This window comes from Xyrauchen texanus, chromosome 13 (genome assembly GCF_025860055.1).
Source record: "Xyrauchen texanus isolate HMW12.3.18 chromosome 13, RBS_HiC_50CHRs, whole genome shotgun sequence".
NCBI classification, from domain to species: Eukaryota; Metazoa; Chordata; class Actinopteri; order Cypriniformes; family Catostomidae; genus Xyrauchen; species Xyrauchen texanus.
The window spans coordinates 29221464-29365642 of NC_068288.1; the positions used below are offsets into that span (position 1 = coordinate 29221464).

Here is a 144179-nt window from a genome sequence, read left to right on the forward strand (position 1 = left end):
CTATTTACACTAACTCCTCCCCTCCACTGCTCAGACCAAACTCAAGACAGCCATGACAGATTTATTTGGGTTCAGCTGTTGATAAAATGAAGGCAGGCATATAAATTTCTCACGATGGGGCAGAGACATTAAACTGGTTAACAGGTTTGATAACTAAGTGACTATTTGTGCACCAATAGTCTAGACCAGTGGTTCTCAACCGGTGGGGGACACTCTCCCGGGGGGGCGCGAGTAGGCTACGATGGAAGGGAAAAAAAACTTGAAAAAAAAATTTTTGGCCACATTTTTTTATCACTAAACTACTGTCATAAAAAGTTATAGTTTTGTATATACATAACTCCTGAATAAAAATAAAAATGTGTTTGGACTGATTTAAAAAAAAAAGTTTTGAACAAATTTGATTGGTTTGTCGATAGTGAGCGCAAATGCAGGTGATAAGCATAAGCCGTTTCATTAAGCGAGTCATTGAGTCGTTCATTCAAACGATTCGTTCAAACGGCCGATTCATCAAGAATGAGACAGATGTTTGTGAATGGGTCATTGATTCTTTGACTCAACCGATTCGTTCACAACACTGAATCATTCAAAACACGATTGAGTATTGCTGTGAGATGCGCTATGCTAAATAAATAACAATACATTGTTGTAACAGCAATATCTCCAAGTTTTGTTTTTCACTGTAAAAATGTCATGATTTGCCAATGTAAAGAGAGTGCCGCCACCTTTTCCCCCCACTTCAAGCACTGATTATAACACAAACAAATCATCCTCCTGGCGGCTTTTTTTTTTTTGTCAAAAGCGACAAATCCAGTGACTATTACTGGTGTTTTTGGAGACTTTTGTGGTGTTTGGAGACTCGAAAGCACGAATCACTCTGCAGTTAGGCCTATTGTGCTCAACGAACAGCGGGTGCTGCCGTGAGCCCCTCTCCCGTCCAAAAGCACTCACAGGCGGTCAGTCTCTCAGTAGCCTCGCGCAGCAGTCAGAGCAGAGAGGAGACACACACCCCTCCGCGTCCAGGCTGCAAATGAATCAGCGCATGCGCATGGCCGCCGCCGTTCCCGCCCTGGCTTACAGTGCGGGGTATAAATGTAAATGTTCACTCACTCTCACACAAAAATAAATCACTGCATTTAAATTGACTCACGACATAGCTTTCCATTCACTCTAGTCTAGTCTCTTGCCAAGTTCGCTTGTACCAGCTCTCGCTAGTCTTATCAATCTCGATTTACATAGGCCTTTACTACAAAACCCCAACATTCTTTTTAAAGACTAAACCCACAAACATTCTTTTTAAAATTAGATCAAATCTCAGCCCTAGCCAGTATTTTTTTTTTAACTGCTAGGAAGTAGCACACACACACACACACACACACACACACACACACACACTGACGAGGACTACAATCGTTACGTATTAAAATAAAATCTGAATTGTCTGCAAAATAATTATTTTGTTCGTTTAATTAAAGATTGTGCCTAAGTCCTGACTGATTAGCCCCTGATACGTCTCTCAACATACACCACACACACAGTTACATATTGCCTAAACTTTATTGAAAACACATCAAAATGGAGAAATTTCTTGTGAGGACCAACAAGCCAACCGACGCACCACCAGCTGCAAAAAAGCTTCGAAGGTACGATGAAGCATACCTGCAATTTGGGTTTACAGTCACGGCTGATCTGAGACCTCAGTGTGTCGTGTGTGCCGAGGTGCTGGCAAACGACAGTATGAAGCCCTGCAAATTAAAAAGGCACCTCGAAACAAAGCATGCTGGCATGTTTTAAAAAAACAAACCAGTATTAAAAATAAACCAGCTGAATGTTTTAAAAGAAAGCTTGATGGCCTCCAACAACAGGCAACCATTTCAGTGCACAGCACTGTGTCTAAACAGTGTTTGGAGGCATCGTATGTAGTGGCCAAAAGGATTGGTAAACTGGGTAAACCACATACAATCGCCGAGACTCTCATTTTGCCGGCAGCACAAGACATGTGCAGAATAATGATAGGCGATAGTGCAGCAGCCAAACTCGGTGCAGTACCACTGTCCAGTGACACAGTCGCTAGGAGAATTGTAGACATGTTCAATGATATCAGAGAGCAACTGATAGAGTTCGTAAAAAAGAGTCCTTACTACGCGCTGCAGCTGGACGAATCCACTGATATTGCTGGGCAGGCACAGCTCCTCACCTATGTCAGGTATCTGCGGGACAAGGTGATTGAGGAGGATGTCCTGTTTTGCCGGCCTCTTCAGTCGCACACTACGGGAGAAGCCATTTTCAATGTCCTTGATGTTTTTATCTGTGAAAATGGTTTGGCTTGGGACCGATGCGTTGGCCTATGCACGGATGGTGCGCAGGCAATGACGGGTGTGAGCGTGGCCTAGCTGCTCGCGTTCAGCAAGTAGCTCCACTTGTGAAATGGACACATTGCATGGTCCATCGCGAAGCACTGGCTGCTAAAAATTTGCCGGTTCTCTTTGACTCCGTGCTGAACCAATCCGTGAAAATAATAAATCTCATCAAATCACGGCCACAAAACTCTCGCTTGTTTGGGGTCCTCTGCCAGGAGATGGGGTCAGGGCACGAACAGCTGCTTCTGCACACTGAAGTTCGCTGGCTCTCCAGGGGGCGGGTGTTACAGCGGTTGAATGAGCTGCGAGAGGAGGTGAAGTGGTTTTTGACAGAAATCAAATCAGATCTGGCGAAGCATCTGGATGACACTATGTGGCTTGCGTCTCTGTCCTATTTGGTCGATATATTTGAATAGCCTCAACCTGTCTTTGCAAGGCCGCGAAACTCATATTTTGCTCCTTGCAGACAAAGTGCACGCCTTCACACAAAAACAAGACCTCTGGCATGGCCGCATCAGTCGAGGGAACTGCGACATGTTCCCCAGCCTTGCAGACTTTATCACTGATGCAGGCACGTCACACGATTTCTCCTCCCTATTTCAATCAGCGTCTGAGCACCTGTCAGCAATGAGAAAACAATTTGCAACGTACTTTTACATTATTGCTCTTTTGCGTGGGTTCGAGATCCGTTTGTGTGCACAGCAAACAAGCTATCAATTGATATGCAGGAACAGCTTATTGAGCTGAAGAGTGACAGTAGACTGAAGGAACTCTTTAGCTCCTGCCCTCTTTCGTCATTCTGGGCAGCATTGATGCAGGAATACCCTGAACTCTGTGACGTCGCCTTGAAGATTCTCCTTCCTTTCGCGTCGACATATTTGTGTGAGGCAGGATTCTCAAAAACGACTGCACTCAAAACGAAATACCGCAATCGTGCACAAATAGAGGATGATTTGAGGCTATGTTTATCAAACATTGAGCCAAGAATTGAGGATCTTTGCAAGGCAAAGCAGGCTCAGGTCTCACATTAACATCACCTACCAGCAAGCTTCTGTAAAAAATGCAGATGATGCCTACTATTAGGCCTAGTAATAATAACAATAATAAAGCATAAATTAATATCAGAGGTCTGGTGCCAATTCCCAATTATAGCAATAGCCTAGTAATGATAATAGGCCTACTGATGATGATAATAATAATAATAATAATAACAACAATAAAGCATGTAACCTCATAGAATTATATAGCAATAGCCTAGTAATGATGATAGGCCTACTACTACTCATAATAATAATAATAATGCCTGCAAGCTCACATTAGAAGTCTGGTGCTACTGCCAATTATAATAATAATAATAATAATAATAATAACAACAATAAAGCATGGGGCGGGGCGGGGCGAGGGTCACTGGGGCCCCAACTGCAATGAACCAGCTTTGGGGGGGCCCAGCTTGCAAAAGGTTGAGAACCCCTGGTCTAGACAAACTACTCCCCCATGTGCAGCTGTAGTAGCTCTTTGTGTAATGATGTAATGTGCATGTGTTGTCATGCTGGAGATCCGGGTTACCATGCCTACTCTTAATATTTCCTATAATACTACTTATATTAATAAATAAAATAGATTCCTTGCAGTGATATGGTCATAGTGAAGGTCGGGCAGTTGAGAGAAGGATTTGATCTGGATAAAATTAACTATGGTTTTACTGTAGTAATACTGTATTAAACAGTTTTGGGGTAACGTGTTATAAGTAACGTGTGTTACATAATCAGATTACTTTTTGAGTAACAAGTAATAATTGTTTTAATAATTGTTTTATTTTAGACCATAATATCTGAGTTACTTTTTGAATAAGTAAAGCGTTGCTTTTGTACACCTCTCCTTTCCCCATATTGCGAGAAATCAGGAGTAAAAGTGTCCAAATTTCAGGGAGGAGACGTAGTGCATAATGGACATTGTAGTGTGTGCATGATGGGTATAGTAGTTCTGTAGAGTATGAGCCATGCTCAGCAATGGGCAGAGTCTTCTTTTATCCCACCCTGAGATTTATGTTTTAAAACTGCAAAATATTGCTGATAAAGGAATGTAAATCAGAATGCTTCAGTGGAATCCAGTTGTACTCATCATTTGCAGTGGTTGATTGTTTTGTGCACTGGAGCATACATGAGCAGCCATCATAAACATTGTCATTGTCATGACAATCACAGCAAGAGTTAAAAAATGTGTCCTCATAAGGCAACATTTTGTCAAAAATGTTACATTCGGGTAAGGCATAATTATACAGTTACATACAACATGGAAAGATCGCTGACTGTTTGTGCATTCAAAATGTTTTAAAGCTGCCTGTAACTACTTCTCTAGGATCAGTTTGCATCTGAACTGCTCTGTGTTTTCCTTGAACATGTTAGGTTGGCATTCCCCAATAAATTTTATCCTGACTTCTGAAAAACATCTTAAGTTGACTCTGATATTGTCGATGGGCACAGCACATGATTGAGGTGTTGAACTTTACTGCTTTAGAGAAGACAGTGGTTATTCTTCATTATTCATGTTGGTTGCCATGTTGATGGAAAAACAAATCATGCCTATTCAAGTTATATAGTATTATAAATATGACGTGAACACCTACTGATTGCAGACTTTCTAAATATCTGATTGATTACTATGTTGTTTTTTAACACAAGTGTTGTACAGTAGCTAGCATGCCCTGTAATGTCTCTTGTATGCAATGCATGGCTTATTTGTATGGAATGCATAGCATAGCAGAAGAGAGATTGGATGTGAGAAAAAAGTACCAAAAAATAAATAAAACTGCAAAAGTAAAGTAATGCTTTATATATAAAGTACATTTTTAATTAAATATAATACTTTGTAAAGAGTAACACATTATTCTAACAAGTTACTTTTAAAAGTAACGTTACCCAACACTAGTAGTAACCATTCGTTTTGGTGGAAACTATAGTTCTGTTGTTGATGTAACATATTGTTAATAGTAGTTAATAGTAACCATGTTTAATTTTGTGGTTACTATGATTTTACTAGAAAAATACCATGGTGATACTAGGGTTGCTGTAGTAAAACCATGGTTAATTTTTGTAAGGTAAGGTGTCTGTGGGACTCCACATACAGTGATCCACATACAGTGAGCCACATACAGTGATGCCCCTACACTATATGTTATATAAACTGGGGAGTAAGGGTATCTGCAACTATTTACACTACAGTGAAAATAGCATCTGTCACTATTTGCATATAGTGTAAATAGCATCTATTGCTATTTGCACTTACTGTAAATAGTATCTATCTCTATTTGCACTTAGTGCAAATAGCCTCTGCCTTTTTTCCCCTAGCAACAGAATGAAGTTAGACTCAATAGTGATAAAATATACTGTAACTTATTCTTGCAATGCAATGTTGGTCCTAATAATAGTGCTAGGAGACTAAAATTGATCAATGCAATTCAAATAAGTCCTCATAACCAACTCAAGTGTTTGCGTTGCAAACTCATTACACCTGCACTGGAAATCTAAGCTAGAAGGCAAGAAATTGTCATAGGAATTCCACATAAAACAGTTTTACCACTCAGCTATAGAGCAATGAATATATTATTCTACAGCATAAGAAGGTGCCACAAATACACTCAATCAATTGATAAAGAGTAGGGGTGACACTGTTTTAAATGCACATTCCTCTGAAAAAGAAAGTCTGGTCCCCACTGGCAGAAACAGTCCCTGGGGTTGGGTCTCCATGGTTCGGGTGTTTCTTATTATGCCATATTATTACAGAGAGCATCACAGTGTTAAAATGTCATATATCTGCCATAATGAACTATTCCCTAACTTCCCTTGCAGCTACATAGGCATTAATCCACCCGCTCTGTCATGGCAGCACCAGTCCCTCCTCTCATTAGTGCTGGCAGGTATCACAATGCAAATAATGAGGAACTGCCCGCCAGTCAAATTACATACAGTATATATGAGAGGAAAAGAAGGGGATTGGGAGTGCAGGAAGTGCCAAGAGTGAAAAGCAATCATAAATGAGAAAATACCCAGGAGAACACTCCTACATTCACTAACTGCAGGGGAGCAAGGTGACAAGCCACATGCCTTCACTTTAAGTGAAAATAGCAGTTGCTTTGCTCCCTGCACAATGTGCTAATCACCATATAATGTCCCCCTTGCCAATGATGAGAATTAGACAGGGACAAAAGACTGGTGAAGAGTTTGTCAATAACATTCCCCATTCATGTCCACGTTTTAGCAGAAATCTCTTTAATTTTGTTTACTGGTGAGATAATGACATTCAATACAAATAAGTATTTTTACGCTCTGTTGATTTTGTTTGCCACATTCTCTTGGGAGGGAAACAGGCAATTTTCAGTGTATTTTCAAGGATTTCTCTATATTGCATTGGTAACTCTCTGTTTAATACTTGTGTGTAAAATCACTGCAATTTTCACAGAGAACACAAGCAGCTTAACCATTGTAAAAACTATACTGAACGTGCAGTATGCATTTTGTAACACATAAGGTTTGACTTACCCATTGCAATGCTGCTTTCATGGAAGCTCCACAGCTGGGATGGAGAATGTCAGACCTCTGGGCTGTATAAGGCCCGTGAGACCATTTTAGCCAGCATGAGGCCATTCGAGAAACAATTTGAAAAGCAAAAAAATACAAAGTTCCTGGATTCCATTAAATGAATAAAAATTGTAATAATGATTACAAATAATGAGGCAAAATATTGTATAACAGAAATAACTTTTTTCTTTTTTTTGTGTGTGTTCAACCCACAGTCAATTTTATGGCCAGCAAATAATTTTGTGAATATTTGAATTGCCCTTAATAGGAAAAAGGTTCCCCACCTCTGCTATAGCTAAAGCAAATTATAAAGTACATCTAACACGTTTTTCTCATAACATGAACACAAATTAAATATTTCCATTATCATAAAACGTGTATTTGAAAATGATGGCAAAGTGCAGGACATCCAGGGTCCACAACCTCGTGAATATGGCTGGGGTAAAAAGTGCAGGTCTCTCCCTTCAAGAGTGTCTTGAAATAAATAATATTGCATTTCTTTGTATATGTTCATATTATTACCTTCAGCATATATTCAGAATACAAAATAAAATATCAAATCATTGTTAAAACTTTATAAATAAACCCGAAACTGCAAAAGTGAAATAATGTACCTCTCAGGGAACCAACTAATTAAAAATGAGGACAGGTTTTAAGGTCTGTGCATAACTGCTTGTGCTCTTATAAAGTTAATGGGGATTGTCCTGTTGAATTGCTTTCTTTGCAGGCTGGTGCATATTGTACAGAATTGGACCGTTCAAACAGGAAAGGGAGAGCCAGACTAATTACTTCTGTAGCACTCTTAGACACATGGTCTTAGAGGAAGGCAAAAATTAACACTTTAGTTTTAGAAATTAAGGCTGTCTATCATGAGATTTATTTTGGAAGATTCCTTAAATGTGCATATGGGAGAGCAAAACCAGCTAAAAAAAAAAAACGTGTCAAGTGGATAGACATTATGTGAAGATAACTTATTGTTTTGGTTGCTTTTGCCTGCTTCTGTATATAACCTTGTTATGTATTTTACTCTGCCACGTCTCTCAAGATCAGTAGCAACAAACCACACTGCAAGTTAGTTCTGGATCACAAATCTGATTTGACAAGCGACATTTCACATTTTAGTTAGCGGAGCAAAAATATAACAAACAACTTGCTATATCATGCTTTTATACTTAATATCAGCACAACTGTGATGTGCCGTATGCAGATAACAGTGCTCTTGCTTATGTGTTATTTCTTAAGTGTCCAGTGGTGCACTGACAAGACTCTATAGATAAAGCACATTAAACAGAATACATTGGGCAGATTTATTTACATTAATCAGATATAGTATGTAATCTAATTGTAGGAAAGTGTTTATTGATATATGACAGGGCTGCAGATCAATGTGAATTCTTCTGATTCCATCATGCCTGAGCGATTTATTTCCAGAGCCTAAATCACCACATCTGAACGTCCTAGTTCCAGTTCATTAAAGATGCTGAAACGATTTAAGCGCTGGGCCAGATCCATGTCTTTCTCGATCCAAATGGAACTGAAGAGCTTTGATTGAAGCTTTGATAATTCCTGCAAGACATGCATTTATTTTTGGCATGTAAAATCATAACTTTTTATGAGGCCCTTTCCACAATTATGCACTCTAGATGTTAATATAACTTTCAGGCAAAATTACTCATTTATGTGCTCAGATGCTTGTAGTCCATTAATTTAGTTTTATTGCCACTAAATTAGTTTCACTTACCCCCTCAGGCAGCAAAATGGAATGTGCATAAATTTAATTTATGCCCTAAACATTTGCACTACAAATATTCATCTCACACAAATGTCAGTTACCTGCCATGTGCACCCCACTCATATAAAATGGATGCATTTTGCCCATTTCTAGTTTAGGGAGAGCTATTCTCATTTTAATCAGTCCCACGCTGCCAGGGCACCTTGTACTAGATAATATAGAGTTACATAGAAAACCATTTTCTTTGAGATTTTTTTATAGTCACCTTCAACTTAAAAAAAGTCTTCACTTTCACGCATTAATATTATTGTTTAGCAAAACCATTATGTTCAAATGAGGCCACATGTTCCTTTTGGACAGGCTGGGGTGCAGTAAGGAGTTGGTGTCACTTTGGGAGTGTATCTTGATTGTGCTTGTGAATAGACATTGACCTGTCTCAGTGGTCAAATTTAAGGCACAAAATGATTAATGAAACAACAAAAATGAAAAGGGAAATGTACAAAAATAACAGAACATTCTTTTGGTTAACAAATATTGTGATTGATTGATTAATTGTATAAATATATGACATTTAAAACACATGTGACAACATGCCCCAATCGGACTTTCATGAAAAATACAGTTTTCAAAAAGAAACATCCTGGTTACTTTTGTAACCTTCATTCCCTGATGGAGGGAAAGAGACGTTGTGTCGATGTAGTGACAATAGGGGTCATCCTTGGGAGCCCCAAACACCTCTGATCTTTGTGAAAAGTGGGAATTGGCGATATACCATATGGGTATAAAACGAGCTGGCTCACAACCACTCATTCAGGTTTTGTGCTGAGGAGCCGCGACAGGGTCCTACGAGTGTTGGATGTTCCCCTGCACCTCGGGGACAAGTCGACTGCAAAAAATGGGCACAGGACACCACAGCCGTGGCATCTTCTCTTCCTTTTTTCTCCCCTAAAAAGAATGGAAATCGCTGGGGGGCCATACGTGTCCATTTCCAAGGGCAAGAAACCGTGGAGACCACAGCCTGCCTGAAGGGGAGGCAATTGTATGGAAATATGTCACATGTTCTTACCGAGTCATATTGGCATTGTCACATGTGGAGAAGTCCCTGTGATAGGTCCTACCCAGAGGGGACTTCTCGGGGAGAAACTCGATGCTGGCCCAGTACATGTGCTTTAGCCCTGTACTGGGCCTGCATCGAGTTTCTCCTCGAACTCGCCTGCCACAGGGCTAAGAAGGAAGGATATCCAGGATCCACAACCTCGTGAATATGGCTGGGGGTAAAAAGTGCATGTCTCCCCCTTCAGGAGGGGAAAGGCGCTGTATGCAAGCGGTACACTCGGACAGTTGTCCCACAAACGTACCTGTACGTATCTGACAACACATGTGATGATACCAGCTCAACCCGAAGATTGTAGAACCTCGCAAAGGTATTGGGTGTTGCCCAGCCTGCTGCTCTGCAGATGTCTGCTAAAGAGGGACCATTTGTCAGGGCCCAGGAGGCCGCCACACTCATGGTAGTGTGCTCATAGCACCAAGGGGGGGGGGGGGGGCGGCATGCCCTGGGCATGATATGCCAAAGCGATGGCGTCAATGACACAGCGGGCGATCCTCTGTTTGGAGACAGCATTCCCTTTCCGTTGTCCTCTGAAGCAGACAAAGAGCTGCTCAGAGCATCTAAAGATCTTTGTGCGATCCAAATAGATGCACAAAGCACGCACCAGACACTGCAATGACAAGGCTGAGTCTGCCTCCTCCAGGGGCAGCGCTTGAAGGTTCACCACCTGATCTTGAAATGGGATCGTGGGAACCTTGGGCACATAGCCCGGTCGGGGTCTAAGGACCACGTGAGAGTATTCCGGACCAAACTCCAGGCACATTTCACTGACAGAGAATGCCTGCTGTTCCCCTAACCTATTGATGGATGAGAGTGCAGTCAGAAGGGCAGTCTTCAAAGAGACCACCTTTAGCTCAACTGACTCCAGGGGCTCATACGGGGCTTCCCACAGGTCCCGCAAGACCACAGAGAGATCCCATCAGGGAATGAGGCATGGTTTAGGAGGATTCAACCTCCTCACGCCTCTAAGGAACCTAATGATCAGGTAATGCTTCCGAGAGACTTACCATCAACTGCATCGTGGGGTGCCTATATAGCAGCCACGTACACCTTCAAGTTGGAGGGGGACAGCTGCGCCTCCAGCCTCTCCTGTAGCAAGGAAAGCACAACCCAACTGCACATCTCCGGGGGTCTTTGCGTCTGGAAGAACACCACTTAGCATACAGACGCCACTTCAAGGCATACAGGCGCCTCGTAGAGGACGTCCTAACCTGAGTGATGGTGTCTACCACAGCTGGCAGTGGGAGGATTCCTGAGAAGCAAACAGGTCTGCCTGCGGCTGCACGCCCATTGCACATGGTGCCCCAGCCATGCTTGGAGCTGTCTGTCATAACCACGACCTGCCTGGACACTTGCAGAAATGCAAGGTCCATCCAAGGGCTAAACAAGAGGTGACAGATTGGCGTGATGACCACGCGATGTGTACCATGCTCATCTCGGGACTCAAGTCTGAAACCAGTGCTGAAGCGGCCTCATACGCATTAACCTGAGTGTTGTGATTACCATAGAGGACGCCATATGTCCCAGGAGCCTGCCATTCTCAGCACCGACTGTGCATGCTCGCTTGTGAGGCACTCCATCATAAAGACTGAGTCTAACTCCAACCCGAGAAAAGAAATGCTCTTTACTGGGGAGCGCGTGCTCTTTTCCCAGCTGTCCCAAAGCCCCAACTGGCTGAGATGCCTGAGCACCAGGTCCAGGTGCACACACAACAAGTCTCGAGAGTGAGATAGGATCAGCCAGTCATCGATATAGTTGAGGATGCGGATGCCCACCTCCCTTAGCGGGGCAAGGGCTGCCTCTGCAACTTTCGTGAAGACAGGGACAGACCGAAAGGGAGGACCTTGTACTGGTAAGCCCGGCCCTCGTGTGGTGTGTGCGGTGTCCGGCAATCGTGACAACGATGGCCTTAAACACCGTGTGTGTGACCCAGGGTTTGAGGAAAATGTTCTTTTTCTGAGAATTTGGGTACTGCAGCCCTGTGGTGGAGTGGCTCCCATTGGGGTCCCCAAATCGCCCCCAGTGTTAACCGATGTGACCTCATTCACGTAGGTAGAAGGACAGAGGCGGGGAGCTGCTGGGGTGTTCTTTCCCTATGAGGAAGGAAAGCTGTGACCACAACGTTGCCACGGTCATGTTCTGGCAGTGAAGAAGAAAAAATCTGAATGAGTGGTTGTGAGCCAGCTCATTTTATACCCATATGTCTGGAGGAGTGGCATGCAAATTCCACTTGCCAATTCCCATTGGCCTTTTCTCAAAGATCAGAGGTGTTTCGGGCTCCCATGGGTGACCCCAAGAGTCACTACATCGACAAAATGTCGAGCGAGTGACAGATAGGGAAAATATTTGAAACCCTCCTGAAAAAAATCTGCTTGTATAAAATAGTTGATCCTTACTGTACTGTATATGCCAGTGTGGTTTGATTTTGTTCACTTCTTTACCAACAGCTAGAGTATAACAAAAATGTGATGAAAGTGAAAATATACTTTAGAGCAGGGGTGACCAACCTTGCTCCTGCAGAGCTAACTTCCTGCAGAGTTTAGATCCAACCCTAATCAAACACACCTGAACCAACTTATCAAGGTCTTTAGAATTACTTGAAAATGACAGGCAGGTGTGTTGGAGCTAAACTCTGCAGGAAGGTAACTCTCCAGGAGCAGGGTTGGTCACCCTTGCTTCAGAGGATAGAATTCACAAACAATATTCTTGTTTAAGGGAGTTTTGTGCAATTGGACTTATGACTCAAAATCTTCCCATTACTTAGATATAGCCTTTGGCATCTTTCCTGATGTATGACAACAATGTTTTTATATATTGTGTATATTAGACCACAACATTGAAATTACAGTTTTAATATTTAAGATGTGTCATTATGGGAAAAGAAAGACTATTTAATTTACATTTATTCATCTGGATTTACATTAAGACTATGTAAATCCAGAGACTATTTAGCAGAGACAGGACACTTCTATTAAAATGAATGTGAGAAAGTGGAACGCCTAACCAAAGAGCTCTAAGCGCCATCAGTCTATAGAAAGGAAGAAAGGAAGTCCTGCTTTGAAGGAAAAATAGCCAATTATCTTTTAGATACAGACATCACCTGTCAATCATCTCAACTGCGTTTTTAGCGTAATACGAGGTAAGAAGCAAAATGTATGATTCCAGAATTGACAAATGTTATTGCTGATTAGATGTTATTTGATAGTAATCTTGACCAACCATTTTTTATATTTGGGTCTTTCCCCATTCAAGTAGGAGCTGCACTGTCATGAATGGAAATAGCTTACCGAAGACGGCAATGCAACAGTGTGTGTGTGTGTGTGTGTGTTTGTCTTTTTGGTTGAGTTTTATATGAAACTATTATTTATTTTGTCAAGCCGGTTCTCGCCTCCTCCTTTCTGAGTTTTTGGCAGCAGTGTAAAGGGATTAATGGAAAGGAGAATGCGAGAACCGGCTTGACAATATAAATACCAAAAAGACAAACACACAGGTGTCGGACAGCAATCCATAAATCTCTCTCTCTGCCGCTGTTATGAAGGCAGATGGGGGTGAGGATCTAAATGCTGTTTATTGACAAAATGACTAGACAAACAACACAACAACGATCGACAAGGAATGGAGGAACAGCAGGGTTTAAATACACAGGGGTAATGAGGACTAAACGACAAACAGGTGAGAACAATGACTGAGTGCTGGCAGTGATGAGGGCTGGGAATTATGGGAATTGTAGTTTAAGACAGTTGAAAAGTGAAACACGGGAAGACAACAGGGGATCGTGACAGCCGCACTGCCATCTTCGGTCAGCCTTTATCCCTCTTGAGGGCTAATTAGCCTTATTAGGGGCCGGGTGTGCGGAATTACGACCCGACCCCGCCCTCCGCCCTGTCACAATAGTGTCCTGAAAAAGGGGTGTTTCTTTTTTGCTTGTTTATATATATAAAATATGTGGTTTACGCTTGATGTTAAAATTTGTGTATTTTTAAATTGATGTGTATTTCTCAATGGGTTAAAAAATAAACCCATAAAAATAAAGTTAAATCTTATCTTACACAATTTTGCATGCATTTTTTTCCCCAAACAGTGTAGAAATTACAATTAAAGTTGTTTAAAGTGCATGTTGTGGATCTGATGCTTGAAATTAATTTAAAGTAAGTCTACAGAACTGGTATGATGTCAGCCATAAATAACACTAACCACACACCCCTTTCCTGTTTAATATGTGATGTCAGGACTGAATAATTGTGATACAATATCCATTAATTTCAAGGAAGTCAGTAATACATAACAGTCAAACTGATTGCTGTCTTGATGGTAATAATGGTTTAGATGGTAAGTTAATGGGCTTTGATGTCTGTTTTTCTCTCAGCTGACATTCATCAGTTCAAATGTGTAAGGCATTTGACTGGGCGAACATTACTATTCTGTCACTGTGAACTAGAGTTGTAGAACTGGTAATATAGAAAACAATGTCACTCCATATGCAGAACCTTATATGCAGTGTGTCCCAGTCGTTGATCACCACAATTCAGTTATCATTTCTGTAAACTGCACTAGTTGCGATGGCTTCCCATAATGCTTGGCCCTTCTGTAAATGTTTTTGCAGGACCCTTCCTTGAAACACACCACAGCTGACCAAACAATACTTCATTTAAATTTTTGCTATCTACTACGGTGGAAAAAAAAACACATTTCTTGTGGCAATTTTAGAAATGTGTTCCCTAATGAAATGGCTCACCTCTTCTCAAGGTGATACAAGAAGAAAAGTTGAGGAGCATTAATGACAAAAAGAAGTCAAATAGATTCCTGCGTGGACCTTTATCTTAATGTATTTTCGTTCTAACATGATGTGAGTTGTCAAAGCTTTTCACGTAGATGAATTGCGAAGGCTCTCTTAAGAAATCGTTTTTTAGAGAGACTTGTCTTCGACTCTTTGAGCTCTTTAAAAAGCACAATAATATGTATGTCTAATGAGATGAACTGGCATTCACTAAGACAATGAACACTATTTTCTAGGTCAAAATGAACTCGAACAACTCTTATAACTGTATACAAATATTTTCCAGCAAAATACAAAAAAATGTGTACACTGGATCATAAGTATAACATGGAAAACATACATTATGCTAAATGATATAGTCTGAGAATTAAGAAAATAGTATATTCTCTGTATAATTTAAGACAATCACATACTGTAAGAGAGCATCTGAATAAAACAATCAGTTGAGAGACAAAAAAAAATCTACCAAGATGTGGAATTCAAGTAATAAGAGGTATTTACAGACGGCACATAAAAATTACTTTTATTTAGAGTGTTAACAAATTCGTGTTCTATACATTTTATGGACATTTTCTTCAGTAGCTTGTCACAAATAATTTATTTTTATAAAAATACATTTACATGAAACAGAATATATAATACGTAACTTGTGTATTTTGTGTGATTTCCTCCTACATTCATATTGCAATAAACACCTTGAAAAAAACATCTATTTTTGATTACTACGCTGATATTTTTGAGTTAAATTGTTGACAGGCATACAAAAGAAAACAATGACAATAAACATGTCAGAATTTTGCCCAGACACAGTGGGGGAGCCTGATTACACTAACAAGGTTTGGCTCACCACATGTTTACTTCCTCTGTTTAGCTCACAAAGAATGAAGAGATGAAAAATAAAATTCACGCATGTTCATGTGTTCTATGCATTGTTTATCAGGACTGGCGGTGATTCTAATTTCAGAAGTGCAACATGAAAATGAAAAAATAAAAAAAGGCTCCCCACGCTATTGAGTCATAACACAACACATTGCACTGGAGTTGGCCCTTCTTCTGAATTGGTCCATTACATCAGTGCTTCAAACTAACAGAAAAATAAAATAAAATAATAAAATTTATAAAAAAATATCTGGACCATCAACACTATCCAAGTAGCAGTCTGTTGTTCCTTCCGAAGGAATACTAGGCCATTTACTACAGTTAATGAAACAACTATAAATATACTGTTACATTGAAGTGCCTTACTAGCTACATAGTTTGGTAGTTTCATACTCCATTGAATTGGGCTGCTTGGCACTGAAGGCCTGAAGAGCAGCCTGGATACGGACCACTTCAGTGGTGGAGAGTTTGAGACGGTGGCGCAATAAGCAGGAGAACAGGTCCAGAGGCTGCTGGCCCGGTGGAGACAGTCTGTTCACCCGGTCTCTTATTTCCAGCAGCTGTAGCAAGGCAGAGTCCTGTGATCCTTGTGTGTATGGATAGTCTAGCTGCAGGATCAAGTCCTGGATGGCATCTGGATCAAACTGCATACTGTAACCAAACACCTGCAGACTGTTTATTTTCATGTAGCCAAGGTTATGTGAGGAGTCCATGTATTCCAATGGCTCAAACGGGGCAGTGCCATTCCCCTGAGCTGATTTAACCCGGCTCCTCAGGTAAATATGTACAGTCTCAAAAAAGGTCTTCCACTTGTTACCCAGAGTCAGGGACCAATTATAACAGTCAAGCGGGATGTCTAACTTGGTCCTTTCCCAGTCAGGGTAGCTATTCTGGTCAATGGGCATGATCCAGCTCTCTGAATGACTACCTCCAAATGGGTTGATGTAGACAGACAGCACAGGATCCAGGGTGCTGTTCTTAGTAAGGCATATCTGCAGGGAGATCCCTAGGAGCATGTGAACATGAGTGGACTTGAACTTGTTGCTCTTGAGTGTCAACAGTATTCTCTTTCTCCAGCTGGGGTCAAACCAGTTGTTGAGTCTGACATCATTGCTTATGAACATGGCGTGAATACTAATTCGCCCGTCTTTCTTTTGCAGGAGATAGCGCAGCTCCAGGTCTTGGAGGTCTGTTTCGAAACCAATGTAGTTGTCAGTAGAATCCGGGATTGTATTCCTACAGGTCCCTTGGCTCAGCATGAAGCCTGGATTACAGCTCGCACAGCGGGAACGATTCTCATAGGAACAGGAGGCGCAGTGAGGTCCGTCGCCGACAGAGCACGGGATAATGCCCTGACAGGATGGGTGCTCATAATGACAGGAGCAGGTCTTGATTTCCTCCTTGTAGGAGCCTATCTGATTGTTCTCACTGCAGTACATGATGGAGAGGACATACCTCAGCCAATAGCTGAGAGGCCTATGGTGAAGGAATGAAAGTTGTAAATGACACATTATTTCATCATAGATTGAGTATGAAGATAAATAAAGTAGTTATATCAAAGATGCCATATGAAATAATCAAGGTAATGTAAGGGCATGGGGACATCCACATTAGATTACATTACATTAGCTTTTAGTCTCAGGCTGTTAGGATAGAGCTTGAAACGAAGAGGTGTTATGAACAAATATTCTTAGAAAAGTACACAAGGTTTTCATCAAAATTCTAGATGATGCCAACTTGAAAATGTGGAAAAATCAATACTTAAAAAACAGTGAGATACTGAATTATTTCCAAATAATTACATCCATTTTATGGCATTAAAAAGCCCATCTTGCAGAAATTAACATAACATGCATATTTAGATACTGTAATGATTCTCATTGAAGCCACTGGCAAATGAACCCACTGGAGTGGATCAGCACGATCTGTCACATAAAGTCAAATTTTAAACATCAGCTAAAATGTAATAATTTTCCATTTCACTTTGTTCCGAGCACAATAACAGGGTAAAAATTAAATTTGTACAGCTGTGAGGTAAAACCTACTTTTAAAGTAAATTAAGTCTCTACCCATGTCCAAATGCAAAAAGTATATTAAATATTTGAGCCATGTTTAATGTATTTATTGCCCAGTTTAAATGCCATGGATAAACAATTCTCACTCATTATAATACAAATTATAATCAACCTAAACCGAATCATATTTGTGCATATATTTTTTCTAGTTTAACCATCATTACAGTCAGGTAAATTCTTAAGGTAACACGTTATAGAAAGTTGTTTACATTAAAGGGATAGTTCATCCAAACATGACTTTCTCACTTCCATAGAACATAAAAGAAAATTTTGGGCAAAATGTTAGCCTCAGTCACCATTAACTTTTATATATATATATATATATATATATATATATATATATATATATATATATATATATAATAAAAACAAAAGTAACAAAAATAATGACAGAATTTTCATTTTGGGGCATACTAACTCTATATTGTTAGTTAATTAATTATGCATCATAAACTAACAATGAATAATTGTTTACGGCATTTATTAATCTTCATTCATATTTATTTAGAAACATACTACAGTTGATTGATAGTTAATGTTAGTTCATAATGCCTTATGAATGCACAAATGTATACAACTTTTAATGTTAATATATTAGTTTGTGTGTAATTAACATTAACTAATAATGCACAATATCTGAACAGCATTTATTAATGTTGGTTAATGTATACAACCTCACTGTAAAGTAAGTCTTGCTATTCTTAATTCCCATCTGAACTGCCTTATAGCTACATAATTAATTAGAGCTTTTGCAAGGCTTTTGCTGCGCATAGTAACACTTTCCTTTTATAGTGAAAAAATCTATTTCAGCAATTGCCCCGTGCCTTTTGTTATGCTATCCTAAGAGATAGCTTAAGACTTTCTCTGCTATTAAAATGTACACTTTCACAGAGAAAAAACTGTTTACTCTGGGTTAAAACATAAGTGATGGCAACAGAATGTATAAATATTCATAGCGCCAGGCTGCCTGAGAGACAGTCAGTATGCAGGTGGTTGGCAATGGAGGAAATCTCAGCAGCCTGTCAGCATATTTCACTGACAGTGAAACGGAAATTCACACCAGAGATAAAACATGCTCATGCCCATTTATTCCAAAAAAAAACAATTTATTGAGAATTTCCATATTCTTAGACTTTAAAAAAATCTGATGATTGAACAATAAATGCTGAAATAAGCATTTTTTTCTTTCTAAAATTTATTTGGAGTACAGCTTCTATTGTATAGTGAAAGACAGAGATGAGTGCAAAAATACAAGCCCACACAAAATAAACCTTAATGAATTTCATGAATGAATTCACCAAGCTATAGTTTTTACACCTGATAGATAAATGAAAGGAATGAAAAAAAGAATATTCCTAAAGGTGTGAAATGCAAATCATTCAATAGTGAATGATGAAAAGACAGCGAAAACAAAACAGTAAATCGGGAACTCAGAAGCAGTCTAATAAAATATGTCTTTTCTATTTGCCTGCTTTTCTTTTCTTGGTAAAACTTCAATCACATTCTCAAAGAGAAAAGATGCTCTTGAAGACAGATCAAAAAGAATTGCAGAACCTTCTCTAAACCTGCTTTTATTGTTCTCATGGCCTAGATCTTTGTCATTTCTAAACCAAGTCTAAAATTTCAAGAAATAAAGTATAAAATAGAACATTTTAAGAAGTAGTTGCCGATGCATCTTGCTACCATCTCAATTACATGACATTCCAGAGCACCTCACTAGCTTAAGTGATAATATGGTAAATATCTGAATAATGTGTCTTTGAGAAGTCAATATGAATATTAATGAACCAAAAACCTTCAACTGTGAAGCTGATCATCGCTTTCGGCTTCGCATTCACTTCATCTGACTCAAGCAGTTTCCACTTGACTGGGTTGCCTGTATGGTTTGCATAATTATATTTTTTTGCATGGCCTTGACCCTCTACATTCTTTAAACACTTGTTTTTAGCCCTTAGTTCAGAACTTTCTCCTTCCACAACCCTAATCAAAGGCACTGCATTATCATGCAAGATCAGAGACCATAAATTACCTGTTTCTCATGCCTTCCATTAAAACACATCCTGCACTTTAGCCTATAGATGGTAAGATAAAACCTGTTCATCCACTAACTCCTAAAATGATTAGATGTGACAGTCTCTATAATTTTAGAGTGGCTGGGACTTCAGCCAAGACACTAGATTTAACATTATTATGCTTGCCACAATTGCCCTCAGATATGGACTGAGTTGTGTGTTAAAGGCATTTCTAAATTAATTAGTTCAGGGGACATGCATTTCAAATCTCATATTAGTCAATTCAATTGGAAACCCATAAAAAATTAAGATCCAGTGAAGCATGATGTCATCATGGCAATAGAAGCATTTTGATTTAATAAAAATCTGCATTTTTATATTTTCCCTGCTGAAAAAAAACAGCATAGCTGGTCAGTATTTTGGGCATTCATGAGCGCTAAATAACTATGACCAAGCTTATTTCAAAGACTCATGAACACGAAACGGATGGATTTTCGCTGTAAAATGACTTAAAATTCTCATTGTTTCTCACCATTTTATGCCGTCAGAGACTTGGAATATGACCAATGAGTCGGATAGACAATTTTATTTTAGACTTCCCGGTTCTTTTTTTTAAGTTTTAGAATTAACCCCTAAGAATATGGACCAAAATATTCATTAAAATTCCTCATTTTGTGTTTTGCAGAAGAAAACAAAAACAAAATATATGGGTTTGGAATGACATGAGAGTAAATGATGACAGAATGGTCCCTTTTGGGTTTCTTTTAACTATGACCAGCAGATCAACCTGGTCAGAAGTCCAAGCTGGTCGATCGTCTTCATCAAAGGTTTTCTGGTGAACTTCTTGGCTATGCTGGTCCATTAGCTAGGCCAGCACAAAACCACCAGAGTCCAGTCTGGACCAGCAAGGAAATTCATGCTTGTCTAAGTTGGTCTTTATTCCAGGGTTGTGAAAAAAAATAGACAAACCTCAGTTCTTTTGGCATGCCATAATTAATTAATGACCTTTCATGATCTCAAAAACAATTATAAATAAGAGCACATTTCTATACACAATGCACTAGGAAAATGGTGTGTTTCTTACCTCTGCCTGGGCACAGATATTTTGGGTTGAGTTCGACACCTTTTGCTGAGTTTGAAGAGTTTGATGACAATCCGGTGTGCTTTGCTGAGCATCTGCTGTGTGCTACTCTCCAAGAGCTGAAAACGTTGCTGAACGACAGGATCCATCTTCCAGAAGTATAGCACAGCAGATGTGTTCAGAGAGTAGAAAGTTGGTAATCTCCTCACATAATTTTGGAACTCCTCTAGAAAGCAGACAAGTGTTGATAATAAATTATTTGAATGATTTTGCCTCATGTTGGGAAAAATAAATCAGTCCTGTCTGATAAAATGAGTGAACAGTGAAAGTGTGGGTGGTGGTCGGGGATCAGGTGGAATGTTTTTTTTTTTTCTTCATTCCTTTGATGAAAATTTGAAATTGTCCTGTGTGATTGAACACCGCTAGACAAGGACAGTGGGGTATTTTCAATGAATTGCCTAACACTAAGCCGTCTCTATGAAGGACAGGCAGAATTTGAAGGAGCACAGAGCGTTCAGCTTCAACAATGAAAAAATTAAGTTCTGCAGGATGGCAAGTTGTTAGAGAAAAGCAGGATCATCTTGGTCACACAAATGTCTTTCAGCATATGGAAGTTCATTTTCATTCAATCAATAGCCGAGTTATAGCACTGAAAACTCCAATCAATGCTACCTAATATCTAACAAGAAATGATCTCAGTTTCTATAATAATCTATAATTCTATAATTATGATCCTCATCATAACCTGACAATACGAGTCTGCACAGAATTTGATTTTTCGTGCCATGAGACATAGGTAATTGAAAATATAAAAATTTCCATTTCAGACATTCATTGAGCTCTACAAGCCATCAAATTTTGTTTTCATTACTAATTTGATTACCCAAACAAAAAAAGCATGATGCCCCAACTGAATAGAGGAAGTGACTAGTAGATCATCTTTGTCCAGCAGATGATTGTTGTTTATTTATTTGGTTTACAGTTATTAGGCAGAAGTTTTCACTCCCTGCTGATACTGCAGGAGGCAGAGCTCCAACATGTCTATGATGCACACAAAAACCTGCTCAGTGCTGGCTCCATGCCTAGCTCGGGGACAAGTAAGCCTGCCAAGTCTAAAACGCTGCTTTACCACACTGACAATGACACTAGATCCCAGGAAGCACTTCCCACTATTTACTTGTTGGGCATCAAATTTAACAAGGTGACAACAATCCCTGTTTAATGTAATTTTGTCACGGTATTTAAATCCTATGTCTCTTCCTTGTCTCGTGCCTTGTTCATATTGTGCGTGTGTGTGCGTGAATGTGTGGGCGTGTTGCTTGTTACCGTGATTAGCGCTCTGCTGCAATCACTCCTCTTACCAGCTGTTACTCATTCCCATTCCCTTTAAATTCTCACCACTCTCTCATCTCCTTGTCAGATCGTTGTTTGTGATGTCCAGTGTTGTTCTCCACTCTGAAGTTCCAGTCCAGTTCTCTCGTTGTTCCTGTTTCATGTTCTGTTGCTGTTTCCCGGATTCGTGCGTGTCCGTTCTACACTTCTCATCACTCTTCTCACCACGATCACCTGACCATTGGAGACTCTGCGCCACTAGACCATTACCCGGACTTTTCCCAATCTTCACATTTTGCTGTTAATAAACCAACTGTCACTTGCAACTTGCTTCCTAGTTTCATTCCGTTACAGAACGATCTGACCACAAGATGGAAGCAGCGAGTAACAGTTCAGACAGCCTAGAAGAATTACGTGATGAACAGCAGATTTCAGTATGGAGAACCAAGAGAAGAATCTCAATGACACGGCTCAGGCTGTCCAGGCTCTAGTGGCGCAGGTGTCCGGACTCACCCAGCAAATTCAACTTCTGCGAGCTCCCACTGCGCCACCCGCACCGCTGATTCCTCAACCACCACCAGCGGCCCCCTCCCAGTCGGAGCCCCGCCTACCGGTTCCAGAGTTATATTCAGGTGAACCTAATTTTTGCCGAGCTTTTCTAACACGATGCTCAATGCATTTTTCTCTACAACCCAGGACATTCTGTGATGAAAGAACCAAGGTCGCCTTTGTTCTGATGCTACTTTCTGGGAGAGCGGCTCTATGGGGAACGGCGGTGTGGGAGAATCAAGACGAATTGAGTTCTGGACGCTAGCGGCGGAGAGCCAATGGAACGAGGAGGCGCAGTGGGACATGTTCCTGCATGGGCTGGCTGACCACGTCCAGAAGGAGATATACGCCATGGATCTTCCCACCAAGCTAAACGACTTGATCGCCCTGGCGCTTAGAGTGGACGCAAGGTTGTCCAGAGTGGAACGGCGAGTACGAACCAACCACCCATCGGGATGAGTTGGCGGCCAATGCTCTGGAGGCGGGGACGCGTTCAGCCCCGTCTGTGATCCCGAGCCCATGCAGGTGGGTCGAGCCCGGCTTTCCGGAGGAGAGGGAAAGGCGGAGATCCCAGGGACTTTGCTTGTACTGTGGAGGAGCTGGACATTTTGCCTACAACTGTCCTTTAAAAGGATACGCCCGATAGTAAGTATGAAGCTACTATCGGGTGGGATCTCCACGAGAAGACCTCATCCACATCTACCCTCCTTCCGGTAAGTCTTCAATGGTCCAATCACCGTCCACGACTGCCGAGCACTGCTGGATTCTGGGGTCGAAGGAAATTTCATGGACTACACCTTTGCACTTAACCACCAAGTTCCCTCAAGTCTCTCACTCATCGGATCGCTGTACACGCCCTCAATGGCCAGAAACTTCCCACCATTTCCCTAGCCACTGAAGACATCACTCTCGTCACATCTGGCAATCACACCGAGACCATCTCCTTCTACATACTGGACACTCCTCTTGCCCCCATCGTCCTTGGTCATCCCTGGCTCACCCATCACAATCCAAGAGTGGACTGGCAGTCTAAGTCTGTGTCAGCGTGGAGCAATCAATGTCATAAGTCTTGTCTTGTTTCTGCCTGTCCGTCTGTTTTTGTCCCTGTTTTTCAGGAAGAGGCGGTGGATTTAGCTAACGTGCCCGCGAAGTACCTGGACCTGAAGGAGGTGTTCAGTAAGTCTCGGCGGCTTCTCTCCTCCACATCGTCCCTATGACTGTGCCATAGAGTTATTGCCAGGTACATCTCCGCCTAAAGGTAAGTTATATTCACTCTCGGTTCCAGAGAGGGAGGCTATGGAGAAATATATTTCGGATTCTCTAGCTAATGGATTCATCCGCCCTTCCTCTTCTCAGCGGGGCGGATTCTTTTTGTGGGGAAGAAGGATGGATCTCTGCGACCTTGTATTGATTACCGGGAGCTGAACAACATCACGGTAAAGAATACTTATCCTCTGCTGTTGATGTCTTCAGCTTTTGAGAGGTTGCAGGGAGCATCTATCTTCACGAAATTGGATTTACGTAATGCTTATCATTTGGTCCGCATCAGGGAGGGGGATGAATGGAAAACCGCTTTTAACACCCCCAGGGGGCACTTTGAATACTTGGTCATGCCGTTCGGCCTGTCCAACTCCCCAGCGGTCTTCCAGGCACTCGTCAATGACGTGCTGCGAGACATGGTTGATCAGTTCATATATGTTTACCTGGATGACATATTGATTTTTTCTTCGTCTCTCCAGGAACATGTGCAGCACGTCCGGCTAGTGCTTCAGAGATTGCTAGAGAATGGGCTTTTTGTCAAGGCGGAGAAATGTGTTTTTCATGCACAGTCGGTTCCTTTCTTAGGGTACATCGTGTCGGTTGAGGGAATGCGCATGGATCCTGAGAAGATCAAGGCTGTGGTAGATTGGCCAAGTCCAGAGTCTCGTAAGGCCCTACTGAGGTTCCTGGGGTTCGGCAATTTCTACCGGCGTTTCATTCGCAAATTCGCGGTGATTGTCATTGACCACGTCTTTCGGCTACATGGCCTCCCGACAGATGTGGTCTCTGACAGAGGACCCCAATTTGTGTCAAAATTTTGGCGAGAATTTTGTAAATTACTGGGAGCGACTGTTAGTCTGTCCTCAGGGTTTCATCCCCAGAGCAATGGTCAATCTGAGCGAGCCAACCAGGATCTGGAGAGAACGTTACGATGTTTGGTATCCAAGAATCCTTCCTCATGGAGTCAACAACTGTCGTTTGTTGAGTACGCCCACAACACGCTACCAGTATCATCCACGGGCCTATCTCTGTTTGAGTGTAGTGTAGGTTACCAGCCACCTATTTTTCCTAGTCTGGAATCCGAGTCGCGGTCCCTCCGCTCACGGCTCGGTCCAGAGGTGTCACCGCGACTTGGACTAGGGCCCGTGAGACTCTACTCCAAGTGGGGTCACGCACCAAGGCCAAAGCTGATCGCCACCGGTCTAGGCCTCCCGTATACGTCGTTGGTCAAAAGTGTGGCTTTCTACTAAGAACATTCCTCTACGTTCCGTATTTAATAAACTTGCACCTAAATTCATTGGCCCGTTCGCTGTCACCAAGATTATTAGTCCGGTGGCAGTCCGCCTCAACCTTCCTCCAGCGTACAGGAGAATTCACCCGTATTTCATGTATCCAAAATAAAACCCGTCTTTTATTCCGCATTAACCCGCCGGTTCGGTTCCGTTCCCGCCGCGACTCGTAGATGGGGAACCTACTTATTCGGTCAACCGTATTCTGGACTCAAGATGGAGGGGACGCGATTTCAGTACCTGGTGGACTGGGAAGGTTGCGGTCCGGAGGAGAGAAGTTGGGTGCCGGCCAGAGACATTCTGGATCACTCCCTTATCGATGACTACAATCGGCAGGTAAGGGAGCCTGGGAACGCCAGGAGGCGTTCCTAGGGGAGAGGTACTGTCACGGTATTTAAATCCTATGTCTCTTCCTTGTCTCGTGCCTTGTTCATATTGTGTGTGTGTGTGCGTGAATGTGTGGGCGTGTTGCTTGTTACCGTGATTAGCGCTCTGCCGCAATCACTCCTCTTACCAGCTGTTACTCATTCCCATTCCCTTTAAATTCTCACCACTCTCTCATCTCCTTGTCAGATCGTTGTTTGTGATGTCCAGTGTTGTTCTCCACTCTGAAGTTCCAGTCCAGTTCTCTCGTTGTTCCTGGTTCATGTTCTGTTGCTGTTTCCCGGATTCGTCGTGTCCGTTCTACACTTCTCATCACTCTTCTCACCACGATCACCTGACCATTGGAGACTCTGCGCCACTAGACCATTACCCCGGACTTTTCCCAATCTTCACATTTTGCTGTTAATAAACCAACTGTCACTTGCAACTTGCTTCCTAGTTTCATTCCGTTACAAATTTACTTATCCTTGCTTAGTTAGCCTCAGGGTTTCCAACTCTTTGGTCACTTAAAGACCAATGAATTTCCATGACTTTCCCATATAGATTTTCAAAATTAAAAGTTGATCTATTTACATTAGTTAATGCAATATGAACAAACAATGAACAATTCAACTAACAATTAGTTGTGTTTTTATTAATTAGCATTAACCATACACTGCTTTAAAAGATTGTTCATTGTTAATTCTTGACATCTAATGAATTAACTCATGCTAACAAACGGAACCTTATTGTAAAGTGTTACTGAATTAATAGATAAATAATTATACAGTATTTATTATTATTATAGTGTCTCTAATAAGATCCTCAATGGACACATAATGCTATCTTGCTGATACTATCAGTCTATTTTTTTACAAAATAAATAGATAAATAAATAATAAAATGCACCAACAATAAATAAATGCACTAAAAACAAAAGATATCAACAAAACAAAAACAATGTACATAAACATCTGACTTCACAAAATCAATAGCATTTTTAAACGGCTATCTACTGTCTCCAGTACGACTCTCAATGGACACACTGATATGCAATTTTTACTCAGTCACAAAAATAAATATCTAGCCTGTGTAATACTTTAGAGAGATGTAATATTTTATATTTACCTTCTTTCCCACTAAATTTCCCTGCCTTTTTTTTTTTTTAATTTTCATTGATTTTGAACACAAATATCAAAACACACAAACTTTTCACGAACACTTACGACAAAACAAAAACGATCAAAAAGAAAAAAAAATATATCACAAAATAAATGAATACAAATGCTATTAACAAAACAAAAAAATGCACATAAATATTTATCTCAAAATGTCCATCAAAAATTCAGTTGTATTTGACAAACTTTATATAACGTTTGCCGAAGCAGAGGCGGACTGGCCATCGGGAAAACCAGAACTTTACCCAGTGGGCCGGCCACGAAATGGGGTCGCGATATGCCAATGTGGGCCTGCGTTATGATGAAGGGAGCCACGATAAGCTGAAGGGGGCTGCGAAATGGTGCTGCGATATGTCGAAGGGGGCCGCGATATGCAGAAGGGGACAACCCCACTCGGCAAGCTGATATCGCACTGCCCCAACCACATTCCCCATTGTCCAGGCATGGAAATAGCAATTTTTAAATTCCTTGATATTTTTCCTGACAGTGAGAACCCTGTTGATTATTTTCAAAAAATTCTGACCAACAATTAAAGTTCATGCAAGACTAAACCACTGTTAGCAACTGCTTTTAAAGTTTACCTGTTCCCCTTCTGTCACTCTCGATGTTGTGTCGAAGGAAGTGACACAAGGGGTCTTCTCGGACGCCGAATCATTCCTCTGAACCTGAGAAAAGGCCAATATCAAGTTGGCAGACAGAATTTGCATGCCCCGCCTCGGACATACGGGTATAAAGGGAAGCAGGGCAGCGAATGCCAGTCAGAATTTTTCTTCGGAGCCGAATGGTTGGGCAGCAAGCAGCTGAATCTCACTACTGTTCCACTCACCTCTATCATCGAGAAGCATTGCTGGTTGATCCGCACGGTGTGCAGTTTATGCCCCTGGGCACTTCGACAGTGCTTTTTTCTGGTTAAAAGAGTGTTCTCTTCTATTTTCTCTAAAAGAGTTTGAGTTCCCACTCATGAAAGAACAATACACAGCAGGCGTTGAAAGTCCTTTTCAGGACACGTCTTTTTAAAGATGTATTTCCGTCTCTTTGTAGTTCCTGGGTGCGGTTGATTTCTCTCCACTTCTGATGGTCATAAAAGCTGCCTTGCGTGCCTGGGCTGCGATCATGCGCAAGCAGTGTTTTATGAATGATCATGTTCTCAGTGTGAGAACATAACCATGGCAACCTTGCGGTCGTGTTTTTTTTCTCTCAGGAGGGAAAGCCACTTCAGCCACCACCTGCGTCGTTCCTTCTTCCTACGGGATTGAGGACAACCCGGCTGGCGATGAAGGCGATTTGGGGCTGACGACGGGCACAGTTTCGCCGGGTAAATCCCCACGAACAACCCCCCCCCGGCACGCTTGCTTGCTTCCGTCTTGCCTCGCGGCCAGCCGGCATTCTCCCTTGAGCCCCCAGAATTGGATGACGACATCGCCACTGCCTCGGAGAGCGGCACAGCGGCGTCTGATGCTGATGACTCGCCTGGGCTGCCAACTTCGGGTCTGCTCGCCCAGTCTGAGGCTGACACACAGATGCCCGCTCTGCTTTCCCGGGCTGCCGCGAGCATGAGGCTGGACTGGATATCTCCGCCCCCCCCTCACGGCTACTCGATCGGTTCCTCGGGTCGCGGCGCTGCTCATAACCATGCCCCCCTGGTTCTGTTCTTCCCGGAAGTGCATGATGAGCCGACGGGGTCAGAACCCGCAGTGCCTTTGATTAGGGTTGTGGAAGGAGAAAGTTCTGAACTAAGGGCTAAAAACAAGTGTTTAAAGAATGTAGAGGGTCAAGGCCATGCAAAAAAATATAATTATGCAAACCATACAGGCAACCCAGTAAAGTGGAAACTGCTTAAGTCAGAAGAAGTGAATGCGATGGCCCTCCGCTCGTTCGCTCTCACTACCCTGGATAGCGGGGCGGCCCACGGGTACACGGAGGTCCCCCAGTGGACAGAGCGGTTGCGATCCACTTATGTCCCAAGAACGCCGCCACCTGGCGGGACTGCCCGGTACTCCTCTCCAGAGCCGTAGTATGACGTCATTACTGACCTTAAAAGTCTACAGCGCCACCGGCTTGGCTTTCCTGCAAATTTACCAAGCCAAGGCACTCAAAGATCTGCACCTGGGTAGTTCAGACACCGATGTGCTGCAGGAACTGCGCTCTGCCACCGACCTCGCTCTCAGAGCCATGAAGGTCACAGCGCAGGAACTCGGGCGGGCCACCCTCGTGGTCCAGGAGCGCCACCTCTGGCTGAACATGGTTGAGATGCGTGACGTTGACAAGGCTAAATTTCTCAACGCCCCCGTCTCCCAGCTTGGCCTCTTCGGCTACACCGTCGACGACTACGCCCAGCAGTTTTCGGCGGTGAAGAAGCAGAAGGAGGTGGTATCCCCATCATGCCGCGGCAGACAGCTCCGCAACCTGGGCCCAGCTCTCAGCCCCAGCATCGAGCACCTCGCAGGTGGCATACGCCCCCCATCTCCAGGACCCCTTCCCGGACCAGAAAAGCTCTGAAATGCTCTGAGACGGGCAACCCAGGCAGTCGGATGTTCGCTCCGGAGATGGTACCAAGACCACTCATCCCCAGGTGGAGGGCCGGGAGGAGAATCCTTGTTTTCCTTATTTTCATTTGCCGCACCCTCTCTGGGTTGCGGTGCCCACATGTTCAATAAAAGCGAGATTTCCCCACTCCCTGGGTCATCCAGCCGGTGTGCGCCGTACTCACGGCACCCCGGCCCTAAAACTCTACAGTCCCTGTTCCCCGGACACAGCTCCCTCGCCTCCAGCCCCGCAACTGCTCAGCCCTGGCAGGCCAGCGCTGACGAGTTCCGAAGACGCCTCCTTAGGACCTCTTCTTCAGCCTATAACCCGCCCCTGCCGGGTGCACGGAGCGAGGTAAGTGCTTTGAGTCTTTTCTCAGCCCCCAAGCCTCGGGACACTCTTCTGCCTCCCGACACGTTATTACCTGCTCCCCCCACCGCGAAGCCCCGCCCGGTACGTCAAACGTGATCGTCCCGTTAGTGCCCCTCGCACGGAGTTTGGATGCGTTGCTCTCACTTGCCAATTCAGGACCATCCAACTCTACGGCTACGCGATTCAGTTCGCCCGGCTCCCACCTCGTTTCAGCGGTATTCGCTCCACTCTAGTGCGCGGCCATCAAGCCAGTGCCTTACGAGCAGAGATTTCCACCCTGCTCCTCAAAGAAACGATAGAGCCCATCCCTATAGCAGAGATGAAGAAGGGTTTATACAGCCCTTACTTCATTGTACCCAAGCAGCAGGTTGCAAACAATCTTGGACTTGCGAGTTCTCAACCGGGCCCTACACAAACTCCCGTTCAAAATGCTCACACATAAAAAGATTCTCACCTGCGTTCGACAGCTAGTTCACAGCTGGTTCGCGGCGGTAGACCTGAAGGATGTGAACTTCCACGTCTCCATTTTGCCACGACACCGAACATTCTTACGGTTTGCGTTCGACGGCCAGGCGTATCAGTACAAGGTCTTCCCCTTCGGCCTGTCCCTATCCCCTCGCGTCTTCACGAAGGTCGCAGAGGCCGCTCTTGCCCCCCTAAGGGAAGCGGGCATCCGCATACTCAATTACCTCGATGACTGGCTCATCCTGGTCCACTCCCGAGAATTATTACACGCTCACAGGGACCAGGTGCTCAGGCACCTAAGCCGTTTAGGGCTTCAGGTCAACTGGGAAAAGAGCAAGCTTGCCCCGGTTCAGAGCATCTCTTTTCTCGTCATGGAGTCAGACTCAGTCTCAATGACTCCAACGAGCGCACCCAGTCAGTGCTCAGGTGCCTTGCTCTCTTTGAGCCCGGCACAGCGGCTCCTCTAAAACAATTTCAGAGGCTCCTGGGGCATATAGCATCCTCAGCCGCGGTCGCGCCGCTTACATTAACAGTGCTAGGTCACGGCACTAGACCTAGCACTGTTAATGGCTGTGCTTCATCTTTTCGGCTCCTCAGTGCAAAATCCTGACTGGCATTCATTGCCCCGCTTCCCTTTATACCCGTATGTCCGGGGCGGGGCATGCAAATTCTGTCTGCCAACTTGACATTGGCCTTTTCTCAGGTTCAGAGGTATGATTCGGCATCCGAGAAGACCCCTTGTGTCACTTCCTTCGACACAATGTCTCGTTCCCTCCCTCGGGGAACGGAGGTTACAATAGTAACAAAGACGTTCACCATATTCCCTAAATAATGACTTGACAAGAAAGTTTTACTTTTTTTTTATCCCAGGGAGGGAAATAGTAAATTCTTACCAGATTCTTCAAACTCTTGGTTGGATTGTACCCAGGATTCTCTGATGAGTTCCAGACTGTCCTGCATAGCTGTCAGGTCTTCACTGGGACAGTTGCACTGGGGATAATCAACAGTGCATTTGCACCAGCAGTCGTTATCTCTGCACACAAACTCGCCCTCTGAGTGGCAACCAATATAGCTGAGAGCTGCCACCACAAAGCGGCTCCTTAGGTACTCTGGTAGAATGGTCTGAAGCCCTAAAGGAATGGAAAAAAAAATGCTTTCATACAAATATAATCTACATATTTAGGGAAAAATACATAATTTTAAATGAGTCATCTGCTTTACTTAAGCTACTAAATTGTAATACTTTTCATAAATTCATTTCTTGGAAATCAATTTCCAAGACACCTTTACAGACTGAGTGGTATATTTTTCAGGCGTGCTTTAAAAACACAAAAGATAACTGTGGATTTTTAAAATTATTTATTAACTTTTCTTCCTGTTTCAATATCAACATAAAAGAAAACAATTAAACAAGTGACGATTTCATTTGAAAGCCTGGGATATGGTTCAATTATGAATGCGCTACCTTGTAGATGAATTTTGTTCTCAGGACTCTGAACCAAAACGGAACTGACAGAATCAAGGTTGTCATAGTTACTGCATCCAAGAGGGCCTGTCCTTGTTTCGGTCACCTAAAGGGAAGACAAGAGAAGGCATATGACAATACTCTATGCAAAAAAGAGGCAGAAATTACATTCAAGTTATTCAATATGCAGAACAGAAAGATGACTGTCCTGTGAAATCAGACTAAGAAAATATTTATGCACTGCTTCTACAACCTCACAAACAGGTATATTGCTTTAGACATGCATTTAAAAATAAATCTACACAGGACAGCAGGTAGAATATAAGTTGTGTAAGTACATACAGTAATGGTCTTAAAAGGGCTCAAACTTGTCTGTACAGAGCAATTCAATGGTTCCACTGTTATGCCAAGGGCATTGGTATTACTGAGAATGCTATCTTTTCAACCAATTCACTTGTGACTGTTCAATTGTTCTAATGTGGTGAAGGACAATATTTCACAGTAATGTACTTTCACTGAAAGTAGATGTAATTGTAGCCTTGGTGAAGGTTAATGGACCATATTTAGGCAAGTGAATGGCTAAATATGACATGAATTTCACAATCAATGTGGCACATAAAGTACCAAAATCAATGTGATACATTAAAGAGAATGAATATTCCGTCATAATTTACTCAACCTCATGTTCTTCCAAATCTGTATGACATTCTCTCTTCTGTGTAACACAAAGGTATATGTTTGGCAGAATGATAGCCTCAGTTACTATTCACTTTCATTATATAAGGGAAAAATGGCATGGACTTACCTTGCTTTTCTTTGTTTAATTCCTCCCCCCCCATATAATTAAAGTAAATTATGACATAGGCTATCATTCTGCCAAACATCTGTGTTCCACAGAGGTCAGAAAGTCATATGGGTTTGGAACAATGCAAGGGTGAATAAATTATTTCAGATTTTTCATTTTTGGGTGAGCTATCCCTTTAATGCAGAAACTTCAAAACAACAAACCAAAGAGCAAAAGAGGTAACATAACTATATAAAGTATTTTGGAAGGTGTATACTGTATTGATGATGTAAGAAGATTGTACATGCTGGAAAAATCTTGCTGGGCTGAGATGACAGAAAGAAAAGCAAAGAAAATAATCAATGTGAAAAGACTGTGCCTTTTAATAAGACAAAATAATCAACCTCCAGGAATTAAACTAAATAATTTTATAACAGTGCAATACAAGTAAACATCCCAGCAATATCACTCACTCACTGAATTCTTGCTGAGAAAATCATATCAACACTGGATCTTTGTTCTTATCCAAGGGTTTGACGTACAATCGCAGCTCAATCACTTCTGACAAAAGCTTGATTTGTAGTCACTGTACATCAAAGCTTCACTGACACATGGGAAGAATACTCACTGCCTGTGGGCAAATATATCTCCCAACCTGTCACTTAAAAATTGTTCTCTGTTCTACAATGTCTTCTTTCATATTTCCCCAGTGAGGGAATAAACGTATTCACATTGTATTTGTAGATTAATGGTGACCCAAGATTTTTGTCAGGCAAAACACTGCTAACTTCTTCTGTGTAAGATAGTTGCCTTTGTTCAACATATACTCAAGGGTCACCAGACACACAGTAAGTGAATAAAATTAGATGAAGTAAACACTAAAGTGAACTCTACGAGCAGATTGCATTTGTCATGCGAGTGAACCACTGGAAATGACTGAGGACCTGGAAAAGCCAAGGAAGCATTTCTAATGTGTTACACAAGCAGCAAATACCTATTATCGAGAGCTGTTTTATTTAATTTCCATTCAATGTGTTGAAATAACTTTCAAGCAAATGCGAGTCAGTTGGAAAAGCAAGTTCAGCAATCCTATTGCTGGCATTTCCATTCCTCTTATTGACACTTCCACACAATTAATTAAAATCCAAGGAGCCTCTATGGGGATCAGCAGATTAATTTCTAACAGAAAGATGTCCTGAGACAGATGTCCGACTTAAAGGGAAAATTGACTAAATGCAAATATAAAGATGTTTTTTTTTCTATGCATAACAATGAGCCTGTAACAAGGGCCCGATGGAGCGGAGCATGTGCAGAACTAGGGCTTTTTCTATTATTAAATAGAGAAAAATGGAGAACTGTTGCTGATGTCACTGTATATGAAAAATCTGAATTTACCTGAGTATGCACTATGTGGTAGTTATTGCAGATGCTGAGTACAAGGCAAGCTAAAATTATGTGAATCGCAAAATGTGTATATATTTAAAAATTTTTATCTGCAGCATTTTATTTGTGCTGACAACATCAGAGCTTCCAGCAGCAGATTTAATGAGATCTGTAAACAATAAAAGGGTCAATTCCATTGTCTTAGTATATGGGATGCATTAAAGGTAATAGGTCAGATGTGTCATTATTTCTTAATTACTCGCCAGTTCATAAGACTGTCTTCTATATCTTTATTAAAGATAAATCCCATGATCACTGTCGTTAAGCTTGTGCCGTTCATATATCTTATTGTTCAGTTCTAAAATCTTCTAGAAACATTGCACTGAAACTATGATTGGAAATATTAATAACATAAAAGGCCTGTTTATTCAAGGCTTAATAAATAAACCAATATGTGTCATCCATGCATCCATTGCACAGAAAATGAGGAAAAATAGGAAATTGTGTTATTTCCACTTGTGATTTACCCAACAAAACTGAGGAAAATATTACTGTGCGAGCTGTAGTCACATATTTGAATAATAATGGATTTTAAGATGCCTATCCAAACTGTTTAATACATCAGAAATGTCATTAAAGTTTCATAAGGATTGGCACTTATAATCAAATGGCACTTATTGCTTTTACTGGATAAAACGGGGCCTGAGTATTAGTCATTAGGCATCCGGTATTCCTGTTTGAATAAGGCATGTTTTTTTTAAATACGCTGCAACAATCTTCGCAATTTCATGCAGCTGTTTTTTTTGTGTTTTTTTTAAGTCACTTTCCAGTGGGTTAGCTTACCCCCTCATGTTAGTGTGCACTAAGGGATAGCTTATCATTGTAGGAGAGTGTGCATTAGAATGGAATTATACTCTATTGTAAATGGGACCTTATTGAAAGCAGCAGGAATCCTTAGTGCAGCTAGTCGTGGTTAATGCTCTCAGCTTCAGCTAGTGAAATCTTAGAATGAAACACAAAGGCTTGCTCTTTACAAGAGAGCTCCATCTGTGAGCATTAACTGGAAATTCTTTTTGATTTTCAAGCCCTCATTCCTCCCAGCCAGATTCGGAAGTTAAGAGACAGACTGGGGGAGATGTAGAGGTGCTGACAGAGTTTTCATGCCTCCCAGCTTATGTTTGAGATGCTTGACTGTGATGACCCAAGCAAACGTCAAAGCACCACCAATGGCAAAAATCCAAACTCTTTCTCTCTATTGTAATCTTTTAGAAAATTTTCCACAGATCATACATTTCTGCCATAACAGTCAGCTACAGTCAGCTATCATAGCAATCAAAATGTTTAATTTTTTTCTCAGATATCAAAAAAGAAGGTAGAATGGGACATTGGGTTGCATTTCCTAATTGTATGTGCACACATATTTGTGTGTAAAACCTTTGCATGAATGTTTTCACACAGATATCAGGATTCTTCATCTGTTGACGCCATGCGATGTGACGCACCGCAGTGGTTTAAGGCTGTTTACACTGTTACATTTGTTATTGGCATGAGTAGCACCAGCGCATAATGTGCAAAATGAAACAGGACACCTTTTTACTGGACGCATCAGTGATTATAATGGATATTCCTTTTGACACAACGTGATGCGCCGCTCATGTTTGGTTTAGACAAAAGACAAAATACCTAAGATTGTTTATTGAACCAAAACAGCTTAAAATAAAACATTAAATGCAAGCACTACAGACCCCTTGGAATACAACAGAGTGCAATGTGCCAATAAAACATTTTAGAGCCAAGGATAACTACAAAATGTAAAAAAAATTATATATTTTAATTCCCTGATATTTCAAGGTTTGCCAAGAATAGGGCAACCCTGAATCAGTAAAAAAAAATTGAAATATTACACCATTAAAGTAACATTCATTTTTCTAAAAAAAAAAAAAAAAAAAAAGCAACATCAACAAGATGACCAACTAAACCAAGCACCCAACTAAACAATGAAACCAGTAAAATGGCACTATTTATCTTATAGAAAATAACTGCTAAGTTTCCTGGCAAAGAAAGCTTTTTGTTTCAGTAGTGGCCAAAGAACCAGTAGTCGGCACTGTTTTGAGTGCGTTTTGAGCGTGAGCTGCCAGGATGTGATAATCCGTGTCCATCCTGAGGAGAGATCAGACACGAGGTGCACAAAAGCTGTTAAAAACATTTTCAATGAGAGTTACGGATGGAAGTGAGCATGATCCTGTGTTGTGCGACGGAAGAGTGAGCTTTGAGGGCACTAAAAATAAATTCCACTGGTCTCCATTAAATTGCACATGAAACTAAATTATATTATTTATTTATTAAAAAATATTGAACACTGTTTTGTTAATTAATTAGATTTTTTAGCATTTTAAATGGATTATTGACCAACACTGGATTTTGATTTTTGATTCAAAAATCATATTTCAATATCAAATGCATATAAATCAGCAGGATTAGTAATTGATACATCGAGAAACCCAGTGAATCGTTACACCCCTAAAATGTACAATAAAATTAAGCACACATAAACAAATATTAGTCTTCTGTGTGGTTGCCAATTTAAATTTTAAAATTACAGGACAACAGGAATCCTGTCTGGAATGTCTTAATTTCTGCCAAAAAACAGGCAGTTGGCAACCCTAGTCTCTCGAAGCCCTAAATGCATGGAACATGCTGTCTGATCTCATGAAATATAAGTGAACATGACAAAATTTTTGCAATTAAATATGTACGTGCTGGATAACACGTTTGGCTGCAGGTTTCCAGTGAAATGTCCAGCTGGGGGCGCCAAAAGCAAGTGAAATTGTGTCATATTCAAATGGGGACAGTTTTACTGTGGAGAGTTCTTTCATCAACGTGCACGCTGCCCTTGCGGCTTTCACTTTGCGTGCTGTCTCCGTGTTTATATCCGCTTCTCCTGCTGAATGTGCTTTTGATGCGAAATATAATACGGAACAGCCGTATTTTTTTATTTTTTTTATAAAATTAATGTTTTAATGACTCCATGTCCATTGCCTGATGTTCATTATAAATTGTGGGCATTTACTATGATGGCTTGCAAATATATCACCTTGAGAACTCATGCCTGATTGTAGAAGGCATGCTAGGCTACATTTCATTATATCATGCAGTCAGGCATTAAACCGCACTCCCCTGACTGTCCCGAGGAATTTAAATATGCCCTGAATGTTACAAACCTCAGCTCTTACTCCTTCCATCTGAAAATCTAAAGTAAACACCATGATTGATGTCAACTGGCAATCTCTGCATTTCTTGTCCATCGTCATGCCTTACTGTGGAGGTTAAAGATCGATTTATTCCCGGCAATGCAGAAAATCCTCCTCATAAGTCTCTTATTCATTAGAGCCTGACACCTCACTTATATTCAAAATGGCTTACAAATGGGCTGGGGTCTCAAAGAAATTATTGAAATGGAACATATAATTTGTCACACTAATGCATAATTCTACCAGCACCTTTATATTTATTTATTTGATATATTCCCTTTATACTCCTCCCCCTAAGAAGATATCTCTTCGATTTGAGCAGACCCCTCTCTCTGAATCAATGTTGAATGTTTAATACAGAGAGAATCAGCAATTCGGCATAGAGAGCCTTTGCATTCACATCCATCTTCATCCATGAGAGGTAAAAATCAATTGGTTAAAGACTGCTAATGTTAAGAATATTTTACATCAATCGCCTAAAATGGCAGACAAATAAAGGCATCTAAAAGGGCCTTCATCTACTCATTTCCATCAAATGGCTAGCAAGCTCTTTGGCTAAGACACTTACTGTCAGGAAGTGAGTATCAAGCTGTAGTATTCAAGCCTGAAGCTAGAAATCAACTACAATTAAGTCACCAGACCAAGAATTTTATTGCTCATAGGTTGCCCTTTCAAAGCTCAGTAGACTTACTGTATGTGAGATCTCAGTTATATTAGATTCCCCACCCCACACACACACGCTTTTGGGACTAGTGAATAGATTAGGATCGCTATAGAGCAGGAACTCTTAAAATAGGGGATGGAGATGGAAAGGTGGAGGGATGCCAAAAGGACTATTCGCCAGGAAGAGGTAAGCAGTGGCATACATATTTTACAGCTAATTAGTTGATTAGATGGGCAGAACTTTCATTTATTAACTTCATTTCACAAGTTTGCTTGTCCATATAATCTTTGAGTGATGTAAGTAAAATGTATGTGGCTTGCTGTCTGCAATGGAGGGGCTCGAGGATGAGGCTTGACTCAAGCATTAATTTACCCCCCAAAAAGTGCTTAAGGTAAAATGAGGACAGCAAGTGCTTCAGGGTATATTCTTAGACGTGTATGCTGTATGATGAATTTATTAACCACAATGTTTAGGCCCCCCTAAAAATGTGAGAACAGCAGGGACGTCAAGGCTTATGAGAGATGTGCATATACAAGGGTGAGGGCAGTAAAAAGTTACCGCTCCAGTGGGAGAGGTAATTAGAGATTTGGCTTTGTCCAAAACAGTGTCCAAAAAGCTGAGCCAGCTGAGGGAATAAGCCTGTGGTATGATGGGCTGCAAATGAACGACAATTGGACAGGAGGGCCCACACTGCGATTCAAACAGGGGGAGACCATGATGAAGATAACATGGAGCTCCCACTGCATCCAAATGGGAGAGCCCACACTGCGATCCAAAAGGAAGAGCCTGCATTGCATTAGAATGGGAGAGCTCACACTGTGATTTGGACAGGAGAGCCCGCGCCATGCAGAAAGATCTCACTGCATCCGAATGGGGGAGCACACACTGCTATTCGAACATGAGAACCTGTGCTGCGTTTAGACAGGAGAGCTCAAACTGAGATTCGGATTAGAGAGCCTGCAACCATACATAGAGACTTGCACTGTATCGAACAGGAGAGCCCTCACTGTATCCGAATGGAGCTCACACTGCAATTTGAATGGGGGATCCCATGATGAAGATAACATGGAACTCCGACTGCATTCGAATGGGAAAGCCCACACTGTGGTCCGAAAGGGAAAGCCCACGCTGCATCCGAATGGAGGTTCACACTACAATTGGATGGGATTTTTCTTAATCTTTTCTTCCACTGCCAATTACATTTTGGGCCAAAATAACCTAGTTCTGACGAGGTCAAGGGTTCTCTCCATGCCCGTTCTCTCCATTCTCTCCATGTCCGATGCCATGTCATCATGTAGGCTCCTTAACACTATTTCTTTCAAAGCAGCAGGTAACACCATTTGACATAGGATGCTTTCTTGATCTTGCCTCTTCCTATAGAGCACTCTATCTCTTAATTCTAACCAATTCCAAATCTTATCCACAAGGCGATAGCAAGGGCCTTTCAGAGTAAAAGGTTTTCCATCCAGCTCTAAACATTCAATGATGATTTTAAGGTCTGGATCCGTTCTTTGCTGCTCCATGATCTCTTACTTGGAAAAATAGGGTATAACGGGAAGGCCATGCTCATCTTCCAGTTGAATCTCATCACGCTGGCCATCTACATACAGGGTCAAGTATACGACGAGAGCGATGGAAGTCCGTGGCAATCCACAATCATCAGGGAACTCTCTAACTTGATGCATTTCACAGGTGGCTCTTATGGCATCTAACAGGATAACAGGGGTTTCAACTGTTGCTTCATCTAGATGATGAACAGTAAACTGCTTGATTCTCTCTGCTTTTGTGTGCTGTATGATGTTTTAAATCAGGAGTTGAAGAAGTGTGCTGCCTTCTCACTGCATGTAGTGTTTGCGTATTCTTATACGTTCATCATTTTATCCTTTGCCATTTTACCAGATGCATCAGGTTTTCCTGCTTTTCTACGGTTTTATGTGTGTATTATACCGTGCGCACCCATTTCTCTCTTTGGGTATTTTTCCCGTTTTTTCCCACTTGTCTACATCTTGTGTCTCGACTGTGTGCATTTGTTTTCTCCACTGTGTTTTACACAAATTATTGCATCAGTCTCAAACATCTGCTGATTAGGAACCACATCGATCTCAAATCCTCACTGCTCAAGAACAACCATAACAACAGCAACAACAAATTGTGGTAAGTCAAGGCACCTGCTCCTGTTACTTCTTCCTGCATTACATGCCACATGTTTACAATAGCTTCTTCCATCAACAGTGAGGGATTCACATGTGACAAATGTCACATTAGTCAGGCTAACAGAGAAGGTTATTGAGCTAGAGACACACATCAAAAACTAGTGGAGGTTAGCAAGAAAGAGAAGCCAGTAGATACTGTTTCAGATGTGGGCAGAACAGCAACTAACACACACATTTTGTTGCAGGCTGTAGAGCACCGCAGCAGGGCGATTGGGTGACGTCTCGGTGGCATACTCATTCAGCAAATGACACCACACTCACGTTCCTGTTTCCAATCGATTCTCCCCACTCAATGATGCACCCACTGAGAATCATGTTAAAAGAGCCTAATAATTGGTGATTCTAGTGTAAGGAACATGGAAATAGAGACTCCAGCCACTATTTTTAAATGCATTTCATGTGCCAGAGAGTTTGACATCAGATCAAATTTACAAGTGCTGGATTTTCTAAAATTGTTATTCATATGATGTATGGCTTTGCCAATCGGAGATCACTAGAGATAATGTTAAAGAGGTGTGTGAACTTGCCAAAACAATGCCAAACACTGCAACCCCTTCGTTGCAGTGTCCGGTACGTGCTTTGCGTACCTACTTCGACCACACGCAGAGCTTTAGACGCTTTGAGCAGCTCTTTGTCTACTTCAGTAGACAGCGGAAAGGGAATGCTCTCTCCAAACAGAGGCTCTCCCATTGGTTGGTGGATGCCTTTTAATTGGCCTATCGCACCCAGGCCATGCCCCCCCCCCCCTTTGCGGGTCCGAGCACACTCAACAAGGAGTGTTCCGTCCTCATGGGCACTGGCCAGAGGCATCTCCCTGGCAGACATATGCAGAGCAGCGGGTTGGGCAACACCTAATACATTTGCGAGATTCTACAATCTCAGGGTAGAGTCAGTCTCGTCCTGTGTTTTCTCAGGTCCGAGCCGGTAGAACTCGGTAACACGCTGACGGATTGACCGGGTGAATCGCTTACACCTAGCGCCCTTTCCCTCGGCTGAGGTAATACCGTGCGCTTTTTCTCCCAGTTTTCTCCCTAGCCCTGTGGGTCCGAAATTCAGTGGAGGAATTCGCCGACCCAATCCACTGCGGGTACTCAAATCTACCCTATACTGGAATAGTTGCTCCACAGGTTAGGGCTCCTACTGGGATGTTCCACCTGTGTGTATTTTCCACGGTACGGTCTCCTTACGAGTGGACGCACATCTCCCTTGGGCAGTTCCCGCTGCCCCCCAATTGGCGTGTCTGTAGCAACTCCTCCCTCTGAAGAGGCGGGATTTACCACTGCGCCACTTCCCATATGTGACTTAAAGCCCATGTGGTGTATTTCGCCACGTTTACCTCCCCCTCTCTGGGTGGGTGTGGTCTCCGCAGGGTCTTTTCCCCCTGAAAGAATAGGAAACTGGGTAAGACCCCATTCCCACGATACATATAAGGGCCCCAGCCGTTTTGCTCTATGCGAGAAACATAGAGAGAAAAGAGGCCCGGCTAGGCTCGGCCCATTCCCAGGTTGGCAAGCGTCACCTTGTTCCCCTGTGTAGGGTAACTATAAGGGTTCCGACGACTTTATGGGGCATTGGGGAAGGGTACGTGCAGTCTGATACAGCTGGTCGTTTTGGCACGTCAAGTACCTGCCCGCTTCTGTGTCAGCAGTACACGTACACGGCTCAGAGCATGTCGTGATTTAAATTGGACCCCTAGTGTTGCTTCTTCGACACAACGTCGAAGTGAGCGACAGACGGAGAACGTCTAGGTTACGGATGTAACCTCTGTTCCCTGATGGAGAGAACGAGACGTTGTGTCCTCCCGGCCACGTCGCTGAGCCGAGCCACTGTGGTGGCCGGACCATTTCCAGCTCCTCAGAAAAATCCTGAATTAAATAGACGTATATATATACCTGTAAAGTGTATTACTTTATAACTAAATACAATATATATAAATTGAAAATATAGACAGTAGGCCGATAGTCTATATATTTAAAATAACGCAATTATCTATGTCAACTAACATATTGTGTATATATTCATATATTTTTGTGTACAATATATATATATATAGCTACATATGTCGACTTTTTCACTTTACAGGCAAAGCAGTCAAACATAAATGCATTTGTCTTTTCTGTGCATTTGTTTACACGTACATGTGCGTGTAATCTGTCATTACCTTGACTGTAATTAATAATCAATTAATAATAAACCATTAATTAAAAAAATGGAAACATTATTATTTTAATACTAAAATAAAATGAACAGATTTCATGTTTATTAAAAAAAAAGTTGGCCTATAAATGCTTATAGTGCATTTATATACTGTGTGTATATATATACTGTATATGTACAGATACAAATATTTGCTGAGAAAGCCCCTCATATAAATATAATTCAATATATAAGGATGAAATAATGATACATAGTTATCTTTAAATATAAAAAATATATATATATATATATATATATATATATATATATATATATATATATTATCTGTACAGATAATTAAAATGCATTACATTCTTGTGGCAGAAGAGTTAATCATTAATAAGACAATATTAAATCAGCTTTAGAATAAAATGTATTGTTTATTATTGAACATAAACCAGTCATTGGCATACAGTTCACAGCAATACATTTCACAAGTGAATTTGTCAATCAGTTGGAGATTTATTATGAGGACTTGTTTAGTCAATGAACATCTGCATCAGACATGCTCGTGTAGCGTCTTGGATGCTTTGTGTCATAAACATAACATTTTTAGGTCACTGTGTCAAGTTAAATATAGTTTAATACTTAGAACACATATTGAGATCACTTCGTTCAGATTTGCGCTCCATCAAGTGTTTGGAACACAAGAACGTAATGCATGTCTGTGTTGTTCTGCTGCTCAAGGGTGTTTTTCTTCACTCTATAAACTGTGCATTGCCATGCAGCTTAAGTTTCACTTACTGCCCTCTGGAGTATACAGGTGGTACTACAAGCTTGCATTTCTCACGAATCTTCCATATTACGGTCCGGGGGCATTGCGATTAATGGCGTAAAAAAAATGTATGCGTTATTTTTTTGTAAAATGAATTGCACTGAATTAACGCGTTAATTATAATTATATATATATTAGGGCTGTCAATCGATTAACATTTTTAATCAAATTAATTACATGATGTCCCGATTAATTAATCACGATTAATCTCATTTAATTGCATATACAAATGTTTGCTGAGAAAGCCCCTCATTTCAGCTGTGTGAGCAACGCGCAGTTTATTACAGTGAACAATAATACAATACAAAACAACATAAATGTGCGAACCAAGGGATCTCAAGATGTGTGTAAAGATTGAGTATTAAACTATATTTAACTTGACACAGTGACCTAAAAATTTTACTTTTATGACACAACACAAGCATGTCTGACGCAGGTCGTATGGTCTTTACCTCACAAATATTGAATTACCAACAAGGTTAAGGAGGTGTCCTTTAAACTGTTACACCATTTTTACCCAGTCAATCTTTATTTAAGAAACATGCTCCCTGAAATAGATCCACTTTGCTCCTTCAGTAATGCTGTAGATTAATCTGCCCCCCTCACATTTTTTGGGAATGTGCCCACGCTGTAGTATTTTGGAGAAAATTTTAACTAGTTTTTCTTTGCTTTATAAAGACATTTTTATTTGGTTTTTCACAGTTTTTATAAATTAAGTTAATATTTTCTGATTAATCTGTTAATTTTTCTTGCCAAGTTTTTTATACATAAGTGTAAATTTATGTCTATAAAGCCCCTTTTTGCACTTTTTTGTAAAGAATTAAAAATGATTTAAATACTCTTTGTACCTCCAACAACTCCAAAGCATTGAAAACCATTGCACTATGTAATGAAAATAATGGCTTGGCATTATTGTAAAATATATCTGTAGTATTGTGTACTATGTATACCCCTGGCTTGTTTCTAAAAAAAAACAAAAACAATGTCTGACGCAGGTGTACATTGACGGGTCCTTAAACAAGCCCTCATAATAAATCTCAAACTGATTGACAAATTCACTTGTAAAATGGATTGTGGTGAACTGTATGCTTTGAATTATGATTGACAGCCATAAAAAAATACATGCTGAACGCAAAAAGTTGCCATTGATGTAATGGACCAGATGGCACGACTGTATTCCATAAAGGGTGGATCCCGTCACTGGCCTGTAGCTGTTTTTTAAAATGTCTTGGCCCTGGCTGCAATTAATGCACATATTCTGTACAAACAGTGCATGAACATAACCATCAGCAGAAAGCAATTTATGTTTGAGCTGGTAAAGGAGCTTTGTGCGCATCAAAAAATGGCAAAGACAGTGGGTATAGTAGCACAGAAGCGACTTTTTACTCTAACCCGTTCTCTGCCTGCCAAAAGAAGACAATGCCAAGTTGGCAGATGTTCAGAAAACAATACTTTTGAGATCTGCCAACATGTAAGCGACTTGTCTGTGGCACATGCTCCAAGAAGCCACCAAAGGTGTGTTTGGAATGTTGACAAAGTTGGTCCGTTTGGAAAATGACGCATGACACGTCATTGAGGGGGAGTGCACCTTAGATTTCGGCTGTCGGTTGAGTATACCGGCTCATAGAATACATAAATAGCACTAATATAGTATTTTATCTGTTTTTGTTTTTATTCGGGTAGAATATATTTGTATTTTAACTCATGTATTATAGCAGAATGTATACTATAATGGAAAATTCATATATTTTTGTAGCCTATATCCCTATTTACTAAATATTTACCATTTACCAAAAAGCCAGTAACGCACGAACAATTTAAAGTTTCGGCTCATTTTTTACAGTTGTTTTTCAAGGTCAATAAATGGTAAAAATGCAGCCTCTCTCATGTCTTTATTGAAAACTACACACACAAAACAACGACACTTATACACCATGTGCCGTTTTCACAATGGAGTCAATGTGTGTCTCCCACTTCAGGTCCTGTGTGATGATGGTGCCCAGGAACCTGAATGCCCAAATTAGCATTCCATTGTGTGTCGGAGAGTGGGTTGGGATGTTGGAAATGTATGAGCATCTCAACATTCACAGTACAAATTACTGATTCAATAGCTTAGTTAGCAGTAAAATATCCTGAATGCTGTTTGGCTTAAACTCTGCATATCAGATCACCTCAATGGTTTCAAATTGCAAACATATGGATTAGTGAAAAGTCTAATGTTTATGTAATCTTAACCTCTGAAATGTACTGGTTATTTCTGGGTAAATTGCTTTTCTCACAATTTTTATAACACAAGCAGTCAAACATAAATTCATCCGCCTATAGCTTCTTTCACACCTTCACCATATTCAAACTAATGAACCACAATTCGAAATATGAGGTCAATTTGCAAATATTAAGCTGATAATTATGGATACACATTTTCAATTTTAAAAATCACTATTTTATCCAATAAAACAAACGTGGGTACGTGCGTCCATGCGCTGTCAAAATAATATGTTGAGAGCATATCACAAACGTAACTGTATCATGGTAGGTTGGATCACAATGCACAAAAATGTCTCCCATCCGCTCGTCAATATTTAGACCTCTTGGCATGGAAACACGGAGGTGGACTCTTCTTGCTACAGGCCTTCAATCACAACGTAACTTATGCTAAACGAGAACGAAATTATACAAACTAAATATACAAGCATATCCTAAAATAAAGCATTTATAGGCCAACTTTATTTTTAAATAAACACAAAATCTGTTCCAGAACAAACTGGAGGGTGGTGGAGGTGTTGCTACAATTTACATTGAAGTTTTTGGTGTTACTCAGAGGACAGGATATATGTTTTAAGTCATTTGAACTTATAATGCTTAATATGACACCTTCAGATATAAATAAAAAATCTCTGTCATCTTTTTCCCTTGCAACAGTATATAGATCAACCAGGCTTGATCTAGTAGTTAATGTAGATAGAGATTTAATTGTTGGTGACTTCAGCATTCACATAGATAATAAAAATGACACATTGGGATTAGCATTTATTGATATTCTGAGTCAGACAAAATGTGTCACCCCCCTCGATTAAAGAAAATGTAAAAAAAAAAAAATACTCGCACCGTGGTACAATGATCACACTCATGCTCTCAAGACAGCAACTTGGAACATGGAGGACATGTGGAAGAATACAAAATTAGAGGTATTTTGAGGTGCATGGAAGGATAGTGTCTGTAGATACAGACAGGACAGGCACCAAAAGCTGCCAGGTCAGCATATTTTAGCAAACTCATAGAAAATAACCACAACACACCTAGGTGTTTATTCAGTACTGTGGCTAAATTGGTTAGGAATAAAGCATTGACTGAACCAGATATTCTGTCGCAGCACAATAGTAATGACTTCATGAAATTTACTGATACAATAGAAATATAATTGGAACTTTGTAATCAACTGTCAAAGCACCTCAGAAAACAGTGTCTCAATAATTCTGCTCAAGCATCTTCAATCCTTTGCTGTCATAGGTCAACATAGGTCATAGGTCAACAAAATGTATATTAGATCCAATGCCAACTAAGCTCTTAAAAGAGGTATTCCCAGTAATCTCAGGAGCTCTTCTTAATATTTTAAATCCTCGCTATCCTTAGGACATGTCCCAATAAACTTTAAAATGGCAGTTATAAAACCGCTTATTAAGAAGCCACAGTTTGATCTTATAGATTTGGCTGATTACAAATCGATTTCAAATCTATCATTTATGTTGAAAATAATAGAAAAGGTAGTGTCCTCCCGACTATGTTAATTTCTACAGAGAAATTGAATATATGAATAATTTCAGTCAGGATTTAGGCCCCATCACAATACAGAGTCTGCACTTATCAGTTACAAATGACTTGCTCTTATCATCTGATCGCTGCTGCATTTCTCTTCTAGTATTTTAGATCTTAATGCTGCCTTCAACACGATAGATCATGACATTCTCTTGAATAGGCTGGAGAATTATGTTGGCATTAGTGGACTTGCATTATCATGATTTAGGTCCTACTTAACAGACCACTACCACTTTGTATGTGTAAACAAGGAATTGTCAATTCAAACAAAAGTTAAGTATGGAGTGCCACAGGGATCAGTTTTAGGACCTCTGCTTTTCTCCTAATACATGCTTCCCCTGGGAGATATTATCAGGAATCATGGAATAAGTTTTCACTGTAATGCCAAAGATACAGATGCCGAGACACTAAAATATAATTTGTTTCTGCAAAGAACTTAGGTGTTATATTTGATACCAATCTGTCCTTTGAAAATCTCATTTCCAATGTTTGTGGAACAGCATTCTTCCACCTGAAAAATATTGCTAAATTATGACTTATATTCTCTGTTTCTGATGCCAAAAAATTTATTAATGTGTTCATGACCTCAAGACTAGATTATTATAATTAGAGGTCGACCGATTAATCGACATAATCGGCATCGGCCAATATCCAAGTATATCAAGCCGATTATTAGGCAGGCGCATCTGTGGGCAGCCTAGTGTTGTTGTGGAACACGTGTTCGACGCACGCTGCCCCTAGAGTCATTTTCCAGCAGAGTGAACATACCTCATCCAGTGCCTATGGAAGGAGCTAAGTTCCTTGGAGAAAACAGTAAGGGTTAAATTTGTATAACTTCTTTATATTTAATTAAAAACTTTTGATATGTTACTGCCAACTTCAAGAAAAAACGTGACAAACGCGATAGTTGACATGACGTTCGGCTACTTTGGATATTGATAGCGTATTTGAAGTTGCATTATCACAGCAGAAGGGTTGCTATCATGTCACAATAAGCAAGCAAGAATTTTGCAATTACAGACAGTGAATCTGAGACTTTTATTTGTTCTGTTTGTGTGTCTTATATTTGAGAGAGTTGTCACTCAATGCAGAGAAATAAGTAATAAAAATATACCAACGCACTATAGGCTAGTGAAGGACTGGCTTTGGTAAGCTCGGACGTTATCGGTTCTGCTGTCGGTACTGGAGAAATTAAGAAAATACATTTATTATTGCTATAAAGAGAAAGTTATTTTATCTCGCCAGCCATTTCTATGTATAATAATATGAAACCATTTGTCTGTGATGCAATTTAGCTATTCGCAGTCAGAGAGAGAGAGAGATCTCGCTCACGCGGTGCCACAGCGAGCACAAAACGAGCCCTGCTTAATGAGTGACAGAACTAAACATTCAAACATAGCCTGGTTTAGATCTGTGATTTTAGTCTGATTTTATTTTAGATTTCGCCTTCCAAAGATTATAAAAAGAATATATACATTAGCCGCATTCTGTCTAGCACAACTTCCTTCCCTTCACAGCGGTGCACTGACATTTCTCCCTAAAACTTAAACTTAACGTCAGAATCAGCACGATCGGTGATTGTTGTAAAATGCTACTGTTGCTAAATTGCGGGACGCGTTTAATAATAAAAAGAGGGCAAGAGATACCGTTCCCAAGGCGACGCGCGCTCCGAAACACACCGCAAAGAGACAAGCAAAGTATAGGCTAATTTGGGTTTCATGTGCGCGTCTAAACGATCAAATATACACAAAAATATGTCAAAACGACCGGCTTGGAGATTCACTTAAACACAGTTTATGTATTAAATGGACGTAGTTATGGAAATAGTTGGGGAGAAAATATGCTGCATCAGGAGCCTATTAGATCTGCACTCGGTCTTAAAGGGGAAGCTGTCTAATGAACATGTTGACGATTGAGCCATTACTGTGAATCAAACAACAAAAGGCAAAGAGAAAATCACTTACAGCTCTTGAATGAATAACTTCTGCATTAATGAGCATTAATCTATCTATGATAAACTATGCAGTGTTATTTTACAATTGATTACTTTATTAGATTTCTTTTTAGACCACACCTGAACAGTAATGTTAGTAGATCTTCCTGAAAATAAATCACTGTGCCTATATAACGTTTATATTTGTGTAAAAAAAAAAAATATATATATATATATATATATATATATATATATATATATATATATATATATATATATATATATATATATATATATATATATATAACAAAAGAACCGTTAAGAATACCGTTAAAGTACCGAATCGATAAGCAGTATCGGTAAGAGTAGTAATACCATTAAAACCTTAGCGATACCCATCCCTAGTTATGCCTGTGCTTCTCTTGGCTGCTCTGAATATTGGATTACGTGTCTGGATTGCCCCTTAATTAAAGCTGCATTTGGATCTCAACCTTCATGTCTCGGAGCAGTTCGTTTATTTAATATATTTGTGATACATTATTTATACAATATGTTTTTACATTATACATTTTTAATTTAAGTGTACAAGTGCAGATTGGTCAAGTGTTCAATAAATGTATTTGTTGAGAAATATTGTCTATCTTAAGTAATTATTTGTGTTACATTTTATCTTTCAAATAAAAGGTTCAAATAAGAGGTTAAAAACAAGCACATATCGGCCAAATATCGACCAAAATAAATCGGCAGCATTAATCGGCCATCGGCCGACCCGGATTTCAAAAGATCGGCATCGGCCTGAAAAAAAACAATATCGGTCGACCTCTAATTATAATGCATTACTGGGAAGATGTCCAGCAATTTTAATACATAAACTATAATTGGTTCAAAATACAGCTGCCAGAGTGCTAACTACAACCAAGAAATATAATCATATTAGCCCAATTTTATTGTCGTTACATTGGCTACCTGTTAAATTTCATATTTATTTAAAAATTCTGATAACTACATACAAAGCTTTGAAAGGTCTAGCTCCACCGTACTTAAGTTACCTTCTGACACGCTATATTCCACGAATATCAAAATCCACAAAAGGAGGTAGATCCTTTTCATATTCGGCTCCTAAACTATGGAATAGTCTCCCTAACACTTTTCGGAATGCAGACACATTCCCTCAGTTTAAGTCTAGTCTAAAGACTCATCTATTTAGCCAGGCATACACCTATCCATCAACTCACAATTAGGCTTCTTCAGTTAGGTCTGCCGGAACCAGATACATCCATCATGATCTATTACTCTGCATAAAATTGAATTGCATCTAGGCTAATACAATTTTATTTGTTTCCTTGTCTCAACCTCGGGATTCATTACAAAAGCCTGCCAGATCCAGCTCCATTCCTCCTTGGTGTCAGACTCCACTGCTACGTGTCGCTGTGAGATGACGACAAACTACATCCGGTGCTAGCCAGACATCAATTCAGTTTTTTTACTTCAGAGAATACTTCATATGCCACTGCCTGAACCTTGGACTTAGGATGGACCTCACTGAACCTCACCGAAATGACCTGCAGGTTTAACTACAATGCACCTCATCATTTATCTCTGACTGCTTCACCTTGTCTATTAATGGACTACACTCTTGAAATGGAATACACAGACTATCAATTAATTGCCAACTAAAGCCTTCATCAGCCAACTAAAAATGCATGTATGTGAACTTCTGCTGTTATTCCAGGATGGATTTCAAAGACATTAGTAATTAATCTTATTTCATAAAAAATCTATTTTCTATTTATTTTTAAAACACTGGACCTTAACACTTAATTAATTTACAAATTTAAAACTATGACTGCACACAAATAACTAATATTGGCATTATATTCATTTTGTTTAGCCAGAGGGGAACTGGCCCCCACAGTGAGCCTGGTTCTCCCAAGGTTATTTTTCTCCATTAACCAACATCTTATGGTGCTTTGTGTTCCTTGCCACAGCCGCATTCAGCTTGCACACAGAGGTTCTAAATATAATTATTATTTAATTTCTATATACATTTTATAATCCTATTTAAATCAAACTACACAGTGATCACTGCAAGACATTATAGATATTACAGTTTAATATTATTATTTATTATTAAAAAAATTTTTTTGTTTTTGTTAATGCATGATTTCCTGTAAAGCGCTATACAAATAAAAATGATGACTTGACTCTCCCTCTCTTTCTGAGACAACAAGTCATCCAAAGGCTCGCCATGTGAGCGCCGAGAAAGTTCATCAGCATCCCGATTCTGGCTTCCTGCTCGATACTGTAGCAAACAAGTACACTGCTGTGTGCTTGTTTGCGGGCATGTTGATACACGTTGACTTTAAGACCATTAAGATGAAGACCTGGCTGTGGTGGGGTTACAAATGATGAAGTCCCTTCTGCGCACTGCTCTGGTATGTTACAGCTGTATTATTGTTCTTAGTCCTCTCTACCTTGCTTCTTCGGCTCTTGGATATATTTGGCTACATATGTCTTCTACACATAACTGGATCTGCATAATCTGAACTCTTCATATCGTCTTCCCATGGACATATATAATCACCGTGCTGCCTTGGAAATTCTACGCCGTCCTCAATATGTCCACTGAGGATCTGGGCGCAGTTTCTGCAAAGGTGACCAGTTCACTTCCTTGGTTAGCGATTACATTCCAGTAATTTCATTCCGTCGTTCCTATTCAAAGTTGGGCGCAGAGTTAAGGTCTGTGAATCCGTTAAATCTCTGTTCAATTAAGTTTTCATCTCCAAGTGCTGAAAAAGCTGAGACACTGAAGGTGAGGATGGCCTTGATAAATCATTCATTTTAAATGACTTTTTCATCTCGAATTTGCTTGACTTTTTATTTGTGACTGAAACAGGATGAATTATCTCTTGTTGAACTTTCTCCACCGGATTGTGCCTTTTTTTTTTAGCTCTCCAAGACTTTCTGGTCATGGTGGGGATGTTGTGATGAAGAACTTTATTCATACATTTTCTGTTTCTCTCTAATATTGTGTCTCGCAGTGATAAACTTTTGATTCTAGGAGATTTTAATATTCACCTTTGCTGTCCATCTAAAGCTTTGGTGAAATAGTTTTTATGCCTCATTGAATCTTTAAATCGGTTACAATTAGTTTTTAGCCCTACTCGTACTTTACGGCACACATTGGACCCGGTGTTATCACATGGTTTTCCCATAACTAATCTGAGAGTGATTGATGCTGCTATTTCAGACCATTTGTCAATTGTGTTTGAATCTGTCAGTGATTTTCCCACATCCACTTGCTCTCAGTCTGTAAGTTATTCTCGTTTCATTCAACCTTCCACTACCACTTTATTTTCAGAGTAGTATCAAGCTAACTTTGTGGATGCTGTCTTTGACAAATTAAACACTGAAGAGATGGTGGAGGTTTTTACGAAATCCTGCTTCATTTCTATTGACTTTGTTGCTCCCCTTAAGCCCAGGAAAGCTAAGAGTAAGGACACTTCCCAGCCTGGTTAAATGATAACACCCACTCTCTTAGACAACAGTGTCATAAGGCAGAGCGAATGTGGAAAAGAGACAAACTCCAAGTCTGAATGAATCCAACTATGAATGTTTAACTGCATGTTCCAAAAGTCAGTTAAAGAGGCTAATTCTTCATTTTTCTCCAAACTTATTGCTGAAAATGCTAACCAACTGAGAATGCTGTTTAACAAAATTGACTCAGTGCTAAATCCTAAGCTCCTTCTCTTGTTCCATCTCAGGAAACCTGTGAGAACTTTTAAAATGTTTTGTTGATAATAATGTCTTGGAGATCAAGGCTTCCATTAAGCCATAATCATATGATCCCCCTTTGATTTGTTCCCCCAAAGATTCACAAAAAATTTTCATACAGTTCCCTCTTCTCAGCTAGCAGATATTTTTTCCAAGGCTAAATGCTTCAGCTGTGATTCACAACTCAACTCATCTTTTCAGGGAAGTGCTTGTAACCTTGAGCCTGGCTATAACAGCCATTATTAACAGTTCTCTAGCAAATGGAATTGTACTTGCTAGTTTTAAACATGCTGTGGATAACCCTGTGCTTAAGAAACCCCATCTCGTCCCATCTATCCTTAGCAATTTCAGACCTAGCAATTTTCAAATTACCTTTTATTTTAAAGCTCTAAGAGAGAGTTGTGTATCATCAGTTGAATTCCTATATCAGTACATCCTAAATTTTAGATGCTTTTCAGTCAGGTTTCAGATCAATGCACAGTACGGAAACTGCACTGTTAAAGGTCAGCAATGACCTGTTGCAAGTTCTCGATACTGGATCCTATTCTGTGCTTTTCTTGTTAGATTTAAGCACTGCATTCGATACAATTGATCACAGTAATAGGTTACATCAGTTGAAAAAGTTGTGGGTATTCAGGGAGTTGCCCTGCAGTGGCTGGCCTCTTACCTTAAAGATAGAACCTTCTCAGTGAGCATTGGAAAGTTTTCTTCTTCGTCAGTTCCCCTATTATGCGGTGTGCCCTAAGGGTCCATTTTGGGACCTCTTCTCTTTTCACTTTATATGCTCCCCTTGGGTGCCATTTTTGAGAAATATAAGATCTCCTACCAGTGCTATGCTGACGATACACAATTTTATCTACCAGCTAAAACTAACAGTAGTTATCCTTTGAACGTGCTTTATGACTGTTTTGAGGAGATACAATTTTGGATGGCTAATAATTGTTTGCAATTAAATGAAAGCAAAAGTGAAATTCTGATTTTAGGGCCCTCCAGGTCTCCATCTGTTTTTAATTTAGGTTCACTTTCTGACAGTGTTCAACCTCACCTGAAAGATTTGGAGACTGTAATCCACGCTCTCATAACATCACGCCTGGACTACTGTAATTCTCTATACTGTGGCCTGCCTCAAACTGCAATCTCACACCTGCAAATTGTCCAAAATGCTGCAGTGAGACTTCTTACCTTAACTAAAAAGAGGGATCACATTTCTCCAATTTTAGAGACTTTACATTGGCTTCCTGTAAAGTTTAGAATTTATTTTAAAATTGCTGTTTTATGTACAAGGCTTTATCTGTTGTCACACCAAAATACATTAGTGACCTTCTGATTCCTTACTCTCCTCAAAGAGCACTTAGTTCTAGTAATCAGCTTCTCTTGATCTTAACTGTCCCATGTTGTCACTGTAAAACTAAAGGTGGTCGGGCCTTCTCTGCTGCAGCACCTAAACTTTGGAACCTTCTGCCCTTAAATGTGAGGTTTACTCCTTCACTAGCCAGTTTTAAATCAGCTCTTAAATCTTATTTGTTCTCTATGGCTTTTGATTAAGATTAGTTTAAGTGTTTTATGTTGAAGTTTCCGATTTTATTTCATTTACTGTGTATATACTGTACGCTGCATGTTTTCCTTTAATGCTTTCTTTTTATATGCACAACGTTTAATTGTACAGCACTTTGGTGCAACTCCATTGCTTTTAAATGTGCTTTAGAAAAACATTTTGACTTGACTTGAAGATGTAGGTTGACAGACTTGACAATGAGTGGTAACTTGTGCCATCAAACTTTGCTGTGGTCAGAAGGGAGGTCAGGGGATTACTGTCTGTTATGACTATGAACTTTGTTCCATACAGGTAATCACTTTTCGTCAGTCCTCGGCTTGCAAAAGCAATCACTCGCATCTGCCATTCAACAAGTCTGCTACGAGCCCGATAGTACTGGCATCATTGTGTGTGTGTTGGGAAGTTTTGGGTTCGCAAATGTGACAGTGGCAGAAATGAGCTTTCCAATGATCATGTCAAGGGCTTGCTGGCATGACTGATTACACCTGTCCCCAAACTGCCTTACGGAGTGGTGGATACCCTGTTGTGAGGTTGTTAAGGGGCTTGATTATCTTAAGTAATCCTGAACAAACCTCCTGTAGTATCCAGAAAACCCTAAGAAAGATCTTAATTCCTTGAGGTTTTTAGGTTTTGGCCAGGATTTGAGGGCGTCAGTTTTCACCGGATCAATCTTCACTCCATTTTCAGATATGATATGACCCAGGTATCGAATGGAGGTCTAGAAAAATGTGAATTTCTCAGGTGAAAGATTTAATTTGTACACTTTGTATCGTTTCAGGACTTGTAGTAGTCAGAATTCATGCTCCTCAAGACTTTCGGAGATGACAAAAAGGTCGTTGATGAAGACAAGCACTTTTTTCTGTTCAAGACTCCCATGCAATGCTCCATTAACCTTTGAAATGTGCTCAGGGTGTTGGCAATTCCCTAATTCTCATTACACTCTGGACTGCATGCATCTCAGCGAGTATGACTTTAGGCTTGATGGTGATGTCAGACTGGGCTCCATTCTTGAGCCCGATGGTAGTTGGTAATGCTGCTAAGAAGGTAAGGTGTGCAAACAGCTGGCCACCAGAAAACCACCAAGTAAAGAGGGCTGTGTTGACAGCTCTAGGTCTACCTATCTTTCTCTATGTGAAAACTATTTGCATGGACCGCATCCAGGACCACCGTACACCCAGCAGGTACGACTTCAGGAACGTTCTCCTTGAATTTGACCCAGTCTACAGTATCACTGAGGATCTGCGTCTTGCTTCCAGAACTTTTAGCACAGCTTGGTAGCCATGGAAGCTGGACTGAATATAGGCTGCAGGTTTCTGAACATAATCACAGTAAAGAGCATCTAGTAAGTTTTTGGGCATAAACTTCAGGTCTGGAACCAAGGCTAGATTAGGTATCTCTGCTTCTGTTCCTAGAAACTCTGGGGAAATTTAGGGTTAGTGTTCTCAGCCGTTTCAAGATAATTCTTGTTCACTTCTTGAGTACCGGCGGCTTTCATGGTTGTGTCTTAGGTGGCTTATCTTAGCGCACTCACTTCATCCATTGTAGCGTGGTTCAGGCATTGTTCTTCTGGCTAGGAGGCTTTTGCATGGCAAAAACTTGAGCATGGAGTTTGATGACTTGCTTCTTCAAGAGATTAGCTTCCATGTTGTCGAAGTCAGGTGAATTGCATGAGTGTGTAGCTAGCTGGTGAGTTGATGTTCATAACCTTAGGGAAGCAGAACAGTGCTTGTTTAGCCCCAAGTGCTTTCTCGCCGGGTAAATCCCTGTGAGCCACCCACCTCCCAGCATGCCTGCTGGCTTCCGTCCGAGCTCGGGATGAGCGAACCCTTTCTCTCCAATGGGTTATGTTCTCAGTGCGAGAACATAGCTGAGGCAGCATTGCGGTCGCAGCTTCTTTGTCATGAGAGAAAGCCTCTTCAGCCGCCCCCCGCGACTCGCCTCTTTCCTACGGGATTGAAGCAGGTAAATCCCCACGAACCACCCGCCTCCCCGGCACGCTTGCTTGCTCCCATCTGAGCTCGGGATGAGTGCGGCCCGGTTCACTCCTCGCGACAGCCCCTCCCTGGCGAATTCCCCTGAGGAAGGACCTTCTTTTTTAGGGGCAGGGCCCGCTCTGGCATCCGCATCCAGACCTCAGGAAACTCCACGTCTGGTCCCGAGATGGGACGCGGAAGATCTAGCTGGCCTACCACCTTCTGTCTTAGACACGATCAACCAAGCCAGAGCCCCTTCCACCAGGCAGCTCTATGCCCTGAAGTGGAGCTTGTTCGCAGCTTGGTGTTCTTCCCGGGCTGAAGACCCATAGAGGTGCGCAGTTAGGTCAGTGCTCCTATTCCTGCAGGAGAGGTTGGAGGGGAGGCTGTCCCCATCCACCTCGAAGGTGTATGTTGTTGCTATCGCGGCCCACCATGACGCAGTAGAAGGCAAGTCCCTTGGTAAGCACTACTTAATCATCAGGTTCCTAAGAGGCGCCCGGAGGTTAAATTCCTCCTGGCCAAGATTGTTCCCCTCCTGGGACCTCTCGGTAGTCCTCGCGGGCCTCCAGAGACCTCCTTTCGAGCTGCTAGAATCAGTACGTGCTTTGCGTACCTATCTGTACCGCACGCAGAGCTTTAGACACTCTGAGCAGCTCTTTGTATGCTTTGGGGGACAGCGGAAAGGAAACGCTGTCTCCAAACAGAGGCTTTCCCACTGGGTAGTAGATGCCATTTCATTGGCTTATCACACTCAGGCCGTACCCCCTTGTGGGGCCGAGCTCACTCGACAAGGAGTGTTGCGTCCTCATGGGCACTGGCCAGGGGTACCTCCCTGGCAGATATTTGTAGAGCAGCGGCTTGGGCAACACCAAACACCTTTACGAGATATTACAATCTCAGGATTGAGTCAGTTTCATCCCGTGTTTTCTCAGGTCCGAGTCAGTAGAACTCGGTAACACGCTGATGGGCTGGCCGGGCTAATCGCTTGCATATAGAGCCCTTTCCCTTGATTGAGGTAAAACTGTGCATCTTTTTTCCCAGGAGATTCCACTCGAATCCCTGGTCGATTCCTCCCTAGCCCTCATGGGTCCGCAGTTCGGCAGAGGAACTTGCCGACCCAATCCACTGCGGGTACTCAAATCTACCCTGTACTGGAATAGGTGCTCCACAGGGTGAGGACTCCTACGCGGACTCCCCCTGTGTGTATTCTCTGTGATACGGTCCCCTTATGAGCGGACCCGCGTTTTCCTTAGGCAGTTCCAGCTGTCCTCCGGTCGCCATGTTGTAGCAACTCCCCCTCGCTGAGGCTGGATCTACCACCGCGCCACTCCCACGTTTCGCCTAAAAACACATGTGATGTATTCACCACCTTAACCTCCCCAGCTGGGTAGGGGTGGTCTCCGCAGGGTCTTTTCCCCCTTAAAGTATAGGAAATTGGGTAAGACCCCCTTCCCTCAGTGCATGTAAGGGCCCCGGCTGTCTATTGCTCTATGCGAGAAACATAGAGAGAAAAGAGGCCCAGCCAGGCTTGGACCGTTCCCAGGTTGGCAAGCGTCGCCTTGTTCCCCTGTCAGGGTAACCAAAAGGATTCCGACGACTTTGGTGGGACATTGGGGAAGGGTACGTGCAGTCTGATACAGCCGCTCATCTGGCACGTAAAACACCTGCGCGCTCCTGTGTCAGACCACGTACACAGCTCAGTGCATGGCATGATTTAAATTGGACCCCTAGTGTCGCTTCTCCAACACAACGTGGAGAGAGCGACAGAAGGGAATGGAGGTTACATTCGTAACCTAGACGTTTTTACTTGCCAGACCACTGTAAGGCAACTGAAAACTAAAAGACATATTAAGAAAACCAAGAAGGGGGCATAATATATAATATACTATACAATATTGTGTACATATCGTTACATATTGTATGCAATACAGTGGCGGCTCCTGTAAACCTTCTCAGGGAGGGCCATTTTTCTGATAATGATTAAGGTGACCCATTCAATGGGTACAGATTTCCCCTCTAGCTACATAAGTTACAGGTGGAAAGCTATGTAAGAAATTAGCATCCAGGAGCCTTCAAAAGCAAAAATGACATGGCTCCACAATGAATTATTCCACTTATTCATTACTTACATTAATCCAATGTTGTGTGGTGTAAAATAGCTAAACAGGACACATTTTTAAAAAGATATGTACAGCAACAACATAAAGACTGGGGCAGCATATAAGTCAATACCAGAAGCATTTATTGACTGATCTCAAAAGTATTGGCTTACAAAAGCAAAATAAGTTAGAACACCCTTGATTATTTGTACTGTGATTTCACATTCCTCAACACTGCATAAACAATCTGCATTTTCATAAACAAATAAAATATCAGCTTAAAATACAAGTAGACAAATTGTTGAGAGAAGTGGATCTTTAGAACTACATTTTCTGGAATGTAGGATATCACCAAATTACTACTTAATAAAAGCAAAGTAACGTCTACCCTCTTGTATAGATTTGTGAAAATTAACATGAACAGATTTTCTTTTTTAACTTTTTTTGGAATGAATGAAAAATAACTATTTAAAACAACATCAACTGTGAACTGATTTGGTGTGTGTGTGTGTGTGTGTTAAAGAGACAGACAGGGAGAGAGAGAGAAAGAGGCTACATTACTTGTACTGAAACTGTGCTCTTCTCTCTTTCAATGCAACAAAGCGGTCAATGACTTTCTCATTGAAATCAGGCATGTTGAGGATGAGTTCCCTCTCCATGGAAAGCATGGCCAGTGCATTCAGACGTTTCTGGCCCATTGAATTTCGCAGGAATGTCTCAACTAGTGTCAATGTTGAGAAACATCTCTCAGCTTCAGCTGTTGTCATGGGAGTAGTTATGAGGATGTTAAACAGTCACAGTCTCAGAGAATGTCTCCTGGAGGTTGTAGCTCATGAGAACCTGGTACAGTGCCAGTGCACCACAGCAGTCCTTGAATTCAGGATTTTCATAGATCAGAGTGAGTTCTGTCTTGAGTTTTGCCTTGTTCAGCATGGGGTATGCGTTCACAGTGGCATTCAAAGCCTCATCAGGAAATTAATGGCAGTACCTTTCAAACATATCTGCTTGCAGTAAGGTAGCACTCACAAGGTGGCCAGTGAAAGAGAACCTTGCTTTGGTGTGATCCAGGATGGTGTCGCAGACCTCTTCAGACAGCCTCTGCTGCTCCTCTTCTCTCAAAGCCGTTCTTGGTCTTTTGGCTCCTGTAGCTACTTGAAGCTGCTGTTGAGAGGAGTCCCTGAAGGCAAACAGACCAATGTGTTTGTTAGGCTATGTACAGTACTGTAGTCTATGTGATGCACAGGTATATGCAATTTATCCACGTCTAGTACAAATATTTCATTTCCACTTAAATGGGCAGGGATGCATAAAGTCTTTAGTGTTTAAGTTAGCCTTTGTGTCTCACCTAGACTGGATGTTCAGCACAGTATACAGTATATAAAGTAAGCTAGATTACACTGGCCATATATGTGTGGAGTGGTGGTGGTGTAGTGGTCTAAAGCACATAACTGGTAATCTGGTAATCAGATGGATGCTGGTTCGATCCCCACAGCCACCACCATTGTGTCCTTGAGCAAGGCACTTAACTCCAGGTTGCTCCAGGGCTCTGCATGTTGCTTTGGATAAAAGCGTCTGCCAAATGCATAAATGTAAATATATAATGAGAATAATGTAATATCTAACACAAATGCAGTCTCCTTTCATGCATACATTTTCAAATGACAAAGCTCTGCTTTGAGAACGATAGAATGATATTGTTTATCTTACCTTATGGCCTGCACACTTTTGTGAAGCTGTCGAGGGCACGTTTGATGAAGACAGCATCGATGTCCTTCTTCTGGAGCTTCTGATACAGAGTATCGACGTGAGGCATGATTTTGTGAAAAAGCCACAGGAAAAAAATTAAATCTTCATCATGTAGCATTCTCACGTAGCCAGATGCCTCTATCACGGTGGGCTGGTCAAATTAACCCAATGAACCCGTCCTGATGGCTTCAAAACATTGTATGAGGTCGTCTCGATTCTCGTAGACAGTGTTCACGACTCTGCTGTTAAAGTTCCACTGTGTGGATGAAGTTCTGGGCAGTCTTAGTGCAACAGTCTGGTCAAGAATGCTGGTCCGTTTGGGTGACCGGGAAAAAAAAGTTGCAATCCCGCTCAGATCGGAAAAGAAAATATTAACTTTTGCGAGATGTAGCTTGCTGCATGATCAAATTCAGCTGATGTGCATAGCAATGCACATAATGGGCATTCTTAAAATGCTCACGCACCTTTTGCTGCACACCAGCCTTCTCTCCCCTCATCACACTGGCTCCATCGTAAGCTTGCGCAATGAGTTTGACTTTCTCGTCGTCGGCAAAAAGACCGTTCAGTCTCTCCAAAAGCACACTGGCAATTCAGATTGAGGTTGATTCCGAGATGGGAAGAAACTCAAAAAAGCGTTCCTGCACTTTATGGTTGCTATCGATGTACCTCAGCACAAGCACCAGCTGTGTCTGTGTAGAAACGTCCGTGGTCTCGTCAGCTTGGATGGCTACGAAGTTCGCCGACTTTACCTCCTCCACAATATGTTCCCTCACGACCGATAGCATACACTCCAGTAGCTCGTTTTGAATGGTCTTTGATGTGCCTTTGAAAACATTTTTAAGATGCTCATCAAACACCTCATCTAACTGTGCCACAAAGTTCACCAGTCCAAGAAAAATACCAGGGTTGGTGGAGCCCTCAGTTTCATCTTTGCCTCGCAAAGCTAACTCAAACTGACTTCCGTGTCGTCTTCAGGGTGAAAGAGTAGGCAGGGGTAGCAGAAGACTGCATTGGCTACGTCACAGCCTGCTAGCCATGTTTTTCGTTCATACCAATTTTTGGAAAATCCTCGGGTTTTTCAAAAAAATAATCAGTTTGTGAAAGACTTTAAACATGCTGATCATAATCAGGGGTGGAAAGAGTATTGAGAAATAATACTCAAGTAAAAGTACTCCAGAAAATTTTTCCAGAAAGAATAAAAAATATATGCATTTTATAGGTGTTTATGACTGACAATTTTAAAATACATCACTTATCTATGATACTGTAAACAAACACTACATGAATCTGATTTGAAAAAAATAAAAGGGTGATATGATTACAGAAATTAACAGATAAAAAGTTATATTCAATATCACAATGTATGATACAATTACATTAAAATCAGTTTACGTACAGGCTCTAAATTTCTCTTAATGCCAACTGAGAGAGTTATTGTTGTGCATAAAACATGTTCAAAACAATGGAAGGAATGCAAAGAAAACTAAAAAACACTAAAAACCAGGGTCACTTGGCACAATAGAGGCGGTTGAGCAGTTGTTTGGTACATTGGCCACATCAGGATTTAAAGGGTTAGTTTACACAAAAAAATGTAATTCTCTCATTATTTAGTCACCCTTATGCCATCCTGGATGTGTATGACTTTCTTTCATCAGCAGAACACAAATTAAGGTTTTTAGAAGAATATTTCAGCTCTTTTGGTCCATATAATGCAAGTGAATGGGTGCCAACATTTTGAAGCTACAAAAATCATATAAATCAGCATAAAAGTAGCCTAATCCATGTTACTCAAGTGGTTAAAGCCATGATCTTAAAAGAGCTTAAAACATTGTTGTAGCAAATCCAAGTGATATGATAGGATGGTTGAGAAACAGATCAATATTTAACCCTCTAGGGTCTGAGGGTGTTTTGGGCCCTGGAGAGGTTTTGACATGCCTTGACATTTGTGCTTTTTCAGTTGCTTAAAAACATATTGTATTCATATTGTATTGTATTCATATGTATTCAGGACAAACTGGGCTACAATAATATGTGAGCAACATGTTTGTACATACGTGTACATGTTTGTATTTTTGAGAAAATAATGTTTCTGCATTAGATATTCAAGTCATTGAAATAAGGCCATATAACACAAACTAAACATTTGTCCACAAGCCTTTTTAGAACTGGAACTTGTAGCCTAGAGTGTTTGCTACAAAATGATGTGAAAACCATCCTGATCACTCATTCATACAAAACAATATAGTAATTAAACTTTTGTAAGACACTTTTAGAGTTAAAAAGGTCATATGCGAGGAGGCGTGAACTATCATGAATATTGATTGTAATTAACATCTGAGGAGACAAAGACCCCTCCCCTGGGCCTATCACTGAGGAATGTGACAGAAAGAGAAATAATGTGAGGAGACTTAATGATCAAAATCAAGTTTCAAGTTAAAAGTAATCTGACTATACATTTTCTTTACATAAAGACTTTACTTAATTTTAGACCTATATTACTGTTTAAAAGAAGGTCTGCTCACCAAGACTGCATTAATTTGATCCAAAATACAGAAAAAAACAGTGATATTGTGAACTCTTTTTACAAGTTAAAAGAACAGTTTTCTATTTGAATATATTGTAAAATGCAATTTGAGATCAAAGCTGAATTTTCAGCATCATTACAGCAGTCTTCAGTGTCAAATGATCCTTCAGAAATCATTATAATATGCTGATTTTCTAACATGGGCATATTTAAAGTGCATTTTACTCATTTAATCTGAACACATATTTGCAAGCACAAGCTTTGTTGATGATGAGGCAGCATAAAGACTAGTTAAAATATAATCTAAACGTTCATATTATTTTTATACCATATTACATATCATAACTATATCATACAGCATACAATTTAAATGCCTGCTTTAGCTGAAATAGCATTTAAATGTAACTAAAACTTGCCTAACATATTTCAAATTTCAAAACTCTGAATCCTGGCTGGCAAGTCTGGAAACAGTCCCACTAATAAAATATGTACATGTTAATATAAAATAGCATGTCAACTAATATGTAAGTAAAACTAGACGTACTCATCCGAAATTGTATCCTTGGCTGGATCAAGTCTCTCTTCAAAATGCAAGTCCCGCTCTTCTTCTGAGGAAAATGTTAACTCTTCATCACTATCTAGGAGCTTTCTCGCCTGTGTATCATGCGGTCTTCCAAATGCGCACAAAAGTGAACGAACTAGATGTTTTTAAGGCACAGTCGGGGGCGATTACCATTTGCATTGATTGCCTCAGCACATTACCGTATGAATAGCGCCCTCTGCCTGTGAGTGTGATCACATTAGGGATAATTAGCTAAGCCGGGAGAATCTGTACATCGCTTTGTTTCATACAGATTACATTCCAGGAGAATATTTGTTTTAAGTTTGTGTGATAAGTATTTGCAGAGTTTCAGTTCATTTTTGTGACGTGTTTCAGATATATGCTTGTGATAACATACTGCTGAAAGCTCACCCTTTTTATTTTCTTTATGTTACAAAAGCACAAGGTTTTGTTGTTATTTTGAGTGTACACAAATAAAAGAATACCCTTTATAGTCTCTAATGATGTCTTACACTTTCGTATGCCCCAAAATGACAGAGAATTTTATGTTGTTTCCGCTGTAATGACGCAAAAATGCAGCAGGACGTGCCGGCGAGTCCGTCGACCCCAGAGGGTTAAGTCTGCTCAGTCAATCGCCAATTTTACTTTCACTTTCTTCTTCTTTTGTTTTTGGTGATTCACATTCTTCATGCATATCGCCATCTACTGGGCAAGGAGAAGGATTTCTAGCAAAAATGTACTTAAATATTGATCTTTTTCTCACCCACACCCATCTTATTACTTCTGAAGTCATGGATTAAACCACTGAAATTACATGGATTAGGCTACTTTTATGCTGCCTTTATGTGCTTTTTGTAGCATCCAAATTTTGGCATCCATTCACTTATTGTATGGACCTACGGAAAGAAATATTCTTCTGACAATCTTAATTTGTGTTCTGAAGAAAGAAAGTCATAGACATCTGGGATGGCATGATGGTGAGCAAATTATAAAATAATTTTCATTTTTTATTGAATTATTTCTTTAAGTAGCCCATGGGGGTAACATAGTCCTCCTTTTGTGATACAATGTTCCACATTGATTCAGTTCTTGTATCTTTTAAGCCAAGAAATAGTTGTGTTCACATTCTAATGCATGATGCACAATTTTCTGAAGTTTGTGACTGGTGGAATGTACTGCTGAAGTATTGCTCTGCAAATGTTGATACTTTTCAATCTTTATAAAGGCTAAGCATAATAATAAATAATTTTATAATCTCTACTTACCTGGTAATTTATTATACAATCTCTATATCAGTGGTCGGTTTTATAAAACAAAAACGTACAATATTTAAAAATATATTATCATAAAAAAAAATAAGAGAGTGGTTTTCTCGTTTCCTTGTCATTGTTGTTTAATTAATAGCCTTTATATGATATAGCCTAATTCGGTTTCATGTACACTTCAAGTCCAACATTTGATATGTCCAGCAACATACGTTCACTTTCGACCAAACCTACAGCATTTACATTAATGCTTCATCAAGCCGGGCATTGGCGGAATTATAAAGTGTATTTAACCATTTAGGTGTGTAACCGCAATAGCACATTAGCCGCCTGTCAATTAAACAGCACGTAGCTACGGACGTCAGGAAATAAAAAGTCAATCTTTCAATCAACCAACCAGTGGTTGTCTTGTTATCGCAATCATTGTAATGAACACCCCTGTTCTAGATGTAGATCATAGGCTAAATATAGAAAATGACTCAAAAGTTTATCATCAATATCACGGACATCTCTTTTTTTCAGATAAACATCAAAATTGTTTTACTGCCCAGCCCTATTGATAACATTGCCTTAATCTCTCACATCACATAAAAAGTATTGGGAAAAAGTAGTTAATTACAGTAATGTGAGTATTTGTAATTCGTTATTAGACACCCCTGATCATAATAAAGGCAATTTTAGATTGAAAAAACGTAATTGTTTAAAGGCGCTCTCGATGTACGTTGTCCTGTCACAAACCTGGTTTAGCTGAACGAATTCATTTCAGACACATCAATTTCACTTTACTTGATTCTTCTTTTCTGCAGTGTGTTTAAGCGAAAGATACCAGTATCTATATTACGCTATTTTTCTGCTACTGCCTACTATCACTAAAATAACCATGTCGGCAAATCTGCGCACGGCGCCATGTCTAGCAATGTGCATGGAGCGTGATAGGGTATGAAATATATTCGAGGATACAGTGCTGAAAGATCAGTGGTATCTACACCCAAGCGCTTGCGCTTAACATAGCTCCGTTGTTTTTATCACTTGAAGTGCACTTGAAGTGCATCACATGTTATGATGTCTCACGATTCAAATGGAACCCAGCCAAGATCTGGACCCTGACCGCATTCCGCTAATTGGTGACCGCTGATATAAACCATAATCCTTTTTTTATTATTATTATTTGACATCCATGGCTATTTATCAAATCAGACATTTTCAAATATTTGTATTATGCGACTGTTGAGCACAGAATCAATGCTTTTTGCTTGTGCTTTATGCAACACAGTAATCGTGCAGTAATATTATGAGTTACACAGTGTAATGAGTGAAAAAATCATAGACTCTCTGCTTGAAATCTGAACTCAATTGGTAAAAAGTAAAATAGTACCTTATGTTTAGATGGATGGAAAGAATAGTTCATCCAAAAATTAAAATTCTCTCATAATTTACTCACCCGCTCCATTGGTGTGATCTGCAACTGCTGTGCAAGCAATGATAAACACATCAGTCTGGTTCACAAATGTATTAATTTTCAGTTAATTTAATAAGTTGTTCAGAAAGACTCATAAATAGTTGTCATTTTGAGTAATTCTAGCAAAGTCTTCACTGAATCCACAGAGGGGTTAAACATGATCTGACTCTGACTTAAATAAAAATGTCAAGTTAACATTTATTTAATAAGATGTCCAACTTGAAATGAACAGAGATAAGTATGTGCACTTGAGGTACGTGAGACTTTAAGTTAAGTTTAAGTTATGAAACATAGTTAAGTGCTTCAAAAAATGTAGTTGCTATTACAAGTGACGATCACCTGTCACTTGTAACTGCTCTTATTAAGTGCTGAATTAATGCTGTTTTCTCATTTCTTCTCAAGAGAACCACCTTTATCCAATGTCCCTGCATACAGGGAAGCAGTAATCACACCAATACTGAGATGAGCCATCACACACGCACCCTGGATTTGAAAGCATACATTGTGGATGATGGCCAATATATATATAAATAATATGATAAATGTTTCTCAGAGGGCTGATGGCATATTCACTGATCTCTTAAAAAGTTATTCATGTTTAATTGTTGGTCAATTTAATATGTATATGACCTCAGCTTAAATCAGTGTTAAATCATTAAGCATGTTAAAAATGAGCTGAATTAAGATACATGGAATGTTAAACTATAATGTAGTCCCTGCAACAATTTAATGACAGTCAGACGGCTGTACAGATCTGCACACACTTGATGCAGATTTGAAGCACTGAACAGCACCAGATACAGTAACATATACACAAATGTGATATGCTCCATCATTTGAGTGAGAAGATGATTTTTGATACAGTTACAGCCCTCTAATCCAGTAGACCATTTCGGCACCATAAATTGAATTCAAGAATCAGCAAGAATTCCGCAAGAATGTAGCATCATAATCATAGCTATATGGAAAGCAATTTACATATTGATATAATTATTGCATACAGCTCCCTTCTAGGTGTTATCTCACAATATTGAAAATGTTGTAAAGTATTTAAAAACAAAAAAGGTAACATACATCAGATTAAGGAGAATTTAATGAAATGTTGATTGTTGCAGAATGCAACATCATTATGTTGGCCTGCAAAAATTATTTTAAATGTATAATAACATTTGTGCAAATAATAGGACAGTAAGAGAACAGTGCAACAATAGTACCAAAGAGTCATAATACTGCAGTCAACGTGCTAGAAAGAGTACAGTAAACTATGATTACCCTACCACTAAAAGGTCAGTGCAGCAATTCAAATTAAAGTATACTTTATTGTCCCCGAAGATGAATTTGTTGTGGACTTCACATTGCTGCATAGACAAAATAAGAAAAAATGCATCACAAAAGCATCAAACATTATCACAAAGCTACACAACTAGTACATATAACAATAAAGCAAGTGACTGCCGCTGCTTATGGGCTGGTAAGGTTAAATGATAATTTGCTCTTTTTATGAACACTTATATGCTTGTACATAGGCACATATGTGTTCTTTGTTATTCCTATCACAACACTAAACAAGTGTCTTTATAGAAATGTAATATTTTAAATATTTCATTAATACAAACATAAAATATTGTCTCTTCATATTAATTGGACAACAATTATTTTATTAATTCTTGAAAAATATGTTTTCATTATTTTTAGCATATATTAAAATGAAGGGTACTTGATAATTTGATTATCTAGAAGCATTTTGGAGATGGTAAATTTCTTTGCAAACAAATTATATAAAATTCAGAAGACATTTTCAGTGTACCATAGCTCTTCAAATACATTTCTATACACTTAAGTAATAAAACAAAATTATTTAGCCATCTAAAAGGATTTCTTATCCTGTAGTATTACAGCCATCATCTGTCAGTTGAAATCATTTAAAATTTGCTGTTAGCCTCCACTTTCATCAGAAATGCATAATATTTAAAAATGTTAACTATAACTAGAGGTTGTTGGTTCATGAGATATCTGCTTCTGTGAGAGTGCAGATGTCGGTTTCTCTTATCTTCACCACGGGTGATGGAAAAGCGGCACACATAGTGGGATTATTATTTGAAAAAGATCTATCAAGCATCTCATTTGCACTGGTCCATCTCTTTGCTCTGCTAGTACAAGTATCAACTGCTAGAAATTAGAGCCCGACCGATATGGGATTTTTGAGACCGATACCGATTTTAGAGGGGAAAATTCACTGATTACCGATATAGTGGCCACTATAGCTAATTTTTGAGCTGGAATGAAAACAGACCTTTTCTAAGTGGATTGTGCAGCCGATTTTGCACCAATATGACTATGAAAAGGTACTCAGAAGGCTGCTTTCTTAAAAAAATATTTTTATCAAAGAATATTTGACATAATTATTATACATTTTCAACAAATTCTATAAATGAACACTGAGAAAATAAAGAAAATATAAAAATACAATAAATAGCTCAATAAATATCAGTACTGTATGTTCAGTATCAGTCAGTTGTTGACCATTTAAATAAAGAATAAATTAAAATGATAGCTAAATAAAAATCAGTAACGTATGTTTAGTATCAGTCAATGGCTGACCATTTAAATAAAAATACATTTAAATTATAGCTAAATAAACATTAGTACTGTTTAGTATCAGTCAGTTGCTGACCATTTAAATAAAGAATAAATTAAAATAAAATAAATAGCTAAATAAACATCAGTAGTACTGTTTAGTATCAGTCAAATGCTGACTATTTTAATACTGCCAGTCAATTAGGGGCAGGTTGTAAAACAAGAAGCATTTACACCTGCCGTGTAAAGAGAGATAAACAGCAGCACTGGTGTTACACCGTATTCTGCTATACAAGTTCAGGGCAAACTTGGCTATGTGGCTAACAAACTAGTTAGCAACTTACTGTGAAGACACCGCTTAAGTCCGCACCGCTTAACACTGCACCGCTTAACTTTGCATGGTCTGCAGAACCACCGTCAGCTCAGCTCTGTAAACAGTGGAGATGGAGCGCACTCTGCTGGACAAACTACGTTATGACACCAATTCTAAAGCATTGTTTTCTGCATTATATGTTCTGAAAAAAGTTTTCATCTCTGCGCATATCAGTAAATATATACGCTGATACTGATATATCTGTGAAAGGCTAATATTGGACGACCGATAAATAGGTCAGGCACTACTTGAAATTTGTCTGACAAGATGTCAGGTGTGCACACTCATGCTGACAAGTGAGAGATCAGCAACAAACAACGGCCAATGAAATAGAGTGCAAAAGGACTGAAATTGAATTGACAGCAGTAGTTCTTGAGGCAAAGTTGTTCAGGGTGAGGAGACCTATATAACTATATTAATTATTTAAGTATTTGTTAAACACAGCAAGATATATGGCCAATTTTGTGCTCGTAAAATGCGATAGCACCTCCCGGAGGCCGATTTTTTTTTTTCAAATTTCATACAGATGTCTGTGACCCAGAGTTGAATAAGCCCACAAAGTTTTGATCGGCAATTGCTAATCTTGTCTAAAACCACATGATTATTAATTGGTTATTGGCAGCCATATTTTTTTAGATATGCAAATATTGTGTATGTTTTGATGGGGTGCTGGACAAAGAGGTTGCACAAAACATTTCAAGTCAATCAGGCAACGGTGAAACAGAAAGAGCCATTTTCATGTTTGTTCAATTATAGCGCCACCTAGTGGCCAATCACTGGCAATTTTTGTGTGTGTCCTCAGAATTATCCCCTACATTAGTATGCCAAATTTGGTGAATGATCAAATTTTACAGAAAATATCCTGTGAATGTTGTGGACAGCTATTTTGGTATGACATTTCACCTGCTTTGAGCACAGTAGCAAAAATAAGAGTTTCTTAAGTCACAGCACCCCTAGCATCAAAAATTAATAAAACTTGTCATGTTACCTCAAAGTGTTCACTGGTACATTTAAAAATGTTTTTAAGTTTGAAAATTGCGCTCACAAGATGCTAGCTAATTAGTCATTATAGGTAGATTATGTATAACAAATTGCATGCTGATCGGACTAACGACCTAGGAGAAGTTCGAAAAAGTTTATTTTTTATTTTTATTAAAAACAATTATAGACAGAAATGAAATCAGAGATTGACATTTTGTAGGGCTTGACTCAAGGAGTCAGAGGAAAAAAATATTTAGATTCTAGCCCTTATGGTTGCAGAGATGAGTCAAAATGTTAAAGTGTTTAATATAGCACCACCTAGGGTCAGATTGGTGTGTGTTTGTGCACCTGAGTAGTGTGTGGGGGGAGGGGGGGTGATTTGGGATCATCCTGCCAAGTTTAGTGTCTCCACGACTTACGGTCTCTGACACCCAGACACATTTAGGGCAGAAAAAAAGAATAATAAGAAAAAGAAGAAAATCAGTAAAATTACAATAGGGTTCCAGCAGCTTTGCTGTTTGGCCCCCTAATAATAATAAGAAGAAGAAGAAAATCGGAACAAATACAGTTCCAGCACCTTCAGTGTTTGGACCCTAATAACATAAAAATTCTGACAAATACAACAGGGTTTCAGCTCTTTGGGCTTGAACCCCTAACAAGCTGTTGTCACTGTTTAGAATTTCATACACATTTTTTATCGCATACAATTACCTAATCACCGCTTCTTAATCAGTAAAAGAAATGCGGCACTCACATTATTCTTCATCGCTACACAACTCAAGCTCTGGCTAGAAAAATCGGAATACTTACTCGCCAGTGGCTAATAAAATGCATAATTTATTCACATAGATCAAAATTTGGTCGCTTATCCAAGTGATTTAATCGCTATGTAGAGGTCTGGTATTAAATTCTAGAAATAAGTGGTCTCAGACTATGCTCCCCACAGTATATGATATACTGTATGTTTCTCTGGGCACATACACACTATTCAAACTTGTTATTCATCATTAATACCTCATAATCACACTATCAAACATTCATGAACAAATCCGAAGGGAAAAATACTGCTGTTACTTCATACTATACATTTAACTCAGCTTCTCTTTATCTCCAAAAGATGCAACTGCAAAACAATAGAAACAGCCAAGTTCTACTCAAGCTCCTTTCCATAAATAAGCAATCAAATGCGGGGTCTGGTCCCCAGGTCTATGCTCATCTAGGCCACAGGGTTACCTTGAGGGCAGTGGAAGCGATCTGGAGAAGGTGCAGTTTTCGCAAAGTGCTCTCTCTGTCTATGAAGTAGGAGGCAGCCAGCTGGTGGAGGGCCTCCAGAGTCACAGCCGTGCCATTTGAGTTAGTCAGGTCTGCCGTCCGGCTTAGCCTCCTTTTGTTCACAAATATAGTCAAAGCTTCTTCACCTGTAATCAGGCCAATGCAACATAACAGGGTGAGGGGGAGGAATGCTCTGGAAATACACAAAGCTTTGTGTGATTATGTTAAGACAGGGAAAGCAAGTGGTTTGTTTATTTAGTAGAATTCTGGAATACAGAATAAATTGTGTGAATAGAATAGGGAAAATTAATCAAGCAAAGAATACTTTTTTCATATTCTATTACTTAATAATTAACCATTACAGTGATACAAATTTAATTAACAAACTTTACATCATGCTTAACAGATCAGTAATACACACTGAGCGTGGCATGCACAGCAAGATGTTCTGAAGAAGTTATGAGTCATGACTATCAAAAAATAGCTTATCAAAAATCAGACAATTTAAGAAACCCGCAATTAAATTATAATTACATATATGTTTACTTATATATGTATTTATAGATATGTGTATGTATAAATAAAAATTTTCATATTTTGTACACCAGTTATACAATTTAAAATGGAAGCTCATCCTAAATATTCTACTATGTAAATTATATTCTTAGAAATAAACAGGCAGTTGTCCTCAAGTACCTCCAAGTGTAGCTGTAAGCAGAAAGTGTGTGCCATATTTTCTGATGATGTTCTCGGTAATGGCACTGAGGGTGGGTCGGTGGCCCAGATGTCTAATGGTCTGCATGAACTCTGGATCGAGCGGTAGAGCCACGCCATTGTCCTCTCTCTCCAGAGCCAAATTATTCACTTTCCAGCGCCCAAACTCTCTGCAAGGTCACAACAAAAACACATACATACACTCTATTTTTCAAATGTCCTTTATCTCAGCCACAATGTGCACAGGAGGGTGAATCCTTAACTGCTGGGAGAGTTTGTATCAAAGCCTGGTCCAGTGCTAGATGCTGTAAAGTTAGAGCCTCTTAAATTGGTGTTCTGTATTCCCCAAACAAAACAAAGAAAAATCTCAGTTTAAAGAGAGGTCTGTGAATCCTTCTATTAACTTGAGTGTGTGAAGGCGCATATTCAGTTAAGACCTGCGTAGGAGAAAATGCGATGCTGCATGACCCCTTTGTCTGCCACTAAAATAATTTTATTATTTTAATTTTATTATTAAACCCCTTTATTTTTTTCCACACATTTTCAACTTCAGTTCTATGAATATATCTGGCCTGCTGTCAAAGTCCAGTGCATAATGGTGCAATCTGAGGTTATTTTGAGTGAATTTTGCATTGAAAAACGGTTGACTGGGAGTAATAAGGAGCAATGGGAAGCTTCTTTCATGGATACAATGAAAGTGGCATCTGTTACATGAGAACAGCTGTAATTTCGTTTGAGAAAATCAAGCTGCCAGTATCTCTTTTCTGTCTTCCATTTACACTAACAGCTGCTAAGCACAATACAATGACATTTTCCTTATTTAACCTTTAACATTCTGAACTTAAATTGATGAAGTAATAAAAATGATGGATGGTCACATTCACCAGTGTGTATAACGTAGTATAAGGGCTGCATATTAAAAAGTATATTAGGGCTGCCAATGTTAACATGCCGTTAATTTAATTAAAAACATTACATTTATGTTACAATGGAAAGCGAGATGGTGCCGCAGGTGGTTGCTTCACGGCCAGACCGCGTTGTCCCTTGAGCCCCCGGAGTTGGATGATGATGTCGGCGGTGCATCAGAGAACGTTCAGGCGTCTGACACAGAGGACTCGACTGGGCTGCCACCTTCGGGTCAGCCCGCCCAGACTGAGGCCGACGCGCAGATGGCTGACATGCTTGCACTGGAACCCTCAGTCCCCCCACAGGCTTCACGGCTTGATGGTTGGTACCTCGGGTCAGGGCGCCGCTCCCAGCAACCCCCACAGTACCTTTTTTCTAGAAGTTCATGATGAGCTGACAAGGTCGTGGAGGGCACATTTCACTGCCCTGAACCGACCTCCTCACTCGTCCGCTCTCACTACCCTTGACGGGGGGCAGCCCATGGTTACACTGAGGTCCCCCAGGTGGACAGAGCGCTTGCGATCCACCTGTGCCCCGAGAACACCGCCATCTTGCAGGATCACCCAGTACTCCCCTCCAAGGCCTGGCTCTCCTGCAAGTCCATCAAGCCAATGCACTTTAAATAACTGCACCTGGGTAGTCCAGACCCCGATGTGCTGCAGGAACTGTGCGCTGCCACCGACCTCGATCTCAGAGCCACGAAGGTCACAGCGTGGCACTCAGGCAGGCGATGGCCAACCTCGTAGTCCAGGAATGCCACCTTTGGCTAAACATGGTTGAGATGCGCTATGTTGACAAGGCCCTCTTTCTCAACGCCCCAGTCTCACAGCTTGGCCTCTTCGGCGACACCGTTGATGACTTTGCCCAGCAGTTTTCAGCAGTAAAGAGGCAGACAGAGGCTCTCACACACATCATGCCACGGCACCGCCCCAACGCAGCCTGCGTCCCGTCTGCCCACTGAGGGTGTCCCCCTGCGTCCAAACAACAGCCAGCTCCACCTGAACCCAGTCCCAGCTCTCAGCCCCTGTGTCGAGCTCCCCGCAGGCGGCGTACGCCCCTTGTCTCCAGGACCCCCTCTAGGACCCGGAAAGCTCCTAAGCGCTCGTTAGATGGAAGACCTGGGCAGTCAGATGTTCGCTCCGGTGCTGGTATCAGGACCACTCCGTCCCCCGGTTGAGGGCCGGGAGTAAAATCTTCATTTTCTGTATTTTATTTGCCGTATCCCCTTCAGGCTGCGGTACACACATTTTCACTGGAGTCCCCCTACAGCAGGTGTCCAGACATGTCATGGTCTGTATGCATACATACATAGCCAAAGTGGGGTGCGCTCTCATCATCTGTCACAACTCGCCCGCCATCTCCTCCTTTGGAGTCAGCAGCTCAGCAGACCAGTCAGACTCAAGTCACTGCACGCCACTCATATCCCGGGCAACCTCAACACGCCAGCAGAGAGTGGAGGCTCCACCCCCAGGTGGTCCAGCTGATTTGGGGCTGGTTCGGCATGGCACAGGTAGATCTATTTGCCTCCTAAAACAATTCCCACTGCCCGCACTGGCACACAGCTGGCCCCAGGGCTGCACAAGACCGCATTTCCTCCAGTGAGAATTCTTGTACTGGTGCAGTGCAAGATCAGGGAGGATGAGGAATAAGTCACCTTAGTGGCTCCTTACTGGCCCACTCGGACCTGGTTCACGGACCAAACGCTCATCACGACAGCACCTCCCTGGCAAATTCCCCTGAGGAAGGACCTTCTTTGCCAGGAACGGGGCACCCTCTGGCATCCGCGCCCAGACTCTGGAACCTCCACGTCTGGCTCCTGGATGGGACATGGAAGATCTGAGTGACCTACCACCTGTAGTCGTAGACACGATCAACCAAGCCAGAGCTCCTACCAGATTTGCAAATTGGTCCTGAAGACCTGCAGAGATGCGCAGTTCGGTCAGTGCTTTCATTTCTGAAAGAGAGGTTGGAGGGGTGGCTGTCCCTCTCCACCTTGAAGGTGTATGTAGCTGCTATTGCAGCCCACCTAGACGGTGGACGGCAAGTCCTTGAGTAAGCACGACTTGATTATCAGGTTCCTTAGTGGCACCCGGAGGCTGAATCCTCCCTGGCCAAGCCTGGGATCTCTTAGTGGTCCTCTCGGGCCTTCAGAGGCCCCCTTTGAGCTGCTTGACTCAGTTGAGCTCAAGGCCCTCTCCTTGAAGACGGCCCTCCTGATAGCACTAGCTTCCATCAAGAGGGTTGGGGACCTGCAAGCGTTCTCTTTCAGCGACACTTGCCTGGAGTTTGATCCGACAGATACTCACGTCATCCTAAGACCGCGACCGGGCTACGTGCCCAAGTTTCCTACGAACCCCTTCAGGGATCAGGTTGTGAACCTGCAAGCTTTGCCCCGGGAGGATGCAAACCAAGCCTTTTTGTTGCTGTGTCCGGTACGTGCTTTGCGTATCTTTTTGGACTGCACGCAGAGCTTTAGATGTTCTGAGCAGCTCTTTGTCTGCTTCGGCGGACAGTGGAATGGGAACGCCGTCTCCAAACAGAGTTTAGTTCACTGGGTCGTTGATGCTATCTCCCTGGCCTACCAGACCCAGTTTGTGCCCGCCCCCTTGCGGGTTTGAGCACACTCGACGAGAAGTGTGGCATCCTCGTGGGCACTGGCCAACGGCACCTCCCTAGCAGACATCTACAGAACAGCGGGCTGGGCAACACCCAATACCTTTGCGAGATTCTACAATCTCAGGGTTGAGTCGGTCTCGTCCCGTGTTTTGTCAGGTCCTAGCCAGTAGAACTCGGTAATACAGAACAGCTGACCGGGTGTTCCGCTTGCACCTAGCGCCCTTCATCAAAGTGATCCAGTGTGTCGAATGTAGTGGTTTCCCGGGCGCGGTGTTTGTAGAGCACCTCCCTCATCAGGTAGGACATACCACCACGCCACTCCCACGTGTGGCTTGACAACCCATGTGGTGTCTTTTCCCCCTGAAAGAATAGGAACGGGAAAGATTGCCTTCCCCGACGCATTTCATAGCGTTAAATGATTTTAGTTAAAAAAGAATAGGCTCATTTTGTAGTCCATTCCCCCTGTTATACGGTCAATTCTCTCAAGCACCAACGATTTAAACAAAAGGCACATTTATAAGAAGTCAGTAGTGTAAATGATCTGTCTGCAATGAATTAGATGAATTCAAAATTGTGTTCTATTGTGCATTAACCTGTTAACCTGCACCCCCACTCAGGGGCTCACAGCTGAAAATGACATACCTGAATTAAAATAAATATAGCTCCTGAGAACAGTGTACCACAGGCACAATTAAGGTCTCTTTGGAAAGAAGACACTTGGCACTCTACTAACAACAAATCAGAGTTGATAATGCTCAAACAAATAAAAAGTTATAAAAGTTGAAGTGCCTCATAAATAATGTGAACTTCAAAAAATGTTTTATTATTTCATGTACAAATATATAAAAATAGACCTGGAGGAATCCAATTACGTAAAGGATTGAAAGCCACAAGTCTCATCAGTTTATATTTCAAATTTGAGGAAGATATAATGAAAAATGGGGTTCCTGCAAGCTTTTTTCCAAGACTATGTCGGTTCCCTTTCTACCTCCCCTGCCTGAGGCACATCCCCAGAAATGACATCCCCAAACTAAAATAATTGTAGTTACTGAACAATTTGCTCTACATGCACAATTTAGACATATTTAAAAAGAAGTCACTTTGGAGTTTTGTTACCCAAATGTAAAAGTTGAAAAAACTTACACAGACAAAAATGTATAGAATTTAAAGTGTCTTGAAGATAATTTGTACTGCAAGTAACATTTCATTATTTTATGGAAAAATCAATGAAAACAAACCTGGATGAATCCAGTTAGGCAATTGATTGAAAGCCACAAGTCTCATCAGTTTATATTTCACATTTGAGGAAGATATTATGAAAAATGAGATTTCTGCAATATTTTTTCCAAGACTATGTCCAGGTACCAAGAAGCCTCCTTGGATACCTCAAAAAGCAACCTAATGATCAAATGTTATGAAGGGTACTGCAAGCTATTTTAGTCATATACACTATTCATACCGATAGTTGCCCATTCAACATTCAATGGCTGGTGATGGCCAGTGATACAGACAGCATTCATATGGATGGTCAGACATAGAACCAACAAACAATCACACTGATGGCCAGCCATCAGACAAGCCATTTGTTTTATATTTGGTCTTTTCAGACCACAATGCATTTACCATATAAATCAAATGGGAAAACAAACACACACACACACACACACACACACACACACTCTCTCTCTCTCTCTCTCACACACACACACACACGTATAATGTGTGCATGTTACATAGCAACTCACCGATGTAAAATTGGACCATCTTTTCCGTCCTCAAGTATATCACCGTCGTCGCTGTATTCACTCCTCAATTTCGTCATCGCTGCTTCGAGTGATCTCAAATAAAACATCTTCAGCAGAAAAAACTTCTTTTGACGATCCATTTGATGAGATAATCCGTCCAGTAAGTAAGACGCGAAAACAGATGTTGACTGGGGAACCGTCTTTTTACTATGGCTCGCTTTGTTGTCAAATGACGGGGTGTGGTCACAGCCTAATTCGTAGGTTAGAGTGGCTGATTCAAATAAATAAAAAACATCTTGTTCACGAGGAATTTAAACTTCCCGGATATCGTTGGAATCGTGCACTGCTTGGCTACATTTTCTATCAGTCATATCATTTCAATTCTTTCATTGGCTTTCGTTGTAAAGACAAAACAATAGGATCAGCATATCATGACGTCAACAAAACTGACCGCAGTGTTTGGATATTTCGACCTATATATTGCCTATCTTTGTATTTGTGTGTGTGTGTGCGGTCTTAATTTGTACATTACACTCTAAGCAACACACCCATATAACGTTCGGCTACCGGAGTCTGTTATTATGCATAATTTTATTGCATAACCGACAAGTATGATACTTCACCCTGAAGAAACTCGATGTAAACAAAGGAATAACCATCAATGTTACAACGTTATTGTTTCTTTGGACTAAAAATGCTCTATGGGATGTTATTCAGTGGACCCTCACCTTTCCATCCAATCTGGAACTTTTAGCAGTGGATGCGTGTGTGGCTCGTTATTACGACACTACTGGTAAGTGCTCCGTTTTTGATTACGTTTGTTTGATCTGTATTGCTTACATAAATGCAAGAAATACATTCGTTATAAGCTTTTCATCGAAAAACAGAGCTCTATCATCGATGCTTGAGGCTTACACCTTTAAAATGATATATAGTTTGCCAAGATTAATGATGTTCTTTCACGTTAAATCTATTCATAAACATTAAACTGGGGGGACTCTTCGGTGCGACTGCGCACTGGTGCAGGTTAACAGGTTAACTGCAACCATGATGAATGGATGCATATTATGCATCCATGAAGAACTGCATCCACTGTCATATTAATATGACAGTGACATGCTCCTTTTATACACATAGAAAATATGATTCTCCTCAGAATTTGGATGTAGGCGCCATTAAATGATAGAGAATGTAAGTATAATTAATCGTTTTCATAATTGTATTAACAGTGACTGTACTGGCTACAACTTCACTTCTACTGGTCATTTTTTATTTTTAAAAATTAATTTATTAAAACATGAAAAAATTAAACCAAAAATATTTCAAAATTCAAATTACACTTCAACCTAAATTAAGATATATAATTAAAATAATGAAGTGGTAAAAAAAAAAATGATATCAAATCCAAACATTTTACCCTCTCCAACTTCTTCCACCCATTTTGCAGTGACTTAAAAAAAAATAACACACCTATATAAATACCTATATAAATTTGATTATAAATACAATTTTAAACATAAACATAATAATAATAATAATAAAAACATGACCTATAGATAATTTGATGTTCCACTATATTTAAATATTCCAAACTGCAAATACAGGATACGTTTTTGCTTTTTTTAAATCCCACTTTGCACTGGCACGAAAATTGCACTTTGAATTAGCGCTCTCAAGAAAATTGGATAAGACATTGCACATGGTCATAGTGTGCAGCTCTACACATTGTGCACTCTATAAAAATAGAGCCCTATGTCTTACCAACCAGGGGTAAATAACTTAACATATGAGTTTTGAGGAGGATGTTTAGGCTACTAATGTGTTCAGTTTCACTGTAAAAACTTAAAAAACAGATAAATAAATGTTGGCTCAATAAAAAGACATGAAAATAATTGCCCCAAAACAGCAATATGTATTGTGGTGATAGCAGCTTAAAATTGTCCATTAAAATGATAAATATATATTCACCGTAAACATTTAAATGTGTTCAGTAAATATGTCAAGTTGAACTGAAAATTTTATTTTGGCCGAGCAAATCATAGAATGCTTAAAAAAAAGACAACGTATGCGCCTGAGAAAACATTTGTACGTTGGTAATAGCGCACACGGTTGGTGGAGACCGGTGCTGGGTGGAGAGTGTGAGCAGTGCCGAAGTCCGAAAACGAAAGTCGGTCCCAAAAGAAGAGAAAGAATGTCATCCTGAGTTTCATAAAATGAGCAGTAAGTATTGAGTACCTTGTTTGAGCTAACTGCAGGTCTCATTCTGTACCTTTAACCTGTTGACACGCAGTTCCACCGCATGCGGTGGTGACGTAACTCTGCTTACATTTAATATATAATTTACCATCTATAAATGTAATGAATGTTAACAAATTCTACATCTTTTAAAAGGTCTAAGGGTTCAACATTGATATCCGATCTCTATTTCACAATAGCAATCGGAACACAGGAACACATAAGCATAAACAGTGCTTATTGGCAATGTCCAATCTCTAGGTTTCTCTCTCACTATCTGTCTGGACACTTGTCATTCCTTTTATGTATCCCTCCACATCATTATAACAAGACACAGGTTTTAGGGTTAATTATAAACCAGATGAAAAGCCTTACCGCTCTCTCTCTCTCTCTCTCTCTCTCTCTCTCCCGCAGACCGACACACGGCCACGCCCCCATGCCACATTTTGTTATGAAGAAACAATCACCAGATGAATCACTTGGGTCAACTGTCCATCACAAGTGTTCATTGAAAAACATCCAATAGCACTTTTTGTCAATTGTTCTCCATTGTTTACATGAGATCTCGCCTGAAAGAATTACCTTTCATCATCGCTCTTCAACAAACTATGCAATCTGAGCAGCATTCTTGTTGTAAATTGTCTCAGGTTACTTTGCTGTAACCCTTGTTATCTGAAAAAGCAGAATGAGATGCTGCGCTTGATTCAGCACTTTGGGAACGTCTTTTAGGAGTGACCAGCTGTGAATATGTGTGCAACACGTCAATGAAATTGACTAGAATTTATAGCCTCTGTTGGTGACATCATCAGAATGCGCCAGTTCCAGGGCTATAAATGGATGCGCCACAGGTGCATCATCAGGTATTTGTCTGAAGAGCAGTCCTGGAACATCCTCAGTGCGGCAATGAAGCGCAGTATCTCGTTCCGCTTTTTCAGGGAACAAGGGTTACAGCTAAGTAACGAGAGACATTCCCATAAAAGCTGCACTCAATGCTGTGCTTGATTCAGCGCTTTGGGAACGAGAATACCCACGCCGCCACACTGTGGGTGTCTGGTTGAGGTTGTGTTGTGTGTGCTCACAAGAGCACGAGAGGTCTCAGACATGAGCCTGTGATGTTGACTCAAGGACATAAGAGCCTGGAGTGACATCAACATCCAAACTATAAAATCTTATGTATGTGTGCGGAGAGGACCAGCCTGCAGCATTACAAACATGCTGTAGGGGGACACCCCCAGCCAAAGCTTTAGAAGAAGCGACCCCTCTTGTAAAATTAGCCCTGATGCCTGCTGGCGAAGCTTGACCGCGCACCTCATAGGCCAGTGCAATAGCATTCCTCACCCAATGTGATATTGTCTGTTTTGTGGCGGCCGCCCCTTGTTACGGCACCCATGGCAGCTGAATAGTTGCCCTGACTTATGCCACTGTCTAGTGCGGTGGACTTAGGCCTGAAGAGCACAGACTGGACAGAGCCTGTGAAATTTCTCCTGATCCAGAGTTCTAAACAGCAGAGGACAGAAGGCTTCAAGAGTGACCAGATGTACAGTCAAAAAAGGAACCTTAGGAATGTAGTCAGGATGAAGATGCATTATTGCTTTCGGCATTCCTGTGGCAAAGTCTAAGCAGGATGGGAAGAAGGACAGAGTCTGCAAATCCCCAATTCTTTTAAAAGATGTAATAGCCATAAGAAAAACCATCTTTAGAGTCAGGAGCTTGTCAGACACCGACTCAAAGGGGGTCTCAACCAGACCCTCAAGGACTATAGCTAAGTACCATGAAGGGATCCTGGTCCTAACAGGAGGCCTCAGTCGCGTAGCTCCATGACCAAAGCGAGTAAGCAAAGGAAGTTTCCTTAGTGGCACTCCATCGATCAAGGTGTGGCAAGCCGATAGACCGGCCACATAAACCCTGAGAGGGGCGGGGCATGTGCCTGCTGATAATTTTTCCTGCAGAAAAAGCAAAACTGAAGCAATCTGGCAGTTAAATGGATCTGCATTACGTGCAGTACAACACCCTTCAAAGAAACCCCATTTATTGGCATAAGTTCTTCTAGTAGAAGGAGCCATAGCACTCAGAATGGTCTCAATAACTTCAAGGGAAAACCCAGTGTACCATAGTTGGTACCCTTCAGGGGCCAAACATGAATGTTCCACAACTCAGGGCGGGGATGAAATATTGTCCCCTGTGCTTGAGACAGAAGGTCCCTCCTTACCAGTATCGCCCAAGGCAGACCATCGAGGAGAGCTATTATCTCCGAGAACCATACTCCATCAGTAGGAGGCAAGACCCTTGGTGGCAAACTCTTGCTAGAACTCCCGGGAGCAGAGAAACCGGAGGGAATGCATACAGGCACATTTTGGGCAATGTATGTGCTATTGCGTCCAGACCCAGGTGGGCTGGATGACTCAGAGAGAAGTAGAGGGGACATTGCGCTGTCTGTTAGGAGGTGAAGAGGTCTACTTCTGCTTCGTAAAATCATATATATATTTATTTTACTACCTCGGGGTGGAGTTTCCATTCTCCCATCTGTATTTTATGTCTGGACAAAAAGTCAGCTCCCATATTCAGGCATCCAGGGATATACACTGCTCCAAGTGACAGGCGCTTACCCTGGGCCCAAAGGTGAATCTGTCGTGCCAGTCTGTTTAACTGCCGTTGTAACACCTCCATGGTGTGTTGAGCGGCACCAGCCTGACCTGCAGCTTGATTAGCCTTTCCCACAAGCGTTGAGGTGGTCCTACACGGCTTTGTGGGGAGAGTTGGTCCTTTTAATGATGATTCCGTACCAGGTGAGAGATACCCCTGCACGCATCTCTTCTACCCGTGGCATCGTCATATACCCCTGAGCCTTAGCACCCACTATAGTCGAATATGTCGACGTTGGGCACAAAGACACAGGAAGTATAAGGTGTCTTCCATGAACGAGTCAACTCGTCATAGAGGTCGTAAAATAAGGGGAGAGACTGACTTTGAGTTCCCTCTCCCCGGCCACCAGACAGAAATCTATCCTCTAATTTTGATTGTTTGGGGGCCTCTTGTTCATGCAGCCAGTCTAATTGTAGTCTGGCCACCGCACAAATAACTACCTCGAGCAATTCCTCAACCGCTTTATTATTACGCGAGGAATGCTCAGAGATATGCAACTCAGGATCCATGGTCCCAAGAGAGTCATCGTCCCTCTCATGAACTGAAGAGGCATCGGGGCGCGCTTCAAGATCACGCGAGGGACCAGCTAGATCTGGAGAGAGTGATAGGGACAGACCCATCTCTCGCTCCTCAGCCAGATCCATACGTGAGCCCCATGATGAAACAGCTCTTGGAAATAAGCAAGGCAGGTGCTCAGCATTTTAACTGTGAGAAGCTCAAAATGCTCACACCCGCCTCGCTCCAACGCAAGAGCAGCGTGCTCTTCCCTCAAACAAACAAAACAAAACTGGTGTGTGTCTGATTCAGCCATACCACATAGACAGGGAAACACAAATGTTTTTCGCTCATTTTCTTTGTATTTCACACTTAAGTGATAGATGATAGAACAAAAGAGGAGAAAAAGATTTCTGCACACTGCATAACGAATCTAACTCCTATCAGATGAAAATATAGAATTTGAAAGTCTTGAGAAGCACAAGACATCACAGAGTGGTCTGAAGACAAAAGACCTGACGATGCACCTGGGGCGCATCTATTTATAGCCCTAGAACTGGCGTATTCTGATGCCGTCACCAACAGAGGCTATAAATTCTAGTCAATTTCATTGATTGTTGCACACATATTCACAGCTGGTCACTCCTAAAAGATGTTCCCAAAGTGCTGAATCAAGCGCAGCATTAAGTGCAGCTTTTGATAAGGGAACTGTATATTATCTTCTTATAAACAAAATTAGCCTGTCTCCAAAGTCTATTTTTAAAAATGCGGCATAGTTTTATTCATAAAATCCAAGCAGTGCAGTCAGATTTTGTGTCGTCTTTAAAGGCGGAGCCTTAATTTTACTCTGTATGCTTCCAGCAATTTTACAAAGAAATTTTTTGTTAGATCATCTTCAAATTTGAAACATAACTTCTTTAGACTTGTGGCTTTGAGAACATTGTAACATTCTGGGTTGTATTGTTTTTTTAGATTATAAAAACATGTTCAGCACAAAATATTTCCATTACTATAAACTTCAGCTTCTCTAACTTTAAAAAAATAACAACATAAATGTAAATTTAAAACATACACATTAATTTTGAAACTTGGGAAATAAAGCACAAAGTGTCATCTTTAAAAAAGATACTACAACTGTGTCCATACTCCAAAGAGTCCAGTAAATACGACAGTTCAGGTAGGTCATTTTCGTGGTTTGTGCTCAAAAAGTGGGTGTGTATCAACAGGTTAACATAAGTTAGGCAGGCCAAATGTGAAATAAACATCTGTAAGCCCGCTGAATTTTTGTGTGGTTCACTCTCCAAACATTTTATACTCACCCAGTACATACATTTGATATTATATTTTGCATAATTATGATGATTTCATCCTCTAAATGGTTTCATGGCAGCATTTTCATTTATAAATGAATCCCATTGTCTTCTGCCAGGAGCCTGTGATTAAATGTTTTCACCGAATGTTCAAATTTACCCCGCAATAGGCATTTCTGTCATAGTTTCTTCAATTTGACGCACCATCTGTGGTCCAGTTTAAACTATCGAGGCTACTTTGAGTAAAATGGAAGCACTTTTTTGTTTCAGTGAATATTTGAGCATTGGTTTTGTTCTCATTCAGCATCTGTGTGAAATACAGTTATGCCTGCAGAAAATAAGCAAACCAAATAAAGATCAAATTTGACATGGAGCTTGTGTGGAATGGGTCAATCAGGGCATTATATACACAAGACTTAACAAGGGTAACAAGACACAGCTGGGATTAATCACAGGGAACACAGAGACACAATAAAAACCAAACTTCAAACTAAACATCTTATTCCTTCTAGTGACCTCTAGTGGCCACTAGGGCAAATGTCCCAAGTCTTACTGTGTGTGTGTGTGTGTGTGTGTGTGTGTGTGTGTGTGTGTGTGTGTGTGTGTGTGTGTGTGTGTGTGTGTGTGTGTATGTACACACGCGTTGAGACCGCTTAAAACACTGAGTCATGAGGTCTATGGTCGGACCGTTACTTATATATATATATATATATATATATGTGTGTGTGTGTGCATGCGTGCCTGTAACATTTGCAGGAACGAGGCGAGTGAAAGAGGATCTTTGTGCAGGCTTTTTAATAAAAATAAACAAAGAACTCAAAACATGACCACAGATTAAACAGTTACAACCATGAAGGAAAAGAACTAACCAAGACAAAGGTAACATGAGGGCATTATATACACAAGTCTTAACAAGGGTAACAAGACACAGCTGGGATTAATCACAGGGAACACAGAGAACAGAGACACAATAAAAACCAAACTTCAAACTAAACGTCTTATTCCTCCTAGTGACCTCTAGTGGCCGCTAGGGCAAATGTCCCAAGTCTTACTGTGTGTGTGTGTGTGTGTGTGTGAGCATGTATTTATCACTTTGTGGGGACCAAATGTCCCCATAAGGATAGTAAAACCCGAAATGTTTGACCTTGTGGGGACATTTTGTCGGTCCCCATGAGGAAAACAGCTTATAAATCATACTAAATTATGTTTTTTGAAAATTTAAAAATGCAGAAAGTTTTCTGTGAGGGTTAGGTTTAGGGGTAGGGTTAGGTTTAGGGGATAGAATATAAAGTTTGTACAGTATAAAAACCATTATGTCTATGGAAAGTCCCCATAAAACATGGAAACACTACTGTGTGTGTGTGAGTGTGTGTGTGTATGTGAGCGTGTATTTATCACTTTGTGGGGACTAAATGTCCCCCATAAGGATAGTAAAACCCAAAATTTTTGACCTTGTGGGGACATTTTGTCGGTCCCCATGAGGAAAACAGCTTATAAATCATACTAAATTATGTTTTTGGAAAATGTAAAAATGCAGAATGTTTTCTGTGAGGGTTAGGTTTAGGAGTAGGGTTAGGTTTAGGGGATAGAATATAAAGTTTGTACAGTATAAAAAACATTATGTCTATGGAAAGTCCCCATAAAACATGGAAACACAACATGTGTGTGTGTGTGTGTGTGTGTGTGTACACTGTATTACTGACGACTGGCTTTTCTGGCTTTATTGATTATATAGACTCAGTATTAACAATGCTTTTTATGCATTCTAGAATACTGAGGCTTGGGAGAACCAAACAAGCAGCACAAAAATGGCAATACTTGAAGTGGTGAACAACAGCATTTCCATCAACATCAAGATCATTCTCCAATGCGGTAAATGTTGCATTTGGAATATGATGAACAGATGGTTAAGTACTATTTGTGAGACTTTACCAATGCGTATATTATTAAAGAGGATAAGAAGGCCTTAAAATATATAGTATATATTCTTTTTTTTTTTTTTGGTCAGTTATTTCAGTTTCATGATTATGCTGCAATTTCTTTGGTGCACTGCCAGCAGTTCTGCAAATATCTGTCCAGAGCTTTCAGATGTATATTATGTTTGAAGTGTATGGAGCAATTTGATTGACCTACCTCTCATAAGCTGCTCATATGAGCCGTATTGAACGTATACAACATAATTGCAATAATTGTACTAATCTTTTCTTTCAAGTGTTTTTTCTCTCTCTATAATCTAAGGTGAATTATTGTCCCCAAACATTATTCCGTTATGCAGGTGATATGTTAATAAAGTGTTTGTTAAAGGGAGATATTGTTTTTCATGGATTGCATTTTGTTTTCATTGTACAGTGAGAATGAAAAAATTTGATATTCATATTATTAATTTTAAGATTAGGTGAACCAAAAAAATATGGCTACTTCTACTCAAAATATGTCACTGGACCACAACAAGAAGTTTTTCCATTGGCTCAACAGATAATTACGGATTGAGTTACTGTTAAAAGACTGTTGCCACAATTGTGAATATTAAATTCATAGAACTGTCATTGAGCCAATTGAAAAATGTAGATGCACAAATATCTTTTAGTTGGAGAGGTCTTTAGTTCCTGCGACCAAGTATAATGTAATTAACAAGCACACCACTGTACTGCGAATGAGCACAAAGTATCTTGGAATCCGATAGAGAAAGTTTTCAGATACAAAAGTTTACATCGCTAATATTCTTCTATTTAATGGATTATTTTAGGTATACACCTATATCAATTGGATAGAAAATTCATTCTGATTGACCTTAATCTGATCATTTTGATTGATGTGTTTAAGACTTTTAAATCCAATTGAGCTATCAGTCAGATTATTAAAGGATTATTTTATTGCGTGTAAACGAAGACAGACAAACAGAGCAGAGATGGAGAGAGAATGTATGAATGACAAAGTGTTAGAGCAAAAATTCTTGAAGGACAGTTATGGATGGAGCTGGAGGCTAATCCACCACTGGGCCCAAGGTGGAGCCTAACAGCAGGAGAAGGCATATTTAAGAACTACCTGTCAGGCTTCCCCACAGAGACGTATGAATCACAGAGTCAGCAGTAAATACAAGCTCCAGTGGAACAATCTGAAGCCAAAGGGAGACCAAGAGTGTCAATCAAAAAGCAAATGAGACCAGTTACATTATACTGTACTCTAGGTGTAAACATTATCTTTCAAACATTCAGGTTACTGTTTCATTCTATCTTCCTTAAAGGAACAGATCATCCAAAAATGAAATTTTTCATTTACTCCCCCTCATGTTTGTTATGAGAATGTAGACGAGGGCAGACAAGGAGTGGGATCTATAAGCGGGTTCTTTATTTTAATCAAAGTGAAGACAGGATAAATAGGAACAAAAGAAAACATCCACGGTGGGACAAACCTGAAACCAAAACACGAACACAACGGAGAAACACGGAACTAGGGAAACACGGCAGAACAGGCACCGAGCAAACATGGAAACATCAACATTCAATGAACGACAAGGAGTGGAGAACAAACAGGGTTTATATACACAGACACAGGAGGATCACAAACGACAAACAGGTGCGAACAATGACACAATGATGGCAGTGATGAGATCCGGGAATTGTGGGAAGTGTAGTTTTAAGACAAAGACAAGTGAAACACGGGGCAGACAACAAGGGAATCGTGACATAACCCCCCTCTAAGGAGCGGCTTCCAGACGCACTAGGGGCAAACAGACAGTCCAAGGGGGCACAAGGGGCAAGAAGGCAGTCCAAGGGGGCACAAGGGGCAAGAAGGCAGTCCAAGGGGGCACAGACGGCAGGCAGGAAGTCCAAGGGGGCAAAGAGGGCAGGCAGGAAGTCCAAGGGGAAGGGACAGGTTCAGGAGGCCTGGGAGGTGGCCGCAGGACAGGGACAGGTTCAGGAGGCCTGGGAGGCGGCCATAGGACAGGTTCAGGAGGCCTGGGAGGCGGCCATAGGACAGGGACAGGTTCAGGAGGCCTGGGAGGCGGCCACAGGACAGGGACAGATTCAGGAGGCCTGGGAGGTGGCCATAGGACAGCCATGCGGAACTCCGAGGGCGGAGCCATGGAAGTCTCTGGTAGCAGAGCCATGGAGGGCGGAGCCGTGGAAGACCCAGGTGACAGAGCCATAGGTGGCTCAGGAGGCGGAGCCGAGGAAGGCTCAGGAGGCAGAGCCGTGGAAGGCGAAGCCGCGGAAGGCTCGGGAGGCGGTGCCGAGGGAGGTGGAGCCGTAGGAAGCTCTAGAGGCGGAGCCCTGGAAGGCTCTGGAGGCGGAGCCCTGGAAGGCTCTGGAGGCAGAGCCGGAGGAGGCTCGGGAGGCGGAGCCGAGGAAGGTGGAGACGTAGGAAGCTCTAGAGGCGGTCGAGGCTACAGGCGCTGGCTCACTGACGTTCGAGGCTACAGTCCAAGGCACTGGCTCACTGACGTTCGAGGCTACAAGCGCTGGCTCACCGATGTTCGAGGCTACAGGTGCTGGCTGCTTGGCTGTGGTAGGCAGAGGCTGGAGGGCAGAGGTCGTTCCTTTTCTCCTCCTCCTCCGGGTGGACGAGACTGGCAACGCTGGATAGCGGACCGTGGCTGGCGTGGGCTCTGGCTCGCAGACCGTGGCAGGCGTGGGCTCTGGCTCGCAGACCGTGGCAGGCGTGGGCTCTGGCTCGCAGACCGTGGCAGGCGTGGGCTCTGGCTCGCAGACCGTGGCAGGCGTGGGCTCTGGCTCGCAGACCGTGGCAGGCGTGGGCTGGGGAGCGGAAGCCTTTCTTCTCCTCCTCCTTCGGGTGGACGAATTTGGCAGCGCTGGCTCGTTGATCAAGGCAGGTGTGGGGGTTGGCTTGCTGGCAGGTGGGGCAAGCGAAACAGGACGAGCCATGGACGACTGGAGGGTCACCACTGTGGGAGGAGAGGCAGGATCCTCCTCCACAACACCCACAGTGAATGGCGAGCCGCATGCCAGCAGCGTCTCCTCCACAAAATCGCGGAGCGTCCAGCCGCGCGTCGCAGGTGGCAACCGCTCCTTGAGCGAACCGGTCAGGTTATCCCGGAAGAACACTATCAGGGAGGAGTCAGGGAAGTTGGTGGCACTCGCTAGATCCAGGAAGTCTCTAATATGATCCTCCACCGGGCAGCTTCCTTGCCTCAAATTCAGGAGGCGGCAGTTTGCCTGAAGAACCGCTAGATCCATGGGTGGTCGTTCGTTCTGTTATGAGAATGTAGACGAGGGCAGACAAGGAGTGGGATCTATAAGCGGGTTCTTTATTTTAATCAAAGTGAAGACAGGATAAATAGGAACAAAAGAAAACATCCACGGGGGGACAAAACTGAAACCAAAACACGAACACAACGGAGAAACACGGAACTACGGAAACACGGCAGAACAGGCACCGAGCAAACATGGAAACATCAACATTCAACGAACAACAAGGAGTGGCGAACAAACAGGGTTTATATACACAGACACAGGAGGATCACAACCGACAAACAGGTGCGAACAATGACACAATGATGGCAGAGATGAGATCCGGGAATTGTGGGAACTGTAGTTTTTAGACAAAGACAAGTGAAACACGGGGCAGACAACAAGGGAATCGTGACAATGTTGTTCCAGACCCTTATGACTTTCTTTCATTATGGAACATAAAAGGAGGTTAGCCAGAGATGTAACGGTATAAACATTTCATATCACGATTATTGCGACCAAAACTATCACGTTTATCAATATTATCACAATATTTGTTAAAATGTGCTGAAAATGTACAAAATGTACTGATACACACACTGAAATCATTTAAACATGTTTTACATTTGAAAATCAACAAAAAACAAATAAAATGAGCAAACAAGGGAATATCAAATGAAGTATAATAATAATAATAATAATAATAATAATAATAATAAAGATTATTGGTGTGGTTTTATTAATTATTATTATTATTAACTTACACATATTAAAGAATCAAAATATGTTGGTTGGGTGACAAAACTACATAACATGTTATTACATAGCTCTCTGAAATTCTTGATTCTGGTCGCTCATCCAGAAACTCCGGCTGCTTTCATGTCTCACGCTCTCTCCTTTCATACAAGCACAACTGGTGCCATCGTGCATCTCTGTTATAGTTATCAATTGTATTGAAAATAAAATCGGAGGACTTTAGTATTTGTATTTGATAATTGTTTTGTAGACTGCAACTGATTATAAAATAATTAAAGAACTATTTCATGTCCCCGTAATTATTTGAAAAGCTGTGTATTAGTGGTATGAATGTACATCATGTAAATGTTGCACGTATTTGTTATTTGTTATTAACTACGTTTCCATCCAAGGATTTTTTGTGAAAAAAGTTTTAGCGTATCAAAATAAAGCTGATGGAAATGCAAATTATTGCTAAAATTTCACAAGTGTCGACATAATATTTTCCCATTCAACTCAAGCACATAAACTCTATGTCGATACTTCAAATGTTGCGAAAAACTGGTTTGGAAACACTTTTTGTTCGAGAAAATTGGCATTAACCCTCTGGGGTCGACGGATGCGCCGGCGAGTCCTGCTGGATTTTTCCGTCATTAAAGCGGAAACAACATAAAATACTCATTTTGGGGCATACAAGTGTATGACATCATTAGAGACTATAAAGGGTTTACTTTTATTTGTGTACACTCACAATAACAGCAAAACCTTGTGCTATTGTAAAATAAAGAAAATAAAAAGGGTGAGCTTTCAGCAGTCTGTGTTCGTGAGCGGAATGGTTGTACATGCTCATTGCCAACCTGAATATGAAAACTAATATTCTAATAAAGAGTGTTTTCTTACTTTTAGTGATTTTAGTTTTATTTATTTAAAAAAACAACAACAAAAAAACAGCAAACCCTACATACCGCTCCACTGCCCTCATCCACACCCACTCCAGCACCGTCCACCACCACCCACCCATCCTTGTGTTACTCACTCACTCACAGTTTAGGGATGCTAGTCTCTCCCTCAGTGGACCTGCTCTGCATGGTGGGGATGCTCGTCTCACCCTCAGTTTCTGATAAGAGGGTGATATCATACTAAGGGACTGATGCAATTATTAAATAATTTATAAAAATTTATTATTTTTTAAAAGAATGTTGTATCTAGAGTAGCAACAGCTATGTTTCAGCAAAGTCACTACATAAACTCAATATCTCACTGGAAAACAATTTAAAATGTCAATAAATTAATTGTATCCAACTGCTGTGAAGAAAGCAGGGAAGGATGTCATCAAGAGGCTGTGTTTGATGTCAATCAAACTGCGCACATGTGGGTCAAGTGCAGCCATCTTTGCTGCCTACATAGCGCCGGGGAAAATTGTGATGTTTAATTTAAACCGCCATAATTTAGATAGACATCATATAAAAAATGTTGATTTCTCAGCATTGGTAACATGTCCTACATTTGATTTGTTGGGATCTGGTCACTCCTAGTGTGTGTGTGTGTGTGTGCATGCATGTGTGTGGAGCACAGCTCCGAAACAGAGTAGAGAGGCTGCAGCAGCATGATTATAAATCACAGCAAATCGTTAAAAAGAACCGTAATGTCGGAGTTTATCAATACTACAATCTTTATTAATTTAGCACCGGCCAGTTTAATACAGGGTTTTGGTACCCATCCCTACTTATAAGGGCATTTATATCTATCTATTATATTGATATCTTATCAAGTTAAGTGAACGTGCTAACGTTTTTTAAAGGTTAAGCTAGTTAGCTGCAGTTTTATTTGCTAGTCTAACTAGCTCCTCGCTTTTGCCACATTCAGCTTCGCCAGTCATACCTAGTGCTTCACGCTTGACATGAAATTTGGCCATCGCCACTCTGCATTTTTGTTCACTTTTGCTCTCTGTTTGCTCGCATTTCTTTTATGTGCCCCTGATTTTAGACTTTGGTGAGGCATTTTGACTCTCTATTCAGTCCCCGCTTTGCACAATGCACATTGTGTGTGTTCCCCGCACATCTGATTGGCCAGGTGTTTCGACCGAACCATTTTCACAATAACAGCGGGGATGTGGGGATATCAGAATCAGATGACAAGTTGAAATGTGTTTTAATGATACAAATGAATGTATTTATCATGTAAATAAATATGCATTCTATTATCAGTGATAGAAGTCTGTAAATAAATAGTTGTACTAGATCTCATTAAGGGTAAACTATAGACCTTTGCATGGGCCCCCCTGGGCCTTGGGCCGGAGTCATCAGTACCCTTTGACCCCCCCCCTGACGGCGGGCCTGCTAGTGGGACTGTTTCCAGACTTGCCAGCCAGGAATCAGAGTATTGAAATTTGAGTATGTCCTAATAGGCAATTTTAATGTCCATCCATCCATCGTACAACCATGTAATATGATATAAAAATAATATGAATGTTTAGATTATATTTTAACTAGTGTTTATGCTGCCTCATCATGTAATGTGTCATATGTGATGTAAATATGCCCATATTAGAATATCAGCATATTATAATGATTTCTGAAGGATCATGTGACACTGAAGACTGCAGTAATGATGCTGAAAATTCAGCTTTGGTCACAAATTGCATTTTATAATATATTCAAATAGAAAACTGTTCTTTTAAATTGTAAAAAGAGTTCACAATATCACTGTTTTTACCGTATTTTGGATCAAATAAATGCAGTCTTGGTGAGCAGAAAATACTTCTTTTAAATGGTAGTGTATTTCTAAAATTAAGTAAAGTCTTTAGGTAAAGAAAATGTATAGTCAGATTAATACTTTAAACTTAAAACTTGATTTTGATCATTAAGTTTCCTCACATTTATTCACTTTCTGTCACATTCCTCATTGATAGGCCCAGGGGAAGGGTCTTTGTCTCCTTAGGTATGAATCACATCAATATTCATGACCTCGCATATGCCTTTTCTAACAACCGCTCCACTGCTGATGTCATTGCATCTACAATACACACTGCTCTCTCCCACCTGGAAAAAACTCATATGTGAGAATGCTGTTTGTAGACCCCTGATTCAACACCATAGTGCCTTCCAAGCTTGATGAGAATCTCCGGGCTCTGGGCTTAAACAGCTCGCTGTGCAGCTGGATTCTGGATTTCCTGTCAGGCAGACGTCAGGTGGTTAGAATGGGCAGCAACACCTCGTCATCACTGACCCTCAACACTGGAGCCCCGCAGGGCTGTGTTCTCAGCCCACTCCTGTATTCACTATACACACATGACTGTGTGGCAACACATAGCTCCAATGCCATCATTAAGTTTGCTGACGATACGACGGTGGTAGGTCTGATCACTGACAATGATGAAACAGCCTACAGAGAGGAGGTGCACACTCTGGCACACTGGTGTCAGGAGCACAACCTCTCCCTCAACGTCAGTAAGACCAAGGAGCTTGTGGTGGACTTCAGGAGGAAAGACAAAGAACACAGCCCCATCACCATTAATGGAGCACCGGTGGAGAGAGTCAGCAGTTTCAAGTTCCTCAGTGTCCACATTACTGAGGAACTCACATGGTCCGTCCACACTGAGGCTGCAGTGAAGAAGGCTCACCAGCGCCTCTTCTTCCGGAGATGGCTGAGGAAGTTTGGAATGAACTACCACATCCTCACACGGTTCTACACCAGCACTGTAGAGAGCATCCTGACTGGCTGCATCACCGCCTGGTACGGCAATAGCATCGCCCACAACCGCAAAGACCTGCAAAGGGTGGTGCGAACTGCCAGAAACATCATCGGAGGTGAGCTTCCCTCCCTCCAGGACATATATAACAGGCGGTGTGTGAAAAAAGCTCAGAGGATCATCAGAGACTCCAGCCACCCGAGTCATAGGCTGCTCTCACTGCTACCACCAGGCAGGCAGTATCGCAGCATCAGGACCCGCACCAGCCGACTACATGATAGCTTCTTCCCCCAAGCAATCAGACTTTTGAACACTTGATCTATCACGATCAACAATCAGCACTGCACTTTATTAATTATCATCTTGTATCACACACTGGACTGTCAAATATATTCTCCCCAATTATATATATATATTATATATATATATTGTATATATATTTTATATATCCTTACCCTTATTTTTTATTTTTATTGTATGTGTATTCTATATTGTGTGTATTGTTTACTGTACATTGTATATTGTATATTGTGTTGTGTAAGTATGTGTACATTTGTTATGTAAATTGTGTTGTGTAAATATGTTGTTTATTGTAATTGGTACTGCTATGTTATTCTGAACTGCACACAAGACTTTCACCTACTGTTGCAATGGTGTACACAGTAGTGTGACAATAAAGTGATTTGATTTGACACTAAAAGTGTCTTACAAATGTTAAATGACTATATTGTTTTGTATGAATGAGTGTTCAGGATTGTTTTCACATCATTTAGTAGCAAAAACTCTAGCTCTAGGTTACGTCTAAACGATCAAATATACATAAAAATATGTCAAAACGACCGGCTTGGAGATTCACTTAAACACAGTTTATGTCTTAAATGGACGTAGTTATGGAAATAGTTGGGGAGAAAATATGCTGCATCAGGAGCCTATTAGATCTGCACTCGGTCTTAAAGGGGAAGCTGTCTAATGAACATGTTGACGATTGAGCCATTACTGCGAATCAAACAACAAAAGGCAAAGAGAAAATCACTTACAGCTCTTGAATGAATAACTTCTGCATTAATAAGCATTAATCTATCTATGATAAACTATGCAGTGTTATTTTACAATTGATTACTTTATTAGATTTCTTTTTAGACCACACCTGAACAGTAATGTTAGTAGACCTTCCTGAAATTAAATCACTGTGCCTATATAACGTTTATCTTTGTGTAATATATATATATATATATATATATATATATATATATATATATATATATATATAACAAAAAGAACTGTTAAGAATACCGTTAAAGTACCGGATCGATAAGCAGCATCGGTAAGAGTAGTAATACCACTAAAACCTTAACGATACCCATCCCTAGTTATGCCTGTGCTTCTCTTGGATGCTCTGAATATTGGATTACGTGTCTGGATTGCCCCTTAATTAAAGCTGCATTTGGATTTCAACCTTCGTGTCTCAGAGCAGTTTGTAACACCTGCTTTGTTTATTTAATATATTTGTTATACATTATTTATAAAATATGTTTTTACATTATACATTTTTAATTTAAGTCTACAAGTGCAGATTGGTCAAGTGTTCAATAAATGTATTTGTTGATAAATTCTGTCTATCTTAAGTAATTATTTGTGTTACATTTTATCTTTCAAATAAAAGGTTCAAATAAGAGGTTAAAAACAAGCACATATCGGCCAAATATCGGCCAAAATAAATCGGCAGCAATAATCGGCCATCGGCCGACCCGGATTTCAAAAGATCGACATCGGCCTGAAAAAAACAATATCGGTCGACCTCTAGTGCCAACACATATAATGTACATTGTATCATGCAAGGAGAACAAATGATTAGCCATTGTTTGTGATTAATTTAATCATAGTAGACATCTGTTTATTTATTAAAACTGCTTTTCCACATTCAAAATAATAGACGACAGTCACGGAATTAGCCCAAAAAAAACACATCATTGCTATGCACAAAGATGTTTTAAATTTAAAATAAATACACAATACTAGGAGAAAACAATCAGTGTGCTTTTTTGGAACACTAACATAAAGCCCAATTCTATAAAATTATTGTTTAGCTTACTTTTGAAAAAATGCTGGCAAAATTCCCTGTATTGAATTAAATAAATTGTATTATTATAATTTAATATTAAATTGTATTTTTAGACCTATATATGCCTTTTCTATACACAAACTTAAATTAGCCTTACCCTGTTCTGTAGATGAAAACAAAGTCAGCTGAATGACATTCTCAGAATGTCTACACTTTTTTCAAGACTATCAACAATCAGAACTATTTGTCCACTTTCAGAAAACAAGCTTTTGAAATGTTTAAAATGTTTAAATTAGGGATGCACCAATATTTCAGCCGCCAAAAATGTTCGGCCGAAAATGGCACTTTCGGTTTTCGGCCAAAAGAGAAAAAAGGCAGAAAATATGAGCCGAAAATTTATACCTCCTCGCCTCGCCCCGCCCCTCAGTGCTCTGATTTCACTCTGGATCGATCTAGCCCTTATCACGGCGCTACCAAACAAAGGCCGATCATGTCAGCGGTGTGGAAATTCTTCAAAGTTTCTGATAAGGACATCACATTTGCGATCTGCAGTGTTTGTTCAGCAGAACTTTCAAGATATATATATATATATATATATATATATATATATATATATATATATATATACAGAGTACCGCAAGAGATTCTACAGGAAAGCGCCCCGATCCACAGCAGTGCCACAACTAGCGCTGCTACAACACAACTTGAGACGTATCTCGCTGAACTACGCCAGAAGCGGCAATCCCCTTGACTACTGGCGCGTAAACAAAGACCGCTTTCCTTTGCTTGCGCGGATTGCGCACAGGTATTTATCTGCCCAAGCACCAGCAAAGAGAGTGAGAGTCTATTCAGTGCAGCATCTCATTTTCTTGATGAGCTTTCTGACAGGAGAGACTGTCAGAAAGTTTAGCAACTTTTGTTCTTGAAGAGAAACCTGTCACTTGTAGTTAAATAGAAAGCGGTCCAATTTGATGTGTATAGCAATTACATTACACTTGTTCTTCACTTGAGGATACACCTGTCGTTTACAGTTGAGGTTGGATTTAGTTCAATTACTGCTGTTTTGCACTGTTGTTTTGCACAATAATGTTCACTTAAAGTGTACATACGTTTACATAAACAGAATAGAGCACTAATCTATATATATAATTATATATTATAGTTATATATAGATCAGTGGAATAGAGGCCCTCTGCCATTCTGTGTTCTGCCTTTTTGTTTTAATTAAAATTATTGTTGCATATTTAAATTTTTTGAAAGATGCTAGCTAAGTTCATTACTTGACTGCTGTTTTGCATATAATAGTTTTCTAAAACTTTACATTATTTGGATAATTGTTAATAAAATCTGTAAAATTAGATTTTTACAGAACTGAATGAAGAATAATATACAATAATGTTTTAATCTATTTTTTGTCCAATATTGGTGTGTTACTTTCAATAAAAGTGATTTATTTTATTGGTTTGTAGTTTTTCAATTCAGATTAATTAAATTCATGAAATTAATGAAAAAGTATAATGTTAATACAATTATACACAAAAAAATTAGTTTTTTTCTTAAATAGGCCAAGTGCATCCTGGATTTTCGGTTTCGGTTACGGCCCAGAATTTTAATTTCGGTGCATCCCTAGTTTAAATATTTTAAATATAACCCTCTTACCTCGGATCGCAATTACTGAGCTTCTTCAGAAAAAGTAAATTGCATTATGACACTAAAATTAATTTTAGATGACAATCAAGTTCAGTTGGTCGTTAAAAGTATTGGCTCAAAGCGATGCACTTGCTAGGAACATTTTCTTTGCGGAAGCTTGCATTATTTTCAAGTGAGATAAGAAATGATTTCAACCCAATTAAATATTGTGTCCAACTATTTACTTTTCCTCATACTTTTCTCCAACTCATGCACTGAGCTAAAAGTTAACTTACCTTGCATGCACTATAAAGTGATGGATGGTTTTCACGAAGATGACTCGCCAGATTGGACGCATTTCCCCATTTCTCAGCTACTTTCCTCTGGCAAGCTCTGCAGACAGAGTTACCATCTTCTACTAATTTTCCCTCAGCATTCTTATAAAATCCAAAATATGACCACACTTCTGATTTGGTCTTCTTAGAAGGTTGGAAATTCTCCCGAGCTCTGTCATTGCCTTCTGCCATGTTTTCACCCCCAAAATAACAATACAACCAGACTCATGCTGGACAGCATTTACCATGAGTTTTACAAATCAGAATAATCGCGCACGGTTTAAATGATAATTAAATGTGACCTGTTAATACGTACCTTCTGGGAATTTTATTGTGGTTTACCGTGAAACCGGTAACCGTTTCATCCCTACTTTCATTGTACATAAAATTGATGCCATAAAAGTGAATGGTGACTGGCATTCTGCCTAACATTTCCTTCTTTGATCCATGGAAGAAAGAATGTAATAAAGGTTAGGAACAACATAACAGTGAGTAAATGATGACAGAATTTTAATATTTTTGGTAAACTATCACTTTAATAAGAATGAATCCGGTTTAGTCAACTTTTTAGGAAACATGTTTGCATTTCAATGAAATAAAATTTAAAGATTTCAAGAATTACCAATGACATTTATATGGAGAGTTCACAAGTTTACAGAAAAGTGGGTCAAAGTGTTTTTGGAGTTAAATATATTGTTTTGATTTCAAGCCATGTGTGTCTGGGGCAACAGAAGTCTTACAACTTTAGCAATTAAGATTTTATTCCATCTTAATATAATAAAATGGAGTCATTTTAAATTAATAGTATTAATAAAGAAAACCTGTTTTTCATTCCCCATCTGTAGGTCACTTCGACTTTGTTTCGAAGATGGCGCATATCAGCGGCTTTCTCCTTCTCTGCACGGCAGTGCAGCTTTGCTGAAAGAGTTATTTTCTCTAAAAGAGCAATACACAGCTGGCGTTTTTCAAGACGTCTTTACAGAGATGCCCTTCCGCACCTGTTTAGTTCCTGGATGCGATCGATTTCTCTCTGCTTCTGACGGTCAAAAGAGCAGCCACACGTGCCTGGGCTGCAATCACACGCAGGCAGCATTTTATGAATGGTTCATGTTCTCAGTGCGAGAACATAGTCATGGCGACGTTGCGGTCACGGCTTTCTTTCCTCACGAGAGAAAGTCACTTCAAGCCCCCCGCACTGCGCCTCCTGGCGATGAAGGTGATTTGGGGCCTACAGTGGGCTTGGTTTCGCCGGGTAAATCCACACGCCGGGTAAATCCACATGACCCCCCCCCCAGCATGCTTGTTTGATTCCGTTCGCGCTTGAGGTAAAACTCGACTCATGGCCAGTCTGTTTACTCCCTCAGACCCCGCGAGCTGGATGATGATTTCGCCACAGCATCGGAGAGTGTCACAGCGGCGTCTGATGCTTATAACTCCACTGGGCTGCCACCTCTGGGTCTGCTCGTCCAGTCTGAGCCTGATGCACAGATGACCGCTATGCTTGCCCAAACCGCCATGAGCGGGGGGCGGGACTAAAACCTTGAACTGATGTGCTACAGGAACTGCGCTCGACGACTGATCATGCCCCCTAGGGCCATGAAGGTCACAGCGCCGGCACTCGGATGGGCGATGGCCACCCTCATGGTCCAGGAGTGTCATCTATGGCAGGACCTGGACGAGATATGGGAAGTAGACAAAGCACGCTTTCTCAATGCCACCGTCTCCCAACTCGGTCTATTTGGCGACACCCAGCCTTTTCGTTGCTGTGTCTGGTACGTGCTTTGCGAACCTATGTGGAACGCACGCAGAGCTTTAGATGTTCTGAGCAGCTCTTTGTCTGCTTTGGTGGACAGCGGAAAGGGAATGCCGTCTAAAAACAGAGGCTTTCCCACTGGGTCGCTGATGCCATCACATTGGCCTATCACACCCAGGCTGTGCCCGCCTCCTTACGGGTTCGAGCACACTCGACAAGAATCGTGGCATCCTCGTGGTCACTGGCCAACGGCACCTCCCTAGAAGGAATATGCAGAGCAGCGGGCTGGGCAACACCCAATACCTTTACGAGATTCCTTGTTTTCTCAGGTCCGAGCAGGAAGAACTCGGTAACGTGGAACAACTGACCGAGTGTACCGCTTGCACCTAGCGCCTTTCCCCTCCACTGAGGCGATCACGTGTACTTATGCCAGGAGCTCCCTCTAACTTGGCTCCCTGGCTGACTCCTCCCTAGCAATCTGGTCCACGAATTCAGCACAGAAATTCCCCGACCAGACCCACTACGGGTACTAAAACTACTCTGTACTGGAATGTGTCGATTATTCCCCGTGTGCATTTTCCGTGGTACGGTCCCCCTACAGGCAGACCCCCATCTCCCTTGGGTAGTTCCCGCTGCCACCCAGTTGCCGTGTTTGTAGCAACTCCTCCCACGCAGCAGGAAGGATCTACCACCGTGCCATTTCCATGTGGCCTGAATATTCTGTCTGCCAATTTCTCATTGTCCTTTTCTCAAGTTCAGAGATTCGCGAGGCTCTCAAGAGAGACCCTTAGTGTCGCTTTTTCGACACAACGTCTCGTTCCCTCCATCAGGGAACAGAGGTTACAACAGTAACCTAGACGATATTCTTTTTCTTTAAAAAACTGGCTTTTACTCAGGGTGATAGTGCCAGAAACCAGCTGTTTTTATATTGTGGTCTTAATTGATTATCAATTCAGGACTAACCTGAAGCAAATTGACAGCTCAGCTACTCCTAATTAGTCTTGCTTATCAAAAACATCTTTGTGCCAACAGTATTCTGATATAAACATGCTCATTAGGGTCTCACTCACTCCACTGCAGGAGTTATTTACTGTAGGACTTTGAGAATCTTTAAGGACCTAAAATTAGAAATAACTGGTCAACAGAGGGCACTTTCTATTTATTCAAAGATTATTTCTTCACATTAGAACATTGAGTCATCAAAGCCCAAGTCATCATCACTCCTGTCAGTTGTTAGATATGACTGAATAAAAGCACTTCTGCATGCTATCATCATTCAATTCGCATAAGGAAGTAAAATAGCTCATTCCTCAGATTCGAGCCCAGCCCTGATAAACTGAACCAGGAAAACAATCTACAATAGCAATGACCGAGCAGTCAGTAGGTGTTTTGTCCTTGGTTTTGTTTCCAATGCATGTACAAGCATACTCTGGGGATATGAATGTCTTGAAACATAAATAATGAGACTATTAGCTAGGGCCTGACGGCACTACTCCAATATCTCTCTCTCCCTTTCCCTCTAACGATATCTCTCTCTCCCCCCTCTTTGTAATTTCCCACCTTCTCTACTTTTATTTCACTATGTGTGATCTGGCCTGGTTTTGCCTAAGGTTACATAATTTTAAGACAGTAAAGATGGTTCAATGCTCATTTAAAAGACAATTTGTACAGTGAACATAGTCTACTGATATTAGAACTCAAATTTTAATAGCTTTATTTATTGAATGCACTTTTGACAAGATGTAATATAAGTCTCAGGTGTCCCCAGAATGTGTCTGTGAAATTTCAGCTCAAACTACCCCACAGATAATTTATTATACCATGTTGTAAATGCCTCTTTTTGGGTGGAATCAAAAACACGCTGTTTTCGTGTGTGTCTTTTTAAATGTAAATGAGCTGCTGCTCCCCGCCCCGACATAGCTCTGGTCTCCGTAAATACAATCAGAGACTTTAGCTGCATTAGCCGTAGTATCAGATGACAAGCACATTCGGAAAGGCGATTTGCAAACATTCACAAAATATAAATTGTGATTATTACATCTTCATGAAATAAAGCTGGAACATGAACAGCTACTGATCCACGCTTGAGAATCAATTTTTTTTGAAAATCCTGCTTTATATTGACACTCATTCACAAAGCAGTCTGGTGTAAAATGATTTGCACAAACATACACAAATGTATGTTTTGGGGCAAATTTCCTTCAAAAACAAAACTTTTCCACTGCTTCTAAAGTGGCTCTTGTGCCGGGAGTACATGAAGACTCTTAAATTCACTTTTACAGCCAACAACAGAACACTTATGAGGCTGCCATAGGTGGGGACTGAACCCGGGTCTGCAGTGCTCAAGTGTTAGGTGTTTAACCACTGAGCTATAATCTTTACTTGAAAAATAAAACAAAGTACAAATAAACAAGGAAAGCCGAGCTTCCACAAAACAGAGGAACACAAATAGACACAAGGGTCAAAAAGGGTATAATAAGGGAAAACACTTAGCTATAGAACTGGTCGCTGGAGGCAAAGGGTACATAGGCTCAAGACTGAACACAAAGGCAGGGAACAAACAGACTTATAAAGGCCTAGACACAGGTGAAGGGAATGAGGATTATCGAGCAGAGAGTTAAACAGGGTTAGAGGCATTGGTGCAATCTGCAAGCCTGGAAAGCACCCCCTGCTGGTCTGGAGGGGAACAGCAACCCAAAGAGGAGATCCTTTACATGACGTTTACGAAGCTGAGACATTATTCTTCTCACTATATCTAATTCAGTGTGGAATAAAATGGCAGACTGTGTGTAGATCACTCAGGGGAGGATGTATGACAATAGGGTGGAGTCGGTCTCCAGTCGTGAGCGAGGCCTGCTCTAATGAGATGTCACGTTAGAGCAGAAACGAAAACCATTCATTTTGACTCACTATTTTTGATTAAGAGAAATATAAGAAAGAGGAGTGGATGGACTTTTAACATTGTAGGGTGGTTGTGTACACATGCTGCCAACTCACATTTATGTACAAACACCATGTAAAAGTGAATTTTGCATAATAGGTCCCCTTTAAAATAATAGTTCACCAAAACAATTCTGTCATTAGTTGCTCATCCTTATATCATTCCAAATATGCTATTCTTCTTTTATTTTTGTGTGGTAGAAATAAGGATATTTTTGAAGGCTCTTCACATAGATCATAATGATCACAGGCTGTCAAGCTCCAAAATGGACAAAAAACACAATAATAGGAATATAAAAGTAGTCCATACAAAGTGTGCACACTTTGAAAGCCACAGCTTTATGAAGCCACAGTTTAATATAACTGGTGTTGTATGGAAAAGATATTTGTGAAGATCCTACAACAGCATTTGGACTTGGATCACAAGGTGAGATAATAATGACAGAATTTTCATTTTCGGGTGAACTATTTCTTTACATTAAATTGTCCTTGACATTGACATTTACAGCATATTATTGGTACAATATAATGAGGGCAAAAGTAATAAAACAGCAAAGAAGTGATGTGCAATGCAGCCTTTTTATGCCACGAATAGAAAAACTTGTCAAATATGCCATACCGGAAGCTCTTCATGTGTTTAATTTGAAATTCCACACCAGTGAACATCACAGTCTTTGCTCTGGTTTGATTTCCAGGCCAATAATGAGATATATTTGTTTGATAAGAGCAGTTCAAAGAATTTATACAGAACCCAGCTGTCAGCAATGTCCTGAACACAATACATACATGACTGCATTAAGTTAAATATCCATCTACAATTGCAAAAATTAGTGTCACTAATTGAGCAATCATTGGTCTGAGGCTTTTATGGAAAATCTTACGCTAAACATTTTTCTGTATAACTATTATAATGCTGGAGAGGGCAGCGGATAATAGCAGACCTTTAATGCAGCAAAAAACACTTTATACACTTAATAATAAAATGTTTAGCCCCTTTGAAAGCTTTTTCAATTTAGAATCTTGATTTATTTCACATCCGGTATATAGGCTTTATCAGGTATTACAAAGGCCTGGGTATGGGCTATGGTTGTATATACATTTGATACAAAAAATAAGTAAGAATTGTACGATCAGACCTATTATCATTGGCCTATAAAAATAATGTCTTCTTTTTACAGTCCAGACTTGTACACTGAGATAATTACTAATTAAGCAAAAGATAATATAAATTTAGCATAGCACTATAATCAATATGTTCACATAAAGATCACATTAAAACAGCTGTTATCACTCATGTTCTGTTTAGTGTCAGACAGACCACATCATGGTCTTTTTAATAGCTCGAAAATATATACTTAACACTGCAGTATCAGGTTGATACATCATGACTTTTCCTAATCTTATAAGAACTGACTGTGAACAAAATTTCAGCTTAAAAACATGTTTCAAACGTCATCCAAGAAAAACATTACGATGTATAAAACATTTTCACATACTAAGATTATTTAGCTGGTATACACACTGTAGCAGTACACTCCTGCCAGTTGTTTAATATGCTTTTATTGTATTTGTTTTACAATGCATTTTTGGTGGGGTCAAATTGATCCCAAAAAAGAAAACTACATCAATAGAATGGATACACTTCTGTTACACTTCTGAACTATGAAATATAGCATGTCTATTTTTGACAACTGAATGTTTTAACTTTTGATTTGGTCAGAGGATTATATTAAGAATTGTAATACAAATTGAAATAACAGTTTAATTTCACATTTGTTGTTTTAACATAAACATCATTGGGGTCTCTGACATGAGAGCAGCTAAAGTAAAATGTAATGTATTCACATTTGCATAAAACTGTTAATTCTTTGAATAATTGCAAGTACACTTGTCCTGCCACAGAGCCGTTTAACTTGCAGGTTTATACATCACTGCACATTCCAGAGCGCAGGAAAACTTCAGCAGGTTTGCATGAGAGAATTGCAGCTTATCCTCATTGTTACTCACACAGCTTTGGCTAAGCCGACAATTGCTGTCACCTTGTGCTCGAGGAGCTTTGCCATTAGCATCTCCGGGAGGAACAGCACCGTTTGTAAGCGAGAAAAGTCTCTGCACCTGCAACCTCTCTGCTGCCATCGACTTGTCTGCCTCACCCACCCATCCTCCCATGTAGAATTCTCCCAAAGCACACTTGTCAGGCAGCATTTGTCTGGTGTTTTATGAGATTCCTTTCATGCATCTGACAGGGAGGATAGACACTACTCAGTTTTCACAACACCCTTGGGCTCTGTTCAACCTTTGGCAGAAGGTAAATGGGAAGAATGTAACATCTGACACAAATGTACCTTCAATGTATGACACTGCACACCTACCTATTACAAGTATTTTAAGTTCTGTATTCTTAAAAAGAGAGGTGAGTTTCCACAAATGCACCAAAAAACTGCAATGCTTTCAAGGAATATATTTTATTTGTATGTGTATTCCTTGAAAACCAAACCCACCTTATAACCCACAATATGCATTGCAGACATATAAAGAATTTAGTAGATTCACCCAATAGAGTAGCTGATACTCAATATTGACTTATTGAATATAAAAGCAAAAGGTGCAAACCAATACCACAGTGCATTACTGATTTAAAATAAGTCTATAAAAAACCAAAGCAGAGATGATGAATATCTGACACCTGACATACACCAATCAGCCACAACATTAAAACCACCTGCCTAATATTGTGTAGGTCCCCTTCATGCTGCCAAAACTTCGCCAACCCGCATCTCAGAATAGCATTCTCAGATGTTATTCTTCAAACCACAATTGTACAGAGCAGTTTTCCGAGTTATCCGTATACTTTGTCAGTTCGAACCAGTCTGGCCATTTTCTGTTGACCTCTCTCTTTACAACAAGGCATTTCCATCCGCAGAACTGCCCCTCACTGGATGTTTTTTGTTTTTGGCACCATTCGTAGAATATTTTATAGACTGTTGTGCATGAAAATGCCAGGAGATCAGCAGATACAGAAATACTCAAACCAGCCCATATGACACCAACTATCATGTACGGTCTTAAATCATTGAGATAAAAATATTTTGCAATTCTTTTTGACTCCTATCCTCTGTCTGACTGTCGCTAGAAAAAATAAAGCCAGTGGAGAATTCCCAGATCCACACGTATGTGGGAGAGAGCATCTGACTAACCCCAATGTTGCCATCTCCATCTGTGACTGGCAGCATGGTCCAACAGCCCTGCCAAATGAGCATGTCAGTCAGGCTCAGTTCAGCTAACTCCTTCCCGTTTTCTCTCCTCCGCTTTTGGGTCACTTATCACTTCATCTAACCCGCAGTTCTAACTCAGCACAACCTGCCTCAACACCTCACCTCACATGAGCTGCAAGTAAATTCTGGCATTAAAAGTTTCTACACTTTGAACTTGTTCCTTTTTTCCAAACGCTAACATGCTTTCAAATTACATGACTGTGGCGACATTTTTGCAATATGATATTACGTGTTTACTAACATTAATTCTGGGAGTTCCAAAGTGAAAAATTGAAAAGTGAGTTACATTTTCTCCCAAACAGATGGGGTTGTTAAGGTTAATGTTTTATTGAGTTTTAAATCAACAAAACCGACCTCCCTTCCCAAAACCTTAAACCTAACCAATAGTGTAATTATAATGCAAAAGCAACATACCTGTAAAAAAAAAAAAAGCAATTGCTGAAGCAACCACATAATTTTGTGGTGCATCTATGACACTTTCTGCTCACGTGTTGTTGACTTGTGCATTCTTCAGGACGTCACAAACATTTGCGTTGCAAGTGCAAAGCTCTACCAGTAAAGCTATTGCACAATATGACTGAACTTGAAACAGCTTATAAATGTAGTTGACTATGTTCACTTTACAAGTCTATAAGCACTATAGTAAAAGTGTTTGGATGTCACAAGCTGAAGAACAGGGCAAAAAGTAAGTGATTTTTAACTGACAATCTGTTTAAATTGCAATTTGGTAGCACCTCTTGTGTTTATTTCCCCAGGAAACTGCCGTATGGACGTATTAAATGTACAATGAGCCATGCAAATATAATTTGGCAAAAATTTTGTAATAGGAATGTATATAAAGGAGACCAGGTAGGTATATTTTCCATGTTTACACAGCATATCGGTAGCATGCTAGAATATTAGAAACATTCTAACAATTGGTCCATATTTGTCTTGAGTCTGTCTATACATGTACTGTACCGTAATTTCCGGACTATTGAGCGCACCTGAATATAAGCCGCACCCACTGATTTTTAAATAAAATATTATTTTAAACATAAATAAGCCGCACCTGTCTATAAGCCGCAGGTGCCTACCGGTACATTGAAACTTTACTCAGGCTTTAACGAAACACGGCTTGTAACAAAAATAAATAGGCTTTAACGAAACACGGTGTGGCAGCGGGCGTGGTCAAGCGCCGTCCGGAGAGAAAGCGGTAAGAGCGCTTACACCTGAGCTAAATTATGTCTAACACCGGTGTCTAATTTGTCACCGTGTGACAGTTTTCCCAAGAAGGACACATGAAGCAGGGCACTTGAAATTAGACACCGGTGTTAGACATAATATAGCGCAGGTGTAAGCCCTTACAGCTTTTCACTCCCGGACGGCGCTTGACCACGCCCGCTGCCACACACGGCTTGTAATAAAACATTTGCAGTAAACAGTAGCCTACCAAGAAAGTCATTGGTCACTATCTTCCTCGTCCTGTGCACTGAAACCACTGAAGTCATCTCTTTCGGTGTCGGAGTTGAATAGCCTCAGATTAGTTGTCTTTTTGCACTGAGTCAATTCCTCACGCTGCTGTTTCCAACGTCTTATCATCGACTCATTACACCAAGCTCCCGTGCAGCAGCTCTATTTGCTTTTCCAACAGCCAGATCAATCGCCTTCAACTTGAAAGCAGCATCATATGCATTTCTCCGTGTCTTGAGGGTGACAAAATGACTACCGTAATCAGAATGATAGGAAGTTTGAGCGCGCTCGATTTAATCTAAACAGTAAACAAAAAAAGTTGTTTTGACCTTAACCCGTTCGGCAATTTCATTGGTCTAATGAAAGCTTCACGCTGCCAAAAAACTGAGCACGTCACCGAATGTTTTTTTTGTTTTTTTATAAAATTTGAAAGCGGGAAAAATCCATATATTAGCCGCGTCATTGTATAAGCCGTGAGGTTCAAAGCGTGGGGAAAAAGTTGCGGCTTATAGTCCGGAAATTACGGTATATATCAGTTAGAGCTGTTGATTTAACTTGTTAATTCAGTGCAATGAATTATATAAAAAAAATAATGAATTCAAATATTTAAAGCAATTAATCATGTCCCCGAAATGTAATAAGGAATATTTCTACCATCAGAGCAATTCAACCTTGAAGTGCCACCTGTTTTCTCCAGGAGGCAGTAAGCAAAACTCCAGCTGTTTAGGCAACATATCTTATACAGAGAACAAACCACAGCAGACAGCCGAAGAGACAGCCCTAAACAAGAAGGTTTTGGTGTTCAAACATAGCTTGATGGAGTGCAAATTTGAATGCATGGATCTCAAGATATGTTTTCTTTAGTTTCAAACTACGTTAAACTTAAAACTGCGACCAAAAAAAAACGTTATGTCTATGATGCAACGCAACCAAAGCGAGACGCTCCAAAAGATTACATCTAACACAAGTTTACACTGACATCTCCTTAGACAAGCCCTTATAATAAATCTCGGACAGATTGACAAATTCAATTGCAAAATGGATTGCTGTTTAGCTTATTTTCAATAATATGGCAATAAACATTATATTGTTTTTTAAAGCCAATTTTTGTATTTTCTTGTCAATGGCTTACTCATCTGCACACCATTTAATTAATTTGATTAAATATTTAAATCGTTAGACAGCCCTAATACACACACACACACACACACACACACATATGCATATTTTATATCTGCACCTTTTGTATATTCACACACTGTCTCATGTATGTTGCGTAGCTGTAGCTAAAACATTTTCATCCATTCAAGCCATTAGGCAAGCTATTCTATTCTATTCTGTTCTTTGCATCTGTTATCACGCCAGAAAACAAATGAACCAGCCTCCATTAAAGTTACCCACCGACTTCTTGTCACACGGATTCCCGTGTGCAAGTAAATTAACTACAATCATATATTCTACACACCATGAAAATGTACAACACATTCAGAACATAACTGGTGATGAATGTCAGTATTAATTAAGCGACTCACCTGTAAATCTTGTATTTGGTTGTGAAGCCTTGTTGGTAGCGCTCCACGAATTCAGCGAATTCCTGTGAGTGATGAAAAGGCCCTTTATCTGAAAGGAGCCACCCAAATGGACCAGCGACATCGTGAGAGGCTGCCACAGGGGCTACAACCCAGCAGTGAAGGCATAGTACTACACACACCCATAGACTCATCAGATTCGGCAGTCTCAAATCAGTACACTGGTAGCTCATGCTTCACCCTGCGACTCGACATTCTCTCCAAACTTTCCTCACCCTCTGAAACAGCAAAGACAATACAGTGAATAAAAGTGAAATCGCTTCTTTACAGCCGACACAACCGAACACAGTTATAATGGTTTAATTGATAAAAACAGACCAAAATAATAATAAATATATATTTTATGTGTAGGCATATTAAACTATATTTTTTCAATGTTTTGATTCACCCAAAAATGTGTTTTATTTCAAAACATCTAAATTAATTGGCTTTATTCGAGTAAAAACAATGCAACAAAAAGTCTCCATTTTCTTTGTAAAATGGTCAGAGACATAGTCTTCTTATCAACACAATTAAGGTTAACGCGGTTCTTGTAGTAAAACAGAGATGCTTATAGACTGTTTATTTGAATTATAGTTTGTTTACCTTGTGCAGGTGTCCGATGTTTTACCACGTCGGTCAACAGCGTTTACTGTTTTGCAATTGAAGACAACTGATTGTAAAGGCAAACCATAGGTTGATATTACTGAGGGTGACCTTTGAGGGTTCGGTTTGGTTCAATTCAGCTTGTTTTAATTATCATCGCAGAAGCGACAACAGAATCTGGAAACAAAGCATCCAACTCTCTACAACCAAGGATATTTCCAAATGTCTAGTGCCATATAATCCTGGTGAGCAGAGGCAAAAACTAACACGAGGAGAAGCGGTCGATCTGTCTTCACTCTTTTCTCTCAAGGCAGGTATGTTTCTTATGATTTGGAAGTTACAGTGAAGCAATCCATAACCATTTAACTGCGAGATTTAAGTGCATTTTTCCGGCATATTAATTTAACCCGGCGTCCAAGAAACACTAAATAAATGTAGACTCCAGAGGTCCATTCCGTGCAACTGCGCGTATGTCATATGCTCAAACCCGACACTTCCCATACACCATAAAAATATCAATTTTTTTCCAGAGACAAGCCTCCTCCACTCCTGCTCAAGAGCGAGAGGGGGCGGGGTTTCGGTGCTGAGAGACTGTACTTTGTCAGGGTCAAAATGTGCTTGCACGTTTTGTGCTTGTTAAGAAAATGAATTTAAACTTATTTAAAGGATGATGTGAATAGAGCAGTATCTTTATGAACCAGAAATTATACTGGAACGACAGAAGACTCCTGTTTGACATCAATATCAGTGGTTAATTAGATTATACTAAAGGCACTCCAGGATCACTGATCAAGATGAATGGTTAAAAACAGGGTCAGAAATTAACCAGACTAGGGACAACAAAGCTCCAGATATTTAAAATGTTCCTGTTTGTATGTTTTCATTCACATGTAACAATTGATATGTATTATTAATATTTCATTTTAAATAAGTATTTGACACAAACGTACAACATTTTGTGTGGCATACATTACAGTATGTGGTAACACTAGATTACAGCCTGCAATTTACAGTGCAAGTACACCAAATTTACAGCATACTTTTTTGTATTAATAGTGTACACAGTACGTACTTGTAGGTATAAGGGAACAATATGCAAAGTTTGGGGAATAATGAAGCACTTACCCTATAACTACATGGAAAAATGGGGTAACAAGTTGGACTTAGTAATAACAATACATAATAATAGTATATTTACACAGTTACTACAGAAAAAATGCTTTGCAATAGTTATATTTTTGCTTGCCTTGTTTTCCCTAGTTGTCTTGCCTACTTTTAATTTAGCTTGACAACCCAACTAAATCCTCTACTCTTTTTTAGGGTAGCCTAAAGTAGTAGCTTATATTGAAAATTCTAAATCATAGCAGAAACTCATTAACTCATTTCCCTAGATTTCAAGTTTTGTTGTTAAGTAATCTCCATCATGTTTCCTGTAATAATAGAATATGTACCCCATGGTTAAAAAATACCTAGGCATATATATATATATATATATATATATATATATATATATATATATATATATATATATATATATATTATAATTAGGGCTGTCAATCGATTGACATTTTTAATCAAATTAATCGTTTATACAAATATTTGCTGAGAAAGCCCCTCATATAACAATTAATAATTAAATATATAATGATGAAATAATTATACAGTTATCTTTAAATATAAAAAATTATATATATATATATATATATATATCTATATATATATATCTATCTATATATATATATATATATATATATATATATATATATATATATATATATATAAATATTCAGATAATTAAAATGCATTACATTCTTGTTGCAGAAGAGTTAATCATTTATAAGATCATTCAAAAAGCGGCTTTAGAATACAATGTATTGTTTACTACCATATTATTGATCATAAGACAATCATTGGCATACAGTTCACCACAATCCATTTCACAAGTGAATTTGTCAATCAGTTGACATTTTTAATTTTTTTTTTAGAAACAAGCCAGGGGTATACATAGTACACAATACTACAGATATATTTTACAATAATGCCAAGACATTATATTCATTACATTACGGTTTTCAATGCTTTGGAGTTGTTGGAGTTACAAAGATTATTTAAATAATATTTGAAGTCTTTACAAAAAAGTGCAAATAGGAGATTTATAGACATAAATTTACACTTATGTATAAAAAACTTGGCAAGAAAAATAAACGGATTAATCAGAAAATATTAACTTAAGTTATCAAAACTGTGAAAACCAAATAAAATGTCTTTATAAAGCAAAGAAAAACTTAGAGGTTAAAATAGAGGTACGTACAAACAAACAAAATTTTCTCCAAAATACTACAGCGTAGACACATTCCCAAAAAAGGTGAGGGGCAGATTCATCTACAGCATTACAAAAGGAGCAAAGTGGATCTATTTCAGGGAGCATGTTTCTTAAATAAAGATTGACTGGGTAAAAATGGTGTAACAGTTTAAAGGACACCTCCTTAACCTTGTTGGTAATAAAATATTTGTGAGGTAAAGACCATACGACCTGCGTCAGACATGCTTGTGTAGCGTCTCGGGTGTGTTGCATAAAAATTAAAATGAACGCAAGAACGTAACGCATGTTTGTGTTGTGTGTCCGCTGAAGGGTTATTAATGTTTTGTTCACTGTAATAAACTGTGTGTTGCTCACACAGCTGAAATTTCACTTACTGCCCTGTGGAGTAAACAGGTGTTACACTGAAAAAAGTGTCTCATTAGATCAAAGTAAAAATTTTGCGTCAACTTGTTACATCTAATTACATTACTTTTTATCAACTTAAAATTTTTACTTTGAAGAGAATTAACTATCCATTACTTAGCCAAAGCAAAAAGTATCTTTGAATCAAATAAAGTTTTTAATTTAATGAAATCTCAAATTATACTTTGTCTCAATGTTTTGTCTTTGTATTAACTTAATTATTTTACTTTACATCTAACCAAATATCCAAACAAATACAATTTAAAATATTAATGTAATATAAAGAAATGTATTTACTTTCAGAATGTGTAATTTTATGATCTAAGAAAAATGACTTCAAGCATCAAACTTTTGACAATTTATTTTGTCATAATACAAAATGTTTTACAATGTGTACAGTACCCTCATACAAATACACACTGTCTAACAATGTAAACACATCATAAACTTGACAATTTTTGTCATAAAACATTTCTACAATGTGTATAGTATTGTTTTAGTATCCATATACATAGACACATTGGATACAATGTAAATTCACCATAAGAATCGGTAATGGTTTCAAGAGAAACACATAATCTTTCCATTAACAGTCACTTAGAACTGACTGCAAAATCAAACCTTTAGAATTCTTCTGAAGTTAAAACAAGTTTGGCCCAAAAACTGGTTTAAAATGGGCAGTGTAAAACCAAACACTTAATGAAGTATTTTCACCTTCATGGAATAGTTTACCCAAAAATGAAACTTCTCTCATAATTGTCATAAAATGTCTCTGAACCAAATTTAATTAAAGTTAAATACTTGAATAGCTTAAGGATAAGTAAACAACGTAAGAATTTTCATTTTTGGGTAAACTATTTAACTAACCCTAGTAGTGTTGTCAAAAGTACCGACTTCGGTACCAAAATTTAAAAAATGTGACGCTTTGAGCGCTGTTGAGCGGAATCGTAAACACTTCTGATTGGCCATTGTGTACTCGCGCTCATCGGATATGTCTGTGATTGGCTACAATGATCAGCGCTTCAAAACATGTTGTAAATATACATCAATGGCGCTCTTCACACAGCGCTTGCACAGATACACACGGGAGCGTTTGAAAGCAGGACCGGTCCGCTGATAGACTGCTGCTTGTGCTTTCAAAAGCTCCCACTCCCGTTTTTAAAAAAAAACTTTGAAACACTTCCGTGTACTCTCAAACGCTCCCGTGCGTTGATCATTGTAGCCAATCACAGACATATCCGATGAGCGCGAGAACACAATGGCCAATCAGAGGTGTTTACGATTCCGCTCAACAGCGCTCAAAGCGTCACATTTTTTAAATTTCAGTACCGACTTGGTACCGAAGTCGGTACTTTTGACAACACTAAACCCTAGATAAAACAAATCCGGTTTAGTAAACAGTAGTACAGTTAAATTTGTATAAAAGGCTTTATACATTCCAACATCTTCGAAGAAATTTACCATCAGCAGAACATTGTAGCTGGGTCAAAGGAAACAAATTTACTCCTGCAGCTTTGAAGAGAGGTTCTGCACCCTTCGGCCCATCTGCTTACTCTCTATGTCCATGATAATTTTCTGAAAGGCCTCAAAGGTATATTTGAGTCCTTCAGGATATTTTAAGTTCAGTGCATAAATGAGTCCAAACATCATAGCACAGGCACAGGCACATGCAACAGAGGGCAACTCCTTTAGTACTTCCACACCTTCAATGACAATGGAAGTGTCCAGCGCACGACTAAGAGCATCACTTTCGCGGATCACAAAAAATGCCATAGTGGTCTTTTCAAATTCTCTCTCCGCTTCCTCCCTCTGGTCAGCCTAAAAACATAAAAGAACAGATAGTAATTGAGGGACTGTGGAAGAAAAAAAAAAACACCCCTTCATCTGAAAATGTATTACAAAATTTTGTTAGCTGTCCTACTATGAATGTCAATGTAGAGCCCAAACGTCTGTTGCTAACTTTCATTAAAATATCTTCATTTGTGTTCAGTGTAAAAATAACATTTGTACGGTTTATTACAAGAGTAGAGTAAGTGATGACAAAATTTTCATTTTTGGGTGAAGACGTACTTTTACACTTTCTTTGGCTTTGAAAATGCTTTTAAACACTTGTACAATTAAACGCTCCCATGTGTTGACCATTGTAGACAATTACAGACATATTTGTTGAGTGCAGTACCACAATGGCCAATCAGAGGCATTTATCAATCTACTCAACAGTGTTCAAAATGCATTTTTGGGTGAACCAATCCCTATTAAAGTAGTAATTCACAATCAGAATTCTGTCATCATTTAAATTTCTCTTGTCATTTCAAACCTGTATGAATTACTGTCCTCTGCAGAATTTTGAACAATGTTGGTCACAGAACAGCACAGCCCCCATTCACTATTATTGTATGGACACAAAACCAATGCAAGTGAATGGGGGTCTCTTAACAACATTCTTCAAAATATATTCTTTTGTGTTCTGTGGAAGAAAGTCACACAGGCTGATGTGTAAATGATAACACAATTACTTGAACTACTTTAAAGCGATATGTCACTACAAAATCAAAATTTCCCCATGTTTTACTCACCCTCAAGGCTTGAGAAGACCTTTGTTAAGACCACAGAGCCGTGTCGAGCAGTTTTTTAATCAATGGATGCACTATTTGAAGCTTCAAAAAGTCAACAATTCACTCCCATTCTACCGCTTGGAAGTAAAAAAATACGTAGGATTATAAATTTGTCTGTTTTGTTCTTCAAGAATATACAGGTGCATCTCAATAAATTAGAATGTCGTGAAAAAGTTAATTTTTTCTTGTAAGTTATTTCAAAAAGTGAAACTTTCATATATTTTAGATTCATTGCATGTAAAGTAAAACATTTCAAAAGTTTTTTTTGTTTTAATTTAGATGATTAGAACTTACAGCTCATGAAAGTCAAAAATCAGTATCTCAAAACATTAGAATATTTACATTTGAGTTTCAATTAATGACCATCCGGGTATCCTTCTTTGAAACAACAATAACGGAGAAGACTGCTGACTTGGCAATGATCCAGAAGTCGAACATTGACACCCTCCACAAAGAGGGTAAGTCACAGAGGGTCATTACTGAAAGGTGTGGCTATTTACAGAATGCTGTATCAAAGCATATTAAATTTAAATAGGAAAAGGTGCACAAGCAACGAGTTTGACTTCAAGCTTGAGAATACTGTCAAGCAAAGCTGATTCAAACACTTGTGAGAGCTTCACAAGGAGTAGACTGAAGCTGGAGTCAGTGTATCAAGAGTCACCACGCTCAGACGTCTTCAGGAAAAGGGCTATCAAGCCACTTCTGAACCAGAGACAACGTCAGAAGCGTCTTACCTGGGCTGTGGAGAAAAAGAAGTGGTCTGTTGCTCAGTGGTCCAAAGGCCTCTTTCCAGATGACTGTAAATTTTGCATTTCATTTGGAAATCAAGGTCCCAGAGTCTGGAGGAAGAGTGGAGAGGCACAGAATCCATGTTGCTTGAAGTCGAGTGTGAAGTTTCCACAGTCAGTGATGATTTCGGCTGCCATGTCATCTGCTGGTGTTGGTCCACTGTGTTTTCTGAAGTCCACAGTCAACGCAGCCATCTACCAGGACATTTTAGAGCACTTCATGCTTCCTTCTGCTAACAAGCTTTTTGGAGATGCTGATTTCATTTTCCGGCAGAACTTGGCACCTGCCAACACTGCCAAAGGTACCAAAAGCTGGTTCAATGACCATGGTATTACTGTGCTTGATTGGCCAGCAAACTCGCCTGACCTGAACCCCATAGAGAATCTATGGTGTATTGTCAAGAGAAAGATAAGACACCAGACCCAACAATGCAGATGACCTGAAGGCCGCTATCAAAGCAACCTGGGCTTCCATACCACCTCAGCAGTGCCACAAATCACCTCCATGCCATGCCGAATTGAGGCAGTAATTAAAGCAAAAGGAGCCCCAACCAAGTATTGAGTACATATACAGTAAATTAACATACTTTCCAGAAGGCCAACAATTCACTAAAAATGATTTTTTATTGGTCTTATGAAGTATTCTAATTTGTTGAGAAAGTGAATTGGTGGGTTTTTGTTAAATGTGAGCCTAAATCATAACACTTAAAAGAACCAAAGACTTAAACTACATCAGTCTTTGTGCACTGAATTTATTTAATACACGAGTTTCACAATCTGAGTTGAATTACTGAAATAAATTAACTTTTCCACGACATTCTAATTTATTGAGATGCACCTGTAACCATATTCAGTTATGATGCCTTGAGGGCGAGTAAAACATGGGGAAATATTGACTTGGTAGTGAAATATAACTTTAAGGCAAACATGGTTGGAGAAAATGTCAGTACTTTGCATTGTCTACATTACCTGGTATTCTTTGATCAGACAGCTTGCATCTTCACCAAGGTACATGATCAGGCACTTCAACAGGCACTCTCTTCTGATGTCTATGTCCAGACTCTACAAAATGTTCAAGATGTATTGTTTTTATTAGACCAAAACACTACTAAATTGATTGCCACAAGCAATTTTGTTAGCATGCAACCAATACCTGATCCATAACTTTAATAGTATCCTTAGTTTTTTCACGGAGGACACCACCTTTGCTCCTAATAACCTGGAGAAGCTGAGAGCTCTGTCTGTCCAAAGAGGCCATAAATCTCGATTGTAAAGGTAAGGTCGTGATGCTGAAAAAATTCGGCATTAATCTGTAAGAAAGAGAAACAGAAAATAGACTTCTGAAAAATATGAATTTTTCTTTGAGAACTAGTTGTAAAAATACAGACACACAAAGCATTAAACAACAAAAGGTATAATTAGGGCATCTAAAACATTTAAAAAAAAACTACATACTAAAATACCATTGTAAAAACTATGGTAAATTCAGGATTAGTCACTTACATTTTAACATTTTTCAATACAAATAAATGCTTTTACCTCCTCTTGTTGAAACAGAGCTGGCCATCTTTCTTGCAGTTCTTGAACACTAGGTTGGTTTTCCACAATCTCTTGTCTGCGAAAGGCAAACGTCTTTGTCATTTTTTCTCTGATTGTCAATGCATTGTTTCTTTTCTTCACATCCTTTACAAGTGCCAGGCGCTCAATTTCAAGGTTTGCTGATGTCTCTCCAGCAGGTAGGGATGGGATATGATTGGCCTCACCCCGTTTAGGTCGTTTAACATTTTTTGCTGGAAAAGCATGGTCTGAGGCTTTGGTTTTCAAAAAATTTACCAAATACTCAGGGCATCCAAGAACTTTCAACTGTGTGCGTAGGTTTCCCATCTTCATTTTAATTCTCTGTGTCCACCCATAGCACCCATTGAAGGATCCTTTTTCTGCTAAGCAAGGGTGTTTCTTGATAAGTGCCTCTGAAACTTCACAGAAGTCTGCACTGCTGGGATAAGATTTATACTTGTATATCTCATCACAAACCTTCTCCAGAATATCAGACTTCATCTTTGGAGTGACAGTCAGCCTTGTTCCGTTAGCCTTAAAAAGAGAATTTCCTCTCTCTAATTGGAGTTCAGTGTCATAAGAAAAGCGTGGAATATTAAATTCTTTTGGCCACTGTTGATTTCTTGTAGAAACTGTTTCTGAGACAGGGGGTGAGAGGATGATTGTATCATCAGTGTCGACAGAGCCAACGGAGGACAGAGCATCATCATTAGTCTGGGTCCCATCATTTGTTTGAGCAGTGAATGAGTCTTTGTCTTGCAATGGGATAATCTTTAGAGTGCCAAGACTCTGAAGTTCTACAGTGTTCATCAAATTTACAAATACATCCCCAAAATCTTTGTCCTGATACTATAGTCTGAATCTACAATTTAATCCAAAAGCTTCCCTCACTTTTTCACTGAGCTCATCCACTGATTTGGGAATCCCATCTGGCAAAAGCAACTTTCTTGAATCATCTTGACCCACAATCACCAAAAGCTTGGCAGGTCTTCTTCCTGACATGCTAACAGATTCTGGAAAAAGAAAATAAATAAGATTAGATACAGTACAAGTAATAGGTAATTGCTAGACATTTACATGTTCACTACATCTTGTACACTTTTCTTAGAATTTATAAATAATTCTAACCTCAAACATCTCTTCAGAACCACCATGCGTCTCCCCCCAATTGTGTACTGAACAAGTGGATATGGGTCTGTAAGGTCATGGTGCTCTAAAAGTTCAATTTTCTTGTCAGATGACTGGACCAAGACATAGGCTCTATAATGTTCAGTATACCATGCATCAAGTCTTCTGACAATGAACAGTGGTTTGTCCTGCAACACAATAATTTGCACAATTTCGCCAAACTCTGGAAGTCCTGAACATTCTCCATGAGCAATGACCATACTTTCTCTGTAGTTGAAGCCTTTAAATGTTACTTCCTTGGACAAGCACACAACATCCAGGTTTGGGTGTTTCTGTTGTACAGTCCGTGATATGTCTTCATTCAGAACATCAATGGGAATATTAGAAACATGTGATACTTCTAATCTTGGTTTAAGAGAGCTGCACTGATACAGATGATACGCCATATGAAACTGATGTCTTTGTGACAACGACAGGAGCACATTCTTGAAGCAGTTGGTGTGACGCACAACTCTTTTAAAGAAGCTATGCTTAGCCTCGAATCGCATTGTCCACAGAGCAACCAGAGGGCCAAATTTCTCAATTAGCTCAGGATAATGCTCCAAGTAGTGGTGTTTGGGCAAAATTTTAGTCTCGGGAAAAACTTCTTGGAATCTGATTCTATGCTCAGATATCTTGAAGGCCAGATATGCTATAGAAGCTTTGGTGTGTGAAGGAGCGACAACAAGATCTACAATATCTTTCAAATCATTCAGAAGTTGCCACGCAGGTTCATTGGCAGGCACTCTGTCTCCAATCAAAAAAGGAAAAAACCTCAACAGGCTCCAATTTTCATGGGCATTACCCCCTACTGTTCTTCTTGCAGAAAATGTGAGAGGAACAGTATGTGGACGATTTGTCTTGTCATTCCATTTGAATGGAAAGTTATGAATTGCTTTATTCAGGCGTTCCAAGTTGAAATACTTTTTAGATGAAAAGACTGTCAAGGACAAAGCTATCTCAAAAGGGACTATACCCTCAAAGAGATCATGCACAACATCAGCCGGGAATCCTGTGCAAACATTGAAGTGTGACAATTTTTCTGAAAACACACACCCCCCTTTCACACCAAAATGGTGAGGCAAGTCATTGTCTTTCATAAACTGAAGATGAGCAGAATGTAGTTCTTCAGTTCTGATGCAGAATGTTTCAGATCCAACTTCTTGAGTCTGGTATTCTTCCTTCTCTGCTGTACAAAATCTGCAGACATATTTTCCAGAGAAATTTTCCACAAATCCGGCAATACTGTGAGCACCAAGATTGTCAGCAACAATACATTGAACTGTGCCCTTCACAGTCTTTCCAAGTTTTTCAATGAAAAGTCCATGTCTCTCCAAAGTGACAAGGTCATCAATCAATGGTTCCAGCACTTTGTCATACCCAAAACGCTTAACATCACTGCTTTTAATTAAAGCAGCTAAATTTATAGCAGACAGGGATGACTGACATCCTGCCTAATATCCAAAAACTGCAAAAACTTTTTGTTTTTTCTTGGACGTGCCAAGGGGGTTGCATATCTCAAATTCATCAACGTACAAAATTAAAGAGATAGCAGGTTCAGAAAGCAGTTCATTCCTTTGGAAGTTGAGTGAATCAAAAAAGCATGTATATTTACATTCATCTCCTTTATACACCGATTTTAAATGAAGTGTATTATCAAGTATTGGCTGGCAACTCAGAAGTTGCTGCAGGGATTGTAGAATTGGAACGTACTGAAATGTCCTTTCGTCACTACGATCAAGCACATACTCTACAGGCTTTACTACTGAAAAATGGGCTTTGTAGTATGACTTTCGTTTCCATGTAGTGGAAAGTGGACCTTGCTCTCTGATTGCTGTTTGAATTGGATGTGACTGGCAAAGAAAGCTGGCTAACTCATCTACAACAACTTTATCAACCTGCAAATTATGTTCCTGCAGTATCTGGTGAATAGTTTGATTAACAACTGGAACTGAAACTGTACTTATTAAATACTGCAACTCCTGCAAAAGGTCATCAATGGCCACACCAGGTACAAGAAAAACGTGCTCTAACTTTAATAGGACTGAGGCTAATTTGTGCTCTATAGCTTTGGACAAGTCTTCAGTATTTTCTGTTATTACACCAGAGGATGTAGGTTCATCAAGTGAGACATCTTCATTTGATTCATTGTCATCTTCTGCAGAAACAATAGGGATTGGTCTTTCACTGACAACAATGCCAGGCTTTAAGTCCTCTTCAGAGAATGATTTGTGTTTTCTTGCCTTGTGTGTTCTAAATGATCCATAAATATTGGTTTTGTATGAGCACCCACTAAAAACACAAGGAACAGTTTCATTATTTTTCAGGTGCTGCCCAATGTGATGGAAGTAGTCTTTAAACGATGACGTGTGTTTGTATTCACAAAGCAAGCATTTATAAGTTGTCAATGCATCTTTTTGAGGGGGATGCTGGGGATGCTGAGGATGCCTCCTTGACACATGGCTCTTCAGAGAACTCCAAGTTTTAAATGAACAAGGACAGTCTGAATAAACACAAGGATAAGGATGACGACGTCCAAAATTCCGATGATCAAGCTTAAAATGCTTGAGAAGCTCAGAACGCTTGACTTGGGAGACACCACAATCTTTGCATTTACACATTGAGTTACTTGCCAACGAGAATGGTGAGGTAGAGCATAGGAGAAGTAAAATTTACAAACCTGACCCTCCAAAGCAATAATTAAAAGGACCAGTCCTAATTGTTGTTCAGCAGTACCCTATCCTACAAAAGACAAAGAGAAATTAAAAAAAATGGCTCACATAAAAGTAAACAGAAGACTTCTTTACCGGGTATGCTGGTCGATGTGATACGTTAAAATAGGTGTTTAGACACGTCACTAAAGACAGATGTGTTTGGGCCTTCATGTAAAGCTAATATTAAGTGTTAACATTAATCATAAATGAGAGACCATACAAGTAGGCAGAGCAAATAACTTGCAAACGCGAGCTTCATAATAAATCAATACAAATCATCATAATAATAAAGGGTCATAACAACGTTAAGTCCATACAAAGCGTCTGAAGCGTGCATGTACTTTATACATGGCGCCTACATGTACACTGATGGCGCCATACAGTATCGCGACTCAGCATACCCGAAACGGTCTTTATACTACGTTTCAATATCAATCCATCTCACCTCAAGCACTTGTATTATTATTCATTTAATTTCCACTCGGTTTAACATCGTGATGAGGGAAACTTGTAAACCTTCTAGCCGAGTTAGAGCCGTCAAACTAGTAATACTAACCATATGTAAAACAACAGTACAACATAATATTTTATGAAATCATACATGTATAACAGGGCTTGACATTAACTTTTTTGCTCACCAGCCACTGTGGCTAGTGGTTTTCTAAAGTTAACCACTCAGCATTTTCACTGGCCAATATTGTTTGGTTGGGAAATGTGTTGTTGGCTTTATGTAAATGACGACTGTACCACAAGTCTACATGAAATGCATAACAGTTTGTGTGTAAAGCTCCTTAAATCTAGATGGAGAAAACGGTTGCTTGTCTGAATTTTTTTTTTGTGTGTGTGTGTGTGTAAATACAATTTATTCTCAAGCAATATTCTCAACAGTGTTCTATCAGCTATGACATATTTAAATGTAGCATATTTGGTGTATGAGCCCACACAGTAGCCAAGTGAAATACATGTGATTTGACAGTTTATTTTATTAAATATCAAAAATCCAAAAGGTGTGCATCATACCTAACACCTAGATGAAAACTTTGCAGTTGGTTTGGTGACTGTAAGTCATTCTCTTCAAATGCTATTGAATTTACAAACGTGTACCAATGTCGTATGTAACTTTAGTATTTAACTACATGCGAATATCGAACGTCCAACGTCAAGACAACTTTATGGCAGTCCCATGAGATGTGCTATGGTTCTGCTGTGAGCTTTGTTTGAAACTTTATTCGCAGCTGAAATAGAACAAAAACAGTCGCAACGCGTTTAGCTACCGTATAAGACATGTCTTTCGAGAAGACTCAACCCGCCAAAGTGGCTAGTGGGAGTGACTGTGTTACACGCCACAGCTGAAACCCACCCGCGAATGGTGGGTGTTAATGTCAAGCCCTGATGTATAATGTTAATAATACGCCCAAACGTATGTATAAAATTACTTACCAATTTTCTTGATTCCCGTTTTCCTACGTCGAGTTCATCCATGCGGTGTAACAAGATGGCGGAAAACTGAACGTCCTCACGCACGACCACGGATGCCGTTAGAAGTCACGTGACAATGGAAACCAATATTTTTACTTTAATTTAAAGAAATGTATTTACTTTACACTAACAAGACTTACTTTTAATTTAAATCAACCAAACCTTTTACGTAACACTGATGGCTAGACAGAAAATTTAATGTTTTGAGTTACATCAAGTATAAAAACTTCTTTAGAGTAATGACATGCCTTGTGCACTTTTTTCAGTGTACTACAAACCTGCATTTCTCAGGAATTTCTCAGGAAAGCATTGTGATTAAATGCGTTCATTTTTTTTACGTGTTATTTTTTGTAAAATTAATCGCACTTTATTAACACGTACGATTACAAAAAGGTACGCATGTATGGTCTTGCTAAATTGCTCGCAAACATAAGATTGTTGTTTACCACAGTAGGTCATACATACCACGTAATATTAGAATAGTTCGAATAGTTACACCTTAGTTATAAAATACTTACAGTATAAATAATTTGTCATTTTCCATGTTGATTAGCATAGTAGGTCATCCATACCACGTAATATTAAAATAGTTACCCCTTAGTTATAAAATACTTACAGTATAAATGATTTGTCATTTTCCAGGATGTTAACCCTTTATTCCCCAAACTTCGCATATTGTTCCCTTATACCTGCACAGAAGTAATTTATAGGTACACTATTATTACAAAAAGGTATGCTGTAAATTTGATGTACTTACACTGTAATTTGCTTGCTGTAAACTAAAGCGTTATCCATTATGTTTACCTTTATGAGAACAACTGCCCTTACAAAGGTATGTAATGCCACTGAAAATTATTTAAGATCATAAATAATCAAAAATCATCAAGATTAATGCTTTTTTACAATTGCACACTTTCTTGGATTTGCTGTGAGTCCTGCCCATCTCAGTGATCTCAGGATGGCCCTCAGATGCTGGATATGCTGCTGTCAATCATTGTAATAAATAATAATATCATTCAGGTAGGCAGCAGCATATGCAGGGTATAGGTGGAGAATTTTGTCCATGAGTCACTGAAACATAGCTGGAGCCCCAAACAAACTGATCGGAACTAACAAATTAGTGTAAGCCAAAACGGAGTGGAAAATGCTGTTTCTCAAGACATGGATGTACTGTTACATCATCTTCAACAGCAAAGAATGTAGGTGTTATATTTTATACCAATCTGTCCTTTGAAAATCAAATTACCAATGTTCGTAAAACAGCATTCTTCCACCTAAGAAATGTTGCTAAATTGAGACACATGATCTCTGTTGCTGATGCTGAAAAACTAATTCATAAATTCATGACCTCAAGACTAGATTATTGGATTGCATTACTGGGAGGATGTCCAGCAAGATCAATAAATAAACTTCAATTGGGTCCAAATGCAGCAGCCAGAGTGCTGACGAGAACCAAGAAATATGATCATATTAACCCCATTTTATCATCATTACATTGGCTACCTGTTAAATTTTTTATTAATTAAAAAATTCTGTTAACTAAATTCAAAGCTTTGAATGGTATAGCTCCGCAGAGAGGTCCTACGAGGGAACGAGGTGTGGCCTGGGGGTTTATCCTCCTCGCACCTCTCAGGAAAACTGAGGATCAAGTCGTGCTTCCCCAAATACTTACTGTCTACTACATCATGATGTGCCGATATATGGGCCACATACACCTTCAAGGTGGAAGGGGACAGCCCCCCCTCCAACATCTCCTGTAGGAAGGAAAGCACTGATCCTACTGCACATCTCTGGAGGTCTTCATGTCGGGAACAACACCACTTAGCGAACAGATGCCACTTCAGGTCATACAAGTGCCACATTGAGTGTCTACGACCACAGGTGCAATAGGCTCACTGGGTCGAATGCATATTTGCATAGTCTCAGGGGCCAGCTGTGTGCCAACGCATCTGTGCCAAGGTGAGCCTCAGTCAGGGCATATCAGAGTGGGCAGTGAGAGGATTTCTGGGAAACAAACAGGTCTACCTGTGCTTGACCAAATTGACTCCAGATCAGCTGGACCACCTGGGGGTGGAGTCTCCACTCTCCCCTGAGTACCACCTTCTGTGAGAGTGCATCCACTGTGCTGTTGAAGTGGCCCAGGATGTGAGTGGCTCGCAATGACTTGAGTCGCTCCGACATCCAGAGCGATGAGATGGCCGGGCGATTTGCGCCATTCGATGAGAGAGTAAACCACCTTGGCGGTTGATGTACGCAATCGTCGCTGTGTTGTCCGTGCGGACCAACACATGCTTAATCTGGATCAACAGAAAATGCCTCCACAGGGCAATTAATACCACCAGCAACTTGAGGCAGTTGATGTGCCAATGCAAGCTTTTGTCCGTTGCCCACGAATCCACGACGTACCTGGAGACCTGGCCTACCAGAACTCCTGCCCGCAGGATCTCTAGGTCGGACCAAGGGCTGAAAAGATGGCAACAGGCCTGCGTTATGAGCATGCAGTATGACCCAAAGCCAGTGCTGAAGTGGTCTCATATGCATCAACCCCAGTGGCGTGACCACAATATGCCCCAGGAGCCTCTGAGCCTCTGAGCCCGACGGTTGTGAAAACGATGGCCGTGCGCACCGAGCATGGGGCCCAGAAAGAATGTAAACTGCTCTTTTCTTGAGAAGATGGGTACAGAAAAGGGAAATAAAGATTCTCCACCTGGCCCTCCACCGGGTGAAGGAGTGGTCTCCTTACCAGCTCCTGAAGTGCAGCTACTGAACTTCCGGGGCTGCCCGTCTCAAGGGCGCTTTGAAGTATTCCGTGGGTGCTTGGCAGGCGGCCATGAGCTGGGGCAGGATGTGTTGGATAGCCTCCGTCTGCTTCCTCACCATCAAAAACTGCCAGGCAAAGTCTCCGACTGTGTTGCCGAACAGGCCAACCTGGTAGATGGTGGCATCAAGGAAACAAACCTTGTCAGCCACTCTTGATTCGACCAGGTTGAGCCAAAGGTGGCATTCCTTGACCACCAAGGTGGACATCGCCTGCCTGAGAGACCGCACCATGACCAAGGAAACGGCCTCCCATCATCACCTCGAGCCTCGAGTCAAATAACGGATGAACACACATTCTACCTGCGTCCTCACGCGATCTTAGTAAGAGGTTTACATCTTGGCAGAGATACAATATTTTAGTGTGTTATTCTTGTGTATCAAGGTTATTGGTTGAATGACAGATCAGATGAGCATTGCTACAGTTTACAGACCGCTGAGTCCGCTCATTGTTGATAACAATAATCAAGGTATTAATGTAACATACTGTTATCAATAATTCGATTTTGCTGTGTCATAATCCAACCACGTTGTGTATTAATGCCATCACGGATGAGACCGGTATACTGAGTTTATCCATTAAAGAATCAAAGACCATGGGACGGTCTTTGATTCACCACGTCTCTGAGTGATAAACTAACAGCTGCCTTCTCTCCCACAATCGCGAAACCGGCTTCGGTGCCGCCAATTTATTCTCTCTCTCTGCCGTACTAACCACACACACACGCGACCCCACACAAACATTTGGCTAGTAGATAACTTGGGGATAAAGCTAAGCTTTGTCCCCAAGTTATCATAAAAGCGGAGACACTTGGTAAACGGAAGACGCCATTAACTGGCTTCTCTCCGCCCACATTCACGGCCATATTCTCTGGCCGGAAATCACACGCGACGTACCATTTTGTGCATGTCACTCCTTTCACACACACATACACATAAAAGTGCGCAATTGGATGGGTGGAAGTACGGTATCTGGGGTTACACTTGGGCCACGTGCAGGTGCGTCCCCAAATTGATAAGAATGCAGTGATTTCAGCCTGTCCAAGACCTAAGACCAAAAAGGAGGTGAGACAGTTCCTGGGACTGGCTGCCTACTATAGAAGGATTGTGCCTAATTCTTCGGACGTCACCAGCTGACTGATCTCACTAGAAAGGGAGCCCCAGACCCGGTCCAGTGGATGGAGTCAAGCTAACTGACTTTTATGGAGGTGAAAGCTGTGCTTTGTGGAGGGTCATTGTTACATTGTCCTGATTTCTCTCTCCCCTTTGTGTTGCAGACTGACGCATCGGACAGGGGGTTGGGAGCTGTGTTGTCCCAGCTGGTTGAAGTGGAGGAGCGCCCAGCACTGTTCATCAGTCGGAAGTTCTCTTAAAGAGAAGCGAGGTACAGCACCATTGAGAAGGAGTGTCTGGCCATCAAGTAGGAGGTCTTCACCTTTCGCTACTACCTCCTTGGATGGGCTTTCACCCTCAGTTCGGACGACATCCCGCTCCAGTGGCTCCATCGCATGAAGGATACCAAAGCGCGGATCACCCTTAAGTATCTGGCTCTTTAGCTGTTTAAGTTCGAGGTGGTCCACAGACCAGGGGGGCAGATGGGTGTCACAGACTTCCTCTACAGAAATGGGGTGGGGGGGTACTAGGCATGCTGGATGGCTCCCTGACCTGAGTCTGGCGATGGGTGTATGTGGAGGTGGGGGCGTGGGCATGGTTGAGCACCGGCTTGTGAATGGAGAGTGAGATCGGGAGATGAGAATGGTAAGGATCATCACCTGTCATTGAATATCTCTAACAGCTGCTTGTCATTGCAGAGAGACTTGGAGAGGGATTTAAGAGTGAGCCAGAGCCAGAGAGAGAGAGAGAGAGAGAGAGAGAGAGAGAGAGAAAGAGCTGCACACCCACACACACCCAGAAAGCATGTTCATTAAAGTCCCCTGTAAAGCAAATTTTCAGTGAAAATAAAATAAACTTTTGAGTTGGATTTTACTGTCTCCCGCTTCCTCCTTTCCCCTCCTTGTGAACTTGTTACAATTAATCTGGCACTTTTTTCACAAAACCAATTGTCAAAGGGAGTGCATTGAATTGATGAAGCTGACAACTATTTTAAACACAAGAACAAGCAGAAACAGTCAGGCATTGGCCTCCATTTGATTCTCTGTGATCGACCGTGTGAGGAAATGAGCAATCGCTGGAAGAAAGGAGAAGACATCAAAGAAAAAATCAAAACAAGTCCTCTCAGCTAGAGGGTGTCGAGATGTTTTCAGATGTTGTGAATAGTGAAGAGCCATCCACAGGACCAGCAGTGGATCAGTGGATTGTGTAGAAAACAGCTGCCTGACAAATCTGAGACAACACTCTTTAAAGCCAATCTGCTGTAGGCAGAGATGAGAGCTTTTGTTGTATAGTGCAAGATCACATTTATCAATGCATTGACAGAAAGTCATTACAACAGGTAAATATCACTTTAAACACAGACTGGATGGTGTCAAATATGTGTTGTTGTGTTGGAGACTAATCTAGGAAGGAAACTAAAGATAATATTTTAATTAGATGGAATCTTGACAGCAGAGTATGGCAGAGTATTTTTGCATTCTCCTCACACAGTCCATATCTGGTTGGATGCATAATGCTTATTCGTTCTTTCCCCATTTCTCTCTCTCTCTCTCTCTCTCTCTCTCTCTCTCCTACTCACTCTCCTACAATGTGTCTCCTGTTAGACTGTGAAAACATGAGAGATCTTTGGAAAATATAATTGCAGGCAAGAGAAATTCACTCCTGCAAACATTTCTGCACTTGTGTTCATAATTTGCTTGTAGACAGATGTTAGCTACATATTCAGTGTTTGTGATTCAAGGTGAAAGCTGATGTTTATGTCATAAATGTAGGATATTGGCAAAAAAAGCTATCAAGGATTATTAAGTATCATAAGCAGCAGGTGAGGTTTTTGTCTTAGCCACTGCATGCGTAGCTGTAGTGTCAAACTCTACTGGCTGTATGAATCACCCGCATAGTGATGAGGCCAAACCAGTGTCATGCTCTCCTTCTGTAATGACTCTGACATGTGAGCTTTGTTCTGCAGTAACTAGCACCATTGCTACGGTTAGAAATGTCTAATGATGATGTCTGAAAAAAAACATGAACCCTCCCTTCCTCAGTGCCACATGGTCAACGAGCAGGCTCATAAATCAATCCACAACATTGTGAGTTTGCAAGTGGCTTATTTAACAGTTAGCTTGCAAACATTAGCTTCTTGCAAAGATTCCTATAAAGATAAAAACAATGGGTTTGTATAAATGCCAATGTGTTTAATATAATATTTCATTGTGTTCAGTGTATAATACACATTTATAGCCAAAGAGTTATTATTCAATAATTTTAAGTTTACTTACGTTCTTTGGGTTAAATCCCTTTATGAGTGCCTTGCTCAAGGACACAATGAAGGTGGCTGTGGGAATCGAACCAGCAACCTTATGCTTACCATTTTTGTGTGCATAAGCCCACTACGTCACCACCACTCCATGCAATCATATGGTGAGAGTGGCTCCGAAATCGTTTACTCATTCACTCTTCCACTAATTTCTATATAGTGAATGACAGTTAGTGCACTATATCTCAGCAGTGAGTGAACAAAATGAGTGAGTGAATTGGGATGTTGACCTATACACAATGTGTCGGATATCTGGGGCTGTCGCAGATATTATGTTTACATAATTTGTCACATATTAACTTTTAAAATACTTGGGCCTTACTTGTTATTCTTATTAAATAATATATGAATACAATAAATCTTCATTCTGTTTGTCATTTTTTATATATACTTTATATTAATATAAAGAGTAAATGTGTTTTGCCTCTCTATATGTTATTATGTAATTTTAATCAAGAAATTATTTGTCAAAAATGTATTTAATACATTCAGCATGAAATAAAACATTGCAGGAGTGAAGGAAGTAGTAAACTCCCATCTGGTACATCTTCCCCATGGTGGATTGTGGGCAATTAAATTAGAGTGCATTGTGTATAAGAATGAGTGAACAAAAGTAGGGAATGAGTGGCTCACTTAGAATTCAGATACTCTTACAAAAAGGTGAACATTCAAAATAGTGCATTAAATAGTGGATAGGGGATGGTTTCAGACAAAGCGAGTGTTCCACGACCGGGGTTAATGCCCTACACACTAGGCTGTGTACTCTGCATTTAGAGGGCGGCAGTACTGCTGTACAGAACTAATGATCTAAATTATTTTAACACTGACAACTGTAACTACACTGAAATAAGAATCCACGCAGGACTTTAAAAGCTATGAAATAGCGAAAGTAGGCATTAATAAAGCATGATCGTGCTTTGGTTTATATTTCAGCATTATATATAATGTCCTTATGGGACATTTAAAAATTTTCACCATAATAATTACTAGAAGTGTTTCCAAACCTCTTCTTATTGACAAATTCATCCAGATCTGACAACAGCCCTTAACCCTTTCCCCGCCAAACACGGAATTTTCCGTGTTTTATGAAAAAAACGCTTCCCCGCCAAACACGGAATTTTCCGGGTTTCCGTGTTTTAGGTGTTATACGGTAAGGATGACCCCTGCGCATGTTTCGAAAGAGTACGCAACTCTTTGATCAAAGAAACAGACTGCGATCGTCTCAAACATGAAGAAGTGGAGTATGAGAAGCTCAAAATATCAGACATAAACATGCCTTTTTCTCAGCTTTTTGTCTGAAATGTTGTTTTTTGACAAAACCTACCTCTGTTCAAGTCGCAATAAAAAAAGAACAAATCAAGATAAAATAAAATCGTTTGATCTTTTTTGCCTAAAAGCAGAGGCCCAGATCTTTATTTTGATATATAGCATCTTCATATATTCATGGAAGAAAATATTCTGCGGGCCATTAAAATTTAGCGAAAATCGTCCAAAACCCTGGTGGTGGCTGGCAACTTTTTTTAAAAAACGCTGGCGGGGAAAGAGTTAAAGGGATAGTTCACCTCAAAATTTAAATATTCTCATTATTTACTCACCCTCATGCCACTCCAGATGTGTATGACTTTCTTTCATCTGCTGAGCTCAAATAAAGGTTTTTAGAAGAATTTCTCAGCTCTGAAGGTCCATACAATGCAAGTGAATGGGTGGCAACATTTTAAAGCTAAACAAAATCACGTAAGTCAGCATCTTCAGAAGCGAGGTGATAGCTGTGGATGAGAAACAGAGATACAGGTCACCTTCACATTATTCTTCTTGTGTTTTTGGTGATTCACAGAAGAATGTCTAGCGAAAAATATTGATCTGTAGCTATTGATCAACCGCACCTATTATTTCTCTCCTGAAGATATGGATTTAACTACTGGAGTCTTACTTATGCTTTTACTTTAATGCTGCCTTTTTGTGTTCTTAAATCTTAATTTGTGTTCTGCAGAAGAAAGTCTGGGATGGCATGAGGGTGAGTAATTTATGAGAGATTTTTCATTTTTGGGTGAACTATACCTTTAAATTAAATAGTAATTTAATATTCTGTCATAATTTCCCTACACTCGTGTTGTTCCAAACTCGTGTCACCTTTTGTATTATGTGGAACACAAAATATGTTTGACAGAATGTTAGGGACTGATAGTCTTGGTCACCATTCACTTTCAAAATTTGGAGAAAAAACATTCACTGAAAGTAAATAGTGACTCAGGCAGAAATTCTGTCTAATATCTCCTTATTGTGTTGCATGGAAGAAAGAAGGTCATACGGATTTGGAACAACATGATGGTGAATGATGACAGAATTTTCATTAATAATAATAATTCTGTAATACATGTTAAATTTGTATTATGTGGTGGAATATAGGGAAGTTAACATCGATTATGTCATTTGTGAAAGTAACAAGTTACTAACTACTTGAGTATTCTTTTAATTGGATACTTTCTTACTCTAACTCAAGTAATTATTCATGTTAGTACTTTTACTTCTACTTGAGTAAATATTTTTTTCAAGTAATTGTACTTTTACTTGAGTACAGTTTTGGGCTACTAAACCCACCTCTGCATCTGCCCTCTTTGTTTAAGATGATATGATATCTTACTAATATTGAATAAGATGGCTTAATGGAAAGCAATACAATTAAAGAAAGAAAAGAAAAAACACATTCATTATTTTAACAAGCCAATTTTTGTGGGATATATATATATATATATATATACATACGCACACCCACCGATCAGCCACAACATGCAAACCTTGTGCTGCCAAAACAATGCAGAATAGCATTCTGAGATGCTTTTCTTCTCATTACAATTGTACAGAGCGGTTATCTGAGTTACCGTAGACTTTGCCAGTTTGAAGCAGTCTGGTCATTCTCTGTTGACCTCTTTCATCAACAAGGCATTTCCATCCATAGAATTGATGCTCACTGGGTATTTTTTGTTTTTGGCACCCATTCGGAGTACATTATAAAAGACTGTTGTGTGAGAAAATCCCAGGACATCGGCAGTTACAGAAATTCTCAAACCAGCATGTCTGGCACCAACAATCATCCATGCGATTATCTTATAAGCCAATCATGTGGCAGCAGTGCAGTGCATAAAAGCATGCATACATGGGTCATGAACTTCAGTTAGTGTTCACATCAACCATCAGAATGGGGAAAAATGTGATCTCAGTGATTTGGAAGTTGGCGCCAGATGGGCTGGTTTGAGTATTTCTGTAATTGCTGATCTCCTGGGATTTTTCATGCACAAGAGTCCCTAGAATTTACTACGAATGGTGCCAAAAACAAAAAATATCCAGTGAGCGGCAGTTTTGTGGACAAAAATACCTTGTTGATGAAAGAGGTCAACAGAGATATGACCAGACTGGTTCGAACTGACAAAGTCTACATTAACTTGGATAACCACTCTGTACAATAAGACCCATGTTGTTATTAGATTCTGTCATGGTTCAGAGTCAATGGTATTTTTCCACCTTACACATGGCATAAATTTTTTCTTGAATAAGGTGGACTAAAAAGGACTTTGTGGCATTTTTCTGGGGAGTGAACAGATTTTACAGGTCATTGATGGAAAATGGCATTGTGAAGTGATTAATGGAAAGGAGGAGGCGAGAACCGGACTGAGAATATAAATAATATTTTAATATAAAACTTAAACAAAAAGACTAACACACAAAGGTGTCTGATAGCCTGATTAACCTGATTAGGGGCCGGGTGTGTGGAATCATGACCCGGCCACGCCCTCTGCCCTGTCACATTCCTCCCTCGTTTTCTCAGGCTGGGGAGCCCCCGGCATGATGTACATACCCCCTCTTTTCCTAGGGAGGGGCGTGTCTTCCGCACGTTTGCCGGCAGGTTATCCCCGTCTACCTGGATGAGGGAGGGGACAAGGGGAGGGAAACAAAAAAAAAAAAAAAAGTGTGGCAACTACACGCCGTATCTCCGATACGCCGTAGCTTGGTCCTCGGCCACTCCTCCACCCTCTAATGGATGACAGCCACGCCTCCCCGGATGGATCAGAGGCAGACCTCTGGTCCCTGGTGGATGGAATGCCCCGCCATGGTTTTGGTGGACGTTAGGAGTCTCCCCTGCCCCTGGCACCGGTAACAACTCCAGGCCCATTCTGAAAATATCAAATAGCTCAGTATTTTACTATATATGTGACGCTCTTGTCCTACCCGGTCTCCGGCGTGGGAGGCGGGTGCTCTAACAAGGAGGCTAAAGGCTACAGCCTCTAGCGTCTGTCGCTAGTGTACCTCTTGAGGTCAGGAGAGTGAGGTTTTACACACTGCCCAGCTATCTACCAGCTGGCTCCCGTTACACTCACCCCCCTAAACCGACATTATTAGCAATTTTTTAAATAGCAGATCAAATATTTCTTCTTGAATAAAGATCAAAATGTAAATACCTGTCACGTCATTCCTATGTTTTTCCCCAAGTGACTCTTAGTTTGAAGTTTTTCCTCTGTTTTGTCTATCTTCCTGTCCTTTTTCCTAATTGTATCAAAGATGTTCCTCTTGGTCTTGTTAGCCCTTGTGTGTATATGCGCCCTCTTGTTAGTTCTTTTTTGTATGCCAAAATACTGCTGTTGAGTTTATGTTTACCTTCTTTGATGAGTTATCTCCTTATGTTTGTTGATCATTAAAAGAGCTGCATTTGGATCCTCTCTCTCGCCTCATCCCTACACAAATCCTGACAATACCATAATCTTCCATAATCAAACAATTGGTAAAGCATGCCAAAAGACTGGCTTGTCTATTAAATGCAGGTTTAAAGAGATCTCAGTTTGAACCTTGGTTTGTCTTTGCCATCTCTTAAAAAAATATGTCAATAATAGTCTGCCAGCATTCACTTTTAATGTTTGGCTCGACATTGTGTACCATAGAGCCAAAGACAATATAAAACAATTGAATATTTAACAGACTATGTGTTTATATTGTGTATTTTTAAAACACGTAGGCCTACTATTGCAAGGGTGATCCAAAGGTTTTACAACACTCATCTTCATTGGAATACTCATTTGTATTGCAATATGCTTCATTGCTCAGATAAACACGTAATGGTGTACATGAAGTTTGAGAGCTAGTTAACTGGGAGACTAGACCTTTAGTAAACTATAGGGGCTAACATCTATGCTATTTTCTACCTTGTGTACATCTTGCGTAAAAACTATGGCTTTGCAAAAAAAGGCTCTGCAACCATTAGTAATTATCAAACAGTCTGTAGGTAGTTCACAATCTGAATTAATCACTCTTTTGTGAAGACTCTGTGGCAGAGCAGAACTGCGCACTGCCCCTTTAAGGATCCACCGCCACAAACTAAAATGGCTGCTCATCATATTAACAGGTGACAACAATAAGGCAACTATATAAAAGGTAACCAGGAAGATGGTTGAATAGGGTTGAAGTTGTACAATAAGATATGGATGGAGGGAATTATCCCTAAAGAGTGGATGGAGTCTATCATTGTACCAATTAAGAAGCCGGGGAAAGACCCTCATAGTCCAAGCAGTTATAGACCTATAGCATTGACATCGCAGATGGGTAAGACAATGGAGAAAATGATAAATGATAGGCTGATGTATTGGGTAGAGTCAAAAGGATGGTTGCAATGTTGCAATAAGTGGCTTCAGAAGGGGAAGGGGTACTATAGACCCAGTGGTATGCCTGGAGGAAGCCATAAGAAAGGCTCAAGTGAATAAAGAGACTGTAGTGGCAGTGTTTTTTGACATAGAGAAAGCATATGACATGATGTGGTCAGAAGGACTATTAATTAAATTAAACCAGATGGGAGTTAGGGGACGGATGTATCAGTGGGTCAGAGATTTCCTATCTGAAAGAACATTGAGAGTTAAAATTGATGGGGAACTAAGTGAGAGTTTTAGAGTAGAAAACGGAACCCCTCGAAGCATTTTGAGTCCTTTATTATTTGTAATTATGATAGACCAGATATTTAAAGACTTGCATGGCTTAGATGGAGTAGCGTTATTTGCGGATGAGGGTGCAATGTGGAAGAAGGGAAGGAACATTGAGTTTATTGTGCATAAGATGCCAGATGCTGTGAATGAAGTTCAGCAATGGGGAGTGAAATGGGGGTTTAGAATTTCAATAGAGAAGACAAAGGTTATGTTCTTTACAAGGAAAAAAATTAGCCGAGAAATAAAAATAATGGTGTTAGATAAAGAGCTTGAGAGGGTTGAGATCTTTAAATATCTGGGAGCCTGGTTTGATAAGAGGTTGACATGGGCATGTCACATCCAAAAGATGGTAGATAAATGTAAAAGGATACTAAATGTTATGAGGTGTCTTTGTGGGATAGATTGGGGTGCTACAAGGTCAGCATTAAAAACCATCTATACAGGTCTAATGAGATCAGTGTTTGAATACGGCTGTATAGCATATGGATCTGCCTCCAAGACAAGCTTAAACAAACTTGATGGTATGCAAAATCAAGCAATGAGGATAATTAGTGGTGCAATAAAAACTTCACCAGTAGCTGCAATTCAAGTAGAGGTGGGTGAGATGCCACTGCATTTGAGGAGAGACCAGCTAGCATTGGTATACTGGGCAAATATCAGGGGGCATAAAGAGAACCACATGTCTCAGACAGTATTAAGGGAATGTCAGGAAAAAGAAAGTATGAAAATTAAAAGTTATGGGTGGGTTATAAAAGATAAGGTGAATAATATGGGAATTGGTTCTCTGAACATCAGCCCAACAGTGGCATATCCAGTAGTGCCTCCTTGGATGTTAGAAGAATTGAAGGTTGATTTAGGAATATTGGAGGAAAGGAAGAAAGATGGAGTGGATAAGTATGGGGTAAGCAACTATATAACAGGAAAATATAAAGAGTGTGTAAAGGTTTTTACAGATGCATCTAAAAACATTGAGAAGAGAGTAGGGGTAGCTTATGTAATCCCTGAGGTGGGAATAGCAAAGGCAAAAAGGATAAATGATGACCTGGCAGTGTATACTGCTGAACTGGTTGCCATATGGTTAGCACTCTTGTGGTTAGTCTAACAATTGTCTGCAGGCAGTGATTGCCTCTGATTCAAGTTCAGCAATGTTCAGTATTCAGAATTATCGGTCTGATTCAAGGGAAGATATTTTAATTGAAATTTTACAGCTAGCAAATGGAATACAAGCATCAGGAAGGAGGGTGACATTCTTATGGGTTCCAGCCCATATAGGAGTGGAAGGTAACGAAATGGCCGATGAGCATGCAAAGAGAGCAACAGAAAAAGGCAATATAGATATAGATGTAAAGTACAGTAAAGCAGAGATAAAAAGTATAGTTAAGGCTAAAACTATTAAAAAGTGGCAACATATCTGGGATAATGGGTGCTCAGGAAGACATCTATATAGGATACAGGGGAAAGTGGGAAAAGACATACACATAACCAGATCAAGACAGGAAGAAATTGTGCTGACTAGGATGAGGTTGGGTCATACAAAGTTGAATAGTACAATGTTTTTAATAAAAAAGCATGGAGATGGATATTGTGAGTATTGCCAGAGTAATATACCTGAAACAGTAGAGCATGTAATAATGTACTGTCATAAATACAATGAGGCAAGGCAAAGGCTTGTTAATGAGTTGAAAGCAAAGAAAATGTCTTTAGAAACTAAAACACTATTGAACAGAAGTTCAAGGGAGAGTTTTGATTTCTTTCTTTTTTGAAAAGTACAGGACTTTTAAAAAGGATATAAGATTAACTTAATTGTTTTTTTTTTTTTTTTTTTTTCTCATCAATATTTGTTTAATTGCTGGTATATTTTGTTTGTTTATAACAGTAAAGAATAGCCAGTAACTCCCGTGCCTTACTCCAGTCCAGTGGTGGCGGTAATGCACAAGAAATAGTTGCTAACCGCCAAATAAGAAGAAGAAGAAGAAGAAGAAGAAGAAGAAGAATGGTTGAATAGGTCACAAAGAAAAAGAGAGATTTGAGACTGGTTTAATGTGAAGTTGAGGTGTGCCAAGCTGAGTAAGGAGAAAGTTTGTTTTGTGTACTGGGATGTGGATTCAGAACACGATTGGAGAAGAGAGGAATAAACCACAAGGGGAGAAATCTGACAGTGCTTATCACCAGAGAGTGAGGCCTGGATTTTCTTCATAGCCGCTGTTTGCACTTCTTCAGTGAAAGTGGAGTGGCATGGGTTCGTAGGATCTGCAAATGCCGAAGAGCTCCACGTTCATGGTGTGACGGTAAAATAAAGGTCTATAGTGGAAGCACCAGGAAATACCTTGATTTCTTCAGACCTACCTTTATTCCCTTGTGTTGGACTCTCGATCTTGTGTCCTGCAGCATTGCCCACAGTCACCAAACAGGTACATGCAAACTCTCCGTAAACCAGCGTGCACCATCCACAAACTCCTGCCTTAACTCTCTCTCATACATTTACTTACACACACACACACACACACACACACACACACTTTAATAATTATTGTGGGGTTGCATTTATATTGTTATGTGTTTTGTTGGGATTTATGTATTTGATTGCCTTTTTGTTTACGGTTTTATTTGTTATTAAAATACACTTATGCTTTGTTACACTATTTTGTTATTGTTTTACTTTCATGTAATTGGTGGTTTTTAGAGCTATCTGGGGCAAGGTATTAATTTTGACAGGCCTAAACCTGTCTGGCACCTGGATTTTGGACTTAAAATTTAATTTAAATTTAGTACAGGGGCCGCTACCATTACAAGTCTTTTTATAATTATTTTGTCAAATTCATTATCAAAATTGTCTGAATCGGTTCGCAGTTCAGTTTGAATGGTTTGGACTACTAATTTGCAAACTGAATCATTTGTAGCTATTTCTCACTCCATAAAACAGTAATGGGATGCTTTACAACACAAAGCAAAAAAAGCTGGATGAAATTGAATTTTCACCCACAAACAAATGAAACCACATTGCATCTTATCATTGGACAATGATAAAAGTCTTTATGAAATTCAATGCCAGCATGTACAGCTTGTGAACGAATATACAGCAGTTAAAAACATTTACAATCAAAAAGAGCATCAAAATAGTACACAGAAATTTACCATAAAGTTATCATATAATGATGAATATATTGGAGTGCCAGGATCCAAAGCATCCTTTCCTTGCCACTATTAGGTTGATGTTGAAACATATTTTACAGGTCATAAAGGGTGCACAAGCCAAAGTATTTAAAATGAAAGTTGAAAAATTTATTGAGCACAAAAAAGAAAGAATATACAAGAAAATCAAATAATTCCTTGTTACCTGTACTCTCAAATACTGAATAAGGCAACTGTTATTTTGTTCTTGCAAATTTCTCCTTTTCATACAAAGGCAAAGAGCAATTAAAAGCTCCGTAGTTTCCTTGCATCTCATCGTCACTTCAACTCCCCAGAACCATTACAATTTCAAAATACTGGTTTGTTCAAGCAGGTAGTGACCAATGAGAAACAGAAAAGCTTGAAAGAAAAAGACCAAAAAGCATACATTTAAAACAAATTACACTTGTTATGCTGCTGCTTTGATTAAAAATTACAAACGTAATAATAAAATAAACATAAATAATTAGACGCATTGAAAATGGCTCTTACACTGCCCCCTAATTGTTTGTTTTCCATAAAACAATTACAAACACATGTCTTAAGAATCATTACTGTGTGGTGAACAATCGGACCAGATGACATTCCATGAGTCCCTCTCTAACTTTCAAGGCAAAGAAAATTTGCACCATTTTGATTGGATCGTGGCAGGACCAACACAAACATATGACAAGCACAGCCATCAACAAATGCCAGACATCCCTCACAAGGCAGGAAAGACCTGCCAACACATTGGAAAATACTTTTCATTGGTCCATGAGTGGTGTCTTAGCAACCTCTCAAAACCCCCATTCTAAAGTCAGAGGTGAGAAGGACCATACATTTCTTCATGACCTCTCGAAGCAGCATTAACATACAATGTGGCAAGAGCTGAAATAAAGAAGCCACAAAGACACATCTTTACACACACATTTTTATTCCTAACAAGGAAACCAACTGCAGCACCCACTCCATGTTTGTTCACAGACCTGTTTATATAAATTGCAGTTCAATTATCACAATAGTTCACACACACTGAACGATGGTGGTATAAATTAATACATGCATAATATTTAATCTTTAAATATCATGTTTGGTTTCTATATCTTCAGATAAATGCCAAGAGTATTTTTGAAGAGGTTTGGAAAAGAAACCATGCATAGATGAGTCTTTAAAGACATTACACTAACTATGTACTTTATAATATGCAAATTTTCCACACAGAGAAGGGAGGGTGAACCACATTGTGTGGCCCACCTCCAATGTCAGCAGCCAATCATAATCCTGAACTAGGAAGGCGACAAACTGAAATCTCAACAGGAAGGTATAAAGCATCCTTACAACAGCCACACCTTCGTTCTGAGTTCCTGGCTGTTCGAGTTTGGGAGCAATAACAGAATAATAACACTTCTCCATTCTGGTCTCACCCTACGAGAGAGGTAATAATAGAATAATAATGAACATTCTGAATCTCTGGCCTGAGTGGTAGGAGATGTAAAAGAATACAAACCAACCAACGTGCTTAGTCTCACTCCATTAGAGAGAAGATTACGTCCTGGTTATTTTCGTAACCTCCGCTCCCTGATGGAGGGAACGAGACGTTGTGACGATGTAGTGACACTACATCGACACAAGCTTGATGTGAAACTCCGGGCTATGCAGCTGGATCCTGGACTTCATGTCAGGCAGACGTCAGGTGGTTAGAATGGGCAGCAACATCTCCTCATCACTGACCCTCAACACTGGAGCCCCGCAGGGCTATGAACACAGCCCACTCCTGTATTCCCTGTACGCACATGACTGTGTGGCAACACATAGCTCCAATGCCATCATTAAGTTCGCTGACGATACGACAGTGGTAGGTCTGATCACTGACAATGATGAAACAGCCTACAGAGAGGAGGTGCACACTCTGACATGCTGGTGTCAGGAACACAACCTCTCCCTCAACTTCAGTAAAACCAAGGAGCTTGTAGTGGACTACAGGAAGAAAGGAGAGTACACAGCCCCATCACTATTAATGGAGCACTGGAGGAGAGAGTCAGCAGCTTCAAGTTCCTCAGTGTCCACATTACTGAGGAACTCACATGGTCCGTCCACACTGAGGCCGTTGTGAAGAAGGCTCACCAGCGCCTCTTCTTCCTGAGACGGCTGAGGAAGTTTGGAATGAACCATTCATGAACCACCAGGCAAAAAACCACAAAGCCCTGCAAAGGGTGGTGCGAACTGCCAGACACATCATCGGAGGTGAGCTTCCCTCCCTCCAGGACATATATAACAGGTGGTGTGTGAAAAAAGCTCGGAGGATCATCAGAGACTCCAGGAACCCGAGTCATGGGCTGCTCTCACTGCTACCATCAGGCAGGCGGTATCGCAGCATCAGGACATGCACCAGCCGACTACATGACTGCTTCTTCCCCCAAGCAATCAGACTTTTGAACACTTGATCTCTCACAATCAATATACATCAGCACTGCACTTTATTAATCTTATATCTCACACTGGACTGTCATAATTATATTCTGCACAATATATCTAATGTATATATATATTTTTTATTTATTATTTTTTATTTTTATTGTATGGGTATTCTATATTGTGTGTATTGTTTATTGTACATTGTATATTATTATTGTGTTGTGTAAGTATGTGTACATTTGATATGTAAATTGTGTTGTGTAAATATGTTGTTTATTGTAATTGGTATATGTCTCGTCACTTTCATGACTGCTATGTTGTTCGGAACTGCAAACAAGACTTTCACCTATTGTTTGATTTGATTTTGATTTGACTAGGTGTCACTATTGAGAGCCTGGAGAAACCTCTGATCTTTGATAAAAGGCCAATGGGATTTGGCGAGTGGTATTTGCATGCCCCTCCCCCGGACATATGGTATAAAAGGAGGGGACATGCATACCACTCATTAGGCTTTGTGCTAAGGAGCCGAGAATAAGGTCCCGGCCATTTCAGAGGGTAGGTCAGCGTTGTGACAGGAGGGCACTACGTCTTGTTCCCACCATCAGGGAACGGAGGTTATGAAAGTAACCAGGATGTTCCCTATGTGTCACTCACTCGACATTGTGTCGATGTAGTGACACTAGGGGTCCCCTACAAAAACACCACAACTGGCTGAACTGGGTTCCGTGAATCTGTGATGCGAGATGGGCAGACTGCTGTTGTAACCTCCCCTGATGCAAGTGTGAGTGCCGAACAGCCCTTTGGGGACGAGTCCAGTACCCAAAAGGATAGGGACAGGCTTGTCCTTGTCGTGCCTCTTTTCCCTCTTTTTTTTCTGAACTTACCCGTTTGTTCTGGCTAAGGCACGGGACGAGACTGGTTCAACCCGGAGATTGTAGAATCTCGCAAAGGTGTTGGGTGTAGCCCAGCCCGCTGCTCTGCAAATGTGAGCTAGAGAGGCACCACTGGTCTAAGCCCAGGAGGATGCTCTTCTGACTCTAAGGTCTCAAAGGGAGACCCACGGGATTCAACCTCCTAGCACCTCTTAGGAACCTGATAATTAGTTTGTGATTTCCAAAGGACTTGCTGTCCACTGTGTCGTGGTGTGCAGCTATGGCCGCTACATACACCTTCAAGGTGGAGGGGGACAGCCGTCCCCTCAACCTTTCCTGCAGAAAGGAAAGCACTGAGTTGACTGCAAAACTCTGGGGGTCATTGTATCGGGAAGAACCCCACTTAGCTAACAGACGCCACTTCAAGGCATACAGGCACCTCATAGAGGGGGCCCTAGCCTGAGTGATGGTGTCTAAGCAGAAGGCGGCTGGGAGGGTCCTTGAGAGGCGCTATGTTGCCACTGGGCTCACTGTCCATAAAATCGCTTATAGAGAGCACCAAAGATCATATTCCAAATTACTCAGTCAGGCACGGTCACAATACTATTCCAATATCATTAACAATAATCCAAGAAATCCAAAACAGCTCTTTAAAACAATAAATTATCTTCTCAGTCCACCTGCCCTGACGCATAAAAACAATACTGACGACCAGTGTAACAAATTCCTTGATTTTTTTCACCACAAAAATAACTACCATCCGCGCTAACCTAATACAACGCAATGTCTTTCCATCCATCACCCCAACCTCTGTACCAATACTCTCTCATTTCACTCTTCCTACACGTAGACAGGTTGAGACTCTCATACACAGTATGAGACCCTCAACGTGCTCATTGGACACTTTTCCCACTGCCATGATCAAATCAAATACTAATTCTTTAAGTCCTCTCATCACTACTATCATTAACTCTTCCCTGCAATCGGGTCATTTTCCAATCTCGCTTAAAACTGCGCTTATCAACCCTTGGCTTAAGAAATCATCCCTCGATCCGGATATCTTCTCAAATTATCGGCCCATTTCCAACCTTCCATTTCTCTCTAAAGTCATTGAAAAAGTTGTTTCAACTCAAATTCATAATCATCATCATTCATATAGTCTCTATGAAAAATTTCAGTCTGGTTTCCGCTCCGGCCACAGCGTAGAGTCAGCCCTGGTCAGAGTTACAAATGAGCTTCTTGTGGCTGCTGACCAGGGCTTTCCATCTCTCCTTATTCTCTTGGACCTCACAGCCGCCTTCGACACTGTTGACCACACCATTTTACTCCATCGTCTGCAACACTTCATTGGCATTTCACATACAGCACTTCAATGGTTTCGATCCTACCTGACTGATAGAGTTGAGTATGTGGCCCTGGGGGGAGCCAGGTCGAGGCCCTACACAGTTACTTGTGGAGTGCCCCAGGGCTCTGTTCTCGGCCCTATTCTCTTTTCTATTTATATGCTCCCACTGGGCCACATCATCAGCAAGCATGGCGTTGCCTTCCATTGCTATGCTGATGATACTCAGCTCTATGTCAAGCTGGACCCCATATCATTTACAACTTCATTCTCCACTTTAAATGCCTGCCTGGAGGAGACAAGGGCATGGATGACGGATAACTTCCTCCAGTTAAACAGCACCAAAACTGAAGGTCTCCTCATTGGGACCCCTCACCAACTCCGATCTTCCCCCCTGACAGTCTACTCATTTGCTGGCCACGATATTTCCTTGACGTCCTCTATAATAAACTTGGGGGTTCGATTTGACGCCCACCTATCATTTAACACTCACATCCAACGCACCTGTAAAACTGCACTTTTTCATCTCCGGAACATTTCCAAACTCCGCCCCTCCCTCTCTTTTTCTGATGCAGAGATGCTGGTGCATGCCTTTGTCTCCTCCAGGCTTGACTACTGCAATTCACTACTTGTTGGGATCCCTGGCAGGAGCATACAAAGATTGCAGTACATTCAGAACTGCGCTGCCAGGGTCCTGATGGGGGTTTGTAAAATTGAGCACATCAAACCCATCCTCCAAAAACTTCACTGGCTCCCTGTTAGACTCAGGATTGATTATAAGATCTGTCTCCTGACCTATCAGTGTGTCTACGGTAGCACACCAGTGTACCTTAAAGAACTCATTACTTTGCATAATCCACACCGACATCTCCGCTCTTCTGACAGCTACAAACTCCAGGTTCCTAAGTCCAAACTCCGTACTGTGGGAGATAGGGCCTTCCAGGTAGCTGTGCCTCGAATGTGGAATGCTCTCCCTAATCACCTGAGGGCGCCACAGTCTATAGAGGTTTTTAAAAATAAATTAAAGACCCACTTATTTTTAACTGCGTTTTCTTAAAACATATCCTGTTCTTGTTGTCACCAATTGTTCTTAATTTTGTTATTAATTGTTTCAATATATTTTTATTGTTTTTTAATTTTTAATTTTACCTGTGCACTTGTAGCAATTTGAGATATGTTCCTTCATGTGTAAAGTGCATTACAAATAAAATGTATTATTATTATTATTATTACCAAGGCAGGTGGTATACCACTGAGGTCTTCCACGTCCCGTCCATGGGCCAGACATGGAGGTTCCAGAGGTCTGGTCGCGGGAACCAGATGGTGCCCCGTCCTTAAGAAGGTCCTTCCACAGGGGACCGAGAACCAAGTCTGTGTTGGCCAGTAGGGAGCCACTAGGGTGACCTGCTCCATGTCTTCCCTGACCTTGCACAGGGTCTGTGCAAGTAGGCTCACTGGCGGGAATGCATACTTGCATAGTCCAGGTGGCCAGCTGTGTGCCAGCGCATCTATGCCGAGGGGGGCCTCGGTCAGGGCTTTCCAGAGCAGGCAATAGAAGGATTCTGGGGACAGAAACAGGTCTACCTGTGCCTGCCAATATCGACTCCAAATTAGCTGAACCACCAGAGGGTGGAGTCTTCACTCTCCCTTGTGGGTGACCTGTCGCAACAGCGCATCCACCATGGTGTTGAGGTTACCCGGGATGTGAGTGTTTCACATCGATTTGAGGTTCTACTGACTCTAGTAACCAGTAACTACAATGCAGCTGGAGACCTGCTCTAGGGGAACCACTGCCCGTAGAAATGTAAGGTCGTTCCAAGGGCTTAAGAGGCAGCGACAGATTGGCATGAGGGCCACGTGATGTGTGCCATGCCCATCTCTGGTCTCGAGTCTGTAGCCAGTGCTGAAGCATTCTCATATGCATCAACCTGAGCGGTGTGGCCACCGCCGAGGATGCCATATGCCCCCGGAGCCTCTGAAATAGTTTGAAGCCTTCAGACAGGCCAGCACCGACTGGGTGCATTCATGAGGCACGCCGTCATCGAGACTGAGTCCAACTCCAGTCCGAGAAAAGAGATGCTCTGAACCGGGAGGAGCTTGCTCTTTTCCCAGTTGGCCCGAAGCCCTAGCCGGCTGAAGTGCATGACAACACATCTCGAGAGTGAGCTAGGATTAGCCAGTCGTTGAGGTAGTTGAGAATGCGGATGCCCACTTCCCTTTTAGGGGCAAGGGAAACCTCTGTGACATTCGTGAAGACGCGAGTGGACAAGGACAGGCCGAAAGGCAGGAAAGGCAGTGTCGAGGTAGAATTGAGACGTGGAAGTACGTGTCCTTCAGGTCTACTGCCGCGAACCAATCTTAATGCCAGACGCTCATTAGAAGGCGTCTTAAGGTCAGCATCTTGAGTGGGAGTCTGTGTATGGCCCGGTTGAGAACTCGCAAGTTCAAGATTGGCTGCAACACATCACTTTTTTTTTCAGTACAATGACGTAGGGGCTGTAAAACTGCTCTTCATTTTGCTGGAGGGACAGGCTCTATTGCGTGCTTCCATAGAAGGGTGATGATTTCCACGCTCAAGGTGGCGGCTTTCTTGTCCTTCACCATGGTGAAGTGGATGCCGGCAAACCTGGGCGGGGGCCTGGCGAACTGAATCGCATAGCCGAGT

General features: G+C 40.4%; 1 protein-coding gene across 1 annotated transcript; it reads right to left on the reverse strand.

The window, feature by feature from the left end:
• Window positions 1-15104: 15104 nt before the first annotated feature.
• LOC127654106 (BMP/retinoic acid-inducible neural-specific protein 3-like) lies at window positions 15105-108927 on the reverse strand. The gene is made up of 8 exons (XM_052141101.1): window positions 108481-108927; window positions 107839-108113; window positions 71275-71462; window positions 70540-70724; window positions 31401-31506; window positions 30829-31065; window positions 20605-20827; window positions 15105-16909 (listed from the first exon to the last, which is right to left on the reverse strand). The coding sequence occupies exons 2-8, from the start codon at window positions 108066-108068 to the stop codon at window positions 15799-15801; spliced, it is 2280 nt and encodes a 759-aa protein (XP_051997061.1). The 5' UTR covers window positions 108069-108113; window positions 108481-108927; the 3' UTR covers window positions 15105-15798.
• Window positions 108928-144179: the final 35252 nt, after the last annotated feature.

Excerpts from the sequence above, each read along its gene's own strand:
- LOC127654106 (XM_052141101.1), bottom strand. The coding sequence starts at position 108,068 with ATGAGCTACCAGTGTACTGATTTGAGACTGCCGAATCTGATGAGTCTA. Across the intron at positions 71,463-107,838 it reads ACCAAATACAAGATTTACAG|AGAGTTTGGGCGCTGGAAAG; the intron begins GTGAGTCGCTTA and ends GTGACCTTGCAG. Across the intron at positions 70,725-71,274 it reads GCTTACAGCTACACTTGGAG|GTGAAGAAGCTTTGACTATA; the intron begins GTACTTGAGGAC and ends GCCTGATTACAG.